The sequence below is a fragment of the Helianthus annuus genome, chromosome 14 (assembly GCF_002127325.2).
Source record: "Helianthus annuus cultivar XRQ/B chromosome 14, HanXRQr2.0-SUNRISE, whole genome shotgun sequence".
NCBI classification, from domain to species: domain Eukaryota; kingdom Viridiplantae; phylum Streptophyta; class Magnoliopsida; order Asterales; family Asteraceae; genus Helianthus; species Helianthus annuus.
In genome coordinates this window covers 112,117,003-112,261,181 of record NC_035446.2, presented here as the reverse complement: position 1 = coordinate 112,261,181, position 144,179 = coordinate 112,117,003, and the positions used below count along the sequence as shown (strand labels likewise).

At 37.4% G+C, this 144,179-nt stretch overlaps 8 protein-coding genes and 3 long non-coding RNA genes across 17 annotated transcripts in view; 3 read left to right on the top strand and 8 right to left on the bottom strand.

The window, feature by feature from the left end:
- LOC118486307 overlaps positions 1-416 on the bottom strand; it is a 1,491-nt gene extending 1,075 nt beyond the window's left edge. The window contains exon 1 of the long non-coding RNA XR_004878366.1: positions 387-416. This is a non-coding gene — a long non-coding RNA (uncharacterized LOC118486307). The remainder of the gene's footprint in view (positions 1-386) is intronic.
- Positions 417-5,959: 5,543 nt separating this feature from the next.
- LOC110909037 (histidine kinase 1) lies at positions 5,960-11,500 on the bottom strand. 2 transcript variants are annotated; one of them, XM_022154050.2, is made up of 13 exons: positions 11,080-11,500; positions 10,762-10,998; positions 9,882-10,679; positions 9,538-9,785; positions 9,251-9,410; positions 9,050-9,176; positions 8,871-8,960; positions 8,606-8,800; positions 8,440-8,509; positions 8,299-8,341; positions 7,977-8,117; positions 6,469-7,446; positions 5,960-6,393 (listed from the first exon to the last, which is right to left on the bottom strand). In XM_022154050.2, the coding sequence occupies exons 1-13, from the start codon at positions 11,323-11,325 to the stop codon at positions 6,151-6,153; spliced, it is 3,576 nt and encodes a 1,191-aa protein (XP_022009742.1). In that variant the 5' UTR covers positions 11,326-11,500; the 3' UTR covers positions 5,960-6,150. The 2 variants fall into 2 exon arrangements, with proteins under 2 accessions (XP_022009742.1, XP_022009741.1); XM_022154049.2 differs by having other exon boundaries at positions 10,756-10,998; positions 11,080-11,494.
- A 23,311-nt stretch (positions 11,501-34,811) lies between these two features.
- On the bottom strand, positions 34,812-40,029 carry LOC110907154 (zinc finger protein GIS2-like). Its single transcript, XM_022152177.1, has 3 exons — positions 39,537-40,029; positions 35,290-35,343; positions 34,812-35,025 (listed from the first exon to the last, which is right to left on the bottom strand). The coding sequence occupies exons 1-3, from the start codon at positions 40,027-40,029 to the stop codon at positions 35,009-35,011; spliced, it is 564 nt and encodes a 187-aa protein (XP_022007869.1). The 3' UTR covers positions 34,812-35,008.
- Positions 40,030-41,556: 1,527 nt separating this feature from the next.
- Positions 41,557-42,764, bottom strand: LOC110905752. Its single transcript, XR_002573388.2, has 3 exons — positions 42,591-42,764; positions 42,035-42,088; positions 41,557-41,770 (listed from the first exon to the last, which is right to left on the bottom strand). It is a non-coding gene; the product is annotated as an uncharacterized LOC110905752 (long non-coding RNA).
- A 7,688-nt stretch (positions 42,765-50,452) lies between these two features.
- On the bottom strand, positions 50,453-51,778 carry LOC110909038 (thiosulfate sulfurtransferase 18). The gene is made up of 6 exons (XM_022154051.2): positions 51,661-51,778; positions 51,467-51,550; positions 51,287-51,366; positions 51,124-51,194; positions 50,933-50,986; positions 50,453-50,822 (listed from the first exon to the last, which is right to left on the bottom strand). Exons 1-6 carry the CDS (start codon positions 51,675-51,677, stop codon positions 50,691-50,693), a joined length of 438 nt encoding a protein of 145 aa, XP_022009743.1. The 5' UTR covers positions 51,678-51,778; the 3' UTR covers positions 50,453-50,690.
- A 19,775-nt stretch (positions 51,779-71,553) lies between these two features.
- LOC110934027 lies at positions 71,554-84,249 on the bottom strand. Its single transcript, XM_022177222.1, has 3 exons — positions 84,004-84,249; positions 81,703-83,882; positions 71,554-72,472 (listed from the first exon to the last, which is right to left on the bottom strand). The coding sequence occupies exons 1-3, from the start codon at positions 84,247-84,249 to the stop codon at positions 71,554-71,556; spliced, it is 3,345 nt and encodes a 1,114-aa protein (XP_022032914.1).
- A 6,322-nt stretch (positions 84,250-90,571) lies between these two features.
- LOC110937510 (calmodulin-lysine N-methyltransferase) lies at positions 90,572-94,027 on the top strand. 2 transcript variants are annotated; one of them, XM_035982659.1, is made up of 7 exons: positions 90,572-90,742; positions 90,905-91,090; positions 92,468-92,547; positions 92,877-92,937; positions 93,069-93,184; positions 93,303-93,435; positions 93,526-94,027. In XM_035982659.1, the coding sequence occupies exons 1-7, from the start codon at positions 90,657-90,659 to the stop codon at positions 93,803-93,805; spliced, it is 942 nt and encodes a 313-aa protein (XP_035838552.1). In that variant the 5' UTR covers positions 90,572-90,656; the 3' UTR covers positions 93,806-94,027. The 2 variants fall into 2 exon arrangements, with proteins under 2 accessions (XP_035838552.1, XP_022035632.1); XM_022179940.2 differs by having other exon boundaries at positions 90,575-90,747; positions 90,907-91,090.
- Positions 94,028-95,354: 1,327 nt separating this feature from the next.
- Positions 95,355-96,993, top strand: LOC110937509 (UDP-glycosyltransferase 91C1). Its single transcript, XM_022179939.2, has one exon. The coding sequence runs from the start codon at positions 95,358-95,360 to the stop codon at positions 96,792-96,794; it is 1,437 nt and encodes a 478-aa protein (XP_022035631.1). The 5' UTR covers positions 95,355-95,357; the 3' UTR covers positions 96,795-96,993.
- A 2,753-nt stretch (positions 96,994-99,746) lies between these two features.
- LOC118486306 (thaumatin-like protein 1b) lies at positions 99,747-101,948 on the bottom strand. The gene is made up of 2 exons (XM_035982658.1): positions 101,115-101,948; positions 99,747-100,013 (listed from the first exon to the last, which is right to left on the bottom strand). The coding sequence occupies exons 1-2, from the start codon at positions 101,882-101,884 to the stop codon at positions 99,890-99,892; spliced, it is 894 nt and encodes a 297-aa protein (XP_035838551.1). The 5' UTR covers positions 101,885-101,948; the 3' UTR covers positions 99,747-99,889.
- Positions 101,949-106,322: 4,374 nt separating this feature from the next.
- LOC118486305 (calcium-dependent protein kinase 18-like) lies at positions 106,323-126,261 on the bottom strand. 3 transcript variants are annotated; one of them, XM_035982657.1, is made up of 13 exons: positions 126,084-126,261; positions 111,135-111,425; positions 110,105-110,235; positions 109,982-110,023; positions 109,661-109,772; positions 109,488-109,566; positions 109,227-109,396; positions 109,031-109,157; positions 108,022-108,137; positions 107,845-107,952; positions 107,694-107,756; positions 107,431-107,604; positions 106,323-106,787 (listed from the first exon to the last, which is right to left on the bottom strand). In XM_035982657.1, exons 3-13 carry the CDS (start codon positions 110,233-110,235, stop codon positions 106,656-106,658), a joined length of 1,254 nt encoding a protein of 417 aa, XP_035838550.1. In that variant the 5' UTR covers positions 111,135-111,425; positions 126,084-126,261; the 3' UTR covers positions 106,323-106,655. The 3 variants fall into 3 exon arrangements, with proteins under 3 accessions (XP_035838550.1, XP_035838549.1, XP_035838548.1); XM_035982656.1 differs by lacking the exon at positions 126,084-126,261 and adding an exon at positions 114,975-115,202; XM_035982655.1 differs by lacking the exon at positions 126,084-126,261 and having other exon boundaries at positions 111,135-112,901.
- Positions 115,604-126,016, top strand: LOC110909000. 3 transcript variants are annotated; one of them, XR_004878364.1, is made up of 5 exons: positions 115,604-116,811; positions 121,527-121,669; positions 122,067-122,115; positions 124,345-124,464; positions 124,557-126,016. It is a non-coding gene; the product is annotated as an uncharacterized LOC110909000 (long non-coding RNA). The 3 variants fall into 3 exon arrangements; XR_002575062.2 differs by having other exon boundaries at positions 124,345-126,016; XR_004878365.1 differs by lacking the exon at positions 122,067-122,115 and having other exon boundaries at positions 124,345-126,016.
- Positions 126,262-144,179: the final 17,918 nt, after the last annotated feature.

Here is a 144,179-nt window from a genome sequence, read left to right as displayed (position 1 = left end):
TGCTTGTAAATTCACATTCTATCATATGAACATAAAATCTTACCTCCGGATTACGGAAATCCTTAACTTACATACATTCGACTTAACTATTTTCTAACTATTTGACCCGTTAAGGGTATTCGCGCATTAATTGGTCTATGACTGACCAAACCATCATCCCCACTTCCATACCTGCCCAAAACATTACTCTAATCGAATAACTTGCTTCTAAACCACTTTTAAGTTCGTTTACCCCAAAATACCCATCATGGGCATTTTGGTCAACCTTAAACCCATCATTTACGACGAAAGACCTTAACACATATTTGACCTCAAACATCATATTTAATTCATTACAACACTTTATTACTTACTTGTACTACGAAGTGATTACGGAAATCACTTACCTTTAGTGTTCGTATTCGCATCCGTTTCCTCGCCTCTTTTTGACCCGTTAACCTTCCATGCTTCCATCCATCTTGACATGATCCCTATACTTTCATGTCATCGCATTCACATTCTTGTTAGCATACATGATTGTACATATTAACAATCATATCAAATTCATGTTTCACATTTGACTTTCATTAGTCAATTCTAACAAGCATAAGGCATATTTCCACAAGTTAATCTTTCAAACTCATACAATTCATCGTGTCATCACATATAACACGTATGGATATAACACGCATCATATGACTTTCTATAATATCACAATTGTGACAAAAGTCCAACATTGCTACTTATGCACAGTTGACTTTCAAAAAGTCAACAATTTATCATATGAACTTTCGACTTAACCTCATACATCCATGTCATTATAGTAGACTATACTAATGACACTATATACATTTCATACTCACGATGCAATAAGCATACAACCACATGATCATCTAGTTATATGCACATACCAAACATATTTAATTCCGTTCATTCTAGTAACATAATTCTACAACTAACACCATGACCTATGCTTAACAACCCAACATCATTCTAACTTCATCCTATTCTAATGATCTCATATGCTTCACATTTAGTGTACTTTTACTTATCAATTTTGATTAAGCAATTATTCAAACATGTAGTAAACATCATACCACTCCGACATAGAGTACAATATTCTAATGCATACTTTTACTAAATAACATGGCCAACCAAATCCTACATGAATTCCATATAAAAATAGATTTCTCATGTTTATTTATCATCAAATACATCATATCCCCATATTATACGATTTCATCCATTACTTGCATACCATTTCATCTATTAATCCCACCTAGGCATTTCATCAAACACTTGGTGTGCATGCCACAATTTATGCATAATGTACAAGTGTTTCATGCTTTACTTCCTACTTCATGCCTTCATTCATCAATTAACACAAAAACATCAACAAATTCATATCACATTCAATCTACCTAACAAGAACGCATTACATACACCATAACACAACAAGATGTGAACAAGGATTGGACTTGGGTGATCATTCAAGTCATCATCCTTACCAAAACAAATGGGTTTCACCTCTAAACATCAAATTAACCTAAATCATGCATAACCCATGTTCAATATGATGATTCTAACACACACCCATTCACAATTTCATACAAATTCGCAATTTACATCATAACCCACTTCGTGAAAGATCACCAATCTAACTTTTAAGACATACCTTACAATCCCCTTGTGAAGGTGATCATTAATCCGTGTTCATTCATGAATTTAGACCTTGATTTGCCCTTCGATTTGATGATTCTTCACGTTTAGGGTTTCTTGAGCTCTCATGAGAGCTCCTGCTCCTTTCTAGAACACACGAATGTGTGTGTTTGTGTGTGTTGATTTTCATAAATAAACCCATCTTTCCATCCTAACCATTTTGGTCCCTCAAGTTTTCTCACTAATTAGAATTGACACAACTTTCATCCCTTATTTGTTTCTACCATACTTTTAACTAGGACGAATAACCTAGTTATTTATTTCTTGATGTACCCGATCATAACATTTAACGAATATAAACATTCGGGTTTTGGGGTGTTACAAGATCTAAACATATTCACGATTGAGAGAATGTTTTCTAACTTTCTTTCAACTCTTTTACACTCAATGCACTTAAAACCGGTGGAATCGGAGCTTGTGCCGACATACTACTCGTTCTTGTGGTTGTTTGGTTCAAGATCTGGATTCTAGTCACGAGACTACCGATTCCGGGTTAGTCAAGAACAATCGTCTGGAACCAGTGAACTGACTGAGCTTGGGTGATTCCTGTTCAGCCGGGTCACTAAAGCGAAGGATGAGGTTCTGTTGGCTAACACATTATCAAAACGCCTCGATAAAACGACAAACAATAAAAAACAACCAAGTGGAAGACGAACGGGACGACTAGGATGGGGTGTCGTCCGATCGGACTGCTGTCCGAATGGACAGCCACCCGAACGGCCGGTCAGCCGAACGGCTTGCACTATGGGTTCCACACTTAACCACTTCATCTAAAGTTTGGGTATTGAACGAACTGCTAACCGATCGGACTGCCATCCGATCGGATTACTCTTCGGATCATGAGATACTTAGGCTTTAACACATAATCGATTTTTCTAACATGTTCAATGCACTAGGAATGCCACCCGGTCGAACTACTGTCCGATCAAGTGATATCCTGCTGAGAATTTGTTCTCGCTGAAGTACCAGCCGAACGAGTTGCCGGCCGATCGAACGGTCCGATCGACCGACCTGAAAGGTAAAGATACTTCAATGTTTTTAAATGCTACAACAAAAACTTCAAAAGTCAAACCACCATACACAAACACATCCTGCTCAAAGGAAGAAACAATCCACTCGAACAGTCATCCGATCGGACTACCGTCCGACCGGACAACTGTCCGAACGGACTGTCACGCGCACGGCCAGCCGACCGATCGGACAGCCATCCGATTGACCATCTGACCGACCCATCAACACTTGTTTCTGTTTTACACGTTACTTATCGTTCTACCATCGAACTATTCAGGCTAACCCTACTCTCAAGCCCTCCCTTCAATCCATCAACCGCTGTGAGTATACTCGATCCCTTTTTGCTTTATGCACTTTTGGGTTTTACATACGTTACTTATACAAAATCACAATCGAACACACTATACAATACTTTAACGCTAACCGTTATCGCATGTTATACATGACTTAATGAATGCTTGTTTGTTATGTTTACACATGGAATGTTGTCTACATGCCTTAACGACGATAGTACTATAGTTTGGACTCAACACCCGTTCACTCGGGGGTTGTTAAGGACAATTATTTGCATGGATTACAGTGGTGATCATGTATTACGAACTGCCTCGAGCAGTCAACCCGCAGTCATTGGTATCGATAGGTTCATGTCGATAACTAACATGCTTCGTTTTCCTCTGTGTACGTGCTGGTTATGCGTAAACTATTTCGAACTCTATATGCTATTATCAAACTTGTATGCACACCTTTACACTATGTGTATTGACTTTTATTTTAACGTATGTGACAGGATCTTAGGATGCTTATCTGCTAGGAAAGCGAGGCTAGAATAAAACTCTAGAGGCCAACAAATAGTTGTCTGTACAAATGAAATCAAGGGTCTCTAGAAGCAGATAAACAATTGGGCTATTTTGAAAAATCTGAGTTGTCGGAATAGAACTATTTGCCTAGATTTTGTCTGTAATAATTTGTTTACCTTTTGAGACATGGTATGAGACATGTTACTTTAAATTAATTGGTAATGATAATTGTTATGGAAACTTCTGGATAATCTGTTTCGCTCAGTGCCGCACCCCGATGATTCCGCCATCGGTTGGGGTGTGACAGGTAAATCTTGTTCTCCAAGATGCTCCACAAGATCATATTTTAGTCTATAATGTGTATCTTCATCAATGAGCTCGTTATTAACAGTGTCATCGAAAACGAGCTCGACTGGAGAATCCCGAATATGTACCGGTGCAATCGCGCTTCCACCGTCTTATAGAATCATATTATGCATAGTAATGCACACATATACGACACTCCTATTTTTTTTAACACTCATAGCATGCATCGGTTGTTCACGTAAAATGGGCATTTTGGTGGAGTTCCATTTTGTTGAGTAAGAAATAACGGAGATTGTTGGAGCACATTGATGTCGCTTTGTGAATCTGGTGGACCACAAAAAGCATGCCAAACCCACAAATCTTGAGAGGCCACCGCTTCGAGCATAACTGTCGGGTAACTGTGATCCCCCCTCATATATTGTCCCCACAACTCTGTTGGACACATTCTCCAAACAAAATGTGTACAATCAAGACTACCTAACATCCCAGGAAGGTGATGTTTCTCCTCATGAGCTTGGTACAAGAGCGTAATGTTGTGACTAGTAGGTCTACGTAAAAACTCGGAAGCGTATAAATTACATACCGTTTCGCAAAAAATTTCTAGACAATCACGGAAAGTCCTTTCGGCCATATTTAAACACTCGTCGTACTCGTCTGGAGGGTTACCGGTTGCAAGTTGCTTAATCGTCGACGTAACTTTTTGCATCGGTGTAAAACTCTTCTCATACTCGCATCCAGGGTCTCATGAAACCACGAGTTATTCGCTTGCACGTCACTCACAATTTTTAAAAAATAACCTTTTCGACATACGAAACCTATGACGAAAAACCTCTTCGTTGAATTTAGGCTCCTCGACAAAATAATCTCTCATAAGGTTTTCGTGAGATTTCTCTCGATCTCGACGAACATATTTCCTTTTTCTAGAAGTACCCGTGTCTTCTAGTTCGGCGGCTTCGTTAATAAGATTTTGGAAAAAAAAATTAAACTATTATTGCTTGAGGAAGAATCATCGTCTTCACTAATATCAATTGGAATGAATAGCAGTGGTATATCATCCATTATTCAGAAATAGAAGTGAAAAATGGAAGAAGTGAAAAATTGAGTAGGATGGAGAAGAGAATGGTGAAAAATGGTGTTGAATGTTGTTTTATAAAGAAAAGTTGATTTTTTTATAAACGGCTAGTTCCCAACGGATAGGTAACGGCTATATTCCTCAAACAATTACACTCAATCAATCGGTGACTACTCACCGCCCTCCACACTCACTGCTCAACGAATTGGGCCTGGCAACCGTTAACCGATCGGTGAACACCATTCACCAAATGATTCACTGAAACCACACCGAGCACCCTAAAAAGCTTTCATCACATCATCTATGTATAGGAACGTGCATGTATTTTTACAATGAACAATACAACCATATTTTCATAAAAAAAGCAATCGTTTACATTATTCTGTTCCTTCTTCCTTTGAACAACACTGACCCAAATATTTTCGTGCTAAAGAAGTATCAACTACGGACGATATTGGGTGCCGGTATCTCGAATTTCCGTACCCATTTTTTCGAGTAACCACCTTTTGACATCTTACCGTACGAAATAAGAATATTTCGGTAAGAGGTACCGGCACGCTCACCCTAGTATCAACAAGCAAACTGAAATTGCATTGACACAAATCGCAACCTCAAGAAAAGAAACCGACCATCTTCATTGCAATTCGTTTGGATATCGAGCTGAAATCAACTCCTATATTGGCTGCCGTTTATGCAGACATTCTATATTTCTTATTTATTTAAGCCAATTAATCATATAATGCAACGCAGTGATTTATTCTGTCATAAGATGACTGTCATAGTTTTGTTACTTGAAAAATCCCAGCTAGTACAAGACTTACAAGACCGATCAAACAGCACCAGCGAAGAATTTGAGGCGTTTTTGACTGGATCATAATTGCCCACCAACTGTTTGTGATAATGTCAATACCAAGATTTGCTAAAAAAGAATAACAGTGTCCAAAAAGGTAACATTTCTTATTGCAATTCATGGGTTTGCTTCCATAGAGTATTAAAAGACACATCATCAATGTAATATTTATCAAGATTATCATCTACTGATATACATAAGATTTTGGAAAAAAAAAAAAAAAAAGAAAGAAAACTGTGTACTTGAACAAGCACACTTTGGTTATTATTAATATTATTATTATTGGCCACAAGATTCAAAAAGAACTATGCTTTGTCATATGTTTAAGTCAAAACTCTGCTCCTCTATGCTACTATTTATGCTATACATTGGTACAATTTATAAACTTGTTGTTTCTTCTAACTTGTGAAGTAACATTATTTTATGCTGCTTATTATGTGAGAATTAGGTTGTAACTTAGTTAACGATAAAATGGTGGAAACCATAAGCTTGCAGTCAATAGGTTTCGTTAGATACGCATCCATGCCAACTTCTAAGCATTTAGCTTCATCGGACGACATGGCGTGCGCTGTCAGTGCAACGATCGGAATATGCAAATCGGTTCCCATTTCCGCCCTCCGTATTGTTTTTGTTGCTTCATAACCATCCATCTTTGGCATCTGGTATCTCAAAAATATCAATCAAATCAGAAACTATCGTATAATTATATTAATATTAATATCAATAGTTCTTACCTGACAATCCATGAGTATTAAGTCATACGGTGGCGGATCCCGCATCTTTGTCTGAGCTGGCATACCATCTTCTACGGGACGTTGTAAAGCTTCCACTGCCTGCACTCCATCTCCTACAACCGAAACTATGGCACCCATTTTTTCAAGCATTATAGTTGCCACTCTCTGGAGTATCGGTGTATCTTCTGCAAGCAAAATACGTACACCTTCGAGCGACTTTTGTCCGTTAACTGTCTTCTCCGCGTACTGCATACGATTCTCCTGAGAATTACAGCGATTAGCAGCCACTGGAAATGTCTCATTTGCCCCCAGTTTGTTCCTCTCTGAACATACTTCAGTTAGTTCAAGAAAACAGTTGTTTACAGCTCCGTATCTAGAAGAAGAAAATGTACGCCGTGTTTCTTCAACTTGAATCGTATTAATTTCCGATTTTTCAGAATCGTTTGAACTTTCAGGATCCGAATGCACATTATCAATTTCCAGAAATTCATGTGTATCACCTCCCAAAATACCACCATGTCTTAACGGAATCATTTTTTCTTTAATGGCAGCTTCCATTATCTGAATCATTTTCGATTTATATAACGGTTCGTTTACCATCAACAGATGTCCTCGGTTATGAAGCTCCATTTTGATGGTGTTAGACGTATCATGGTTTAAAACCCATGCAAACTTTGCTCGTTTATTAAATATATCCAAGAAATTGAGCTGTTCTTTCCATATGCCTGTGCTTAAATTTAGCAATCCGATATCAACAACTACAATGAAAACCGAAACCTCCATTTCCTGCTTGCTTATTGATTCGACCTTTGAACATTCGTATGTCAAGTTTTGTGTATACCGCGAAGGTATAAAAAGCTCCTGAAGTATGTGTGTTAGTTCGTTCCACTCACATGCATCCCATGTGGGCACTCCGATTTTAAATAGCCATTTCGACAAAATCATCCTGCACATACTTCCGTTTAATGCAAGCACTACCTGTATTTACATTGTAATTACCTTCACAAGTTGCATTTGATTATACAAAATAATAGAATCCACATATTAAATTGGAGAGTAAAATGCCATTTTCGTCCCTGAAGTTTGGTCAGTTTTGCAACTTTCGTCCAAAGGTTTGTTTTTCCGCATCTGGGCCCAAAGGTTTGAAAATGAAATCAAGCCATTTTCATCTGGATCGATAACTCCATCCATTTTTCTCCGTTAAGTCAGGGGTATTTTCGTCTTTTTTTGTTAACTTAAAGGGAAATTCTGTCTTTTCAGGGGTATTCGGTCTTTTTATATAAAGTGAAAAAGACCGAATTGCTCTTTAAGTTGACAAAAAAGACAGAAATACCCCTGACTTAACGGAGAAAATGGATGGAGTTAACGATCCGGATGAAAATGGCAAGATTTCAAACTTATTAGATCCAGATGCGGAGAAACAAACTTTTGGACAAAAGTCGCAAAACTGGCAAACCTCAGGGACGAAAATGGAATTTTACTCTAAATTGAAAAAGAACTTTGCTAACCTTAAGATTATGATCTGCATACTTTAGTTTGTAATTTTCTTGTGGTATATCTGCGGGTGTACCAAGTAGCAGATAAAGTTGCATTAGAGTCCCTGGCCCGTTCTTTTTCACAACTCTAATATCTCCACCCATTTTGTTAACCTGTTAATAACGTTTTTATTACGAATCAGCTTTTTTTTTCAGACCTAAAGCAATGTGTCTTACAAGAACATGCCATTTTTATTTATTTTATTTTCTTGTTCCTGCATGCGTGTTGTGTTGAAGTTGAGTTATCTTTTTATGTGGTAATTCTATAGTCGGTTAGAAAGACGGTTTATCTCACCAGAGTTCTAACGATGCAGAGTCCAAGACCAGTTCCACCATGCCTGAAATTATTTAAAAAAAATCAGAAATGTATACAAAATATACTGATAATTTATTAATGCGATCGTGTACAGAATATTAGGTGGGTGGTATTGCTTACAGTCTAGTCGTTGACGGGTCAGCTTGTTCGAAGCTTTCAAATACTGACTCCCATTTGCTTGGATCGATTCCTGTACAATAAAAAAAGATAGAAACAGAACAAATCATAATCGTCTTTTGGATGATATTAACCGAAATGTTCATTTATTAGTAGTAAAAAGTTATACCACATCCGGTATCATCAACTTCAAACCAAAGAATCACTTTTTTGTCCTTCTTGCAGGAACTTTTCTCTTCGCTTTCCTGTTGTATCAGTTTATTCTTTGGTGCTGGCCATAAAGCTTTTTGATCAAGCCGAAAATTCCCATTTTCGGTACAAGAATGTGGATCTTCACACCATCCTCTCAGATTAATGTATCCTGCTGTAATTCAATTTTTAATATCAAGATATCTGGTATCTTGATGAAGTTATTTAGAGAACATTGCTCTTACATGTTGTAAATTTGATTGAGTTGCTGATTAGATTAGCGAAAATCTGAACAACTCTAGCGGAATCCCCTTGAACAACTTTTGGCATATCATCTGATCACACACAACACAGAGAACAAAACAAATTATTAACCTTAAGTAGAGATATAATTTAGTAATAATAATGCTGTTATGGCACATACCAGAGAGATCTATAACGGTTTCCACATTGTGGTTTTTGCATTGCACGGAAAACATATCTACTAGATTTTCGAGTTCTCGCCCCATGTCAAATTCGGCTTCTTCCAGAACCAGTTTTCCTGATTCAACCTGCAACTTATAACTCTGTTAGAATATAACTTGAATATAGTTATGATAAAGTTATTATTTTTTTAATATGTCACCTTGCTAATGTCCAAAATATTGTTGAGAAGCCGTAGAAGAGCCGTTGAGCATCTACGGATTTGGCTAACTGTTGCATATTGCTCGTTTGTGAGACATTCATCGGATATAAGAATGTCAAGCAATCCTATGACTGCAGCCATTGGTGTTCTCAGTTCATGACTGTCAAATTGTAACATAAAAAGTTAAAAACCATAAATTTCAAATCTAGAACCATGCATGTTCGACATTTTCTAACGCTTTGATTAATAGAAAATGTTAATAACAAGAAATTTGTTAAAACATTCACCTCATGTTTGCTAAAAATTGGCTCTTGTAGTTGCTAGATGCCTCTGCTTTCCTTCTTGCATCCAAATGGCTAATTAGTTCTGCACGTAACTTCATTTCCTTCGAGACCCCATTTGTTAACACAAATATACATACACATCCTATAACTAATATACACACAGATGCAGATATCAGTATCATCAACGTTTTAAAAGCTCGCTCGTCCACCTTTCCCATTATGTATTTCCTTGGAATAATTAAAACGCCCACCTGTAAACGGCATACACATAAGAATCTGAGAACACACACACATACATATGTACAACTGTACATACATATAAAACTGACAGAAAGAAGTAAAGGTACCATGGGAAGTCTCTTTAAGTTCAAGAAAAACGAGTCGATGTAATAAAGCTCGTTGCCTAATTTCGCTTTCTCTATATGAACCTCATGGTTCGGCGGTGGTTTATTCCCATAAGCTTTTAGTAGCCACTTGGCTCCGGTTTGTATGACCGGGTCTTGTGAGTCAACGGCCATCATGAGCGTGGGTCCATCCGATGTGTTTGTCAACAACGGAGTTGTGGAAGAAGTGGCTAACAACCAACCCTCTTGAGACGTCAAGTAAATATGACCACTATGAAACTCAACAAGCTCTTTCATAAGCTGACCGACGCTATACAGGGAGGTGGTAACGCCCACAACCGCCACTATACTCCCGTCAGGCGCATCACGAACCGGCATAGCCGCTGAAAGCAAGGGCGAATTTGTAAATTTACTCACAGCTACATGCCAAGAAGGTGCACCATATGGAACTTGAGAAATGCCTGCGATATTGATCAACTCGTCTGGAGGAATCGCCTTTTGTTTTCCAATCTTATCACCAGTGTTGGGATCCAGTGGCTCTCTGTACCAGATTGCTGATATGTTACTACGTATCGTTTGATCATTCCACCCTTGATGAGACGATGACGCGTTGACATCATAAGGTCCAGCTCCAGCCATTGTGTAGTTTGTGAGATCATTGTATATGTAATATGTACTGTTGTCTCTAGGATCTCTGTGAAACGCTTGAACAAAACCGTTTTGGTACTTTATCGTTATCGAATTTAGCGCTCTGTGACTTGCAAATAATGCCCATGTGACAGCTCTCATAACTTCATATAACTGATGAAACAAGTTTACAAGATTCACATTAGTTTTCTGTATTTATAACAAAAAAAGAAAATAAGCTAACATAAACCTCAACTTGCTGTGCTTGGTTTTCCGGTTTTTTGTACTTTCTGACCACATACTCAGAGAGCTTAACTTGAGCCGTTGTTATTTCGACAGTAGAATTTAAAACACCCCACATACGTAACACAGGCCGCTGTAACAATTCGTATCGCAAACCATATGCCAAAGCGTTTAACGATGTTCTTGTGTACACTTTAGTAAAATGCCATGTGAGAAGTGTTAGCAGACCTATAAGGATTGCCAACATTACCTGCACAAATAGATTTTCATTTATTAAAAGATTCTAATTTATTTTGGTATTAAAAATTTAAAACAGGATGTAGTTTGGTACCATGATGGCGAGTCGGGCTACAAAGACGCTATAATACGATGACAGACAATTTGTATTGATGTGCTGAAGTTCATCTTGTTCGACGTCTCTATGCAGACCTCTTCGCCTGCAAGGCGAGTGGTTCTTTTCCCATGAATCTACAGCGGAATGAATTCTAACGAAAACGCGTCTTATAAAAGTCGCCATTGGTGATGTGTTTGATGATCTAGAGATCACATAGTTGCATTTGTTTCCTTTAACCTCCATTTTATTCTTCTGTTAAAACTAAATATTAAGAAAGAAAGCACCATGAATCTTTAGCCAGAAGTTTGTTCCTGAACTGGGTGCTATTTCCACCATTTAGAAGGTCACCATATAAGGTTTTTTAAGTCAAAAGAGTGGGGACATGTGGTTGTGTTTTATTCACTTATTCCTCATCTACATTTTAAGTGCTTCCCTCTTATTTATTATGGTTACACATGGACTGTTTTTGTTTCTAGTATTTATGTCTCTTTAACTTATTAACAATTAATATGCAGTCAAAACTTTATTCCATTTTTTTTTGTACTTTTACGGTAAAAAAAATTACCGTAAAAAGTTACAGGATATACATACAGTAAACTACTGTAAACTGTAAACCCCTCTAGTTCTGCTCATTCCATCAAATTCTGAGAGAATAAGTAAAGAGACATACAAAAGTGTATAGACATGCTTTAAAGAGAAAATGTGTTATTAATTAATGAGCTTTTCTGGTAATAATATGTTTGCTTTACAGACTATTCTATATATAACAGGTGTCAAATATGAAAATATTAATTTGCCAACTAATAAATAAATTATGATAATAAAGGATAGTCTAATTTCAAGTGTTTTGCTTATTAAACAAAAATCAAGAAATGCCGGAAAATTAGTGAAAAATCTTCAAAGTCAAAATCAGGGCTCTGGGTCGAGACTGGGTCAAATCGCGTATGGCCGTTCTGTCACAACGTCAAACTTGTTACAACGTGTCCCATCCATGTATTGTAACATTATAACTCAAAACGAATTAAAAGTTATGCCTGTTTTAAGTTGGTTTTTTTTTTCTAACCCGTATAAGAATCTTTTGGATGTGTCCCACATAAGAAAAATTGAAACTTAAGATGTACTATTAGTGAATAATCTGCACTAACCACTGGCCACACACACAAAGCAAGCACCTGATGAGTGGGGTTGCCATTGATGGTCAATAGGATATATTTTCTTTTCATGCTGACAGAGAATCAAATAATTGGTCTAAGATATAAAAATCAAGAACCCACACAAAGCTGTCTATGATAACAGCTTTAACTAGATGGGACACACACCTAAATACTAGTACCCATGATGTTGCAACTAAATATTAATACCCATGATGAACAAGTACCCATGCCACAATCGGTTAACAGAGCTTTGAGTTATGCTGTGTGACTCATGTTACATGATGAACATGGACGGTACCTGCAATCGGCTGACGGGCTTGCTTTGAATTCGTGTTTAAGAAAGCGACCTCCCAACACATTGCGGCATTGCGCACGGAGCACTACTTGTGACTAGAGGGATTTGGTCAGCTCATTAGTTGACATGGTCAAACAGGTTTATCATGACCCAACATATTATGTGTTTTATACACTCAACTACATAATGTCTTGTTTCTTTTATTGGTCCAACATTTCATGTTAGATTTTTACCATCTTGACATCTTGTCATTTATCAACCTCATATTGCACATTATGAAACTTGCATAAATCACAATATTGTTTTTTTTTTATTCTGCTATTTCACACACCCTCTAAGCTATAGACCTTTGGTACATTACCATCTTGTCGTCACCAATTGAATAATCGAAATATAACGAAAAAATAGAAATTATGAAACCAGTGTTTGATTATGGAATATTTTTATACGAGCTTTGTGGTTCAATTATTGTTATATGGGTATAAATATCTAAATCTAACTGTCATTAGATCCCAATCTTAGTTTTTTTTAATAAATAATATATTGTATTTCAGAAAAGTTTTATTGCAACTTTTAAGTAATATATCACTTGATTCCTTATTCTTATTTATAAAATAATAAGCTTAACTTTTAATTTAGCCTAAAAATTGGTTGGATTTATTAACTTATTAGATAGGCTTCATTTAACATAGATTTACAAATGATGTTATACAAAATTACAAAGAACCACCTCTCTTATATCCGAAAAAACCAAACCATTTATAAGGCTATGAGGTGTGGGGGGCTGGGGGCTCCATCCTCGCTACGTCACCATGTATAGCGCCCATCACCACACCCTCCAAGTGAAGAGGGGGGCGCCATTGATGAGGCTCCATGGTGGTAACACCCGGTAACGCCCATATGCACATATTCAGGTGGGGCCCACTAGTTTTAAACCAATCAAATGTTTTTTTTTATTTTTATTTAATAGGGGCTTCATCCACACCCTCTAAATTAAAGGGGGCTCTATAGATGAGGTGGATCCTAAGTGGACTTGATAAAGCCCCATAGGACTCCAACCACACCTCATAGCCTAAGAGAAACTGATCCCTTATGAAAATTTGAAAACTGAAACATTAGTTATAAATTTGATTTTGACACACATAACCAGACATTTGGTTATAGTTTCTTGGGTGTGCTAACAATGATATTATATTACATTATAACTAATAGAATTTACATAATAGTAGTAGTAATACTACTAATAATACTAATAATAATAATAATAATAATAATAATAATAATAATAATAATAATAATAATAATAATAATAATAATATGTGGAACCTAATCAAATTATTAATAAGAAGTTAAGATGATTTGGTGTCCCTAGATTGCTACTAGAAATAGACAAAGCATGGGGTATAAGATTGTGATTCCCAATTTGAAAAAGATGTGTGGTATGGTATCCATGAAAGATTGTGCTCCTCCGGTTGCTCTTTTATGCTATTTTCGCTTTATTAAATTTTCACATACAGATATATTTTTGTTTTCATGGTTAGAAAGATATAATGGGTTTTAAAGTAGTTAGTAATATGGTTTGATAGAGTTTAGAGAATTAGAGTTACTGTAAGTTCTTTTTATCTACATTGTTTATAATATTGGAAAAGATTGAAAATTCAATTGTGGAGAAAATATATCTTTCTTGACTTTGATTGATGCCACTCATCATCACAAAAATGCTGAATTGGATTCATTTATAGGAACATGTACAATGCATTGTTTGGGACATTTGAAAATTTATGCTATCATGCATCGCAATGGTAGTTGATGAGGAGTGCAATTGAAATTCATGCTTTGTGGATTAAATATATTATGTGTTTATTATTTACATACATCTAACGGTCAAGGGTGTGTGTATACACATAGTATCTAAAGCATATGATATATAATTCTTTAAAACATATTATCAACTTTTAAACCAATTATCTCATAATTTTATTTTTAATGATTTATAACTTTTTCATATGTTAATATAATTTTTAAACGACATCATAAAAATGAGTGCTTTATTCTCTTTAGTTTAAGTATAACGTTGCTAACATTGCTATAGTTTTTTTTATTTAAAAACAAATATTAAAATGTTACATGATTATAAGTGTCTGTCTTCCCGTATGCATCACGCGAGCACCCCTCTAATATGTATATTGAAGGGTTTTGCTAACTTTTATTCTCTTTTTTTTTTCTAAAAGTGTAAAAATAAATTTGTAACATTTATATATATATAGGGGCCAATTAATGTACATGGGGTACGAGATGAAATTACGCACGTTATAAACACACAAAACCTAATCACGCATGTTGAAAAAACATAAATCATGTTGGCTTGAAAAAACATAATCACGCATGGTTATGATTTTCAACATGCGTAATTATGATTTTTCAACGTAATAAAGTATATAAAAGTTACAGGTGCTTAAAAATAGTGGAACTAGATAAATTAAAAACCAACTTGGCTTTTCCTTTTTTGTCCTACTTTTCTAACTAATTAAAGAAGTGTCTTTAGCTCTGGCTTAAGAGGGTGTTTGGTGTTGCGTTTTCAAAATAGATTATGCGTTTTCAAAACTGCGTTTTGAAAAAGCATGTAGGTACATGCTTCTCCAAAACTGCGTTTTGAAGGTAGATAATCATTTTTTCATCCAAACACTTTTTTAGATTATTTATGTTTTATAAACGCAATAATCAAATAACCACTTCAAAACGTAATCCCAAACACCCTCTAAGTCATTTATTTGTCTTGATCAAGTGTTCACGTAACTTCGTATGTCCCGCATGGATTCTAATTTTTGTATTTAATTCCTTAGAGCACTGATCGCATCTCATACTTAATATTACTCCCAATATCTAAAAATATGAAAGAAGATATAGTTTTTCACTTATTCAGGTTACACATCTCATTCTTTATTTTACTCTTTATCTCTAAAATATATACATTATGTAGTAATAGTAACTCTCAATATATAAAGTGTGTCTCTATAATGCTATACGGTGTGAAGCCACCCCCCTCTCCCATTTGGAGGAATTTGATTGGGCCAACAAGGCTCCAAAATGGGGTTCACAATTGGAGCTCTTTCATGCCCATCATTGCACTCACAGGTGCTCTACGGGGTGTTGAGATGTTATCAAGCAGATATGGAGGGAGAGCGCCACTCCATGCTACCAATTTAATATGCGAGTGTGTATGAAAATGGAAAAATAATAATAATAAAATAATTGTTTGTAAATAAGATATAATTAGAAATGAACAAAATAAAAATGATGAGAGATGTTTTTAGAATATAAATAAAATTTAAATAAAATGATCACTTTCAGTTAAATTATATAGATAGAAATTTAGAAAGAGACGTAAGTGCTCTAATATGTGTATATATAATCGAAACTCAATTTGCACGACTGTTAAAGGAAAAATAACTTAAATGACGTATGCCATAAAAATAATAATATACTTTAGATGATTATAATCTTATTTATCTATTATAATTTTATCAAAAGAGCTATTTCAATAATATAATAACTTAAAACGAAATTTTTTTAACCACACAAAACAATTTTAAACCAGTTGTGGAGTCTTAAGTGCAAGGGGCGGCTATAAAATATAAATTATATAAGAAAAAAACAAAAGCAAAGTGCAATTGGGCATTATTTTTGCAATTAAATTCCATTAAACTTCAATCCTTTGAATCTCATTTGTTCATCTAAATCACATTTATCATCAAGAACAATAAGAAAACATATCATCTCTATCTTCGTTCAATTTCTACGGTTTATTCATTTTCTATCATTGTCATATATATCTTTATGTAATTATGTTATCATATGTGAATAGTTTAATTCTTGCCAAACTTTTGTAATCATGGACGTAGCAATCCGTGTGTTTAGATAATAGTAGTAATATAAAAGATAATGATTGAAGTAAAACTGTAAAAGTGAATGTTAAGTGAAACGTAATGGATTTGTGTTGAAAGAAGTTTCATTTAGTTTCATGATGGAAATACAATACATGGTTTATTATTAAAAAATGTTGACTTGATGGTAAATGTAGATTTTGTGTGTATATACAGTGTGTGTCTATATATCAATATTATAAAACAGTGTCTACGAGCCCAAGTACTAACTACTATTAGGCTATTGAGACGATTTTCTTCTACTCCGCTTAATTACTTGGAATCGATCAAACATGATCAATCTCGGCCAGAGTCAGACCTAGTTCGTCAACTCGGGCCAACTTTTACTTAAAAAATATAAACCTTATGTCTATCATATTAAATAATGAATATAATTTTTTAAAGAAATGGATATCAATTTTTGAAATACTTTACCATTTGAACATGTATTTTTTATTTGTATTGATATTCAGGTATTTTATTATAAATATTAGTAAACTTATGATATTTGACATATATAGATTTCCCAAAAACTAATCTCTTTATAATTTAACATGTTCGAGTACTCCCTGGATACTCTCCGCCTAGGCCGAATACTCTCAACTCCCCAATCGACCGACTAGAGAGCGCCTAACGACTTTTGCAACCACACACACATGAGTCACATGACATACTTGGTTAGAATCTCGTGTACTACATGAGTTGAATAAAATAAATGTAATATACTTAGGTAATAAAAATTATGTCTTTAAAAAACTTATGTATGACATAGGTTAAATATAATATAATATAATTTATTAATACATACAATCGATAAGATATTGACATATAATATGTTATAAGAGCGCCTAACGAATTTGATTTTTTTTACATCACCTATCTTTTTGATTATATGATGTATTGTATTTTCATCATTCAAACCATGCAACTACATCAAATATTTAAAAAAATTATAAATCATTCATAAAACACAGTTATTATCATTATTTCTCCCTTTTATTAACATTTAACATTTTTCATGTGGAATGATATAAAAAATAGTCACTAACCTTCAAATAAAAAAAAAAAAAAAAAAGTAACATAATTTTAAATCTTATGATACTTAGAGAATTATCGAAGTTTTAAGCAAAAGAAATAAGTTTTATTTAGTTATTTGGGGACTTAAATAACTAATCATAATTAAATTATTAAATTTATATTATATATAAAAATATATTTTTAATACCATTATTTAATGCGAGAGAGATATGGAAAAACACAAGTTGAGGATGCCTAACTAGTGCCTCAAGTTATTTTTATATATTAGTTATAGAGATTGAGAAGAGATACAGTGACGGATCCAGGAATTTTGGACAATGGGGTCCCATTTTTCCGGTGTTCAAATTTTTTGGATCGGTCGTTGTTCGGGTCTGGTTAAGAAACATAATAGAAAGCAATACTAACTAAACTACAAGTTTCATTTACTACACATTCAGCTATTAAAATACCCAATTTTAAAGTCAAGTTAATTCATTTACTATACATTCAGCTATTAAAATACCCAATTTTAAAGTCAAGTTTAAAAAAACCCAAAAAACAAAAGAAACAAGTATTGAACCTGGGACCTTTTGAATGTAAATAAGGGGTTTTGCCAATACATCAGGCTCACTCTCATTGTTATGGGGTCTAACTAAATTATTTTATAGGGTCCATAGAAAATTTTATATACCGTTTCTACTACTTTTTATTAAAAGATTGGGGTCCGGGAACCCCGTTCCACTTAACGTGGGTCCGCCCCTGAAGAGATATATGAGTTTTATGTATCTTCATATATATATATGGATATTGTTTAATTTTGTGCTGTTTTTACATACATATCTGTATCATCAATGACATCAATATCTTTTTCAATCTATGTAAACATAGTGTTACTAGTTTGTTTTAGAGTTTTTAGTACCTACACGCAGAGGCGTCTCCGAAAATTCACGTACCCTGTTCGACCTTGAAAAAATATGTCCTTCCGTAATGTTTTATTATTATTTAAAAAATAATAATCAAATAGTATTTGGCTTAATAAACCTAATGCCAAATAGACTAAATTCTAAACCATAAAAAATTATTTGTAAATGAGCCTATATTAGAATTGGTATGTGTTTACTATTTAAAAAATAACATATACATATCGATTTTTTTTAAATCGCGTGCCCCTCAAAATCACGGACCTTGTGCAAAGGTCCTTCCGTACACCATCAAAGCCGCCACTGCCGACACTTATGTTTGATAATGTATTTTAGAGATTTTATATACATACACATATGCATCATCAATAACATCATATTTTTTCAACTTACATATGTGCATTTTCAAGTGACACATATTTCATACGTAACAAAAAAACCTGGTATACGCACGTGTGGTAACAAAAATCTCATAATATGCAAATGTGACATATATAATATATAAGTAAAAAAGAAGATGTTTACACGTGTATAGGTAAAAAAAACTAGATGTAAGAAATCCACGTGAATTCAAAGATATAATTTAGTTACTTATAGCTCAAAATAATGATTTCACTCATTTCACTATCACATTAGTCCAATTAACAATAATTTTTAAAGGAACTTTTAAAAATCAAGGAAAGTGAATTTTAAAATTTGGTAGGAACGAATATATACAAAACAAACACTTATGTTTTTGGCGCAACTAAATATATTATATGCTGAGTCTGTTTATATATTTTGGTGTTAAATGATAACAGATTTTATAAACCTTCTGAATTCTTTCTTAAAAGTAGTGTATGCTACAAAGATTCCTTTTTATAGCTGAGACAATGAAAAACAAGAAAAATATGATGTATCCATTCTTTTTTGTTTCATGGCGTTTTACTGCTATAGTTTCATTTTTGGCGTTTAATGTAACAACATGACCAACTTTATGTTGTTTGCAATATAGACCTTTGCTATTTATGTCACAAGATAAAACATAACATATGCGTTATGTAAAAAAAGAAAATATGGCGTTTGTAAACATGTATAACAAAATAAAAAAATAATTACAGGTATAACCAAAAAACAACAAAATGCAAAACATAAAGGTCATGGCGTTTTTTTAAGAAATAACATATCATAATTCATTCATAAAAATAGTCAAAATATTCCGATGCAAAAGAAATAAAATAGAATAATCTAATAGTCTTCATCTGATGGGATTACATCAGAGATGTATCTATCACTTTCCTCATCACTTTCATCAGATTTATCATCACCATCATCCACATTGGCGTTTAATGCCATCAACTGGTGTAACCTCCCTTGCATCCTTCCTTTAAACATAACCACAATCCTACTTCTTATAGGGTTTGAAGCTATTAAGTCACTGGCAAACATGCCCAAACCTCGAAGACGATTTTGACAAACATGCGTAAACCTCAGAGACGATTTTGACAATTTACTCATCTATTTATATTCCATCCTTATTCTTTCAAACAATAGACATATTCAATTTCACAATTATAAGACCATCCATAATTATGTCACCTTTAAGAAAACATTTTATAGGAAATGAATTCATAAAGAAACTAAACAAAATAATAAAATAGTAGTTGAATGCTTTACAAGCGGCAAAGAGTAAGAGCCACAGCGATGATGATAGTGGGAATACAGAATACTTATCTCCACAATTACAAAAAGCCAAAAAGGAAGTTGCAAAGTTAAACCTTATGTAACATCTTTCTAGTTTTTAAATGCGTCTCATTCGAAGTGTTTCATGACATAACACCAGAATTGAAAGAAAAAAAAAACAATTTAATTAAAAAAAAAGCCAAACAAAGACTTAGTGGTTAGAGCAACATGTTGACACGAAGGAAATTATAAAAAATAAAAATAAAAAACCAAGTTTATTGAGATCTAACTAATATGTAAATACTATAATATTGACCGGATTGAGCAGCAAACCAGTCATGGTTTTGTTTAGTTATTCGAGCTAGGAGGCATATGAGATGACGGATTTACACAATCAAATTAGACCAAATGTGATATAAGTAATGAACGAATATGTCTTAACATGCCAGATTTTGTGACAACCATAGACAATGTGCCTATAATTTTAGCTGTCATAACCAGATTCCATTCTGAATGGCTGAACCTATAATTTTAGCTTTCACAGGTTTTCTTTAGGGTGAACGGGGTGGGTGTGGCAAACTATAGGGTAAACTAGTTTACCTTGCGGAGAACATCACGGCCATCAAAGTTTACCTCGCGAGAGGACTTGATTTTGGTGTATAATCACCGCATAGGGGAAGAAGAGAGAGACTTGGATAATGGTGGGACTCACTCTTTTCAATCAATCACAATTTTATTTATGTTAAAAAAAAAGATAGTTTACCTCTCCTAATAAGAGATGAACACCCCTTATGTTTTCGTGCAAGATGGAACTTAGATAATGAAATTCAAATGAAAAGATGTTATTAAGTGGAGTAAATTGCCATTTTGGTCCCTGTGGTTTAGTCAATTTTGCCACTTTAGTCCAAAACTCAAACTTTTTGCATCTGGGTCCCTGTGGTTTCAGTTTTATTGCCATTTTGGTCCAAAAATGAAATCAGGTCATATTTGTCTTATAAAATCCTGTTATTTTGTCATTTTCCACAGAGGCAAAATGATCATTTCTTTTTTATAAATAAATACCATATTTTATAAGACAAATATGACCTGATTTGCCCTTGAGAAAAATGACAAAATTGCAGGATTTTATAAGACAATTATGATCTGATTTCATTTTTGGACCAAAATGGCAATAAAACTGAAACCACGGGGACCCAGATGCAAAAGATTTGAGTTTTGGACTAAAGTGGCAAAAATAACCAAACCTCAGGAACCAAAATGGCAGTTTACTCTATTAAGTGGGTTGAAAGTTTACCTCTCTTAAAGAGGTGACCACCCCTCTCAATCTTAGATTTAACAATTTTTATTTATTTTATTTGATTGTAAAAGAATGTGAATCTTTAAATTTATTAATTCACGTGTTTATTCGTATAATTAATTCCAATCATATACTACAAATTTAAATTTTTATAAGATTTGATGAAAGTTTCGAAAAATAGATTTTCCCTATAGTGTGGTCATGACCACCATGACCCTTCACGTCAGTGCCATATCACCCATCTCTAATCGACATCCAAAACCACTACCTTAAGGGTGTGGTCATGACCCAAACCACTATCCTCTTATTTATTTTAATTTATCTTTGTCTAAAGAAAAAAGCAAATGATTACTTGAAAAATGGAAAGGAGGACTATGGTTATCATTGTTTAATCCATGCAAACCATAATGGATTAGGGAAGGGGGTGGTATAACATTCCATTCATGTTCCTACGTAGTGAATCATGCCCCATGACCCGCACACCCTTTACCCTAGTGACATGCTGCAATAGATTTTCCCTAAAAATATATTTTCTCTATTAGTTCATATAATATATGCATTTAATCAAATATATTAAAAATAGTTTTTTTTTTCTATTATAGCGAAATAACGTTCCTTTAGTTCATTTTGCAATTACCTCACACCCTCAAATTAAAATAATAAATTCAATTATTTTTAACAGTTAAAATAAAATTATAAAATAAAGATCAATATATATTATAATACAATAACTCATAAAAGTTCATATTGCATGCACCTAGGGGTTACAGAATATTCAAAGGGCCTTTGTAACAAGTTAGGTATGGGAAAGATAAGTTCACCTTCAACACTTGCACCCATCTCCATCATCACCAACTTGGACCTTTTTCTTGACCTGCAATAATATTAATATTAATTAAAAGAGTTAATTACTATTTTCGTCCCTGAGGTTTGTCAAAAATAACAGTTTCAGTCCATTAGTTTAAAAATTGCGAATTCAGTCCATTAGTTTCATTTTCGTAACCATTTCAGTCCACTAACTTAACTCCATCCATTTATTTTGTTAACTTTGAGTTAACTAACTAATTCAGGGACGGTTTGCGTCAGTTTTAGAAACACAGGGACTTAAGTGTAAACTCTAAAATATTAAAACAAAAAAAATAGTAAATTCCAAAAAATCAAAAAAATTCCAAAAAACCAAACAAATTCCAAAAAATTCTAAAAAATAATAAAAATTCTAAAAAATCATAAAAATTCTAAAAAAATCTAAAAAATCCAAAAAAATCCGTTTCGGCGCAAACTGTTTCGAACCCGAACCGTTTCGAGCTGAACCGTCCGTACCGTTTCGACCCGAACCGTTTCGAGCTGAACCGTTTCGACGCGAACCGTTTCGACCCGTACCGTTTCGAGCCGAACCGTTTCGACCCGTACCGTTTCGAACCGAACCGTTTCGACCCGTACCGTTTCGAAGCCGAACCATTTCAAGCCGTACCGTTTCGAACCGAACCGTTTCGAGCTGAACCGGTTCGAACTGAACCGTGCCGTATCGAACCGAACCGTTTCGAGCTGAACCGTATCGAACCGTACCGTTTCGACCCGAACCATTTCGAAGCCGTACCGTTTCGAAACCGAACCGTTTCGGTTCGATACGGCACGGTTCGCGTCGAAACGGTACAGCTTGAAACGGTTCGGTTCGATACGGCACGGTTCGGTTCGAAACGGTTCAGCTCGAAACGGTTCGGTTCGAAACGGCACGGTTCGGTTCGAAACGGTATAGCTTGAAACGGTTCAGCTTCGAAACGGTTCGGTTCGAAACGGTTCAGCTCGAAACGGTTCGGCTTCGAAAGGGTACGGGTCGAAACGGTACGGTTGAAACGGTTCGCGTCGAAACGGTACGGACGGTTCAGCTCGAAACGGTTCGGGTCGAAACGGTTCGCGTCGAAATGGTTAAGCTCGAAACAGTTCGGGTTCGAAACAGTTCGCGCCGAAACGGATTTTTTGGATTTTTTAGAATTTTTTAGAATTTTTATGATTTTTTAGAATTTTTATTATTTTTTAGATTTTTTTGGAATTTGTTTGGTTTTTTTGGAATTTTTTTGATTTTTTGGAATTTACTATTTTTTTTGTTTTAATGTTTTAGAGTTTACACTTAAGTCCCTGTGTTTCTAAAACTGACGCAAACCGTCCCTGAATTAGTTAGTTAACTCAAAGTTAACAAAATAAATGGATGGAGTTAAGTTAGTGGACTGAAATGGTTACGAAAATGAAACTAATGGACTGAAATCGCAATTTTTAAACTATTGGACTGAAACCGTTATTTTTGACAAACCTCGGGGACGAAAACAGTAATTAACTCTAATTAAAATAATACATATGCATGCATATCTTTTGTAGTGATGATGATGATAATCAAAACCCTCTATCCTTCGTTGAATCCCGGCCTGCTGCTATCCACTATCAATATCCTAAAAATATTTTTTTTTTCAGATTCATTCATTATTATATTAAACTAAATTTAATGTCAAAGTTATATTTTATAATTACCAACAATTTTAAACATCCATGTTTGATATAGTAAGTTGATTTATATTGAAATAATTTATTGAGTATAATGCTATACTTTCGTTATTTTTCTAGTTTGAGCACTTTAAGAGCATTCACATTTTTTTTCTTATTTTTATGTATATCGGTTCTGTATATTATAAAAAAATTCAAATCCTGCAAAAAACTTTGTAGCAGGTAAATATTATGTAATCGTTTGTGTCTGGTAAAGATTCTGTTATAAAATAACACTTGATCACAAAACTCGAGTAAGCGCTTGATATACTCAATCAACATCTTTGTCTAGCACGTTGTCTAGCATCATTGAGAGTCCTAAAAACCTCAACATAAACTTCAACTTTTTTACCTATGGTTGGCTTATCAGCTACTTGAATAAGCTCCATGCTAGACGAAACTATTAAAACATGAGAGCTAGATATTAACACTTATCCTAAACTGCTAGCTCCAAAGCTTGCTTGACTCTTTTACATTGGTCCTTGGTAATGTTGAAATGCGGTTCACGCCTCGAATAAAGTCCATTTTCTCCTTCTGACAGTCATCCTAACAAATATAAAACAAAAAAAAACATTTAAAATACCTAAGGAGTAAGAACAAAACGTCAAAGTAACTTAACGGATCTACAATAATACAAAATCCTCTTTGTTTATATGTGAAAACACATAATAAGAAGGAACAAACGCATAAGAAGCAAGAAAAATTAAAAAAAGAATAAATTACCTTAGGCTCCCAACTCTTGAATCGAATGTTGCTCGTTTTGTCAAACAAACTTGAATACATTGATTTTTACCCACTTCGATTCTCACTTCCATAACTGCATTAAACGCATGTACATTAGCATTCTTCTTGCCAATAAGATTTCTCTCTTTGCTAGCAAGATCTTCCAACGATATCAATTTTATATGTCCTTTACACCAGCCATATCTAGGCGTTCATTCGTCGCCTTTTTCTTTCCCTCTAAATAATAATATTTGATCCTTAGCTAGGTGCATAAATATTTTAAAGATTCTATAAGAGAAAAAGATAGTAATGTTCCTCAACTATAGGTTGTGACCTGCCACATTCATTGTACGACTCAGACGACCTTCTGTAAAAATCAGCAACTACACTCCATATGTATAATTCAACAGCTAAAGCAACAGCGGACTACATATGCCTAGCAACATGCCAAAGTGTTTTATTAATGCATAAAACATCATAGATGATAGAAGCTACCAAATAGATCACTACCAAATCTATATCATCACAAACATGTAAAAGAATTGCTAAAAATAAACCGGTTAAAGGAGTCCAAAATTCACCAAAGTGTTATCTTATTCTAAAATCAGACTATGACTGAACTAATATAATTTTTCTCATCATATTTAACGCACTAATTATGCCAAATCTCAAAACCAAACAAAAATGTTACTCTAAACTGTGTTCAAACCAATCCCTCATAGTCTCATACTACCATTGTTGTAATCAAACCAAACCGAACTGGTTAATGTCACACAACAAAGCATAAATGATTGAACAATTAAAATATGAAATAAAAACAAACTTAATGATATGGGGTTATTGTGAACAATCTAAACAACTTGCTGATTTGCTATATGCTTTAATGGGTCACAATATAGCTAATAAAGATTAACCAGGTCAAAATATAAAAAGTTAAGGTAAAACGGGTTGAAATATATTCAACAAATTAAAGACATTAAACACTATTCTTAATCGGTATCAACTGTAAAAACGAAAATGTAAATGAAAAAAAGAAGTTTACATACCATTGAAAGGTGTAAACAATTCAAAGACTTGTTTCTTCACTACATTACTCGCCACCTTCTTCATCCTTGTAGCTGGGGTTCCTACAATCACAGATGTTAGAAACATGCTCTCATGTAGAATCAAAATCTGACACATGACGGTTGATCATAAATGAATGCTCAAATGTTTACACCAGTAACTCTTTCTATGACCCGTTTAGCAGGCACTTGTACTTTTGGTTCTCCAATAATATTTTAATGAAATTGAATAAATATTTCATATAAAGTCCAAAACTTGCAGTTCAAAAGAATTATTTACTTCCTAATTGACACACAAACACCTATGTTGAGCAATAAGATGGCAAAGTCTACCGCAAAAATCAATAGCAATCGTCAAGCCGTTGTTAGAGCCATGACTATACTCCACATTTCTTATCAAACAATTTAGAGCTCCAGTTTTCGTATTCACATCGTATGTTCCAGCATCATGCCACCTACAAATATACTAATAATATCGCCCTAAAATCATCTTATATCCACCATATATGTGTGTATCCAAAGTGAGCATGTGACTCTCTACTTTCGGTAACGTATATGAGTATATGACAACTTCAATGTTGATTGATTTTTCATTTTGCAACTACCAAGACGCTATTTAAAATAGACCTCAATTGTTATATAACATTACATTTAAATGTACCCATAGCGAGCATGTGACTCTCTACATTCAGTAGCGATTTAAGAATATTTTTTTCATTAAAATACATTTTGGGTGACTTTTGACCCATTCAAAATGTTTCCTTTAAAGCACCGCTGAATCGGTTAAAGATGCATATAAATAAAACTAGGCCAACACACTACCCAACACATCTTGTCAAACGATCCGGGTTTGAAAAAATTCGTTTTCTAAGCCTTTTAGTCAGGTCAGGTTGGATTGAGACATGCATATTGAAGTAATTAATTCACAATTCCTCAAAAAATAGAAACGAAAATTCCAGCATCGTTAATAAGAATACCTCAATATCTTGAAGTAAAAATAAAAATTTGAAAAGCTTACTGAGGACTCAAGAGAAGTTGAACCATATGGCATCCACGTACAAATATCAAACATGAAACAAACCAAACAACAATTAGGCTGAAAATATAAAATACTTTTTAAACATTTATGAGATTCTTTAAATAATCAAAAGACGATACCAAAATTGGACTTGAGTGGAGCTTAAAGAGGGATCCAAGTGCTTTGATTGCAGGATACTATTCAAGTTAGCATTTGCAATGCCATTTTAGTACATAAAAAATATGTACATATTTTACAAATCTAACAACTTACTATTGAGCTATGGATCGAGTATACTGTCCAATCACAAAAAAGATAGGTCGACCCAGTTAACCTATTCTTTGAAAAAACACTTAAATTCGACCCGCCAACTCATGAACACAACTCATTTAACACATTTAATAGAATTCAAATGTAATTTCCATACCTTAAATTAAAAAGTTTATTGTTTTCCAAAATTAAAAAACATAAGAATTTTTAGATAGCAATCAGCAGGGCTGGATCAACCATTTTGGGTGGCCAAAGCGAACTATAAATCATTGGCCCTTTTGAGGTAATAAAATGGGTTAGGTCAAAATGGGTCGGGCAAAAAAGGTACGCTCAATGATAGAAAAAGAAAATAAACATGCATGTGCGCAAGAAATGGATAAATTGGTACGTGCCTATATTGATCCATGATTAAAAGAATATGTTTATAATGAGTACCTTCAATTGTATGCTACATCTGCAATACAAACCTTTTTCATCATTATTATATACAATGCTTATAATGCTTTTAGAGCTTGCAAGAGAATTTATGTCCTATTAACCGGTGTCTTTTTTCATTAATTTTGGGAACATTTTAATAAGCAAACAATTTTAGAAAAAATAATCACAATTCGGTGCTATAGCTATTCATCTCTGGTAGCTACCTAAGTAAATTAGCTCAGACATCATTATTGTAATGATGTTGTTAATGTAATCACAAGTAACTAATTTATTGTTTACAAATAATTTTAAACAAATGCACACAATTCATTACCAGTCATCCAGAGCCCACCCCCGTTGACCCGTTATCCAACCCGCCCATTTTTCCACATCTATAGAGGAGCCTACCAGTTGTAACACCTCATAAAATCACGTCCAATGGTGTATTGACACGTGTAATAAACCCTAATGAAGTCAAACATGGAATTTAAGGACTAAATTTTTCGAAAAATCAAAAACCTTGATTATGAAAGGACTGGAAGTGTTAGCATACCTAAAATAAGTTTCTAAATAACCTCTCACGATGATTATATTCACAAATGAGCCACTTGTCGATCGAGTGTAGCCGTTTGCGTAATTAATTGAAAGTTTGCGCAATAAAGGGTTAAAAGCGTCAACATGTTAATTCTTACCTCTGACTGACCTTTTAATGAACCCAGGGCTTCATGATATTCGATTATACTCTCGGGAATGCCAATTATTGGCCGATTAAGGTTTTTATGCCTATAAGTAAAGTTACGCGCAACTTTGCAAGTTGGAGGGGCTAAAAGTGTCAATATGTTTAATTATACCTCTGAATGACCTTTTAGCAAACCCGAAGCATCGTGATGTTTAATAATAATTTCAAGAATGGCTAATATGGATTAAAGGAAGCTTCAATGCTATTAAATGATGAAATGCCCAAGTTTGCGCAATAGAGGGACCTAAAGCGTCAACTTTTGAATCTACGTTTTTCGGTGACCATTTAAGCGACCGAGAGCGTAGTAATATTTAATTATATGCTTAGGAATGACCAATATGGGCCATGGAAGGCTTGGATATCATTAAACGACATTTCGCGCTACTTTGCGCGATTAAAGGACTATTTGCGTCAAACTGCAAAAGTATGTCGATTCATATGGTAACGGACCTTCCGGAATATGACCATGAGTTAATCATACCCTAATTATCCTTTATATAGCTTAGATATAGGCTTAGAGGTGCTTGGTGCGCAAAAATAAACTTTTAAGTCATGCAGGGACTAAAAGTGTCAAAAAGTGCATAAGTTTGCATTTTCGCGCATATCTCACATTCTGAATATCTCCGGACACCCAAAAATTTATGTAAGCACTAAAATATTTTATTTTATATTTTATTTTAGTGTTTGGCTTGATAAAATTCCATTCGTCGCGTAATTTGGTTCGTTTTTCGCGTCCGTCCGTGTTTCGTCGTAATTAGCCGAACAACGTGACCGTACGACCAAACGAACCGACAGCCGGCATGTTTTTGGGCATGTTTCATGTTCCCCATGCTTAGGCATCATTATAGAGCCTTAAAAATGGTTTAACGGGCCCTAGATGTGTCGGAAATGGCATTTGGAAGTGCAGGGGCCAAAATTGTCAACAAATGAAAGTTGATGTGTGCTGTACTGGTCCTTACGGACCGTATGCATTGACCTTTACGGTCCGTATGCCTTGCCCAGCTCCAGAAATCAGAAAACCAACTGTGGTTTTGCTTCTTGTCTCTCATAGTTGATCCTAGGGGCTGGTTTTAGTGCACCCATAGTTTTCTAAAACAAGGGGCACACTTGTAGGGCTAAGATTGAATCCCGTTTATCGAGGAACAATCTTAACGGTCCTCCAAATCCTATAAATACCCCCCTTGATCATGGTTCTTATTGCTCATTTCCTTCATTCTTCCTCTCTAGACTCAAATCTGAGGATCCTAGCCTTGGGGAACCTCCTTTTGAGTTAACTTCTGCCCTTAAACCTCTTGTAAGTTCCTTTCGTGCTTAGTTTTATTACTTAGCGTTTATAGCCGAAAAGTCAAGCGTTTGCGATAAACGCTTTGACTTTTAAACAGTTGAGTCATTGTTCGCAACGAACATGGCTACGTGATCGTAATTGGGTAGGTATTAAACCCTCAAAAGGGCACCTCCTAATTACCACGTTTACTTAGTTAAATTGTCGGGTCAAATAAAAGTCAAACGGGTTAATTTTAATAGAATTCATAACTATTAATGTAAAGGCCATAAAATCAGTTTTCTCACTTAAATAACTTGGTAAATATTAGTTGAATATGCCTAAGCATGATTCAACCCGACAATTCTAAGTATAGGTTCGGTTCGGAACCGAAAGTCGCAAAAGTTGACTTTTGCTTTGACTTTCAGTTCTGACCCGATTTAGCTTAGTTTAGATATGCCTTAGGATTTCATTAGGACCATATTATAGGTTAGTATAACCCTCCGAGGTTATACAACTTGGTTCCATAGAAATCCTAGTTCATGCATGTTTCCGTTAAATGCCTAAATGTTGACCATTATGCCTTTTGACCCTAAAAACGAGAATTTTGAAAATGTGAGAGGACAATAATCTTTATTACTGATTTATAAACATGTCCCTAAAATTTGACACCAATTTGAGGTCTAGATTAGGAGTTATGCTCATTAGCACAAATGAAAAGCTTTTTATTAATTAAACGGTATAATTAGCATAAAGCCTATCTAAACCCAATTTTTGATACCAAACTTTTTGCCCACTGATATAGAATAATATTTTGGGGATTTTTGGATATTTTTATTTATTTTTAGGCTGAGCATAACATAGGGTTCTAACCTTGATTCGGTAGTTGTCGGTTTTGCCCTTTTGGGCTATAAAATGAGTTTTACAAATCCTTTTGATATCAAACCTTTTTCTACTGATCTAATATGATAAATATAATATTTTAAGCCTTCTGGAATAATAAAAATATCAGCTTTTCTTATAAAACCCCGAAATCGCTTAAAACCGTCTTTTTACGCATTTTAAACGCATAGTATGTATTAAAACCATTATATATATATAAGAATTGATACCTACTGATGTTTTAAGTAAATTTATATACTTTAACAGTAAAGAAAAGTTTTAAACTCAGATTCTCTAATTTTGACCTTTTAAGCTTATGTGAAATTACCAAAATGCCCCTTCGGTGCATAGTTTGGTTTATAAATGATAAAATTCACATATGTGTAATACCCTACTATTATAACTTATTAAATTAAGTATTTTTACTGATTATATCAGACCTGAAACTCAGATTAATATTTAAACTCTCTTATAACCTTTAAAATGACCAAAATACCCCTACGGGGCATAAATTGGTTTTAAATTCGTTTTTGGCATAATGGAAGGTATCCTATTGATATCACAACATATTTAGGGCATATTAACTTAGGAAACCTGTTCATGACTCTTTTGGTTACCCGTTACACACTTTTCGCGTTCGGATCGGCTTATGTAACTAGTTTGCATAAATTAGCCGAAACGGGTCAAACCTTATCATTTTTATCTCAAAATCCAGAATGTGTTTAGTTTACCCTTATTACACAAGTATACAAGCTTGTCGGGTCTAAACCACATTCTAATCCGGTTCTCGCTTAATCATGCGTTTTGAACCATATCCTCCCTTAAAACTAATTGGTCTAAGCATAGGCTTAATTAAGACCCGCTAGGAATCTTATAGGTTATTAAAAACCTTCGTTCCAGATTTAGGAGCCCAGTAAAAGCTATCTGTACTTGCTTGGTGGTATACGGCTGGGATAAATTGTATAAATTTGCTCAGGTAAATACTTTTAACTTATTTTCCCTTATACAGGCTTGGGGTACGGTATATAAAATACCGCTTGGTTGGGCATTCGACTTTAATCGTTTGGTGGTTAAATATTATCGAGATGACCCGTTTAAAAATTTGGTTTTGTTTGCTTAACGCCTTTGGGAGTTTAATGACCATGTCCCGGATATCCTTGGCATCATTCATAGAATGGCCACGACCTTAGCACACGGGTGTAGGCGTACACCCGTCAGTGCATTTATAATTAATAAGGTATAACCGCCGGTTATGAGAATAACTCGCCGCGAGACTATACTATGTGGTGTGTCTATTAGTCTTTAACCCGGCATGAACCGAGCAACTGAACGCACAACAAACATGTAATTCTTTTACAAGTATTATATACAAATAATTATCCCAAGTTATAAAATCTTTTGTGCCATGACCATTCAAATCAATTTTCTAAAACATTTTTAAAATGAGTCAGTTAAATTGTATTTACCAGTGTAAACTGATGTATTTTCCCAAAAAGGCTAAGTGCAGGTACTAATCGGAATAGGCTGGCCAATCTTAGCATCAATAAAGAGTCTCGCAAGCTTAGATGTTAAAATCTGTTGAACAATTATCTTTTATTTGATCCGCCTGTGGATCGATTACATTTTGTTTGTAATACTTGATATTACTTTATATCGGATTGTAATATAATTATCTTTTGCTTCCGCTGTGCATTTAAATTTGTGTTGTTTGACTATGATGATATCAACTACGTCACGATACTCCCCACCGGGCCCACCGGTAATACGTGGAAATATCGGGGTGTGACACCAGTGGATTTGTAGTAGATGAATATATATCACATATGATTCCATATGATCATCATCAATTGATCACCACCTTCTGTGTTTTTGTATATAAATGCTGTCAACACTCAACACCATGGCAAATCATCTCATTTCGATCCTATAAACCAAGTATTATGCATATCATACAATAATCCACATTGCAGCAAGCTTAAGAATATAAATTATAAAAAAAGCAAACCTGAGAAGTCACTAAGTTAATCACAAAATAATGTTTGAAAACCGACATGTTTGGATCATTTTCAATTTCCTTTAGAAGTAACTTTTGGATTTCTCTCTTGTCATACCTACCGCGTGTACTATTCTAGTATGACAATGACCACCTTCTTTTGTTAAATGTAATTTTCAATCTTCACCATGATCAAATGATGTACCCATTGCTACTAAATCCTTAACTATCTTTGGTCCTTATCTGCAAAAAGTTAGCAAGTTGTCTTGTTTAGGAAAAATGGGAAAGTGCATTGGTATTTTATGTAAATAACCCACATTTATAAATATGTATGATTAAAATAACATTATGAACGCTTACTCTGACAATTTCCTCATCACATATGTCACACCCTGCTAGTAGCGGAAGCGTATTGTGTGTGACGTAAGAAAGGTAATCATTGCATCCAAATGTACTAACAACATGAACCAACAACGATGCCATAGATATATAGTTTTCAACAAAAGATTACAAGTTTTCAACATAGTTTCCAAGTTTCAACAACGTTTGACATAGCATAGTTCTAAGTTATTTACACATAACAAAAGTTAGTTTTTGACATAAAACATAATGAGGTTTTGTCCCCTATATACCCATACGAAGTTGGGATATAAAAGACAAACTCTCCAAAAGTGGCCATCGTTGTCATTTGTTTTTCCGAATCCCATAGTGAATCACCGGCTCAAGTCCTGTTTCCTGAAATACATGTAGTTTTAAAAAGTCAACAAAAAGTTGAGCGAGTTCATGCAGTATTTGTTATCATATGAAAACTCATAAATGTTATCTTGTAATCATGGTATGTTCTGATTTATTCATGGAGTCTGTTAAGGATCTATCAGTGGGTAGCGAGCCCCCTGACATAATGCACCATAAGCAAAATAACCAAACCGAGAACACTTTATCATCATTGGGATCACAAAAGCACTCCAGGGTATACCAACCAGGAGTGGGGCGTGCCTCAAGCCCAATAGATCTACACCTTTTGCACCTTGGTCACTAAGTGATTAATGGTTACTAATGTAGTTTCCCTACTTATGCACATTGATCATGCCATCTACTCCGTAACTAACATACCAATAGTTTTAGCATGTATTTCCCCTCGATGTTTTTGAAAACAAAACATTGAAAACAGTGAAAGGAGGGACATGAACTCACAAATTTGCGTTCCGTGTAATATGATATCGAAGTGAGCGTCCGTACGTGTCAGTAACCTACATGTGTACTAATCTCGTTAGACACTAGGTCTTTCGGACCTCGTACAAGTTGTTCATCTTGAATTCTTTATTATGTTTTCGCTTGTCATCATTAGAACACTTTGTCTTTTAGAACGTTGATAGCTCACTCGCTCGATTGTTATGTGTATTCATGTGTTCTATGTGTATTGGATTATATGCGAACGACTTCGAACTTATGTAATTGGGCTTATCCCACGTTTCCTTGTTATTGGGCCTAGCCCTAGTTTTCTTGTTACTGGGCCTAGCCCTAGTTTTTAATGTCATTGGGCCTACCCTAGTTTCTTGTTATTGGGCCTAGCCCTAGTTTTTAATGTCATTGGGCCTAGCCCTAGTTTTCTTGTCATTGGGCCTAGCCCTAGTTTTTAATGTCATTGGGCCTAGCCCTAGTTTTAGTAATTTGGGTCTAGCCCAAATCTAATCCTAGTGAGTCCATTAAATATACTCTTGCAATTTTTACCAAAAATTCACCAAGCATGTAACTTAGTAAGTTCGTTTTTCACATGAAAAATACTTGGTAATTTTTATAGTTTTCGACTTTCCGGATTCTTGTTTTTGACCACTTAGTTATGCGTTCGCTTTAGTGTCTAAAATATGTTATTTTTAGACTCGACATTGTAGTAACTTGTTTATGATGTCGATGCGCCCAAATTGTCGTCATCAAGTGTTAAGTATTTCCATTTCGGCCATTTTATTTAATTGTCCGATTTGATTTTACTAGCATTTCTTGGACCATGTAGGAACATGTACGTGTATTTATTTTGATCACCCTATAGGTATCTAATACGTACACATACATAGCACACATTGCAAGCACTTAGCAAGTTTCCGAAAATATATAATTTTTCTTACCAAAAATTATATTTACGCATTGTTATATTTTTACCCATTTATTTTTGTAAAAATAAGTTTAAGTTCATAAGAACTTCTTGAATATTTAACCTTAAATATTCCCGTCAAAGTTTCCATAATGATGTTTAAGACCACTAATCGCGTTTAACCTTGTTAATCACCCTTTAATCCACTCTTTAATCGCGATTACATTTTTAGAAAAATTCGCCATAGTTTCTCCTAAACTATGACGTTCCCACGTTACAAAAAAAAAAAAAAACGCGTTTAGATCCATAATCAATTTCCAAACATCACTAATCATACTTATTCATTCAAAGTGTAAGGGCCAAAACTTAAAAAGACACTAATGAGCTTATTCGGAAAAATACCAAACGGGTCAAATAATTCATAAGCAAAATTCTGCATTTAACCATAACATGACTAATTAATAGATGTTAAAATAACTTACAACCCAACATTTCATAAACATCTAACATTGTCTTCGACTACGAGTTCGACAACTAACAACAACCAAGTTTTGTTACTTACAAAAGATCCATTTTACCAAAAAGTACATTTAACAAAAGTTTTGACCCAAGCTAATATTCTTGCGGAAGCGTGCATCATGGGTGTGTTCGATCCAAGTGACGACATCTAACAAGTCGCTTTACCTACATACAAGCAAACCATTAGTCGTTCTTATTATAAGGTTTATACAATAACAATTTCAAATATGGACATCAATTCGACCCCTTTACACCTTCTTTCTAAACATAAGCTTCTCTAATTTCGCACATAACCCTTCTAACTCATTCGACCCATATCTTGACTACATAACGGCTTACAATAACTTGTTACATAATACAACTTCGATCATTAAACATTAGCATGCTACAACATTACAATATAGTGATAATATGTAAGCTAGAACTTACCTTTGTCGTGTTTTGATTGTGATCCGGAATGGCTTGTGTCTTCTTCTTTTACTCCTACAATTCATAATCAACATATTTCAATCTCATGTCTTTATTTCTCATTCTAGCCGTCTAACATCCTACTCATATGAGATTATCTTTTTCACATAAAAGTTCTTCATTCAAGCATTTTAACAAACACTTGGTGTGCATGTCATCAACAAAGCATATTGTACAAGTATTCTATGCATACTTTTCCTATTTCTCAACATTAACCATTATAGTCAAATAAATTTCACATAATTAACATCTTATATCATACATTCACTAATATTTTAACACATACAATCCTTACATCAACATTGCATGAATTTGAATTAACAAGATCATCACAATTTACTATCTTTCTAACCTTCATAGTGGGTTTTTCATATATCATCAAGATAATCAGAATTCAAGCATGATTTATCCCCCATATAATGATTCTAACATTTATTCATAATCAATTTCAAGGAAACATCATGTTTCATTCAAGACCCACTTATGAACAATCACCAAATCATAAAATTCGACTTACCATTCGATAGACTAACTTAGTTGAATGTTTCTATGTGCACATGCAATGATTTAGGCCCTGGATTCCCTTTCAATTTACTGAATTTATGATGTTGAGGGTTTTTGGCTCTTGCTTCTTTGTTCCAGGCGACACCCACACACACTGAAGTGTGTGTGGTGTGTGTTGATTTTCTTTTTAATTTCTTAACTTTCCCCCATTTCCTCCTTTAGTCCCTCATGTATATACATATGTTTTTAATTGACTAAAACTTACTCTTTTTAAATTACCCTTCTTAGTTATATTCTAACTAAATTTACATTTTTATTTAACCATATAATGTACATGCTCGTAGGTTTTGGGGTGTTACAAGTCCACCCCCCTTAAAAGAGGTTTCGTCCTCGAAACCCGGCTAACGTACCAAATAAAAACGGGTAGAACTTCTTCATCTCATCCTCCGACTCCCAAGTGAGATCCGATCCCTTTCTGTGTTGCCATTGGACTAAGACTTGCTTGATTTCCTTGTTACGAAGCGTCTTTACTTTGGAATCTTTTATAGCTACCGGTCTTTCTATATAATTCATTTTCTCATCGATCTCAATGTCTTCAATTGGTACATGGGCCGTTTCATCCGCTAAGCATTTTCGTAATTGCGACACGTGAAAGGTACTATGAATCCCTTCCAAAGAAGAAGGTAGATTTAACCGGTAGGCCACCTTTCCAACTCGAGCTAGAATCTCGAACGGTCCGATATATCGGGGACCCAACTTTCCTCGCTTACGAAATCGAATTATACCTTTCCACGGAGACACCTTCAAGAATACTCGGTCCCCCACTTGAAACTCGATAGGGCGACTTCTTTTATCCGCATAGGACTTTTGTCGGTCTTGCGCCGCTTTTAACCGAGCCCGTACAACGTCGATCTTTTCATTGGTTATCGCCACCACATCATTCGGTGCGAGTTCCCTTTGCCCTACTTCTCCCCAACAAACCGGGGTTCTACATCTTCTTCCATACAGCATTTCATACGGCGCCATTTGTATACTACTTTGGTAGCTATTATTATATGAAAATTCTACTAGCGGCAAATGTTCATCCCAATTTCCCCCGAAATCTATCACGCATGCTCTCAACATGTCTATGAGAGTTTGAATCGTTCGTTCGGATTGGCCATCCGTTTGCGGGTGGTATGCGGTACTTAGATGCAATTGGGTACCCATTCCTTCATGAAACTTCCGCCAGTAGCGGGAGGTGAATCGCGTATCCCGATCTGAGACGATAGACACCGGCACACCATGGCGGGAAACGATTTCATTCACATAAACTTCCGCTAACCTTTCCGAGGAATAGGTCTCTCGAATGGGTAGAAAATGGGCACTTTTGGTAAGGCGGTCGACAACGACCCATATTGCATCATGCCCTTTCTTGGTTTTTGGAAGTTTGGTCACAAGATCCATAGCCACATTCTCCCATTTCCATACCGGAATTTCTAGGGGTTGTAGTTTCCCGTAAGGTTTTTGGTGTTCCGCCTTCACTTGGGAACATGTCAAGCATTTAGATACATATTTAACAATATCACGTTTCATTCCCGGCCACCAATAATTTTCCTTCAAATCGCGATACATTTTAGTGGCTCCCGGATGGACCGAGTAACGGGACTTGTGTGCTTCTTCCAATAATAAGGTCTTTGCTTCACAGTGTCGCGGTATCCAAACTCGCCCAAACCTTGTTTTTAATCCGCTCGCGTTTGCTTCAAGTTCACTTTCAAACCCTTTCGTTCTTTCACCTTTCGGATCGCCTTTATTCAAGGACTCGTCTTGCTCCTTTCGTATCGTTTCAAGAAGGTTTGGTGTAACTATCATTCTCATCGATTTCACTCGAATGGGAGGTGGGTATTCCTTCCGGCTTAGCGCATCCGCTACAACATTAGCTTTTCCCGGATGGTAAAGAATGTCGCAGTCGTAATCTTTGATCAACTCTAGCCACCTTCGTTGCCTCATATTGAGATCTTTCTGCTCGAAGAAGTATTTAAGGCTTTTGTGGTCCGAATAAATGGCGCATTTCGTTCCATACAAATAATGCCTCCAGATTTTTAAGGCAAACACTACCGCCGCCAGTTCGAGATCGTGGGTTGGATAATTAATTTCATGTTGCTTTAGTTGTCTTGAAGCATAGGCAATGACCTTGCCCCGTTGCATCAAGACACAACCCAACCCTTGATGAGATGCGTCTGCATAAACCACTAAGTCTTCCGTTCCTTCTGGCAGCGTCAGAACGGGGGAACTTGACTATTTCTCCTTTAACATTTGAAAAGCTTTCTGCTGATCATCATTCCATTCGAACCTTTCTTCTTTCTTTGTTAGTTTAGTTAAGGGGAGGGCTATTTTGGAGAAGTCTTGGATAAATCTCCGATAATAGCCGGCTAAACCTAGGAAACTCCTTACTTCACCTACATTCTTCGGGGGTACCCATTTCATCACGGCTTCTACCTTAGAGGGATCCACTAAAATCCCCTTTTCGTTAATTACGTGTCCTAAAAACTGCACTTCCCTAAGCCAAAACGCACACTTAGAAAACTTAGCATATAATTTTTCCTTTCGAAGCGTTTCGAGTACCTGACGTAAATGACTTGTATGTTCAGACTCGCTACGAGAGTATACTAAAATGTCATCAATAAACACTATGACAAACCGGTCTAACATATTTCGGCATACCCTATTCATTAGATCCATAAAAGCGGCCGGAGCGTTAGTTAACCCGAATGACATTACCAGGAATTCGTAATGTCCGTAGCGAGTTCTGAACGCAGTCTTAGGTACATCCTCTTCCCTTACTCGTACTTGATGGTAGCCCGATCGCAAGTCGATTTTTGAGAACCAACTTGCCCCTTGAAGTTGATCAAAGAGATCATCTATTCTCGGAAGTGGGTATCGGTTCTTTACCGTGAGTTTGTTAAGTTCACGGTAGTCGATGCACATTCTCATCGACCCATCTTTCTTTTTAACAAACAAAACAGGCGCTCCCCACGGGGATACGCTAGGGCGTATGAAACCCTTGTCAAGAAGTTCTTGTAATTGGACCATTAATTCCCGTACTTCCGCGGGTGCCAACCGGTAAGGGGCTTTGGCTACCGGTTTGGCATTTGGTTCTAATTCGATACAAAACTCGACTTCCCGCTCGGGTGGAAGTCCCGGCAATTCGTCCGGAAATACATCCGGGTATTCATTCACTACCTTAGTATCTTCAACTTTTAAAGCTCCTAATTTAGTATCGACAACATAGGCTAAAAATGCTTTGCTTCCATTCCTCGCGTACTTAATTGCTTCTAAAATGGTACAAAATTTTGCCCCTACTTCCTTTTCCCCATGAATGGTTACCCGTTTCCCTTTAGGGGATGTCACATTAATTTTGTTTTCGCATAAAATTTCCGCGTGATAACGGGTTAACCAATCCATTCCTACCACTACTTTAAATTCTCCCAAAACCATAGGAATCAAATCAATAATAAAATCTTCATCATCTATAGTAATTCTACACCCTTTACATATTTCATGCAGTAGGTAACTCTTACAATCGGCAATTTCTACCTCGAGTGGTGTACACATTCTTTCTATCGTGAATAAAGGGGAACGTACAAGCTCACTAGAAATGAATGACCTACTAGCTCCGGTATCAAATAGTATATAAGTGGGTATAGAGTTTATCATATAGATACCTGAGACCACATTCGGGTGAGCTCTTGCTTCTTCCGCGGAGATTTGAAACATTCTTCCTTTCGCTTTCGCAGTTTCTTCTTTCTTTCCTTCTTTCTTCGGCCCTTGTTTGAGCTTTGGGCAATCGGCTTTCACATGGCCCGATTCATTGCAGTTGTAGCACACCCTTTTGGGATTCGGACAGTTATAGTACGGATGCCCTTCTTGCCCGCAATTGTAACACCCCTTCCTTCCCAATAAGCACTCACCGGAATGGGGTTTTCCACATGTTTTGCATCGTGGGAACCCGCCTTTGGAAGCTTCCTTCTTTCCTTGATCATGCGTTTTGGGTTTCTTAGATGAGCTTTGAGTTGACCCCTTCTCGGCTTGCCTTTTCTCCCCACGTTCATCTTGCCTCTTTATCTCGATTTCCCTATCCCTTGCTAAATCAATGATCTCGTCCAAAGTTTCACATTTTGAAGGAGTTATGAACTCCCGAATTTCAGCTTTGAGCATGCCATGATAACGAATAATCTTCTTCCTTTCTGTTCCAACTATTTCTTCACAAAACTTCAGTTGATCGAGGAAAGTGTTCGTGATTTCGTTAACTGATTCATCCCTTTGTCGCAACCGGAGAAAATCTTCTTGAATTCGATCCACAGCCGATTGTGGACAATGTTACTTGATAAAAGGCTGTTTGAATTCCTGCCAAGTCAAGGTTTGAACTCGATTTTCTCCAATCTCCTTACTATACGAGTCCCACCAATCTTTAGCCCTTCGCATAAGTTGCCCCGTGGCAAACATGACTTGGTCTTCCTTGTCACAATGACTCCGAATGAACACCCCTTCCATGTTAGCTATCCATCTTTGGCATTCTATGGGGTCAATTTCCCCGTTAAAGGTCGTAGGCTTACATGCCATGAAATCCTTGTAGGTGCACCGTCTTGCCTCTTTCTTGCCTTGAATTCCGGCTATCATTTCCTTCAATTCATCCACCTTGCCCGTGATCATATTTTCTACCGTACTAGGTACTTGGCCCTCCACCTCTTGTGCTAGCTTGGAAACATTTGCATCAATTACCCTCGTTACTTCATCCGAGATCATCTTGTTTAACTCGTTCCGGGTTATACGTTCTGTGTTATCCGTGTTTCCTCCACTTGCCATCTACAATTTAAACATTCATATTAATCATTGTCACTTTCATCCTCCTCATCTTTCTATATACACATCATTTGTTATCAATAGTTCGTTTTCACAAATCGTGAACCATCCAATCCTTCTTTACAAACATTCTTAATGTGTCACTTACTTTATCCATTCGCATGTCGGAACTCCTCATCCTTTCGCACGTTCATTATTAAAGCATATTAGCTATCATGAATTTCTTAGTTTCATAGTTGATTCGGGGTATACTTTATGTTAAACGAATGTCATAGTCGAATTAAAGGCGTTAACAAGAATAACAACAAATTCAGCAAAACATTTAGGGGGGACTCGTCGCCGACGGCATTGAGTGCGTCGCCGACGGGCTCGGGAAAACCCCGTCGCCACCTTTTGCCCGTAGGCAGGTGGTTAAGCCGTCGGGTGGGAGGGAGCCGTCGCCGACGGCATATAGCCCGTCGCCGACGGGCTTCCTGGTGCGCAAACGCTGATTTACTAACATCTTTCATTTCCAGCCCCTTTTTCAACCCGAAACGGCCCTGTGCAGCCCCGAAACTTTCCATAGCGCACCTTAACATCCCCAACCATGTTATACTAGTAACTAAACCGTAACCCATTCCCATTCCTATCTACAAACATAAAATCCTTAAATTACTTACTTGCGCGGCGCTTTGGAACGAACACACTTTCACAAGAGCTTTCGGTTTGAGTTCGAGCACCATCACCTACTCGAATCCCTCAAACCTAGGCTCTGATACCAACTTGTAAGGGCCAAAACTTAAAAAGACACTAATGAGCTTATTCGGAAAAATACCAAACGGGTCAAATAATTCATAAGCAAAATTCTGCATTTAACCATAACATGACTAATTAATAGATGTTAAAATAACTTACAACCCAACATTTCATAAACATCTAACATTGTCTTCGACTACGAGTTCGACAACTAACAACAACCAAGTTTTGTTACTTACAAAAGATCCATTTTACCAAAAAGTACATTTAACAAAAGTTTTGACCCAAGCTAATATTCTTGCGGAAGCGTGCATCATGGGTGTGTTCGATCCAAGTGACGACATCTAACAAGTCGCTTTACCTACATACAAGCAAACCATTAGTCGTTCTTATTATAAGGTTTATACAATAACAATTTCAAATATGGACATCAAGTCGACCCCTTTACACCTTCTTTCTAAACATAAGCTTCTCTAATTTCGCACATAACCCTTCTAACTCATTCGACCCATATCTTGACTACATAACGGCTTACAATAACTTGTTACATAATACAACTTCGATCATTAAACATTAGCATGCTACAACATTACAATATAGTGATAATATGTAAGCTAGAACTTACCTTTGTCGTGTTTTGATTGTGATCCGGAATGGCTTGTGTCTTCTTCTTTTACTCCTACAATTCATAATCAACATATTTCAATCTCATGTCTTTATTTCTCATTCTAGCCGTCTAACATCCTACTCATATGAGATTATCTTTTTCACATAAAAGTTCTTCATTCAAGCATTTTAACAAACACTTGGTGTGCATGTCATCAACAAAGCATATTGTACAAGTATTCTATGCATACTTTTCCTATTTCTCAACATTAACCATTATAGTCAAATAAATTTCACATAATTAACATCTTATATCATACATTCACTAATATTTTAACACATACAATCCTTACATCAACATTGCATGAATTTGAATTAACAAGATCATCACAATTTACTATCTTTCTAACCTTCATAGTGGGTTTTTCATATATCATCAAGATAATCAGAATTCAAGCATGATTTATCCCCCATATAATGATTCTAACATTTATTCATAATCAATTTCAAGGAAACATCATGTTTCATTCAAGACCCACTTATGAACAATCACCAAATCATAAAATTCGACTTACCATTCGATAGACTAACTTAGTTGAATGTTTCTATGTGCACATGCAATGATTTAGGCCCTGGATTCCCTTTCAATTTACTGAATTTATGATGTTGAGGGTTTTTGGCTCTTGCTTCTTTGTTCCAGGCGACACCCACACACACTGAAGTGTGTGTGGTGTGTGTTGATTTTCTTTTTAATTTCTTAACTTTCCCCCATTTCCTCCTTTAGTCCCTCATGTATATACATATGTTTTTAATTGACTAAAACTTACTCTTTTTAAATTACCCTTCTTAGTTATATTCTAACTAAATTTACATTTTTATTTAACCATATAATGTACATGCTCGTAGGTTTTGGGGTGTTACACAAAGATTCTTATGAGCATTATTTTGCTTAAACTTTCAAGTCTTCAAAGTTAGCCATTTATTAAGTTTATTTCTTACATAAACTTGATTGTAAATTGTTTTTCACTTTTAAAGATTCACACATCTTTATGTATAAATTTCCAAGACTTTTACATAACACTTTTGATAATTAATATCACATAAACTTATTTTATGTCAAAAACCAAGTGCATTAGTGTTGTTAAAAGCCTTTATACATGATTATTCTTGGTTTAATCTTTCAAGAATCATTAAATCAAGTTTATATATAAATGCTCATAATCTTTGAAGTTGATGATCTTTCTTGATTTAAACATAACTATGTTTAAATCACATATTTATGTTCATCATAATCATATGAACACAAATATAAAATACTACATAAAACTAACAACAAGATCATCATAATTATACACTTTAAACTACTAATCACAACAAAATTAACATAATCAACAAGATCACATGAACATATTAACACTAAACAACATAAATCAACACATAACATACTCATATTTAGTGTTTATTAGCTTTATGTTTAGGGTTTTTGATTATGTTTAACTTTAACTTCAAGATAATCAACTTGTACTTCCATGATTAACTAGTAATAAGAAGCATAAAACTTGTGTTTAGAAGACTCACAAAGTGCACAAGCTAAATAAGAAAATAAGAAGAAAGTTGAGCTCCAAGAAGACTCTTAAGTGTTCTGCATGCTTAACCCATGTGTGTATGATCTTGTGATGGCTAGATTATGTGAAAATGAAGTATTTAGGAATTGAAAATGGTGGGTTTAGTGGTGTTTGGGGCTGCCGAGATGTAGAAGGAAAGAGGGTGGTTTTTGGTGTGCTAGAATGTGTTGAAAAGTTGAAGAATGATAAAAGGGATCGAGTGTTATAATGCCACCATTCTTCACACCATGCTCCATATCTTACAAGCCATGCCATATTACATACAAGATCACACAAGTATGGTGAGGCCATGGGCCCACCATGACCGTCCATCATGAAAAAGGGGAGGGTTAATGTGTTTTTTTTTTATTTAATGCTTAATCATGAGATATTTTGGTAATTAAGAGGTGTAGGGTGATTAGCATTTTAAGTACATCATTAGTGGGGTAATTAGGGATTAGGACTATAATTATCATTAACTAGTTCACGAGACTAGTTAAAATAGTGTTTAACTAGTTTAAACGGTTCCCGGTTAAGCGCCGGTTCACCTACGATGCTTTTATGTCGTACCGACAAGGATTTTCCGCAAGTTGTTTTCTTGCATCCGAAAGTTGTATGAAGTGATTTCGAGTCCCAAATTTAGCTTAACTAGCTCGCTAGATTCTTCATTTGCTTGTTTCGTGACTAAAAATTTCGCCTACTAGTTCGTCGAGTCGCTAACGGACTAGTTTAGTGCATAGCGACGTAACGCCGGAAACTTGTGATTATGAACATTCCGTTGATATCATCTTATTGTTTTAGTATGTTTTTCGTCAATTGACATTATTCCTAAGTCCCGGAAATGCTTTGTTATAAGTTCGGACGCGTTAAAAGTGCTATATTTTAAGCCGAAACGGACGTTTTTGTGGTTAGGGCGTTATACCAGAAAGTCTTATATCTTTGCAAGACATGTTTTCATAATAATGTTTTCTTATATAAATGGACTCACTTATGTTATTCGGGTGTCGTTTTTCAGTGTTTCGGTCTGATTTCACGGTTTGCTGGCATGAATAGTGTAACCGTGAATAGTGCACGCAGCACTTTCTACCAACACTTTTAGGACATTGTTAGCTTGGTTTCACCATACGACGAAAACCAACATATGTTTTAGCTTTGTTTTCTTGTCCTAACACTGTTATCCAATTAACGACACTGTTACGTAATTAAATTACGCTAAATGCATGAGATTAAGAAATATAAATAGTTATTAGATTGTACGGAATTACCAGTTATTTGCCAGTTGTCACAACATAAATAAGCCTCTACTACAATTGTATCTTGCATGTGACTCTCAACTGAATCAGAAGGGCACAAAACAACACTAACACCAAGTCTTATTTTATTTTATTTTTAATAATAAATGAAGAGTCAAGGAAGAAACATACAGGCACTCGGACCCACTTTGTATCACTAAAATCTCAAAAAATGTATCAGCATTTTTCCCTTTATCTACATAATGAATCTCATGCTACAAGATCCTGCATAATATATCAAAATCAACAATATACCTCGGATATAAGTCAATTCTTTGGAAAAAGCTTCACAACTTCATGAGTAAGAACAACATGCCTACAAATCACAGATCAGAAGTAATTATAAAAAAATATTCAAAATATTAATAATTAAACAGATGGATTATAGACAAAAAACAACTATCAAACTAATATTAATAAAGAAAAAAAATGAGAAACTACAACCTGTGATCAAATGTATCATCAAAATACTTCTCGGAGCATTGAATCTTGCCCATAGTCGATTTAGATTCTCATATTTGAACCCCTTCCTGTTGAGATAGATGAAATCAGTGAAACAATTTGAGTGCAACTTTGGTATTAAATCATATTAAATTGAACCCTAAATCATACAAAATCGAACCCTCAACGAATGTTGAAGACAAAATCGAACAACCAAAGTTATAATGAGGAAATGAACTGTAAGATAAACTCACCTTGAAGAAACAGAATTGCAAACCCTAAGCTTCGATTGAGGTTAGTCACCGATGATCTTCAGAGAGAGAGACAGGCAGAGGATGATAATTAGGGTTAGATTAGAATGAAGAGTGCGGTGTACGATTGGTTATTTTAAGAAGGTTAATTATTGATTTGGGTCATACGGGTTTGTAAATGGGTCTTTCGGATTAGTGTTTGGTTTTGAGCGGGAAAAACCATCTGAGGAGAAACCATAGGGTGACACGTGTCCCCCAATGGTTTCTTATGTATAATATATAGATATATAGATATAGATACAGTTGTGAGTGATTGTGAGTAGAAAAAAAGAAAATGTCATTGTTCATCTGTATATTTGGGGACACTGTTCACCCTTATTATTTTTTTAATATTTTTTTAAAAGTGATTGTGAATTAAGGAGAGAGAAATGATAATGATAAATGTATAAAAAATTCAAGGTTGGAGAACTCGTTAGTCGGCCGGTGAGGTCGGGACTAGCGAGTACTGGGGATTACTTAGGATTAATCGGATCAGGTTTTTTATATGTAATTTTCAGTTTTATGTATACATATACACATTTTTATAGGTAAATATTTTAAATAGTTAGGTTTTAATTCTTACTCAACTCATTTTTTAAAGTATACAAGATTAATTGTTGGAATTCACATGGTTTGGTTGGAAATTGGTCGGAATTTAAAGGTTTTGGCCGGAATATGTAGGCTTTTCCCGGAATCTGGTCGGAATCGCCGATTTTTGGCTGGCCGACTAGGTCCGACTAGCGATTAATTGACTGATTAACGAAAAATTACTCAAATACTGGTCGACTAGCGATTAATCGCCGCCTAGTCACGATTTTTACAACACTGGAAAAAAATATTATTTAATTAAAAAGAAAATAAGAAAATAGAGATTTTTAGTGTAATTATAGAAATGGAGATAGTAGAAGGGATATGAATGTTCTAATACATAATGATCATTATGTAAAGTTATCCTATAGAGTCTCCTAAATTTAGGAAGGTAAAAAGGCACAATGAATCACAAAAAAATAACACAATGTCAAGGAAAAAGACACAATAAATCGTAAAAGAAAACACAATGACGCAAATAAAGAAAAGACACAATGTTAAATACAAAAAAAAAAACAATGACACAAACAAATAGGGGTGTTCAGGATTCGTTTCGAATTCGAAAAATTCGAAATTCGTTTAAATTCGATTCGATTATCAAGAATTCGTTTCGATTATAAGAATTCGAATTCGAATTCGATTCAATTCGTGTCAAGTAAATCGAATACGAATTTATAATTTCAAATTCGATTCGATTCGAAATTCGAATAAAAATTATACAATTTTATTTATTATTTTTATATATAATACATATATAACTTTTATTAAGCTATACTATAAATTATTTTCAAAATTTTTTACAAGTATTAAAATTACCTATTACCAAACCCACTACATGACCCATAAGTAAAACCTAGATAACAAATCTATCAATAGATTTCTAACCATACAAATATTAACTTGTAATGTGGAGTGATTATTCCCGACTTCTCGTTTTGAATTTAGACTTGTGGTACTTTATTTGAGACTTTTTAATGTGATATCGTGTTTTATGACTGCTTTAAAATTTATGTTTCATTTTGATTGTTTTTTACATGTTTTAAAGAATCTGAATTAAATCGAATTTATTCGAATTCGATTCGAATTCGAAATTTTAATCGAATACGAATCGAATACGAATTAGGTTTTTTATTCGAATACGAATTGGAATCGCGAAAGGTTTTAATCAAATTCGAATCGAATACGAATTCAAAGAAAAATAAAAATTATTCGAACAATTCGATTCGAATAATTCGAAAATTCGATATTCGATTCGATGAACACCCCTACAAACAAAAATTCTAGAATCTACAAGCTAAAAATCCAAAGGAGAAAACCTAAAATCTCATATTGTAAAGTTCTACAAGATGGTTACAAAATCGCTTGAATGTGTTGAATCGGAGTCCGTTTGATACCATTTCTCAACTTTCTATTTTTAAGAGACTATGCTTTTAAACCTTTTCCATGATTATTAACTAGTGTGAATGCCCGCGCGTTGTAGCGGGTGTCCCAACTATACTAGATTCAATTATAATTTATATTACAAACCACAAACCATTTCGGGTTTCAAACATTTTATTCCTTTCAACGAAAAATAGGTATAGAACCTATGAGATCACAAACATGTAAAGAAAGTCGAGAATACCCATATGAAAACCCATCTTTATTTAACTATAATAAATTTTCATCAAAAGCAGGTTTATTTACAACCTTATTAACAATAATGATAGCAGATGCTAGATGTATCGATACATTCTTATAATTTAGTTTTCTAAACATATTTTCCCACCCACAAATTCAAAATATCAGTTTTTATTATTCAGTTTTAAAACCTTGTAGCCATATAGTATGGTCTGTGTAGAAAGTTGGATGCAGTCATTGACTTATTTGATAATTTGTTGACATAAACTATCTATATTACACTTGATCAATTAAAAGATAACATAAATTTCACATCCGAGATTAAAGAAGCTTAGAGTTAAAACAGACGTTAAACCCAAACTCAAGAATTTCATGTTCAATTTGTTTCGGGTTTTCGTGTCGTGTCAGAAATTCACACCCATACCCATAATTACATATATACAAATACCCCCTTTGTGCAAATCATCCATTTCTAAAGATTTTTTTAGTCCAACCTCAACAAACCGGTAGGTGAACATCTTTACCATTTTAAAATCTTTAATACAACATTTTTTAGTCTAACAACTGGTAGGTGAACATCTTCACCATTTTAAAATCTTTAATACAAGACAACATTAAAGAACAAGGATTACCATAGTGGCCACAAGACATCAAGCAAAACCAAATAAAATTTTACACTAAAGAAAAACGATTACCGCAGTGACCACAAGAGCTAAAAGGTCTTGCACCCATGCTGCCTATATAGGATAGGAGAGATCAAGACCTGAAGTGATATTAGTCCTTTCTTTTGCCTACTTTTTTTAGTAACATTATTATGCTTCCCGACATAAATTCCATGCCATCTCCCAGTCCATTGCTATGACCAATTCGTTAGTCCTTGTTACACAGCTCTGAGATTGCATATAAGAAGCAGTCCCACCAACCACAATAATGCCAGTTACCAGCAAAAGTGTTCTCCTACAACCATGTGAAAAGATGAACCACTTATTTAGAAATTGAAGACTAACTTATGATAATACATTCATTTTTTTCTTCTATAGGTTATAAAAAAAATTCAATCTCCAATTTAATTTTCTTTCAGATGAGAAATAAAAAGTGTAAAAGATTTGTGAGAGAGGCGCTTTAAGCAATTGGCCACATAGACATGTTTTTGACTCCTCTATTGGAGGTGCTCTCAGGGGTATTCATAAATTGTTGACTGCACCATCAAATCAAATCGAAGTAAGTCGGTTGGTTTAACCAGTTTGAGATTCAAACAGTCATGTTCAGGATTTGAGAGATGACGCAGGTTCAATCCCGAGCACTTTTAGGAAAGTTGATTTATATTCTAGCTGGTTAAAATTGAAAGACACCAAATTGTGTAGTCATGGTGCTTAGGTCGGGTTGAGATTCGACACTAATTACTCCGGTACACTTAACAAATATTTACATCTACACATCTAAAGAAAAACTTAAAAGTTGAGGGGTACCCTAGTATAGCTACATAGGCAACTGATCGACGATGGTTGATCTTTTGAAATCTCGTTAACCAAATAACCTCTTCACAACTTTATTTTTCTATATAACAGATATCCGGTACGATATTGCTTTGAAATGTCCCATGTTAATATGGGAGAAATCAAATCATTCTTCATAATAGATATTTTTTTATACAGGGCCGTCTCCGAAAATGCAAAAAAAAAAAAAAAAAAAAAAAAAAAACCCGGCCCTGTGCGAGATAAAAATTTGTGCCCTATTCGCAAAACTCTTGATTCGATGTTTCAAAAAATTCCTGCACCGATGATGATGATGATGATATCCTGGTTAACCCTCAATTTCGCCCTTAAACAAAACCCTTTCCGTCGATGATGATGATCGTCTGGTCTGGTCACACAGCGAACACAGCGTCTGATAGTCTTCTTTTCCCGCACAGTCGCACAATGCCCAACGCCCTCTAATGGGTTTGATTTGAAATATGTTTGTTTATTAACCTGGGCCTATTAAACTGTTATACTAACGCAGACCCATTTCAATTGGGTTTATTCATTTCTTGTGCACACACCCATACACTAGTTCATTTAAACATAGGCCCATTTAAACTTAATAAACAGGCCCTGTAACACTTAAACACAGGCCTAATAGTTTTGGGGTTCTTGCACTGGAATCGTTTCAGGAAGGAGTAATATGAAATGTCGGCCAACTGAAGAATCTGTTTGTCTTGTTGATTGGGTAAAAGCGCTTTGACTGAAACTACAGTTTTATATTATCCTACCCACAAATCCCAGTTAACTCACAATCTTATTTTCATTATATTTCTTCCATTCTTAAGGCTGTTTCTCTAAAACAAAAAGGGGAGTTTGATGGAGTTGGTGGATCCAAGACTGGATTCTGATTTCAATAAAAGGAGAGTTTGATGGACTTGGTGGGATCCAAGACTAGTTCATTAACACAGGCTAGGCCCATTTAAACTTAATAAACAGGCCCTGTAACATTTAAACACAGGCCTAATAATTTTTTTTTTTATAAAAACATACAGAATTTTTTTTAAATATATATATAAGAAAAGAAATTTTTGGGCCCTATATTGATTTGGGCCCTGTGCACAGGCCCATTCTGCACTTGGCCATAAACGGCCCTGTTTTTATAACAAAGCAAAACGAAACACGAAATTACACCCAAGTTATGATTCAAATATACAAACACAATACATTTGTTATTGTTCAAAGATACTTCTTATTGCCAGCAACCAACACCCGTCAACATTTAAAACAACATTAATAAATTAAAACTCCATTATTTTATTTATTTATTAGCAGGCTGAGGAGATGTTGGGCTTGGAAACTCAGTTTTGGTGTCACCAGTCAGTTAGTCACCACAGGAGATGTTGGGCTTGGAAACCCAGTTTTGGTGTCACCAGTCACCACAGCCACAGGCAGCCCATTTTGCACCCATGCTTCAAATCCCCCTCCCATGTTGAATACATGCTTGAATCCCTACACATATTTTTTACATCCACTTTTAAATTTATAATTATCAAAATAAAATTGTGTATTAGCTACATTTAAATATTCGCCGAGTTGATCGATTTTAAAAGATAACTTACAGCATCAAGAAGATCAACCGTTGCGTATACTGAACGGACCCCGGATTGACAACCCTTCACATACAAAAAAAAGTTACAATTTAAGTACGTATATAAAAATAAGCAGGTCAATTCGTAAAACCAATATGATCATCGGTTGAACTTCAAGTTAAAATGGCAAAGTCATTTACTGTTTAATATATTCAATTTACCACAATAAGATTATCATCCTTGGTACACACTTGCTGTACTTGTTCCATGAAGTTGGGATTTTTCACCCTACCTGAAACCACACAATTAATTAATTTTAAAAAGTAGTAAATTTCATTTTGTGATTCAAATGAATTACTTGTTTGATCTCAACTGTTTACTCACCTTCAGGGGTAATAAACATGTTTGGAATATTGAGAACATCACTAAAATCAACATGACCTTTATTGAATTCTTCCTCAGTCCTATTTTTTTAAAGAAAAGAAAGAAATTACTAAAATAACCAATAATTGTGTATTAATTCATCAAACCAGTTATTTAACCAAAAAAAAAAAACAGAAGCACCTGACGTCGAGGTACCGATATTTGCTGTTGCGGAGAAGATCATCAGCTTTTAGAACATCAATGGTGATTATCTGTGATTCTGAGCTGCAAAAAAGAACCAGAAGAAGATCAATACATAAGATTAAAATTAAAAAAGAAAAAGAAAAAGAAGGAATGATATGATTAATAGTGAAATTGAAGTCATGTTTAGGTACCTTGGTTTGGTGTCCATGATGGGAGAAGAAGTGTCGATGTTGAAGGGATAGAGTTAGGTTGCCAAGATGACCATATATATTGAATTGGTGTGGTGCATTACTGAGTAAGAAGATAGTATGATTGGTTATCTTTGTTTTAACCTTTTGTGAATTTCATAAAGTTAGGGGGCCCGGGGTGGAGGCATTTAACCCGTGATTGTTTATTATCATGTGTAAAACAAGATCAAACACCACCGACACCAATCAAGTTTAACGCACTAAACTAACAACACGTGATATTTATCACGCGTGAAGGTATTGTGAGTGATGGTATTGTTGGGTGTTGTTGAGTGTTGCGAGTGATGAGTATTGTTGGGTGTTGTGAGTGATGGACATTTCCACTAAAATCCATCACTAGTGATGAAATAATGGTTGATGACATGGCGAAACTTGATTAGAAGTTGTGAGTGAGTGATAAGTGATGACCACCCCTACCCCCTACATTATTACTCTATTTTACAACCCCCAAGTGTTTGAGAATTGCAATTTTCACCGCACCTCAACTTTTAAAAATTGAAGTTTTAACCCCCATATTGTTACTCCATTTTACAACTCCCTCAGATTGTGGTCTACGATTTAACGTAAACTTTTTTTTAGAAACAATTCAGGTCAAATATAATACGTTTTCATGCTTAATTTATGTACTTTTTCAATAGGTCTATGTTTCGACGTAAACTTTTTATTTTTTTTTTTGGAAACAAGTCAGGTCAAATATAATCAGTGGCGGACCCAGGATTTTTTTCTAATGGGATCCAAATTTTTCGGTGTTCATGGTTTTAACAACCAAGCGTTAAAATTATCGGGTCGATCGTCGTTCGGGTCGGGTCGGGTCGGAGCGAGAACATAACAAAAAAATATATAATCATTACTCATTAGAAAACACACAATAAAAATATGATTTCATTCGAAACGAAAAAGAAGACATTGCAAATTTTTAAAGTTCAAAATTCATAACATACAAGTTTCCGATCCTTGCATCATTAGCCCTAGAATTCAAGTTTAAGAAACTAAGTCACAAATTCTAAATTCAAATTAATAGAATCGTAGCATTACAATGATACAAAGATTTACATGTTATGCTAATTTCCAAACTTTATATGCATAGTGAAGAAACACTGACCTATGTAGTGATTTTGGGCTAGGACTTCAATGATTAGTGACCTGAACGCTTGGCTGCAAAACAGAAACACCGTTAGGACTCGTTACAGGAATGGGGTTATTCCTGTAACCACCCTCCGGCGTGAGAATAAGTCTCGGTTTTTGGGAGTAAAGGAAATTGAGGAGAAGAAGTTATATGAGAGTAAGATGATCATACCTTATACGTTTACCTCTATTTATAGGTTCTCCCTTAGGGTTTCCTCTAACCTAGGATATATTCCGATAAGTTAGATATTTACATGATCTTCCCGAAAAGTTGGAGATTTGATTGTGTAACTTCCATGCAGATATGGAAAGTTCTAGAATAATCATTTATATTTACATTAAAATAATAGGTTGTAACCGGGTCGGATTGACCGATGCGGGTCACACCTCGTCATGTCCCCCCAGTCCGAGTTCATGGAAAAATTTTCATTAGCTCGGACTAAGAGAGAAAAAGGAAAAGTTATTATACTATGCGTATTGCCAAATTCGTTGGGCTTAGTGCCGTTACGTTTTGGGGAAATGACGGCAAAAAGATAGGATGTGACGGTTGGGTCATCATTGGGATGATAACTGTCCTTACCCTGTATGGACACGTATTTCCGTCCGTACGTCTTTTTGAATTTGAAAAGTTGCCTTTGCGTATAAATAACAACTCTATATGTGAGAGTTCAAATCTCTCTCCCCCAAATCGTTCTCTTGTCATTCTTTCTGAAAAATGGCCTCGAAACCTAGTGAATCGTCTTCTTCCGCTGCCGCCACTATCGACGTGCTGTTCTGTAAGTGGGGCGTAACGTCGTACAACAACCTTGTTCAAGATTATGGTATCCGGGCGGAATGGAACCCTGTCCTGCCGTCCAAAACCGACACTACATTTCCCTTGAAGTCGGGTAAAATCACATTGTTTTGTGATTTCTTCAAGTTCTGTAATTTCCGGCTACCCATCACCAAGTTTCTTAAATCGGTGCTCGACTATTACCATATTCACATATCGCAATTACATCCCCTTGGTTTAGTGAAACTTCGGCAATTCGAGTTTGCCTGCATTGCCCTAGGCCACATCCTGGAACTGGTTGTTGTAACACCTCGAAATTTTTGTGTCCAATGATGTGTTAACACGTGTCATTTGTTTACACGTGGCATCTATAATAAATAAAGGACTAATTTTGACAAACCTTGAAAGTATATAAATTCGAGGGTTATAAATGTCAACAAGGGTAAATATACTGTATAGTATCCCTAAATAATGCTTAAACCTTCAAACGAATAAATTATAGATCGTACATAAACAAAACGCGGAAGAAAGTGAGAGATTACAAACTACAGGGGTTAACTGTGTCAACATGTTTAATAATACCTCTGAGTGACCCTTTAACGTTCCAAAGACTTTGTAACGGTATTATACCCTCGCTAAAATAATATATATAAATCTCGCGAAGTTTCGATATGAAACGAGAAAGATACGATCGAATTCGTAGAAGAAGGATTAAAAGCGTCAACAATGAAAGTTAAGGCTTTCAGAATAATTAAATAAATAAACCGGGGACTTAATAGCGCGGGTAATTAACACGAGGCCCCTATCGGTAAATAACCGAGGGCCAAACCGCAAAGTTACCCCTTCAAAACCGAAAGGTCAGGCGAATCATTACGAAAGATTTCGTTATTAATGGCCAGATTCTGTAATAATTACAAAAAGATTTAAAAATCCTGAAATCTTAACCTTAGGCGACCCGCGTGAAGTTTAAGGATAAGTTGAGGCGGGCCGCGAGCCTCCTCAATAACGCGTCTGAAATTCTAATCCCAAGCGACCCGCGTAAAAGAAGCATGGAATGTCCATGCGGGCCGCGTAAAGTGCCCAGATGCAGAATTGTAGTAACTACTTGGCTTTTGGACCATTTGAACGATCAAACCTTAATCAAAGAGGCATGGGCACCCTACAATTGACCCATATCACTCAGGGGACATCTACCCATCATCATGATCAGTAGTAGCATGTTGTGTAATGATTTTAGGCCTTGTTCTTGGCTATAAATAGCACCATTGTGCTCATAACATTCACAACACCAAAACTCACTTCTCTGATCATTCTAAGTGCTCCCAAGCATTCTCTTCTGCTCTATAATCAAGAACACACTTCTGTAAGTCATTCACAATCAATTTGGTCTTGCATTTCCATAGTTATAGCTCATAGACGCAACCGTCGTAACTAACGGTTGTCATTGCAATATCTTGCAAATGGTTCAGTCTTATGACGAATCAAAAATGGTTATGAGTTGGTATTTATGTGGGTATTAAACCTCTAAAATGGTTCCCCCTGATCACCACTCTAACTGTGTCAATTATCGAGTCAAACGTGCGGTTAAAAAGTCAACAGAAAGCTATTTTAGCAATTTAAGCATAATCTGTGATATATATGTTATGGAACATGTTTTGACAATCATAAAACATGATAATAAGTATATAAACATGTTTGCGCTCGTTTGAATCGATCATTTGCTATATAGAACCGGTTCGGAGCCGAAAGTCGCAAAAGTTTGACTTTTGCTTTGACTTCAGTTCTGACCCGTTTTAGTGAGGTATAAAAATACCTTAGGACTCTCTTAGGACCAGGTCACATGTTGGTATAAGCCTCTGTGGTCGGTTCATGAGTTATCCGAGTCTTTAGCGCATTTCCGTCATTCGCCTAAAAGTTGACCGTAACGGCCTTTTAAAATTAAAACGAGTATTTCGAACACGTGAACGGACCAAAACCTTGCTTGTTAAATTATAAGCATGTCCCTGAAGTTTCACGTCAATCCGAGGCCTAGAATGAGAGTTATGCTAAAAGGCGCACTTTTAAGAAAGTTTTGTAATTAACGGCGCAATTAGCATAACGCCCATCTAACCCAAGTTTTCGTCACCAAAACTTTTACCCACTGTGGTAAAATAATATTTTGGGAATTTTAAAGATTTTTAATAATTTTTACCTTGCTCATAACCTGCGGTTATGGCTACGGTTCGGTAAATACCGAATATGCCCTTTTTGGCCAAAACGGGAGTTCTACAAGGTCTTTTGACCCGATTCCAATTGCCACTGGTTTTAAATAATAAATAAAGTGTTTTAAGCTTTATAAGCTGTCCGGGAAACTCAGATTTCCTGTAGAACTCGAAAAGTTTTTTTTAAAGTCTTTAAAATGACCGAAAAGCCCCTTCGGGGCATAATATAAACTTAAACTCGTTACGGGCATTACGGAAGGTATCCTACTGATACCAAAATACTTTTAAGGCATATTGACTTAGGAAATAAGCGTACGACTCTTATGGTTAACCGTTTCGCCTATTTGCGCACACGGTACGGCTCATGGAACTAGTTTTCGTGCAATAGCCGATACGGGTCAAATTATATTATTTGAACCCCAAAATCCAGAGTATGAACTATAAACCCATATAAAACAAGTCTCTGAACTTGTTGGGTCCAAATCATACTCCATTCTCGGTTTTCGCCTTTTCGTGCGAATTAACCATATCTATATATCGGAATCAACCGGTTTAAGCTACGGCTAATACAAGGACCGTTAGGATTCTAAGAGGTTAATTAAAACCTTCGTTCCAGATTAGGAGCCCCAGTAAAAGCTATCGGTGACTTGATCTAAATTAAGGATTAATACTTGCAAAGGTAAATACTTTAACTTATTTCCCCTATATGGGCTTGGGTTACGGTATATTAATACCGCTTGATTGAGCATTATATAATTCCATCGCTTAGGTGGTTAATTGATTAAATATGATCGGCTCATTTAAACAGTTTTGTTGCTTATAAGCCTTTGGGGGGTTTAATGACCGTTGTCCCGGATATCCTCGGCATCATTTTACGAAATGGCCACGACCATCGACATCCCGGTGTAGGCGTACACCCGGTATAAAGTGTCGACATTAAAACTAAAAGACGTAGCCGTTGGTTTCTGTACTACGGTTTTACGCAAACGTGGTGTGTCTATAAATCTTTAACCCGGCACGACCCGGGCTACTGAACGCATAAAAGAACATGTAAAACGTTCACAAGATCATTATGAATTTTCCCAAGTTATAAAAGAGTTTGTGCCTTGTGCATTCAAATCAATTTTAATAAACATTTTCAAATGTGTCAGTTGAATGTATTTACCAGTGTAAACTGACGTATTTTCCCCAAAAAGATTAAGTGCAGGTACCTAAACGTAATTGGCTGGTATTAGCTCCCTAGCGTCGGGATAAGCCTCACAAGCTTGATTGCAGTATCTAATGGAACAATACTTTACTTTTATTTACGATCCACTGTGGATATATCCAACCCCTGTAATACATTTTGATATTACAATCAGAGGTTGAAATTATATATTTAAATTACGCTTCCGCTGTGCATTATATGATTGTGTGGTTTGACTATATTGTTGCCAACATCGTCACGTTAATCCCCCACCGGGCCCACCGGTGAGACACGTGGAAAACGGGGTGTGACAGGTTGGTATCAGAGCCAACATTGAGTGAATTAAACACTATCCTATTGTGTTTAATCTCAATGACACAATTGCACATACTTGAGTCTAGACAAGAACTTAGGACAAATTCGGATTGATACTCCTTTTTGTCTTTAATTTTTCGATTTGATTTTTAATAAGTTTTGGAGCAGGAAAATGCCACCTGTTATATTCCGAGGAAGAGGAAGGGGACGTAGAGGCCGAGGAGAAATCGTGACACATCACGATCAAGAAGCTGGACCATCTGGTACAAGACATCCTTCGATGACACGAAGCGAAGAGCCACAACGACGAAGAGATCTATACGAACCAGCGAGGCATTCCACTTCGCACAGCTCGACGCCATCCTACCGGCACTCCTTTGGGCCAAATTCGGAAAATGATCCCAACAACCCACAACCTTCCTTCATACCTCTACAACGTTCGGTTTCGCACCGGAATTATGACGACCCTACTCCATACTACGTAGCTCAGTTTAATCCGGCTGACTACATACAGGAACCTTCAGGATTTGTTCCGCTTGGTCCTCAAGACCACTTTTCTGAAGATCCCATGGAGGAAGATGAGGATCCAACTGAACCAGCTCGTGGTACGCCCACGCATCCGATAGAAGTATCTGATGGATCTTCATATCATGGTCCACAATATCAAGGCCCAGACAGCTTTATGGCCTTGTTTGACCGACATGAGTGGTACAACACACCATCTCATCAGACATCGCAACCGAGACATCCACAGGATCCCTCTGAGGATTCACGCTTTGAGGCAGTTACGCCACCACCTCCGCCACCGGCACAACCAGTTATACCTGATCCGCCGAGGCGTAGGAGGACCAATGCTCGTATGTCTACACGAGGAGGAGGGGGTAACCACTTCAGCACTCCTCGACATTCTAGTAGTAGCCACTATCCGCCACTACATGAAGAAGGACCTTCAAGTCCTATACAGGAGGCGAACTCCGCACCTACTGCACGAAATTCGCCACCATTTGGGTATGACCAACCCATACCAGCTTACACAGGTCCAACGGCTTACAACCCGTTTGAACCGTCACAAGCACAATACAACTACGGCTATGAGCGCGACCCATATGTGGTGTCGGCTAGATATAATGCGCGCTACCCTGACGGAGCACATGGAAACATGGGACCACCGGATTACTCAGCTCATGGGTATCCAATACCTCCCAGACCTCCAGTTCCGCATCAAGCGCCACAACCACGATTTTCTCCTCCTGAACAGGAAGAAATACTCCATCGACTAGATCGTGTGGAGAGAGAGTTCGAGGAAGAGAAGAAAAGCCACCGAGGATTTCTCAAGGGCTTGGCGAACCTACTAAAGGGCAAAAAGAAGAAACGTGACCACTAGCCCTTAATAGTAGTACTACTGTAATTTCTACTTTGAAATAAGTCCCTGCGTGGACAACTTATCGTATTTCAGTCCCTACGTGGACTTATATTTAGTCCTTGCATGGACACCTACCTTGTATTAGTCCCTGCGTGGACTTGTCACTTATTTTAAACCTCTCGGGAGGTATGTATTATTTGAAAGACCCGTTTAGGGCAATATGTAATTGTATTTGAAATTTCGGAATGTATGTTATGAGTTTTGTTTTAATAGATATAAAAATAAATCAAAACCATTCCTTTTATATTGATCTGCCTAATAAGGAATCTTAAGGGGGTGAAACCTAGCTTGGGGTCTTTTAAGATCAGTCAAGATGGTACGACCTAGCTGAAAAGATTCTGATTCCCTGTTAACCTCTGTACTCATGTTAACATTCATGGCAGATGTGATTCGTTATAATCACGCACGTCATTCTTATACAACAATCCTTTGAGGATTTCAAAACCCAACTAAATGATATATAGATCGTGGGTTAAATCACCAATGAAGGTGATCAATATTATAAAGACATCCATTTAGTGATGCAATGCCTACGGGCCAGTACTATAAAGACATCCATTTAGTGATGCAATGCCTACGGGCCAGTACTATAAAGACATCCATTTAGTGATGCAATGCCTACGGGCCAGTATTATAAAGACATCCATTTAGTGATGCAATGCCTACGGGCCAGTATTATAAAGACATCCATTAGTGATGCAGTGCCTACGGGCCAATATTATAAAAACATCCATTAGTGATGCAGTGCCTACGGGCCAGTATTATTAAAACATCCATTAGTGATGCAGTGCCTACGGGCCAGAATTAACAAAACATCCATTAGTGATGTAGTGCCTACGGGCCAACCATATTAAGACATCCATTAGAGGTGTAGTGCCTATGGGCCATAATAATTGTCTTATAAGACAAAAGGCAGTAGTAGTCTATGACTCTCTGTCAGAAAGAGATAAAAGAACTACGGTTCAACTCTCTATGCCTTTGATTCTCTGAAATCTCGGCTAACATTATAAAACATCATCATGTTTAGGCTTTATGCCGCCAATACTATTTATATAGTTGAAATAGGAGATATTCAGATCCTAATATATAATGAAATAATAAGTTAACCAGATATGGTCTCTGTACCATGGTTGACAAATTGTCATAAAAGACAATTTTATAACTCCTAAATTAAAATTTTGTTATCTTCTGTAACAGATTCAAGTTACAATGGCGGATCCCAATGGAGAGAATAGCCACACGAATGAAGATGACTATGACAATGCGTCAGTACATTTGACAGGCGCACAGCTAAAGGCTCTGATCAACAATGCTGTCCAGGCAGCTATTGATCGTCAACATACTGAGTCTCAAGGCAGATCTGTGTCAAAACCACCCTCTAAACCAAAGACACACTCCAAACCACCCTCTGAACCCAAGAAAGATGACGACAAGCATTCGTCTACTGAGCACAGCGTTCATCGCGAGAGAGAATATACTGATGCGTCCAGTGCTAAGGGTTGCACCTACAAATACTTTGTATCATGTAAGCCCCGTGAATTTACAGGGGAGAAAGGTGCGGTTGACTGTATCACCTGGCTGGACGAGATGGACACGATTGTGGACATCAGCGGGTGCGCTGAGAGGGACGTGGTTAAGTTTGTGTCCCAGTCATTCAAGGGCGAGGCCCTGGCATGGTGGAGAGCTCTGGTGCAGGCTTCAGGTAAGTCTGCCTTGTACAAAATGTCATGGGGGGAGTTTATTACCCTCATAAAAGAAAACTACTGCCCTCAGCACGAGGTTGAGAAGATTGAGGCTGATTTTGTCTCACTAGTGATGACAAACCTGGATTGTCAAGCTTATCTGACAAGCTTTAACACTATGTCACGCCTGGTGCCATATCTTGTGACACCAGAACCACGAAGGATTGCCCGATTCATTGGGGGCTTAGAGCCGGCGATCAAGGCCAGCGTAAAAGCCTCTAGGCCAACGACCTTCAGGTCAGTTACTGACCTCTCCTTGTCTCTTACACTTGATGCTGTCCGTCTGAGGGCACAAAGGAGCAAGGAGGCTGAGAAGCGAAAGCGTGAGGATGATACCTCACGAAAGTCCGGTAAAAAGCACCGTGGAAACGGTGAGGGCAAGAAAGGGTCGGAGGCAAGGAAGGAGGGGCAAGCTGATGGAAGACCTTACTCCAAGGTCTGCAAGAAACCTCACTCCGGGAAGTGTAGGTTTGCGTCTGGTTCACAGTCGCAACAAAGGACTCCACCCTGTGGGCTATGCAAGTCCAAGGATCATAAGACAGTGGAGTGCAAAAAGATAAAGGATGCAACCTGCTTTAATTGCAATGAAAAGGGGCACATAAAGAGTAATTGCCCGAAGTATGCCAAGAAGGCAGAAGAGACTAAGAAGACAAATGCGAGAGTTTTTCGCTTGGATGCAAAGGAAGCGGTCAAGGACGACAATGTGCTTACAGGTACTTTTCTCGTAAATAATATATTTGCAAGAGTACTGTTCGATTCTGGCGCTGACAAGTCCTTTGTAGACCAGAAATTTTGCCAACTACTAAATATGCCAATCAAAACCCTAGACGTAAATTACGAAGTAGAGTTGGCAGACGGCATGATAGAAACCGTCTCTACCGTTCTAGAAGGATGTGAAATATCCATTAGGAACCATTCTTTTCCTTTATCTCTACTTCCTTTCAAACTTGCGGGTTTTGACATCGTGCTAGGCATGGACTGGTTATCCCATAACCAGGCCCAAATCATCTGCGGCAAGAGGCAAATAGTCTTAAAGACTCCGAATGGTGAATCTCTTACCATTCGAGGGGATACGCATTACGGATTGCCCGAAGACGTATCTATGCTGAAAGCTTCTAGGTGTTTAAACAGAGGCTGTGTAATTTACATGGCTCAAGTAATAATAGAAGAACCAAAGCCGAAGATCGAGGATCTTCCTGTCATTTCTGAATACCCCGAGGTTTTTCCTGAAGAACTACCTGGTTTGCCACCAGATAGACAAGTGGAGTTCAGAATTGACATCATTCCTGGAGCAGCTCCGATAGCAAGAGCACCTTACAGATTAGCGCCAACGGAAATGAAAGAACTGAGGACCCAGTTGGATGAACTGCTGGCGAAAGGTTTTATCAGACCTAGTTCATCTCCCTGGGGAGCTCCTGTCCTATTTGTAAAGAAGAAGGACGGATCAATGCGGTTGTGCATCGACTATAGAGAACTGAATAAAGTTACCATAAAGAACAAATATCCTTTACCAAGGATCGATGATCTGTTCGACCAGCTGCAAGGAGCAAACTACTTCTCCAAGATCGACTTAAGGTCGGGTTATCATCAACTAAGGGTCAGAGATGAAGATGTACACAAGACTGCATTTAGGACTCGCTATGGTCATTACGAGTTCCTAGTGATGCCTTTTGGGCTCACAAATGCACCGGCTGCGTTCATGGATCTCATGAATCGCGTTTGCAAGCCATACTTGGACAAATTCGTCATAGTCTTCATCGACAATATCCTTATATATTCCAAGAATCAAGATGACCACGAGAAGCACCTCCGTTGCATTCTCGAATTACTACAATGTGAGAAACTCTACGCCAAATTCTCGAAATGTGAATTCTGGCTACGAGAAGTTCAGTTTTTAGGACACGTTGTGAGTGAGCGTGGTATCCAAGTGGATCCCGCTAAGGTAGAGGCAGTCATGAACTGGCAGGAGCCAAAGACGCCTACCGAAATCCGTAGTTTCCTGGGGTTAGCAGGATACTACCGGAGATTTATTGAAAATTTTTCAAGGATTGCTGCGCCCTTGACTTCCTTGACCAAGAAGAAAGAAAAGTACATTTGGGGCCCGAAGCAGCAAGAGTCCTTTGAAATACTGAAGCAGAAGCTAAGCAACGCACCTGTGTTGACCTTACCCGAGGGTACAGATGAATTCGTAGTTTACTGCGATGCATCACATACAGGCATGGGGTGTGTGCTTATGCAGAAGGGCAAGGTGATTGCCTATGCTTCAAGGCAATTAAAGGTGCATGAAAAGAATTACACCACCCATGACTTGGAGTTGGGTGCCGTTGTATTTGCACTTAAGTTGTGGAGGCACTACCTTTATGGTATTAAATTTGTGATTTATTCTGATCACAAAAGCCTCCAGCACCTGTTCAACCAGAAGGAGTTGAACATGAGACAACGCCGTTGGATGGAAACCCTAAATGATTATGACTGCGAAATCAGGTACCATCCCGGCAAGGCGAATGTAGTCGCCGATGCATTGAGCAGAAAAGAAAGGGTAAAACCCATTCGAATCAATGCCAAGAGCATTGAAGTTAAAAATAATTTGATTGAAAGGATATTGGCTGCACAGCGAGAGGCTGTGTTGGAAGCTAATTATCCTAATGAAAAGCTGGGAGTAACTGAGGAGCAGTTGACTCTTAGCAAGGATGGAATTCTTAGGCTGAATGGACGTATATGGGTTCCGATTTATGGGGGACTACGAGATGTTGTTCTCCAGGAAGCCCATAGTTCCAAATACTCAGTCCATCCTGGTGCTGATAAAATGTACCAAGACTTAAAGGAAAATTATTGGTGGATAGGCTTGAAAAAGTCTGTAGCCGCCCATGTAGCAAAGTGCTTGACTTGTGCTCAGGTCAAAGCCGAGCACCAAAAGCCGTCTGGTTTGCTACAACAGCCTGAACTTCCCGAGTGGAAGTGGGAATGCGTAACTATGGACTTCATAACCAAGTTACCCAAAACCAGGAAAGGAAACGATACAATATGGGTCATAGTCGATAGGCTGACTAAATCAGCTCATTTTCTACCCATCAAGGAGACGTATAGCTCCGATATGTTAGCCCAACTTTACGTTGATAAGATTGTAGCCTTACACGGCATACCTGTGTCTATTATCTCCGACAGGGATACTAGATACACATCTCACTTCTGGAAGAGTTTCCAGCAATCTTTGGGCACGCGTTTAAATTTTAGTACGGCTTACCATCCACAGACGGACGGTCAAAGTGAGCGTACTATACAAACGCTAGAAGACATGCTTCGTGCATGTGCGATCGATTTAGGTGGTAACTGGGATAAAAACCTACCCCTGATCGAATTCTCCTACAATAATAGCTACCACACCAGCATAAAGGCTGCGCCTTTTGAGGCATTATATGGTAGGAAATGCAGATCGCCTGTTTGTTGGGCGGAAGTAGGAGAGGTCCAATTATCGGGACCAGAGATTGTTTTCCAGACGACGGACAAGATTGTCCAGATTCGGGAACGTCTCAAGGCTGCCCGCGATAGGCAGAAGAGCTACGCTGATCCAAAGCGTAAGGATTTTCACTTCGAAGTGGGTGAAAAAGTATTACTTAAGGTGTCACCCTGGAAGGGGGTGATGCGTTTCGGCAAGAAGGGCAAATTGAGTCCGAGATACATAGGACCTTTTGAGGTCATTGAACGAGTCGGATCAGTTGCCTATAAACTAAACTTGCCTGAAGAGCTCAATGGAATTCACAATGTGTTCCACATCTGCAATCTCAAAAAGTGCTTCGCCGACGAATCGTTGGTGATTCCACACACAGATGTGCATATAGATGAGAGCTTAAAGTTTATAGAAAAACCTTTGTCGATTGAAGATCGACAGGTGAAGAAGCTTCGCAGAAAGCACGTACCGATTGTTAAGGTCAAATGGGATGCTCGTAGAGATCCTGAATATACGTGGGAAGTCGAAGCTACAATGAAAGAAAAATACCCCTACTTATTTGAGTAAATCTCGGGTCGAGATTTATTTTAAGGGGGTGAGGATGTAACACCTCGAAATTTTTGTGTCCAATGATGTGTTAACACGTGTCATTTGTTTACACGTGGCATCTATAATAAATAAAGGACTAATTTTGACAAACCTTGAAAGTATATAAATTCGAGGGTTATAAATGTCAACAAGGGTAAATATACTGTATAGTATCCCTAAATAATGCTTAAACCTTCAAACGAATAAATTATAGATCGTACATAAATAAAACGCGGAAGAAAGTGAGAGATTACAAACTACAGGGGTTAACTGTGTCAACATGTTTAATAATACCTCTGAGTGACCCTTTAACGTTCCAAAGACTTTGTAACGGTATTATACCCTCGCTAAAATAATATATATAAATCTCGCGAAGTTTCGATATGAAACGAGAAAGATACGATCGAATTCGTAGAAGAAGGATTAAAAGCGTCAACAATGAAAGTTAAGGCTTTCAGAATAATTAAATAAATAAACCGGGGACTTAATAGCGCGGGTAATTAACACGAGGCCCCTATCGGTAAATAACCGAGGGCCAAACCGCAAAGTTACCCCTTCAAAACCGAAAGGTCAGGCGAATCATTACGAAAGATTTCGTTATTAATGGCCAGATTCTGTAATAATTACAAAAAGATTTAAAAATCCTGAAATCTTAACCTTAGGCGACCCGCGTGAAGTTTAAGGATAAGTTGAGGCGGGCCGCGAGCCTCCTCAATAACGCGTCTGAAATTCTAATCCCAAGCGACCCGCGTAAAAGAAGCATGGAATGTCCATGCGGGCCGCGTAAAGTGCCCAGATGCAGAATTGTAGTAACTACTTGGCTTTTGGACCATTTGAACGATCAAACCTTAATCAAAGAGGCATGGGCACCCTACAATTGACCCATATCACTCAGGGGACATCTACCCATCATCATGATCAGTAGTAGCATGTTGTGTAATGATTTTAGGCCTTGTTCTTGGCTATAAATAGCACCATTGTGCTCATAACATTCACAACACCAAAACTCACTTCTCTGATCATTCTAAGTGCTCCCAAGCATTCTCTTCTGCTCTATAATCAAGAACACACTTCTGTAAGTCGTTCACAATCAATTTGGTCTTGCATTTCCATAGTTATAGCTCATAGACGCAACCGTCGTAACTAACGGTTGTCATTGCAATATCTTGCAAATGGTTCAGTCTTATGACGAATCAAAAATGGTTATGAGTTGGTATTTATGTGGGTATTAAACCTCTAAAATGGTTCCCCCTGATCACCACTCTAACTGTGTCAATTATCGAGTCAAACGTGCGGTTAAAAAGTCAACAGAAAGCTATTTTAGCAATTTAAGCATAATCTGTGATATATATGTTATGGAACCTGTTTTGACAATCATAAAACATGATAATAAGTATATAAACATGTTTGCGCTCGTTTGAATCGATCATTTGCTATATAGAACCGGTTCGGAGCCGAAAGTCGCAAAAGTTTGACTTTTGCTTTGACTTCAGTTCTGACCCGTTTTAGTGAGGTATAAAAATACCTTAGGACTCTCTTAGGACCAGGTCACATGTTGGTATAAGCCTCTGTGGTCGGTTCATGAGTTATCCGAGTCTTTAGCGCATTTCCGTCATTCGCCTAAAAGTTGACCGTAACGGCCTTTTAAAATTAAAACGAGTATTTCGAACACGTGAACGGACCAAAACCTTGCTTGTTAAATTATAAGCATGTCCCTGAAGTTTCACGTCAATCCGAGGCCTAGAATGAGAGTTATGCTAAAAGGCGCACTTTTAAGAAAGTTTTGTAATTAACGGCGCAATTAGCATAACGCCCATCTAACCCAAGTTTTCGTCACCAAAACTTTTACCCACTGTGGTAAAATAATATTTTGGGAATTTTAAAGATTTTTAATAATTTTTACCTTGCTCATAACCTGCGGTTATGGCTACGGTTCGGTAAATACCGAATATGCCCTTTTTGGCCAAAACGGGAGTTCTACAAGGTCTTTTGACCCGATTCCAATTGCCACTGGTTTTAAATAATAAATAAAGTGTTTTAAGCTTTATAAGCTGTTCGGGAAACTCAGATTTCCTGTAGAACTCGAAAAGTTTTTTTTAAAGTCTTTAAAATGACCGAAAAGCCCCTTCGGGGCATAATATAAACTTAAACTCGTTACGGGCATTACGGAAGGTATCCTACTGATACCAAAATACTTTTAAGGCATATTGACTTAGGAAATAAGCGTACGACTCTTATGGTTAACCGTTTCGCCTATTTGTGCACACGGTACGGCTCATGGAACTAGTTTTCGTGCAATAGCCGATACGGGTCAAATTATATTATTTGAACCCCAAAATCCAGAGTATGAACTATAAACCCATATAAAACAAGTCTCTGAACTTGTTGGGTCCAAATCATACTCCATTCTCGGTTTTCGCCTTTTCGTGCGAATTAACCATATCTATATATCGGAATCAACCGGTTTAAGCTACGGCTAATGCAAGGACAGTTAGGATTCTAAGAGGTTAATTAAAACCTTCGTTCCAGATTAGGAGCCCCAGTAAAAGCTATCGGTGACTTGATCTAAATTAAGGATTAATACTTGCAAAGGTAAATACTTTAACTTATTTCCCCTATATGGGCTTGGGTTACGGTATATTAATACCGCTTGATTGAGCATTATATAATTCCATCGCTTAGGTGGTTAATTGATTAAATATGATCGGCTCATTTAAACAGTTTTGTTGCTTATAAGCCTTTGGGGGGTTTAATGACCGTTGTCCCGGATATCCTCGGCATCATTTTACGAAATGGCCACGACCATCGACATCCCGGTGTAGGCGTACACCCGGTATAAAGTGTCGACATTAAAACTAAAAGACGTAGCCGTTGGTTTCTGTACTACGGTTTTACGCAAACGTGGTGTGTCTATAAATCTTTAACCCGGCACGACCCGGGCTACTGAACGCATAAAAGAACATGTAAAACGTTCACAAGATCATTATGAATTTTCCCAAGTTATAAAAGAGTTTGTGCCTTGTGCATTCAAATCAATTTTAATAAACATTTTCAAATGTGTCAGTTGAATGTATTTACCAGTGTAAACTGACGTATTTTCCCCAAAAAGATTAAGTGCAGGTACCTAAACGTAATTGGCTGGTATTAGCTCCCTAGCGTCGGGATAAGCCTCGCAAGCTTGATTGCAGTATCTAATGGAACAATACTTTACTTTTATTTACGATCCACTGTGGATATATCCAACCCCTGTAATACATTTTGATATTACAATCAGAGGTTGAAATTATATATTTAAATTACGCTTCCGCTGTGCATTATATGATTGTGTGGTTTGACTATATTGTTGCCAACATCGTCACGTTAATCCCCCACCGGGCCCACCGGTGAGACACGTGGAAAACGGGGTGTGACAGTTGTGTTTAGGGCTTTCTTCGTGCTTGTGTGGAAATCTCCTTTCTTTACCTTTGACCGGAGAGATACTGACGCGTCGTGCCTTAGGGATATTCCTACCAGTTCTAGGGACAAAGATTGGAAGAAAAAGTTTTTCAACATTGACGCCGCTGTTATCCCTGGTGAAATGTACGGGAGAGAGAAAGGGCCAAAGGATAAAGTGAAAGACGATGGTCCGTCTGAGGATGCGTATGTATCGAATATTCTGTACACGAAGTTGTGTGGCTGCCCCTTCGAGTGTACGATTATCCCTGAAGGTGCTTTGGTGATGGCGGACATGAGCTTGTTGTGGCCTGATATCGGGCGTTACCCTTCGTTCCAAAGGGATGATGCAGGTATGTTTACTTGTCATTAGTAATCTGTGTTGTTGTTTTCTTTTCTTTTTTTATTAAAATGCCCACACGCTACACAGGGGAATGGAGTATGTTTGACTTCATTGATCCTCCGCGGCATCTCGCGTTGAGGTCTGCCGACCGCGTGTTGGACGAAGGAGAGCTTGATGTGCTAGGGATGCACCTTGAGCAATTTATTTTACCTGCTGTACCGGCGGACCCAGCTGTATACATCTCCCCCTCGTCGGCTGTTGCAAATACCGGCGCGTCGGTATCGGAGAAAAAACCTGCTCGGATAAAGCTTATCGGGAAGAAACATACGGCGACCCATGTGGTTGTGACTTCCGTTGAGGAATCTGCCTGTGTTGGGCGTGATATTCCCCTTGCCGCCGATATGACGAGCCCTGGTCGTGCCTTAAAAAGGAGGAAAACCTTTGTTGTTCCTACTCTAAGTGCCTTCGAGGCGGTACAAGCTGCTCATGCTTTTCCAACAGGTATATATTAACCGACTTAGCATGCCGCTATAGGTGGAAAATTTCATGTTGCTAAACCCCCTCCTTTTTATTATGCAGGTACCTCTGCGGGAGTACCTCCTAGGGTTGTTGCACCAACGCTCGTGTCAACTGCGGCGTTGTCAGTGCCCAGTTCCAGTGTTAGCGTATCCACGGATCCCAAAACTTCGGCTTCCGCTACTGCTGCTATTAGTTGTGCCATGCCGCTTCCTACTCCTACGCTATCGGTGGCTGTGACTGTTGATCCTATTGCTACACCACGGACATGTGGCGTTGATACATCTTTGTTTGACTCGCCCATAGGCATTTTTTCCGATGCAGGCAAAGATGTTACTGCCGTGTCAGTGGCACAGGAGGTGACCAGCCTTAGTGGTGCAGCACTGCAGCTGCTAGTGAAGCTGGGGGGTCAAGCAGCGGCATTGTTGATGACGGTGTCCGTCTCATTGATGACATGTTCTTACCAACCGTTCGTTGGGATCCCAATGCTCAAGACAAACGCTATCAGCCACACTGGAAAATCGCGGAATCTTCAAGGCTAATTTTCCCCCCTGTGATTCAACACTGGGTTGAGCGGGCGTATCCCCCTGCCGAGGCGGCGTATGTAGAGGGTTTGAACAATGAAGATCTGATGAATTCTTCGATATCTGATTCTGTGAGCCTACCACGAAGGCTGATTGAAATTCGTCGTAGGTGGATGCATGATAACACCCAACTCCACCAGGCGCGGGCTACTATTCAAGAGCTGAGGGATGACAAGCACCGCTTGGAGAGTCAACTTCAAACTGTGGGGTTAAGGGAAGCCAGGTTTCTGTCGGAGAAAAACAAGGTTTAGGAAGATTTGAAGAGGGTGACTGCCCATCTTGCTGAAGAACGGATTATGTGGGCCCGCGATATGGCGGAGAAAGACCGAGTGTTGGCTCAAGCTAAGAATATACAAGAAGAGTTGGAGCGTAAGGCCATAGCGGAGGCCCAAAAGGTGAGACTCGAGTTATCGGCACAATTGGAAAAATTCCGTGTTGACACTGATTTTGTGTCTCAGGTTCAGGAACAGTACCAAGGCTTGACAGCCGAAGTAGAAGCTTCCCATACCAAAGTCCGGCTTCTTCAGACGGAGCTGGAAGAGCGAGAGGGGAAGGTCAAGGAGCTGCAGGACCATTGCGATTCGCTTGTCACTCAGAATAGCAAACTTGCTGCATCATCGACTTCTCAGTTGAAGGAGGTGGAAAATGCGTTGGCACAATCTAACGCTGAAGTGGATGATTTGACTAGCCAGCTAGCGGCTGTTCGTGGTGACAGGAATTGGTTGATAACCAACGGGCTGGTGGGGGCGTTTGAGTACTTGCACGAGTCGTCCCCCTTTACCAGTTTGATTGATCGCTTATCTGCGGCTGCTTATCAATCCGGGCATCATGATGGTGTATATAAGGGCTATATGGATTGCCATCAGTTAGATAAGATATCGCTAGACTTTCATGCTGTTAAGAGTAAACTTCAAACTGATATGGCGAGTGCCCTTGAAGCGGCATACACCGAGCCGCTGCCCTGTTATGGCGATTTGATGGACAAAGTCAATGAGGATGGGATAGAGTCGCTGCGTTTGATGCTGGACCCCGCGGAGGAGTCTGAAGAAGAATGATAACCTTGTTTCTTTGTTACTTGTTGTGTACTCTTGTTGCCTTGCAAATGACACTATTTGACTTGGGTTTAGTGTCCATATCCGTTTTGATTTGACAGCCGTTTTAATGCTAATGTCATGATTTCTGACACCGCCGTATTTTGAAAATATGGCCCTGTGACGTGTAATGATTATTTTCTATTAATGCATCCAACGTCATCACTGTCAAAACTTTTTTAATCTTTCTATAAATTTGCCTCCCTTTTCCTTATTTGGTAGTTTGGACAAGATAGAGAGAAAACGGTATAGGCAAAGGCTCACCGAAATCTTCCGAGTGCTTGATGCTGCCGACGGTTTGCTCCAGTTGCAATACCCGGTAACAAGGTCAATGCTTCGGACGAGGAGACTAGTTCCCAATGTTGTTCCGGTCCGTGCTAATCGGGCATGTCAGAGAATTGTCATCGAGTACCCTCAGCCGGTGTATCCCGGAGTGCCACCCTTATCGGCGGACGTCCTGACGAGTCTTATTCCGGTGGATCGTGATCAACGATACCGCCTGACGTACCAACGTCGCTCTGGTGGTCACCCTAAAAAGCAACAGATGGACGGGTCAGGTATGATGGTTCCGGTGGTTGGTGATGAATCATTTGGCAACTTGGCAGTTGATCCAGCTGCATTTGTTGATGATGGTGTGGTGGTGCATACCCCTGCAGTGGTGATGGCACCTAACTTTCATCAGTAGATATTTTGAACATGTTCTGTATTTTGGTTCCCATGTCTTGGTTTTTAACGACAGGGACAAGTACTTGGTTTTGTTTGAGATAGGTTATGTGTATGTAAGAATGCCTATCTGTTTTGTGGCGGTGTATGTATCTATTACCAAGATACCCGCCGTAAGCGCTTTATTTGTTATCCCTATGACTTATGCAAGTGAAAATATTTTGTGTTTAAGGGTGTTGTTTGTATTTTTACCGTTTTATGCATTCGTTGTGCGATGGTAACTTAAAACAAAATTAAATGTTTTTTATTAAACTTGGACTGAAGTAAAAACGAAAAGACACCGCTGAGGGTGAGTTACAATTCTGAACTGTGAAAAACAGTTAACTCTTGCTGTTAGGAGCAAGGCTTTACAGGTAGCATTTTCTTAACTGGGCGATGTTCCAACTGCGTGGTACTGGTGTGCCATCTAGTCGAGATAGGCGATAGGCCCCTTTGCCCAGATCTTCTTGGACGACATAAGGGCCTTCCCAGTTTGGGCCCAGCTTGCCCGAAGGTTCCACCCTGCTTGCTTCGTTGTCACGCATGACGTAATCTCCTGCTTTGAAGTTCTGTTTGGCCACTCGCTTGTTATAATACTTTTCTAATGCTTTCTTGTATTTTGCTTCGCTGATGGCGGCTGCCTCGCGCCTTTCTTCCAATAAGTCCAGGCCTTCCCTTAGAGATTTGTCATTGTCATCGCCTGTGTTGAGACGGCGTAGTGACGGTAATCCCGCTTCAGCGGGTATCATTGCTTCCGCTCCATAGGTTAGGCTGAACGGGGTTTCGTTGTTGCTGGTTTTGGGCATTGTTCTATGTGCGCAGAGGACATTTGGCAATTCTTCCACCCAGGAGCTTCCCTCGTGTCCTAGTCGTTTCTTGATGCCATCCAGCAAACTTCTGTTTGTCCGCTCTACCTGGCCATTTCCTTGAGGGTGTGCGACCGATGTGAAGATCTGTTGGATGTGGAGATTTGTGCACCATTCCTGGAAAATTCTGTCTGTGAACTGTGTTCCATTATCACTCACCAGGTAGAGTGGTAATCCGAACCTACACACTATGTGTTCCCAGAGGAATTTTTTGGCGTTGTCCGCCATTATTTTGGCCAAAGGCTTGGCTTCCACCCATTTGGTGAAGTAATCAACCGCCACAATCAGGTACTTTAACTTTCCGGGGGCTGGCGGGAAAGGTCCTACGATATCCACGGCCCATTTCTGGAAAGGCCACGCCGCTGTCACCGGCACTAGGCTGTTCTTAGGCCTTATTGTTTGTGGAGCGAATTTCTGGCAGCTGCGGCATTTTCGTAGTTCCATTACGGCGTCTTCGTGCATCCCTGGCCAGTAGTACCCCGCGCTATGGATTTTGGCTACCACTGCTCGAGGTCCGGCGTGTATACCGCACAGACCCGCATGTATTTCGCTGATGAGGTATTTTGCCTTTGTTGGGGAAACACATCGCAGCAAGGGGCTCAGTGTCACGACTCCCCAACCCTACCCTGGACGGAGGCGGGGGCCGTGAGGCAGTTCCCGGTGATACCCGTGGTATTCAATTTATGCGGCAGCGGAAGTCTTTTATTACAGGATCTTTTCACCGTAAAATGCTCGTTTAATATATTACACAAAGTTTTAAGGGATAAATCCCATAATTTACAATAAGTTGATTTCACACAGAAATCTTTATTTGCCAAAACATGTTTTATTTATTTATTCACACTGAGCCACTTCTCTGAGCTTGTAGTGCTTTACTGCACTTTTCCTGGATCACACAGATCACCTGAAACATGTTTGAAAAAGGTTTTGTCAGCGGGGAAATACTGAGTGAATCATTCTGTTTTCTAAAACGACCCGTTAGTTATTAATTTACAGTATTAAGAGCGATTACAATGTTTCTATCAACCAATTATCAAGAATGGGTATTTGTCACTCGACCGGATCTGTGACTGTGGTCATACCACTATTGGGTCCCGTCGCCTCAATAGTGACGGTTTACTCACACAGAGTGATATTCACTCACCTAGAGTGATAAACATAGTAATGTGCACAATACCCCACATACCAGCTGTAATTTGGTGATTACAAAGACTTAATCCCTGTAATTATAACCTTGAAAATAGCTTGGAGTTTTGTAATACTTACTCACAAACGGTGAGAAAACAATTTAAAAAGAAGAATGACTCACATTGCAGATTAACGAGCAAATAGATAAGCCTACTGATTAGCCTTGATTAAACCTAATTTAACACAATGCACACACAGGCAGGTTAGTAACTAATACAGTAATTACGTCAATTCACGAGATTAAACCTTCACAACGATTAATCAGTGTAATACTCGATAATTCAATCGGATTCACAACGAATAACAGAGTATAGTCCGAATTCGAACAGCACTCTAATATTCAAGTCGAAATCACGACGAATAATCAAAGTACAAGCTCAATTGAGCAGCACCTGGACTATCGTTGGATAGTTATAATCGATCGGACGTTGAATCGTAATGGCGATCGAGTTATTACCCTGATTGCGGCAGCGTTTCGATAATCGTGTGTGTTGTGAACTGTTTCGACTATAACTCAGTGCATAAGGTGAATTTGGACGTCGAAGTAACACCAAAATTCAAGTGCCACTGCCCCCTATTTATATCTGAAAAATGTGTTCCCTCGCGTGTCGCGACAGGGAAACCTGGTCCTGTCGCGTGGCGCGACGGGTAACAATTTAGGGTAGGGTAGGTTCGTGTCCCAGTAGCTTGGATGAGTTGTTAATCAAACGAAATTTTACTTCTCCAGCAAGTTTAGAGGATAAACATCTACTAGGGTTTAACCCCCCTGAGTTTTAGGGGCCCTGATCCTGATTCCGATTGTTATGAAAATTTTAGGGTTTATGCGGAATCACTTGGGTTTCTCAATTAGGGTTTCCTTAATAGCTAATTACCATCCTAATCATGGATTTTCGTGACAGTTGTTACATCCTCCCCACCTTAAGAAAAATCTCGTCCTCGAGATTTATTGGAATAAATGAGGATATTTGCGCTTCATTTCTGATTCTAGCTCCCAAGTGTATTCTGGTCCTCTCCTTGAATTCCATTTGACTTTGACCAACACCAGTCGTTTGTGCTTGAGAAACTTGACTTTTCTATCTTCGATCGCTAATGGTTTCTCTACGAATTTTAAATTTTCATTCACCTCTATATCTTGAAGAGGGACTACCAGGGACTCATCTGATAGACATTTCTTGAGATTGGATACATGAAATACATCATGTACTCCAGCTAATTCTTCTGGTAGTTGTAAACGATAAGCAACTGGTCCTATTCGTTGGCTTATTGGAAATGGTCCTACGTATCTGGGACTCAGCTTTCCTTTCTTACCGAATCGTACTACTCCTTTCCAATGAGAAACTTTTAAAAGTACTTTATCTCCTACTTGGAATTCAAGCGGCTTGCGACGATTGTCTGCATAGCTTTTCTGACGATCTCGAGCTGTTTTCAGTCTTTCCTTGATCTGAGTTATCTTGTCAGTAGTTTCCTGTACAATTTCAGGACCTGATAATTGACTTTCTCCTATTTCTTCCCAACATACTGGGGTTCTGCACTTACGTCCGTACAGTGCTTCGAATGGTGCAGCTTCGATGCTTGAATGATAACTATTGTTATAGGATCAATTAATGGCAAATGGCTATCCCAATTACCACCAAAGTCAATTACACATGCTCGGAGCATGTCTTCTAGAGTTTGTATTGTCCTTTCACTCTGTCCGTCTGTTTGTGGATGATAAGCAGTACTTAGCTTTAATCGAGTTCCCATTGCTTTCTGAAAACTTGTCCAGAAATGAGATGTAAAACGACTATCTCTATCCGATACAATGGAGAGCGGGACTCTATGTAGGGATACTACTTCGTCCACGTACAGTTGTGCTAACCTTTCCATGCTAAAGGTTTCTTTCATTGGTAGGAAATGAGCTGATTTGGTTAATCGATCGACAATTACCCAAATAGCATCATTATCTTTTCTGGTTCTAGGTAACTTTGTAACAAAGTCCATTGTTATGAGTTCCCATTTCCATACAGGCATTTCTAACTGTTGTAGTAGTCCTGAAGGTTTCTGGTGTTCAGCTTTAACTTGTGAACAAGTTAAGCACTTGGATACGTATTCGGCTATATCCTTTTTCATTCCTATCCACCAGAAATTATTCCTTAAATCTTGGTACATTTTATTGTTTCCTGGGTGCATGGTATACCTAGATTTATGAGCTTCTTCTAAAATCTTATTTCTTAACTCTCCTTGCTTAGGTACCCAAATTCGTTTCTTATGGAATTTCCAAATTCCATCATTTCCTTGTTCTAGTTCTTTTAGGTAACCTTTCATTCCTTCAGCATCGTCTTGGATTGCTGTTTTCTGAATTTCTTTAATTTGTGCCATTAAATCTACTTGTAGATTTAACCTCAGAGCACGGACTCGTTTCTGTTTCTCATGGTACTTACGACTTAAGGCATCTGCAACTATATTTGCCTTTCCTTCGTGATATTGAATATCACAGTCGTAGTCGCTCAGCATTTCCATCCATCTTCTTTGCCTCATGTTTAACTCTTTTTGCCCAAATATATATCTTAAACTTTTATGATCTGTATAAATAGTAAACTTACTTCCATACAGATAATGTCTCCATATCTTAACGGCAAAAATTATGGCTCCTAGTTCTAGATCATGAGTCGTATAATTTTCTTCATGCTTTTTCAATTGTCTCGAAGCATACGCAATTACCTTCTTGCGTTGCATTAACACACATCCATAGCCTAATTTTGAAGCATCACAATATACTTCAAAGTCTTCTGTTCCTTTGGGTAAAGCTAAGATTGGTGCATTCGTCAATCTATGCTTTAAAATCTTAAAGGCTTCTTCTTGTCTAGGTCCCCATTCAAACTTAGCAGCTTTACAGGTTAACTTAGTTAATGGTATGGCTATCTTAGAAAAATCTTTGATAAATCGTCTATAGTATCCAGCTAAGCCTAGAAAACTTCTTATCTCCATAGCTGTTTGTGGGACTTTCCACTTTGTAATTGCTTCTATCTTAGCAGGATCTACATGGATACCTTCGTGATTTACTACATGACCTAAGAATTGTACTTCTTGCAGCCAAAATTCACACTTCGAGAATTTGGCATAAAGCCTTTCTTTTCTTAACAAGGTTAAGAGAACGTGTAAGTGTTCACAATGTTCTTTTTGGCTTTTGGAGTAAATAAGTATATCGTCGATGAAAACGATCACAAATTTATCCAAGTATGGTTTACAGATTCGATTCATCATGTCCATGAATGCTGCTGGGGCATTTGTTAATCCAAAGGGCATGACTGTAAACTCATAATGACCATACCTAGTTCTGAAGGCAGTTTTAGGTATGTCTTCTTTTTGTACTTTCAACTGATGGTATCCGGATCTTAAATCTATCTTTGAGAAGTACCTAGCTCCTTGTAATTGATCAAAGAGATCATCAATCCTAGGTAATGGGTATCGATTCTTAATCGTAACCTTATTCAATTCCCTATAATCGATACACATTCTCATCGATCCATCTTTCTTTTTCACAAATAGTACTGGTGCACCCCAAGGGGATGAACTTGGTTGTATGAATCCTTTGCTGAATAATTCATCTAATTGCTTTTTCAATTCTAGCATTTCGGTAGGTGCTAATCTATATGGTGTTTTGGCTATTGGTGCAGTACCTGGAATTAAATGAATTCTAAATTCTACCTCTCTATCAGGTGGTAATCCAGGTAATTCTTCTGGAAAAACGTCTGGGTATTCTGAGACTACGGGAATGTCCTGGAGTTCCTTATCTTTAGTGTTAATGATTACGGAAATCATATACACCATTTCCTGTTTTCTCGAATAACTAGCCAATTTCATTACTGATATGAATTTTAATGGCTTTCGAGGTTTATCTCCAGTAATCAAAATTACTTCTCCTGTAGGGGTTTGAATTTCTACTGCATTTTTGTCACATAGGATTCGTGCATGGTTGGCTATTAACCAATCCATTCCTAATACTACATCGAATCCGGCTAAATTCATTGGTAATAGATTTGCAGAAAACTTATGGCCTAATAATTCTATTTTTCCTTCTTGCCAGATTTTATCTATGTTCACAGAATTTCCTTCTGCGGTTTCAACCGTGAAAATTTGCCTAAGAGTGGTTAACGGTAACCTAAGATCTTGACAAAATGAAGTATTAATAAAACTTTGGTTCGCACCAGAGTCAAATAATACTTTTGCAAATACGTCATGTACTAGGAACGTACCGGTTATCACATCTGGAATGAGTTCGGCCTCTTGAGTGGTTAGCTGGAATGCCCGCGCATTTCTCTTGGTTGCTCCTTCAGCTGGTTTGGTTTGGTTGGCTACAGGTTTAGCTAATTTAGGACATTCGGATTGGAAATGACCTCTTTCTCTGCAATTATAGCAAATTCTTGTTTTCTTCCTACAGTCTTCTTCCCGATGTCCTTTGGTCTTGCAAAAATTGCAAACCATGTTGCATTGTCCATAATGCTTCTTTTTGCAAGTTTTGCAGAAAGGAGGTGATGAGGATTGCCCCGTTCCTCTTTTCTTGGTATTACCCACACGAAATCCTTGGGTAATCTTTTGAGCTAATTCCTTCTTGCGATCTTCCTCTCTTGTGCGTACCAACTCATCCGTCAGGGTATTAGCTAATTCTACCGCATCGTCAATGGTACGAGGTCTCGCAGCTTTAACGATGTTTCGAATTTCACTAATTAACCCCCAGATATAACGAGAAATGAGTACCGGTTCTGGCGAAGCCAGTGTTGGCACTACTCTCGCGTATTCAAAGAATGTCGAAGTATAGCCCCGGCAATCTACACCTAACATACGATGACTCAGGAACTTGTTTACCATTTGTTCCTTCTCGTATTCGGGACAGAATTTTCTTTCTACCAGACTCTTAAATTCTTCCCAACTCATGGCATAGGCTATCCTTCTTCCTTTTGCCTGGAGGATCGTGTTCCACCATTCGAGTGCTCCTTCTTTGAACAGATTTGATGCATACATCACTTGATCCTCTTCGGCACATTTGCTTATTACAATTACTGCTTCGGTTTTCTCTAACCAACGCAGTGTTGCAGTTGCCCCTTCATTACCTGCAAATTCTGCGGGTTTGCAAGCAAGAAATTCTTTGTAAGTGCAACCAGGCGTTGCAGCTTTTATTCTCTTAGGGAGTGGGGCCTGTTGCGGATCATGATCGTCATGATTGCCGCCTCCATTTATGCTGTTACTGCCGTTATCTTCTGGAATACGTTTACTAGGAATTAATTGTGGTTCGGCAGGTTTCTGAACAGCAGCTACAATTTCTGGAATAGCATTGGCTATCCCTTGGGCGATAAAGTGCTCAATATCTTGTCGGGTTATATATTGATCTTCCTGTTCTTGCTCAGATTGATTTACTTCATTAATTGGTTCATTGTTAGCGTTTTCCATCTGCATATCTTGCAAGGTTTTATTGCCCATTTTACAGAATCAGTTTTACTATATTAGTTATAATACAGACAAACTTTTTCCAGCCCTTCCTATCTTTTGGTCCACTGGCAGTTTTAGTAACGACGCTCCCTCTCGTCGTACTTCCACAAGATCTGCTCCCCCATTTCCCGGATCCTATTCCCGGTGCCTATCAGTTCTTCACCAAACTGACGTAACTCAGCTAAATTTTCATAGCTCATTGGCGGATTAGGGATAGGTTCTGGATCAAACTGTGGGAGAAAACTATAGGGACTATTAACTATGTTTTGGAATTGCCAGTCATTAGTCCACCATTCCTCCATTTGGCCTAATGGTCTAGTGTGAACTAGTGGGTCTGGAATAGCTGGTCCTAGGCTTAGTGGAAATTGGGCTGTAACAGGATAAGAGAAAAGATTATCATTGATAGGCTCTAGAACATCACAATTATCCAGTAGGCGGTCTATTTCGTCCTGGAATGTGATTTCCTCAGAATGTTTAGAGCTTTCGCCAATTTCTATTCCTTTTTGCTTAAGGTCTATTCCTATTTCCTTTTCTGGTGATTTCGAACTTTCTCCAGTTTCTATTTCTTTTCCCTTGTTCATGCTCACAGGATTTTCTATTTTAGGAAGTCTCCTAGTGGTTGGTTTCCTACGGCGTACTTTCCTCCACCCTGCGTATCTTCTTTTCTTTTTAGGTTTGGCTTTTTCCAACGGTGGAGCTTTGAATTCCACAGGTTCTTCTATGTCAGCAATGTAACCAGTAAAGTCGTGAGAGACTTCGATAGGCACTGGATATAAGTTGAGATTCTGGAATGCTTCCGACATCTCATTCATGCTGCATAGTATATATGCAAAATACAAGAATGCAATGTTAAAACTTTGGAACAAAGTTTAACAAACAAATACTGAAATTTTATTGCATACCAATTTATACAAGGACAACAGAAATAAACACACTAGGACTTTATTTATTTACTGGATTGTGATTTCTCTTACTAGACCCAACTTTATCGGATATTTAGAGATTGGCATTTTCTGCTACAGTAGCTAGCATATAGAGATTTGCCCATTTCTTGTCTATTTTATCTTCCCAAGGTGTACTATTACCCAACTCTTGGACTTCTGGGTTAAACCTAACTCTCTTGGTTCGGGGTTTCTTTTTCTCCTGACTCTTTTTAAGTATCGAATCCCTTTTCTCTGGGGAAAGAGGATTTTCATAGTTTGCCTTGCGGACAAAGATTCCTTCTTCTAAATTTACTGGGTTTTTAGAAGAGGATGCAACATCTAGTTTGTGGTAGATAGCAGACAGCTTTTGTTTACCCATACTGTAACTATCAAATAATCAGTTAATACAATAATCACAGAATGATAACTAATAGGATTAAGTATTTTGTCAAATACTTAATTCCGTAATAGGCTTAAATCAGTGGCTCGATCAGTGGCTCAATAGTTATTAATTATTAGCTCTGATACCACCTTCACTGTCACGACTCCCCAACCCTACCCTGGACGGAGGCGGGGGCCGTGAGGCAGTTCCCGGTGATACCCGTGGTATTTAATTTATGCGGCAGCGGAAGTCTTTTATTACAGGATCTTTTCACCGTAAAATGCTCGTTTAATATATTACACAAAGTTTTAAGGGATAAATCCCATAATTTACAATAAGTTGATTTCACACAGAAATCTTTATTTGCCAAAACATGTTTTATTTATTTAATCACACTGAGCCACTTCTCTGAGCTTGTAGTGCTTTACTGCACTTTTCCTGGATCACACAGATCACCTGAAACATGTTTGAAAAAGGTTTTGTCAGCGGGGAAATACTGAGTGAATCATTCTGTTTTCTAAAACGACCCGTTAGTTATTAATTTACAGTATTAAGAGCGATTACAATGTTTCTATCAACCAATTATCAAGAATGGGTATTTGTCACTCGACCGGATCTGTGACTGTGGTCATACCTCTATTGGGTCCCGTCGCCTCAATAGTGACGGTTTACTCACACAGAGTGATATTCACTCACCTAGAGTGATAAACATAGTAATGTGCACAATACCCCACATACCAGCTGTAATTTGGTGATTACAAAGACTTAATCCCTGTAATTATAACCTTGAAAATAGCTTGGAGTTTTGTAATACTTACTCACAAACGGTGAGAAAACAATTTAAAAAGAAGAATGACTCACATTGCAGATTAACGAGCAAATAGATAAGCCTACTGATTAGCCTTGATTAAACCTAATTTAACACAATGCACACACAGGCAGGTTAGTAACTAATACAGCAATTACGTCAATTCACGAGATTAAACCTTCACAACGATTAATCAGTGTAATACTCGATAATTCAATCGGATTCACAACGAATAACAGAGCATAGTCCGAATTCGAACAGCACTCTAATATTCAAGTCGAAATCACGACGAATAATCAAAGTACAAGCTCAATTGAGCAGCACCTGGACTATCGTTGGATAGTTATAATCGATCGGACGTTGAATCGTAATGGCGATCGAGTTATTACCCTGATTGCGGCAGCGTTTCGATAATCGTGTGTGTTGTGAACTGTTTCGACTATAACTCAGTGCATAAGGTGAATTTGGACGTCGAAGTAACACCAAAATTCAAGTGCCACTGCCCCCTATTTATATCTGAAAAATGTGTTCCCTCGCGTGTCGCGACAGGGAAACCTGGTCCTGTCGCGTGGCACGACGGGTAACAATTTAGGGTAGGGTAGGTTCGTGTCCCAGTAGCTTGGATGAGTTGTTAATCAAACGAAATTTTACTTCTCCAGCAAGTTTAGAGGATAAACATCTACTAGGGTTTAACCCCCCTGAGTTTTAGGGGCCCTGATCCTGATTCCGATTGTTATGAAAATTTTAGGGTTTATGCGGAATCACTTGGGTTTCTCAATTAGGGTTTCCTTAATAGCTAATTACCATCCTAATCATGGATTTTCGTGACAGTTGTTACACTCAGGTAAGATTTTCGATATAGGACACCATTGTTGATTTCATACTGTAGCGCTTTCGTTTGTATCTTCTGTGCTTCGCCCTTGGCGGGAGGTAACTCCCCTGTCTCAAGGAAACGTAGAATCGGAGTGTACCAGCAAGGGTCTTCCATTGTAACGGCGGAAACATTCCGTGGTTCGATTGAGGGTGTCTGCAGCGTTTCGACTTTGACTTTCTTTTCCATACCTGAGGTGGCGAGTTTGCTGAGAGCGTCTGCTATCTGATTCTTGCCTCTATGTACATGGTTGAGCGTGACGTTGTCAAAAGAATCCATGATTTCTTTTGTTTTCGCCAAGTATTTCGCCACTGATTCATCCTTGGCTTCATACGTCTCGTTTACCTGGTTGTTGACCAGCAGCGAGTCAACGTACGCGTCTACCCTTGCCGCCCCCATGGATTTTGCCATCCTTAGACCTGCTAGCAGTGCCTTGTACTCCGCTTCATTATTAGAACATTCGAAATCGAAACGTAAGGCGTACATCAGCCTGATTGCATCTGGACTTATCAGTATTAAGCCGGCGCCAGATCCCTTTCCACTAGATGATCCATCAGTGTATAGCTTCCAAGTCTGCCGGGCAGTGCTGGATTCCGGGATGTCCTGGACGACTGGGTCCACAATAGCTTCTCCTTCCGGTATTTCGGCTAGAAAATCAGCAATCACTTGCCCCTTAACTGCCGTTCGCTTCTGATATTCAATATCCAAGGTGCCAAGTTCAATAGCCCACTTGGCCAACCTGCCAGAAATCTCCGGCTTGTGCAGGACTTGTTGCAGCGGGTAATTGGTTAGGACTTGCACGCGATGTGCCTGAAAATATCTTCTCAGTCGCCTTGTGGCGTGTACCAGTGCTAAGACTAGCTTTTCCAGTGTGGGGTACCGCGTTTCAGGTCCCGCTAACACCCGGCTTATGTAATATATCGGTGTTTGCTTTCCATCCCGTTCAACCATGAGCACAGCACTTACCGCCGTATGAGCTGCCGCTAAATACATCTTTAGTACTTCATTGGGCCTTGGCGCTGTCAGCATGGGTAACCCCTCTATGAAACGTTTCATGTTTTGCAAAGCTTGCTCTGCTTCGTTGGTCCATTTGAAGTTTTTCTTGTTGAGACAATCTTTTAACGTTTTTATGAAGGGTAATGATTTTTCGGCGTGTCTTGCTAAGAACCTGTTGATCGTTACTAATCGCCCATTTAGGGCTTGAGCTTCCTTCAGTGTTCGTGGGGAAGGCATTCGCGCTATGGCGGCAACCTTCTCTGGGTTGGCTTTAAAACCATCTCGGGTGACTACTACACCCAAGAACTTTCCTTCTTCCACCCCGAAAGAGCATTTCTTTGGGTTTAATTTTATGTTGTATTCTCTAAGCCGCTGAAAAGTTTCTTCGATATCTGCTAACATCTGCTTTTCTTCGCTGCTTTTAATTACAAGGTCGTCTACATAGACCTCCAAATTTCGCCCAATCTGTGTCTCGAACACCTTGTCCATTAGCCTCTGATAGGTAGCTCCTGCGTTTCGTAGGCCAAAAGGCATTTTTGTGTAACAGAAGATGCCCACATCAGTGTTAAACGCTGTTTTTTCTTCATCTTCTTTGGACATCTTAATCTGATGGTATCCCTTATACGCGTCCAGGAAACATTTGAATCGGTAGGGTACCAGGGAGTCGACCTTTAAATCAATCTCGGGTAGCGGGTATGCATCCTTTGGGCACGCCTTATTTAAATCTTTGAAATCGATACACATTCGCCACGTGCCATCTGGTTTTTTTACCATAACCGGGTTGGATACCCATGTATGGTATTGCGTTTCCCTAAGGATTCCAGCTTCCACTAATTTTCGTACTTCCTTGACGACCGCTGCCCGTCGGTCCGGGGCCATGCTACGTTTACCTTGAGCAACCGGCTTAACGCCTGGGAGTGTGGCGAGCTTGTGTTCTGCTTTATTACGGGGGACTCCTGTCATGTCAGAATGCTCAAAAGCGAAGATGTCCACATTTCTTTTTAACAGTTGCTTCTGGTCGTTTCTAACTTCTGGAGACAAAGTGTCCCCGATTGTGACCATCTGGTCCGGATGGCGTGTGCTTAGTACCCATCTTTCTGGGCCCGTGGCTCCGGTGGGCCCTTGGCGGCATCGTTTGGTACTTAGTACTTCTCCAATCTTGTCACGGAACACAGTGGCGATACCTCGCCATGGAGACTATGGCATCCAATTTCCCCAGGGTGAATCTTCCGATTATCACATTGTGGTACGACTCAGCGCGAACCACAAGGAAGGTTAGTAGTATGGTTCTTTCTTTGGGTGACTGCCCAAAAGTTACCGGGAAAGTGATTTGACCAATAGGGTCTACCTTTTCCCCTGTGAACCCTTTGATGGGGGCGTGTACTGATTCAAGCAACTTTCTATCTTCTGGTTGCATTCTGTTGAAGCAATGTTCATAGATAATGTCTTCCGAGCTCCCGGTGTCGACCAGGATTCGCCTCATGCGGTAGTCTCCTACTGCCGCGGATATGATCAGGGCATCTGTAATGAGGTGCAAGTCTTCCATCCGAGGTTCTATGGTCATTGTTGCCAACATCCAAGGTTCGAGCGTGGAGAAACTCCGCTTTGCCCCCCTTCCCATATCCGCGTGCACCATGTTCAATTCACGCGGCCTCTTGCCTGCCGCCTTGTCATTTTCTTCTTTGACGACAGGCGGGCCTTGCTTGATGTCTCGTACTAAGTGTGCCAATTTGCCCGACTTTACAAAGTATTCGATCTGCTTCTTAAGCTGAAAACAATCATTGGTGTCATGCCCGCTCCCCTTGTGGTACTCACAGTATTTACTCGTATCCTTGTTAGGGTTATCTTTCAATGGTTTTGGTGGGTTAAGCCTGAGGTTTTCTGAGGCTAAAATCTCAGCCGGTGTCTTGCTTAAGTTGGGATATTCGGATCGAGGTTTCGATGGCTCATTTCTTGAATAGGAGTTTCAGTGCCTGTCATACCGCGAGTCTTTGTCGTTTCTCTGGTATCGGTCCCCCCATTTTTGCTTTTAGATCCCCGGTGATCTTTTTCCTCCTGATTCTTTAGGGCTTCTTTCTTCCTATTGGCTGCGTGGCTGGCTGCTACCGCCTTCTCTTGTATAACATATACTTTGGCTATTCGCAGTATTTCATCGATGGTCGGGGGTACGCCATCCCTTCCATGTAGCGTTCTCAGCAACTCGTCGTCATTGACTCCCTGGAGGAAAGCTCCACATGCCAGATCATTCGTCACGCCTGGGATCGCCAGGCTTTCCTTGTTAAACCTGATGATAAAATTTTCTACCGTCTCATTGTCCCGCCGACGGATGTGAAGGAGCTCGTTTCTATCTTTCGTGTGTCTGCGCTGCTGGCTAAACTGTAAGATAAACTTTGATTCTAAATCTTCAAAGCTGTCTATTTCGCCTGTGGGCAGGCTATCCCACCAGACTCGGGCCGCGCCCACTAGCGTTTGTACGAACATTTTGCACCATAAAGGGCATGGACCAACAGGCCACTTCGCCGGCGCTCTTGAATAAGTTGAGATGATCATCTGGGTCGGCGAGACCATCATACTTGCCAACCGTTTGGGGCATTTTGGGTTTTTCCTTGATAGGCGCCTCGGCAATCCTTCGAGTGAATTTAGACCGGAACGTCGCGTCTACCGGCTTGTACAGTCTGGTAAGTTCATCTTCTTCCACATTTGTAGGCTGTGCTGGTGGGGCGTCCATACCCGGGACAGTTCCCACTATAGGGTTGGAGTTTCCTAATGGGGACACCCGGGGCCTGACTGTGTTTCCCCTGTCGTACGCAGGCTCAGCCGTAGGCGGAGTCTGGGTATAAATCGGTTGTGGCGTTGGGACATTCCACCAGGGCGGTATGTAAGCCGCGTATGGCGATTGAGTGCTACCCTGCGTGGTTCCCTGGAGCGGATACGCCGAACCCCCGTACGGGGGTAAGTACCCATAAGGGGGTGCATAACAATACCCAGGGAAGTATACTTGGTTTCCTGGTGTGACGGGGGCGTTCATTATTCCGGCCGGCATGACGACCGGCTGGTGAGGCAGTGTTGATAATGCCGCCGTGAGCGCCGCTGAGTATAGCGGTGGCATCGAGTTGGAAACCAGCGGTTGGTAGTATTGAGGCATGCTAGTTTGTGATACAATGGTGCTGGGGCTCGCTGATGCGATGACAGGGACGGAAGAGAGGCGTGAAGCCTGTGTATTAGTAGTTATCGCTGGGGTGAACATATTACCGTTAGCTCCCCCCAACTCCCTTGATTGTAGTTGTGAGGGCATGTAAAGAAACGGACTCGTCACCACAGTCTGGGAAGAGACGGTGGTGATGTTGTCAAAACCTGGCGGTGGTCCTTCTGCCTCGAACTCTGGGTCTAGCGACCTCGTAATGGCTGGGGAAGACTGTGGTACGGCACCGAGGCTCGCCCCCAAAGCCAAGTTATTGTTTGTCATCGTTTGATCTGCTACGTTCTGATCACTTGCCATGAGGTTCTGTCACTGAATAGGTCCCACGGATGGCGCCAATGAAGAAACACTGACCTATGTAGTGATTTTGGGCTAGGACTTCAATGATTAGTGACCTGAACGCTTGGCTGCAAAACAGAAACACCGTTAGGACTCGTTACAGGAATTGGGTTATTCCTGTAACCACCCTCCGGCGTGAGAATAAGTCTCGGTTTTTGGGAGTAAAGGAAATTGAGGAGAAGAAGTTATATGAGAGTAAGATGATCATACCTTATACGTTTACCTCTATTTATAGGTTCTCCCTTAGGGATTCCTCTAACCTAGGATATATTCCGATAAGTTAGAGATTTACATGATCTTCCCGAAAAGTTGGAGATTTGGTTGTGTAACTTCCATGCAGATATGGAAAGTTCTAGAATAATCATTTATATTTACATTAAAATAATAGGTTGTAACCGGGTCAGATTGACCGATGCGGATCACACCTCGTCACATAATAATAAATCTTTAAACAACTAGACAACTAACAAAAGTTATAAAACTAAAAAAAATGGGTTTACCTGTGTGTTCTGTTTGTTTAGGATGTAAGGAAAGTAGGAAACTATTAATGTGTTTGTTTAGGAAACCATTAATGTTTGTTTTTTTGTTTGTTTAGGAAGGAAAGTTGGAAACAACAGTTTCAAATTAGATTTGGAAAAGTTGGAAACAGCAGTTTCAAATTAGATTAGGAAAAAAACGAGCTGCACAAGCTTCGAACCTGTGACGTCATGTTAGGAAACAAGGGTATTTGCCACTGCAGCAGCTTCATTTTTTATGTTATGGTGGGTCCTTTGAAAATTTAATATATCGGATCTACTATTTTTTTATAAAACCTTGGGGTCCGGGGACCCGACCCGCTCTATGTGGGTCCGCCCCTGAATATAATATGCTTTCGTGCATATTTATGTACGTTTCCAGTAGATCTACGTTTCGTCGTAAATTTAGCTCCGAATCAAATGGGGTCAAATATAGTACGTTCTCATTGGACGATATAAATTCAAGTTACTCTACGTTTCGACCCCATCACAACGTGATAGGGGTACAATTTCAACCCTTAATTATGTTTTTTTTTTTACATTTTCTGTGTATGAGTTGGGTCACATATAAATACATTATGATTGAACGATATAAATTTTACTTTACATTTTTAATCCAATCACAATGCTATTTAGTTAACCTGGATATGTCAAAAGGCGCGTTTTCAAATGGTTAACGCATCATATAACATTTGGACTAATTCTTTCGATGTTTGCTATGTATCCGCGTGGCAACGCGCGCGAATCTAGGTACTAGTTTCTTCTAAAAGAAAGTTAATATTTTTTAAACCGTAACAACCTGTTATATCAGAATGAGACCCCATCAATACCGTACAAAATAGAAATTGACATGGTGATGACACTCTCATTGCGGTCAGAAGGTGGTTCTGGTGAAAATGGCCATCAAACCCCTGAAACCAGGTCAAACGAACTCCGATTAGACTCATTCCAACAGTGTTGGAAATGGCTCGTTGAACCCTAACCTCTTAACCCTAAACCCTAAGACTACACCCTATCCTAAACCCTAAAATCTAAACTATAAACCCAAAAAACTAAAACTTAAAAGAATAAAACTTTTGTAGGAGTCAATGAGATGGTGTTGAAGTGGTAAAGGAGAGACTTGGTGTCAATTCTAAGTGACCAAGGTTCGATTCCTGCACCCACCCCCATCAGTTTATGTGGCACCTGGTGATGATGATGAGAGACTAGGCAGAGATCACTAGTTCAATCCTTAAACTGAGCAGGTTTTACCTCACTGCACTATCGTGCCTTTAAGCCAGGGTTTTCCCCGGTTTAGAGACGAGTGTATTCCAATATTGTGAATTTCGCTAGTAGCAATTTGGAATTTGTTCCTGTTCAAAAAAACCATTGTAGGAATGTTTTGTAGCAATCATTTAAGCGATTGCCTACTTTCGGGATTTATTTAAGGATATTAAAATGGATGGAATCTTATTATATCTTGAATTGATTGTGATATGAATGGAAATGAGATGGGTGTGGTATAATGAACCTGGACTCATTCATGAATTGGTCCACTTGGGCCGAAAACTCCTTCAAAGCATACTGGGCCTTACGCGCGTGAGCCTACATTCTGTGTATTGGGCCTCTTTTTTTTATAGGAGGCAAGCTTTGTTGTTGGGCCGGGATTAGTATGCTCTTCTTGCCCGTATGGGGCACTTGTACTCCAAAACAAGAAGATTTTCTGGGAATGACTGGGCCTGCTCCAAGATAGATAGGTGGGATGTATCTGGTTTGGATGATCTGTTTGGGTTCGGAGGTAATCATAGCCCATAGTTTGGACTTTGGACTTTGGAGTATATTTATGAAGTGGGTCGAGATTGCCTATTGGATTCACTTGGGCTGTACGGAATTATGGGTATGGATAGGGTTCGACGAGCCGAATCCAACGCCATTTAAATGAGGTCAATCGGAATTCACTTGACAAAGTTTCCTACACTTCCGAGGTTAAGATTGTTTTGTATTTGATCATTCCCCTGTATATGTGTGCATTGAAGTTTATTCTTAAAAGATCATTCTACAAACGCACACTAGAGGAGTGTCTGCGCAATGTGACAGGGAACCCAAACATTGGTAATCACGCAACACGCTATTTTTTAAGTTAAAATAAAAACTATAGCAATATCATACTCAAATTTAAAAAAAAATTGTTCGAGAATTGCTGGTTTAAAAGTCAACAATATGTTTTCAAGAATTGTATCATTTATTTTAAAAGTTGTAATTACTTATACTTTTAAAATTATATAAAATTATATTTTTATCATCCTTATATGTATTAAAATATAATGTGTAGATAAATATAATAAATACGAGAAGAACAAAAATGTAACTTTACATAATTTTAAGAGGTTAGGTAATTACAACTTTAAAACAAATAACACAATAATTTGAAACTTATTAAACCAAATTCCCCACTATTTTTTAACGGCCATAATCTTTTCATTCATTAATACTTTTTAAAAAAATTACATCATAAAAACGTATTATATTCTTTCTAATTTAAGTATGATATTGCTATATTTTTTAATTAAAAAATTAACATGTTACGTGATTACCAATGTATGTATTCTCTGCCGTATTACGTGACCACTCCCTTAGGCAACACATAATAAGGCAACACATAAATAGTAAAACATCATCATCATCGTACTCAGTAAATCCCACCGATAGCAAAGCTAAGGTAGGGTCTGAGGAGGGTAAGATGTAAACAGCCTTACCTCTACTCCGTAGGAATAGAGAGGCTGCTTCCAATGAGACCCCCGGCTCGATAGTAGTTTTGCATCAAGCCTTGGACATAAGGCACATAACACTCAGCAATTGAGACAACTGCCGATTAGTTCATGTACCCCTTGTCTTTCGGCTATAAACGCCACCACATGATGCATGATTAACCATCCCTCTCTTTTAACGTTATTTTCACGAAATTAGTAAAATAATTTAAAATTAGTGCACTTTCACTTTTGCCCCGCGAGCGCCCACACATATATACATTATATGCGCATTCTGCAAGCGGGGCATATTTTTATCCTGTATAAGGATATGATCTTTTATAAAACACTGAGTATGCCTATTTTTATCTCTATCTATAATTTTTTAAACCTGAGTTGGGCGTACTATTCTACAAGTAAACAAAGTAAAAACGTACATATTATCAAAGTTATGGACATAGTTGTTAAAGTTACCTCACAACGAGTAATCAAAGTAAAAACGTAGATCTTATCAAAGTTACGGACGTAGTCGTTAAAGACTTAAAGTTACCTCACAACGTCATCATTTACTTTTTCTAACAATATAATTGTTAGTAGGGCGGTGTTTGGATTAACTTATTTTGGAGCTCCTTTTGACTTATTAACTTCTCAGAAGCTAAAAGGAATCCCAAACATCCCATGAGAAGGACTTTTAGGGTTAAAAGGAATCCCAAACATCTGGTGAGAAGGACTTTTAGAGCTTGAATTGGCTTCAAAAAGGAGAAATTGAGAAGTTAGAAATTCTACCTTCTTAGAGCATTCACATCCAATCCACTAAAAATATACATACATTCCACTAAAAAACAACTCCTATATCAATATATTTCCACTAAAAACAAATATTTTTTCTCTCTCCTTTTCAATATATATTACATTTTCTCTCTCATCCACTCACAACCACTTTCAATATATATTAAAAAAGTGTAGGGGGTGAACAGTGTCCTCCCAAATATACAGATGAACAGTAACAATTTCTCTCTCCTCAACTCACAACCACTTTTTATACTTCTTATATTTTAAAAACTCACCACACAGATTTTGATGGTTTGGATGAGAATGCTCTTACTTTTGAGAAGGACTTTTGATAAGTCAGAAGTAAAAAAAGGAAACCCAAACACCCCTAGGAAACAGAACAGAGGACAATAGAGAGCAGATGGAGAAGAGTAAGAAAGCATCTTCGTTAAGGTGGGGAATTCTTCGACGAGCCCTAATTTCTTCTCCATCTTCCACCACCGACTCAGCAGGTAACTAACTCTTTACTCGATCTACTCCACCTTTTACCCTCATGTTAACTGATTTTAAGTGTTGAAATTAGGGATTTGATTTGTAATTTTGAAGTGTGCAAATATAAGGAAAAGGAGAATTGATTATTGTTGTATGTATGTTATAAAATGTTGTTGTAGATGATCCATCTGAAACGAGTGTTTCTAGAAGAGCAAATTTAGGGTTTGGTTTGATTCCGTTTCAATTAGTGGATAATGATCAGCTTAAATCTGAAGAATTCAAGCCTTCTTCATTGTCAAAGGGCAGAGAAGCTTGTGTGTGCTATACTCTGCCCAATCAAAGTGCTACCAAGCTATTCCTGTAGTAAGATTTCATCAACTCATTTTACTACTTCTTGTTTGTAGATCCCCGTTGTTGACTGTTGTATTATACTTCCATTCCATTTATGTTTTAAAGTTTTGTTGGTTATATTAGACATCATCATAATCTTAGGTTTTCTTGCTATTTTTACTGGCATAACATGACTTCGTTGAGTGTATTTCATGAACCGAAGCTAACATAGTAGACCTGGCAAACGGGTCGGGTCGGGTCATGAGTCAAAACGGGTCAATTATAAAAAAAGGGTTGTTTTGGTTCGGTCAGAACGGGTTTCGGGTCGGGTCAGTTTTTTTTTTCTTAAGAATATAACTTTGGTGATCATACTTGACACGCTAACTATTATAAAAAAAAACTAAAACTTTTTGAACAAAAAGGGAGCCACAGTCAAGAGACAAGCATTCAAAGGGAAAACAATTATGCCACAAACATTCAACTCTGCACACTCACCCAGTTACCCACTCACAAATGTGTAGAATATAACCAAAATGAGTCCACATGCGAGACAAAAGATGTTATTAGTTTAAATGTATTATAAAATATAAAATTTGAATGTCAGATCACGAGTCATCCAAATTGGCTTTAACCGGTGTCGTTTTACTCCTTAGGTTCGGTTCGAAACGGTATTAGTCGGAACGGTTCGGTTTGAAACGGTACTTGTCGAAACGGTTCGATTCGAAACGGTACTGGTCGAAACGGTAAGCGTCGAAACGGGTCGCGTTGAAGCGGTTCGCGTCGAAACGGTACGGGTCGAAACGGTACGGGTCGAAACGGTTCGCGTCGAAACGGTTCGCTTCGAAACTGTTCGGTTCGAAACGGTACGGGTCGAAACGGTACGCGTCGAAACGGTACGCGTCGAAACGGTTCGATTCGAAACGGTACGGAACCCATTCCGATCCGAAACCTTCCCCGTTTCTTTAAGAGTTAAGACACTAACCCACATCGACCCATTTCTTTAATGTTGTCGACCCGCTTTAACCCGAAAATAAAAAGATGGAATTTCAAGTGACCCATTGTGACCCATTTAGTTAAAATATCTAACCCAAACCAACCCATATAATTTTAAAATCAACCCAAATTGACCCACTTGGAAGGCTTTGGGTCAAGATTGCCCCCTCTATAATGTTAGGCTACTTTTGTGGGAGTTATTACAAGTTGCACTTATGGGAATGTTTCCTTGGATTGAGTCTTTGCACGGTGGCTGCTATGTTGTTGTTGTTATGTTTTCTGTTGGCTTCTTGTTGCAATGGAAATCACTGTTTATTTGAGTAATGAATAAAGTTCTTGTTAGGTCTAAGTTAATTAAAGAAAACAAGGGATTTTGACTTAGCTGTGATGATTGCTAACTTATGTAATTAAATGCAGTCAGAGAGTGGACAGTTGTGCAAACCTTGATGATTTTAGGATCTGTAACACATATGATATTGACAACACGGGCCTTGTTTGTAAGTTCTCTTTCCACTCAGAAGATTAGTTTCCCGTCACAGGGATATACTAATGTATAATAGGGTATACAAACCGTAAACAATAGCAATACAGAAAAGATAACAAAAAGATAAGTATGAAGACTCATAGATCATAAATGTGATAAAAAAATTGACTTTCATGGAACTATTTGATTTCTTTGAATCATTACTTTTATCCTAGCATCAGGAGTTCAGGACGTAAACGTAACGCTATAGACATCCTAATTCATTCAGTAATTTCTTCATATTATATAATATTTTTCTCCCTTTCCCCTTTCATAATGTTCATTTACTTTCTCATTGAACAGGTTCTTGGCCATCAGAGGAAGTTCTTGCCTATTATTGTTTATCACAGCTAGACTTATTCAGGTGATTACATTCGTTTGTCCCTACCGTTGGATTAATTCCTTCTTACGATTATCTTGTTATTCTTTTTGCACCTGTGGAAGAACTTATACAGGCTATCATAATCCAGTAATTCAGCTTCCCTACTAATCCAGGTCTAAAAAGGTCATTGAACTTGGGTCAGGTTACGGTTTAGCAGGATTGCTTATTGCAGCAGTCACAGAAGCATCAGAAGTAGTGATATCCGATGGAAATCCTCAAGTAGTTGGTTGTATCCTTTTTGTTCCATCATCATCATCATCATAGCTTCAATGCGTCTTTTTTTTTTTTTTTTTTTTTAAATTAAGACCTTTGTTTCTGCTTCAAATTGGAGATGCTTTAACATTTAGATATTCAACGTAACATAAATGCCAATTCAAGCGTATTTGGCGGCACAAACGTGAAATCTATGATGCTGCACTGGAATCATGAAGAGCTCTCGCATTTTTCCAACAGCTTTGATATCATTGTTGCAAGTGATTGGTAATCTCTACAACTTGTTAGTGCTAATTACAATATTAGCTTCCATTTCTTTACTTTGTTTGATAGCGAAGTTAGTTTGTAATCTCGCAGCACGTTCTTTAAAGAATTCCACAAAGGCCTTGTGCAGACTATCAAATGCTTGCTGAAGAAGGAAGGGCCCTCAGAAGCCATATTTTTGGGGCCTAAAAGGGGAAACTCATTGGATGATTTTCTAAAGGAGGTCAAAGAAAACGGGTTGCGGTTCACTGTAGATGAAATGTATGATCCAGAAATTTGGAGACGCCATGAAAGCTTCATCAAGAAGAATGCCACCTGGCCTAACTATGACAAGGATCACTGCTACCCTTTATTGGTCAGAATTACACTTTAAACTTTTCTGGTTTTAGTCTCTTAGATTTTTGTTTTCCTTTTTTATAGTACTTGAAATTCACCCTTAGTCATTTGTTTGGGTATGGAAAATCTGCATAATCTTTGGTTACATTTTAATCTAACTAGTTCAAAAGTAAATGGGTCAAATTGTCGCATCTACAACATCCTTTGTAGTATCCTTCTTCCTGAACAAATTAATGTTTATTCATCTTAGTTTGTGATCTTGCATAGCTCAATTTGCATATTAATTACACATTTATGGTTTTCTGTTTCAGGCTAAACAAATTTATTGGAATCATCATAAACATTTCAGTTTTATTTTATAATAAAAAATAAAGGAAAATTGGATTTAAATAATCTCAACTCACTGTTATTGGCCAATAATAATCCCAACTCATTTAATCACCAATAATAATCCCAACTATTCACTTTGTTTGTAAAATACTCCCAGTTAAAAAAACACTAACTAGGTTAAAAAATGCTGATGTGGCTTGCCACGTCACCTGCCACATCAGCTGCCACATCATCAAAAATGCCACGTAGACTGCCACATCAACTGCCACATCAGCAATTTTTAACCTAGTTAGTGTTTTTTTTAACTGGGAGTATTTTACAAACAAAAGTGAATAGTTTGGATTATTATTGGTGATTAATGAGTTGGGATTATTATTGGCCAATAACAGTGAGTTGGGATTATTTAAATCCAATTTGCCAAAAATAAATAATGGAGCCAAATTGAGTTATTCGGACCATCAAAAGCATATATTTGAATGTTTGCTGTTTTAGTTAATGTTTAAAAAAATTACGTCTAAAATTCAGGCCCTTTTTTCAAAACTGAAATCTGTGTTAAACCTGACCCAAGCCCAAAAATGAAGCTGTTAAGCCGAAATTGTGGATATGTCCTTGATCTATGTAGCACGGGGACTCCATTTATGTGGCCGTACCCGTCTCGGGTACTTGTCGGGGACGGAAACACCATGGGTACTCGTCAGGGACGTTTCCTAAACGTTTCCAATGTCGGGGACGTATCTGGTAGAAGTATCCAGCCCGTTTCCATTTATTTTTAGGGTTTTTACCCTTTCAAATTCCACAACCGGCCACTAAATAAATAGACCTATCATGTTCGGCTTCTCTAATCTCTAAACTCTCAAGTCTCATCATCTCTAATTCTCTATCGATTGCCGATCTTTCACTAGATGAACCGGAATTTGAAAATGATTTGATTATTGATAATTAATTACCTTTGGAAGATGTAGTATTTTTGGAATTTGTTTAATATATTTTTATTTTTTTATATTTTTTATTGCCGTACCCGTATCTTGGAATTTTGAGTTTTGTCGTTCCTCGTTCCCGTATCGTCCCCGTACCCCGATCCCGTACCCGTTCCAGTGCTACTTAGTCCTTGATAAAGTGTAATGAGCCTTAGTTATTAAATAACCACCGAAACCATAAAATATTATATCTGTTCGTCTCATAAGCTTATCTTTTATTAAAAAAAGATTCTTTTTGGTCAAACATGGCTCCTGTATGTTTGCTTTTTAAACTCATCTTCCATGGGATGGGTATCAGCTTCATCCATGGAGCAAACAAGAGATGAAAAAGGTCTCCATATAGTGATGTTCCCATGGCTAGCCATGGGCCACCTCATACCTTTCTTTCACTTCTCTAAGATCTTAGCTCAAAAGGGCCATCAAATTTCATTCATTTCCACTCCAAGAAACCTGGACAGAATTCCCAAAATACCCCCTAAACTCTCCCATAATATCAAACTAGTCTCACTCCCCTTTCCAAAAGTGGAAAGTCTGCCAGAACATGCAGAGTCTTCCATGGACATACCTTACCAAAAAGCCCAGTTTCTGAAAATAGCATTTGATCTTCTGGAGCCACTTCTTTTGACTTTTCTTCAAACCTCAACACCAAGGGTTGACTGGATCATCTTTGACTATGCTTCACATTGGGTACCCTCTCTTGCATCAAGACTTGGCGTCTCTACTGCTTACTTTAGCCTTTTCACTGCTGCAACACAAGCTTTTCTTGGACCTCCATCTCTGCTGTTAAATGCCGGCCAAGTCACGAGATCAGCAGCTGAGGATTACTGTCGGGTGCCTGAATGGGTCCCGTTTAAATCGGATATAGTTTACCGCCTCCACGAGGTAACAAAGTACACCGAAGGTGCGGTCGGGAATGAATCAGGCACTTCGGATACCATAAGGTTTCTAGCCTCCATTGATGGCTGTGATTTGGTTTTGTTTCGAACGAGTTATGAATTTGAACCGGAGTGGTTTGATCTTGTTTGTGAGCTTTATCAAAAACCCGTCATCCCAATTGGTGTTTTGCCCCCCTCACTCGAAAATGATGATGGGATTGATGAAAATTGGGATCTTATTAAGAAATGGCTAGATGAACAGCAGGCTAACTCGGTTGTCTATGTCGCACTTGGAAGTGAGGCAGTTCTGAGTCAAATCGAACTCAGTGAGTTGGCTTTAGGGTTGGAGCGTTCGGGCTTGCCTTTCTTTTGGGTGATAAGAAAGTCAATCACCGAGTCAGCTCAGCTTCCTAACGGTTTTCTCGAGAGGATCAAGGGTCATGGGGTTGTTAACATCGGGTGGGTCCCACAAGTTAGGATACTAAGCCACTCATCAATAGGTGGATTCTTGACTCATTGTGGATGGAACTCCGCAATTGAAGGGCTCACGTTTGGGCGGGTTTTAATATTTTTCCCTGTTATGAACGACCAAGGTTTGAATGTGAGATTATTGAGTGGAAAAAAATTGGGAGTAGAGATTCCTAGAAATGTGAAAGACGGGTCTTTTACGAGTGACTCAGTTGCTGAGTCAATTAAATTAGCTATGGTGAGTGAAGAAGGGGAGGCATTGAGGGAAAATGCAAGAGAAATGAAAGTGGTGTTTGGAAATAAGAGCAAGAATGATCATTATATTGATGCTAGTATAAATCACTTGGTGAAAATGAGGAAACCCTGTGTAATATAGGGAAGCAATTTGTAGTTTTTGTGCTGGATTATACTCTGTGGCAGTTTACTCTACTTTGTTATTAGTAAACTTTAGATATGGATAGTTTAATAAAACTTCAAGTGGGCCAAAAAAAAAAGTTTAATAAATCAGTAGCTCTCTAGTCTTTTATTGGAAATAAAAAAGTGTTGTTTTAGGTATCGAAAACGGTTTGCTGCTAGTTGTTACTTCAACGCTCAACGCAATTTCGCTCCCATTGGTCTTTCTTCACTTGGGTGTTGCGGGTAATTGGTGAATTGCCTCACGAGATATAGCGAGAAACAACGTATGTAGAATCTTATTCAACTCTACAAGTAGAGGTGATAACCCTGACGAACTCATGAGTGTTATAAAGATTTCCAAGATTCCGTTAGTTCACTTGGTAGAGGCTCTTGCCTCTTAGTGGGAGGTCTTGGGTTCTATCCCAAGCAACGGTGATAATTTGGGGTAATTTAGTAGCAGTGAGTAGGAGGTGTACCATCAGCCGTTCAAAAAAAAATGTTACTTTGCTTCTATAGCTACAAGTTGATTGTACTACTTGAAAGTTTTTAAGTGTAGTATATGTGTCATGCATTACAAGTTGTATTTACAGGCAATTGAAACACCCGCCTGAAACTCCTTCAAACATACATTAACACGTAACTGTCAATCGTGCCATTGTGATTGTTTGGTTTTGCACATAGTAATGCCAATTCGCAAACCATCACGACTATATGTTCATTCTCTGCATTCATCATAATTCATACGCAAACTAACCATTCAGTAAGTGCATAGTTTACTAGCAAAACGCCACATTACGTTTTGCACATAGTCATGGGCTCACGCCATACGTGCAAAGAGCCCCTAAATATAGATGGAATGCTTCTCTTCTTACGTGGATAAACCAAACTTTAACAGAACCGAAATATGAATTTCATGTCTAACCTGTATAGATATACATTTTGAATGTTCTTTATTGTTACTTATATTTTTCTTGTATACGTAAATACGTTTTATCTTTTTTACATATGGGCTTCTAGAGTCTTGATTCTTGTATGTTAGTTGTTGATGTCAAGTCTAAATGAAATTGAATATATCTAGCGTACAAGGAATATAAATCAAACCAGGTATGCGCCTTGAATCATTCTTATATTGAAAAGTCTTCAATGTCTTGTATTCTCTCCTTGTCACCTAAAATCGACCAAATGCATCCTAGAGAAGTCTAGAATAGAATCTGTATCGAAACACACTTGTGCTTAAAGGCTTGCATACTAATGTGATTTGTGACAAGGTAATTGTTGTTGTAGCGTGTCAGACTCGACCGTGCTTAAAGGCAGGCACGCCCATGCAATGCTTACGAGTTTACCCATCAAAATATGTAAAATCAATTATCTACCTCTATAAAAACATCACTGATTTGGTCAAAATTAAAAGCCAGATTCCTTTTTTTTTAATTAAGTTTCTAGCCCCATATAGAGTGACAAGTCAAAGCATGCATAGGATTCATTTTGTGCTCACCTCCATGTGATTTATAATCACAAGCATCCATAAGGCCAGACAGATTCACATGCATGATGTCTAGATGTCTAATGAAGCATACACTTGAAAATTGAAATGGTGTTTTTTTTTTTAATTTTATTTTAACCATAAGAACTTGTTATTAAAAAAATTATAGAATTTCATCAATAGCCTGTTAATCAATAGGACATGCAACGTGCATTATAAAAGTGGGTTAAAGACTAAAAATCAATTGAAGTTGTATTTGAGTCTATGACCTCTACTAGATGTGGTTTAATAATGAGTTGTCATTATAAAAAAAAGGCCTCCACTAAAAGAACTCATTTACCATTTCCTCCTCTTTTTAAGGTTGAAATGGTAGTTGTTGTGATGGTTTTATAATTATGTAGGTCAGAATCATGTTCAATTATCAAAACATGGTTTTGTTTGATAAGATCCAAGGTTTGATAAGACAAAGCATGAGAAGTGCCAATCATGTGCTACATCCCTTTTGGGGAACAATAGGTTTTAAGGAAATAATAAATCATGTTTTTATAGCCAGTCAAGGCAGAAATTGAGATTGATTTGTGGGAGGGCAAATCTTGAAATTAAATGAAATTTAGTGTCTTATCTTGTATAGTGATATTGAGTCGTATTTTAGGAATAGATAAATAAGATTGGTTTGTTTTGATTTTAATTGTACTCTCGTATGATTTGAATATACAGAAAAGAGTCGTAGGTTGTTCCCATATCCATGCATTTGTTCGTTTGATTGATTCAATTGTTTTTTTTTTACAACCTGGGCCAATAACATATACTTTTAAAAAAGAAATTATACATTAAACTCTATTCATTCATTTGAAAATCCTATGAGGACAAAACTTATATCATTTCATACACAAAATGGCATGAACTTTTTTCATTACATTTTTTAGTAAAAAAATCTACATTTGAACTTGAGGTAAGCATCACTACAAGTCTAAAAACATTATTGGAAGATGGATCCAAGAGCTATAATAAGCAATTGCAATCCTTGGGCTCTAGTTGCTTTCAAACGACAATATTTTCGATGATGAGCATGCCATCAAAACAACTCCAACAACCCTTGAATTTGATGAAACCAAATGGTTTGCTTACCTAGACACTTTAAACGTCGACTCTCAAAATCTTATGAAGCATTTGGTTCATTAAATATTTTATGAGAAACATTAAAATATAAAACTAAAAGAATTTTTTCCCATTAAATATTTAGCATGATGTCTCTTAACCATAATTTTGGATAAAGTTTTTCCCATTAAGTAGTTGCAGTTTTCGGTTTGGACCTTGTTTAAAACCCTTTTTATCCATTTTCTTTTTGAGTATATTGTTCACCAACTTTTGAAAATCCTCTGGCATTTTCTTCCCATGGCTAAACAAAACCATAACATTCTTAAGTTTAAATTTATGTGTGATAACTGGTGATACTAAATATTGACATTTTGTTTTTTTTTTTAACCAAAGTATTTTACATGGTTCCAAGCTAATATACCACATAATATAAACAGTTGCTAATTATCATTGTAAAACATTACTTCTATGCCGTTCAAAAAAACACGTTACTTCTACAATCTCCAAACCGACGTCAACATAAAGACAATAATGGTAACGGAAGAAACACCGAAAGCATTAGCCAATGAGCCACTGCCGTTACTCTCTGCCGATTGATGGCCTCCAGTGGTCTTGCGGCTGCACAAAATTTAATAATTTTAATTCAAATCATGGAAAATATAAAATGAAATAATTGACATGCCCCACATGACGTACATTTTGTTTCTTCTTCTTCACATTATTATTCATTTTTATATATTTTCCTTAGTAGGCACACCGACTATCGACCGGGACTGCATCGATATTCATTATTTTTATTACAAAGAAACAAAAAGGTTATGGGTTTTGTGTGGATATATATCTTATCTCCAAGTGCAAGGGGATATGATGATGAGTTCACATTAGATCAGGGATATAAGGAGGATCAATTGACTTGTTATACGTCTAAAAAGGGTTTGAAACTCATATCTATAAGATTTGGTATAAATAGGGTTAATGTATAAAACGTATAAGTAATTATGTTTCAACTGCACTAAATATTATTACTATTATTATTATATCATGAAGTAGCGTAATATTAATTACTCTAGTTCATTTTGTTATTGTGTAAAAAATAGCCGCTCGAGTTATTCATATGCTTTGCACGTTAAAAGTTGTTTCGTATTTAACCCTAACACTTGCTTTTTTTTTTATATAATATAGAAAGATAGATAAACTAAATGTATTGTAACGACTTAACTGAAATTATATAAACACCATGCATTAAAAGTTATAAAAAAACTAACACTACATTTTAAATTAAAACCTAAAACAATAAAACCAGATCGCATCGTAACTTGCATAATTAGAAAAGTCATGAAAATGACAAAATGCCTATTTCGTACTTAATGACAAAGGCCCACTAGTCCCTCTTCTATATCCTTATGGTTAACTTGTCTCTTACCACCAGGGTCGATCTAACTTTTTTGAAGGCTTAAGACGAAATGAAATTTTAAAACCGTTTTTTCTTCTTTAATTATTATAAACGATACTCCTTTATATATGTTTAGAACCAAACAAAAATCTAGCACAACTATAACAGAGAGTGGTATACTTGTATAAGGAATCAAATAGATCTAAAACAATAAGTTTTCATTAATATTAACAGTTAATATATTAATTTTCTTTTAAGTGGAGCCCTATTTGACGCTAGGCATGGATTACTTGGATTACTGTTGAAAACGAAAGAACTAAATATACCTGTTCGCGGGAGTAGGACAGAAAGTGATGACGTAGTTGGGTGAGGAGGAACAAGTAAAGGTACTGGTTCCATCATCATACGCGTAGCTATACGCTGTCGGACACGCTGTTTTGAAATACTCAGAAAACGACGTCGGATTACACGTCTGCGGAGTGGAATACGCTCCACTACAGCAATACATAGGATCACCAAACGCCTCACAAGCACTCCTACAAGCAACGGACTCACCATCGTCTCCGGCACCCGTCAATCTTAACTCTGCCGGACAGTTTTTGTTCAAATCAGCCATACATCCGGTAACATTACAATTTCCACCGGATTCACCTTGAGGCACCACCATCATTGGGAGATTGTAACCATCAACAAGGCTAACATCATAGAAATCCATTCCATTAGCTCCATTAAGCGTAAACTCAGCTAAAGTAGCCGGTGGTGCGGCCCCACTGCCGTTGCATTCAACCGTCCCGGAGCCGCAATCGCCTGTTACACAAGTAAATCTGCCAGTTGAATCGGTGGAGCAGAGTGTGCGCCCCCATATTCGGCCAGACCAGCTCGGAGGAATGGAGATGGAGTTCGATTGACTCGGTTCCAGAGGAAAGCCGGTGGTGGGGAGGGGAGGAGTTCCAGCGCCGGAGAGGAGACCGGCCCAAACTGGGTAGGTGCATTGGTTGGTGAGTGTGAATGTTGCTGCTGATTGGATTGAGTTGAATGTAGATACTAGAGATAGAGTTATAAGAGTGATGGAGATAGAGAATTGAAGTTTTGCCATTGTTGAAATTGGTGACTCTAATGGTGGTTGGTGTGGTTGTCGGAGAAGATATGCAGGTGATAGGTTTGTATGTATGTATGTAACCGTTTTGGTTTACATGAGGTATTTATAGTTGTAGAAAACTAGAAATTATGAATTTGCCCCCTTTGCTCTTTATAAATATCAATCTGGCCCTTATAAATATGGAAAATGTCAACTATATGGTTTGCAGATAATCAAGACTAAATAACGCTTATTCTAAATAAACCCCCCTAATTACTAATTACACCCTCACCCTATAAAAATATCACATCAATTAATAATTTTATTTTGTTTTTAGTCTATTTTGTCTTTTACTTAACAACTTCTGTTAAGTTTTTAGCTTTTTTGTCTTTTAGTTGTCTTTTTTAAATCTTTTATTTAGTTATTAGTTATATTATTGTTATTATTATTATTATAACTAATTATTTATCCAATTACATTTATAGTAGTAATAGAGACTATAAAAAAATAAGTGTATTCTTACAACCAACATAATCATTATGGTCCCTTAATAAACTTTGTGTAGCAGCCCCCTGGATACCCAAATGAACTATGCATCCAAAGATCTTGAGTGTCATCATACTCTTGGAACTATGTCTCCAAACGGATTGTGTCTTGGAGGCTTTTGGGAGTAGCTTCGTTGAAGGGGAGGTTTAGCAGTTGCATGGTTCTGTTCTTTTTTTTTTTTTGGATTTTGTAGTTGGTCGTCCACGAGTATTTTCTTTAACAGCAGGTTCTTCAACAAAAGGTTCTTCAACCGGTTCAGTACTAGTACCCACTACCAAATGCTCATCCCTAAATAAGTTAGTCTAAATATATTTTCTTACTTTTTTTAATAGTATTTACAATTTATAAACTATAAGTAAAAAGTAATAATAATAATAATAATAATAATAATAATAATAATAATAATAATAATAATAATAAATTCATCGCTGCTTCTAATAGTAAATGCAATAATAGGGAGGTGTAATAATAAAAAAAATACTAAATTATATATAAAATTTGTTTTTCATTTCTATTTTATAACAATTAATTTCACCTAAAATATGGTTTTCTTTAATAACTTATTAACATTTTACTTTTAAAAAATATGAAAAGACAGCCTTGTTTTACTTTTTTTTGAGCATTAGATAAGTTTTATTAAAAATCGAGTTCCTTCAAAAAAAAAATTTAATAAATATTTTTTATTCAAATAAATATTTTTAAAATAATAATAATTACTATAATAATAATAATAATAATAAATGATTACTAATAGTAAATAATAATAATAACTAAAAAGACAATAAAACGACAAAAAAAAACAATAAAATGTTGATTAATGATGTAATGATGTAATGATGTGATGTTTTTATAGAAGGGGGTGTAGTTAGTAATTAAGGGGGGTGTATTAAGTAGCACCCCTAAATAACCATTAACCAATAGTCTATATGTCGTGGGGCCAGATGGGGCGTGAGGCCACATTGGACAATCGGGTGCAGAACACCGCCCTATGGCGCAAAATGAGACGCTATGGCGAGCTGCAAATTTCATACAGAGTCATTTCAACCTAATACCAGATTTCACATTTCACCTCTCTACAATACATGTTGATGGTGTTAAAGATTCAACCAACCTACTCTCCCTCAACTGTCAACGTGGCACCTACATGGTGCGCTTTTTCTTTATGATTCATTACAGCTCAAAGCTTTGTGTTTTTATTTTCTAATTGTTGTTGGATTATAAAGAACATGTTTGATGAAAAAATAAGTTTTGAATAAAAATTGTGAGAAGAACCTAATGTTTGATGAAAAAATAAGTTGAGAAAGTGTATTGTACAATTGGGCTTAACGTACGCTGTGTACGCTGTGAATATATAACATGCGAATTTTGTACTTACAACATGCGATTTTTTGGATAGGGGATAAATTCGCATGAGTAAAAAAAACAATCACATGTTGGAAAAAATAACAAATTGCATGTTGAAAAAAATAACAAAATCGCATGTTGATTAAAAAAACGAAATCACATGTTATATATTCGCATCGTACGTTAAGCCCAATTATAAGTTAACCAACCTCAAATAAAATTGTGAGAAGGACATAATGTATTTAAATATGATGTTTTGTAAATATGTTGAAAGTTAAAAGGAGAGCAACACAAGATACATAGACCTATCACTTATGCATCCAAGTTGAGTTAAAGCAACTTATCCGATTTTGTTCTTATATGAATTCTTATCTGTAATAAACTGCCATATGCATAACTAATGCAAATTGTATAAGTACTTATTTTTTTTATGAAACCTTATTTTATATTATAATGATTTGGTAGAGATGAAAATTTAGTAAACATAATAAGTTATATTAAAATCTGAAGTAACAAATGGGCTTTTGGGCTATGATTGGGGTTCTTCAAGGGTCGGGCTAATGTACCACCATGTCCAGTCAAACAAATCATTTTCCGTTTTGTATTGTTTTATTTTATGGGTCATTTTGGATAATTGAAAAGGTAAAAAACCCATTGGCCATGACAAACCGGCGGTGTTGTGGTCGTTTTCGTTACATATCATGTCTCTCTGTTTTTTCTTTTTTTATATATATTAAGGCCAAGTTGGGCAAGTGTAACCATCCAAACCCAAAACAATAGATTAACTCATAATATAATTAATTAGTGGTTTACAACTTAGAAAACTTGTAAAAGAATTCACACTGTATGTATGCTTTGACTAGATGTAAGACAGACCATCACTTAAATGGTGGATGAAAAGATAAGTTACGTACTTAAAATGTCATTAGTAGGAAGTATGTATTTTTAGGATTGTTATGTACTTATGTTGATTATAGAAAGTGTGAGGGGTGGTGTAAGTACACATTGTCATCATGTTGGTAATTTAGTTGAGGACAAAATAAGCAGGTTTAATATCGTAAATCGTGCAAGCGGGGGTCGACATAAAACTTAAGTCCACTAAAACGCCCTCCAACTTTAATACGTGTGAACACATGTTTCCTAGAAATCATGTACAAAAAGGCGTGATCTTTTTCCTACATGTTAAGTGTTAAACTGGGAGAGCCTGGATACTAAACAAAACACACACGAACTCACGAGGTGATCAACTGATCGACTCTTTTTGTTATTGATTATAAAGAAAGATACGTAGTACAAATAATAAAACCTATCTATTTATACTAAGTAATGACTTGGCTAACAAGGAATCCTAATTTGACTCAAATTCAAAAACATAATAAATAAACTATTAAATTAAATAATGATCTTTATCTCCTCCTTCCACCCCTTTAGAGATAACCGTACCACCCTTGATCAAACCGAACCAAGCCTATCCATAAGCGGAATTGTCTTTTTCACATTAAGATCCTACGTGACGACGAGGCCCACTTGGCGTCCAATTGCCACGTTTTGGGCTCCGCTTTTACTTGGGCTCATTAACCGGCCCAGAAGCAATTTTTGTCTCTTTTAAGAGAACTAGGCAGGAAAAAGAGATGTCTTATCTCTCTCAGCTGAAGGCAATATGAAGCAATCGCCGGAAACAGCACAACAAGGCAGTTGGCCTCATTTAATGATCGGAGTATCAGACCGTTGGGGATCAGACACGTGTCTGAGTCTCCCAAAGGTCAAAAGAAGCCGTTAGATGAAACTGAGAGCACTTTCCAAGGAGATAAGCCAACTTCTTTATATAAGGAAGAGTTAATTGCCCGGATGGTCCCTGTGGTTTCACGTGTTTTCACGTTTAGTCCCCACCTTTTGAAAATAGCAGGTATGCTCCCTATGGTTTGTTATTTTGTTACTCGGATAGTCCCCTGAGTAGATGTCAGTTAGTTTGGAAATAGCAGGTATGCTCCCTATGGGTTGCATTTTGTTACTCGGATAGTCCCCTGAGTAAATGGCAGAGGACTATCCGAGTAACAAAATGACAAACCATAGGGAGCATACCTGCTATTTCCGAAAAGTGGGGACTAAACATGAAAAAACTTGAAACCACAGGGACCATCCGGGTAATTAACTCTATAAGGAAGGTTCAACTTTGTTTAAGGTAAGCATTGAATACCCACTTCATTGAATACACACATAGATCATTTACTCCAAACATTCCTTTGGACCACATTTAAGGCTCTGAGCCTAGAGTCCACACCAACGAGGATATTCCGGCGATCTTATACTCGTCGGAATAAGCTCTTCATTCTCCGACACGGTTACCTATTCTCACGCCGGAGCTTGGTCACGGATTCCCCCTCCGGGGTCCTCCGTGGCGAGGCTAACAGTGTTCTTTTTTGTAGGAAGACGAGATTAATCCATTGCAACGTTGACGAGCCTCTTTGACTTTCCACCGGAATTCAGGGATTCAACACTACGCAAAAGAAAAATACTTACGAAAAGGGCCCTATTTTAAAATCTGCGCTAGCTTGAGCCGGCCATATAAAAGCATGTTTTCTTTTCATATCATTAAGTCGCGGTATTAAACATGCGAAAACAGATATTATGCTCCATATTGGCCAACATGAGGGTTTTAAATACAAAATGAAAAACATGCAAGCATGAAAAAAAATTACACAGACCAACATTTTACACACAATACCTGCAAATAAAAAGAATCTTTACTGTATCTTGTCATAAGTTTTCTTCTGTAACTAAAGAAACTGGAAACCCCCAAACTCGACCTCCATGGAGACTAAAATGTCGACTGTTTGGGAGACTAACGCTTTCTTCACCGCACTTTTGAGAACGTCCATGCCATTGTTTTATATAGTCTCTATGTGATTATCCCCGAATCCATGCTTGCGGTTCTTAACAGCCTACGAAACTCGGACAAACTAATCTTACCATCTTTGTCTATATCAGCTTCTTCCAGAAGTGGTTCTATAGAACCCTTCAAGCCCGTATGCTGTAAATTTTTGAAGAAAAAAAAAGTAAATTAGTTTATGAAAAGACTAGTCTTTTTTACCTCAAAAGTCAAACTCAAAGTTTTGCATTTGCCTTTTAGAAGTTGTACCGGTGCTCATACGTGTAAATAGGGGTGCTAAACGGGTCGTGTTTGCGGGTTGATGGGTTCAACCCGACCCGAGCCCGAAAATTTTAGACGAACCCGAACTCGAAAATCGTGTCATACATATGAACCCGAACACGACCCGTTCAACCCGAATTCTGTTAGTTTTTTATTTTTTTCAGCAAATTAATATATTAAAATTTACTAAAAAACAAAAATGTATATAATACAATTACATTTAAATTATAAAATCTTATGTCAATTTCTCTATCTAAGTTATAATTATGACATAAAATAACCACTCAGTCTAATTTATGACATAAAAGATATTGAAAAAAAAAATAATATAATATAAATGGGTCTACCCATACCCGACCCATTTAGCTAAACGGATTCGCGGGGTTCAACCTGAAACTGATCCGAACCCGTTTGGAGTAAACCCAAACCCGCGGATTTGTGTTAGGTTCGTGTCGTGTTTTTTGGGTCGTGTCAGAAATTCACACCCCTACGTGTAAACGAAAAGCGAAAAGCAATGGCTTACCATTCTAAGCTCTTCTGGAGTTATATATCCATCCCCGTCAACATCAAATTTCTCAAAAGCCGACTGTGATAAATGTAGCCATTTTTCGGAGTCTTGATCTTCCAACTGATGAACATGAAGAGTAGCTGCAACAAATTCCATGAAGTCAACAAACCCGTCTTTGTTACTATCCATCTGCATCACAAAAATATAGGTTATAAGAAAGGGTCAAAATAGTAACTTCATCGTGCCTTAGATAATCGGTTTTGTTACAATAGGCTTACTGCTTTTAGTATCTCTAAAACACGCGATTCTTTCATCTTCCAAGGAAGATCTTTAGCAAGCGCCTGCCACAAATAAAAAGAGATTTATTTTAAAAAAGATATAAATTGCAATCATTATGTTTTGTTTGACTTTTGGACTGGTCAAACATACCTCTTTCATTTCCTCAAGGCTAATAGCGCCATTTTTATCGACGTCAATTGCATAAAACTGATCTTTGAGATCCGATAGTTCCTCTTCATTGAGTGTGCTAGCCAAAGCCTGTGCGGTAATATGAGTCTTAGATAATATTATTTGTGATTACTTTAATAATATGAGTGAAATACTTACCCGTAGAGCAAATTGTTTTAGGCGACTGTATTTCACAAATTCACGCATGTTGGATAGAACGGAAATGTCAAGGGGAATTTCAGAAGCATTTCCACCTTCTCGAACCCACGGGTGCGCTATACAAGGCATACTCAAACGTTAGACCAGAAAATGGTTACGAAAAACAAACTGAAAGTATAAAAATCGATATCAAAGAGGTGGTTAGAAATAAATAAAGAGTAAATTACGAAAAACAAACTGAAACAATCATTGTGTGTTTTGAAAGTGATGATGTGATATTGGAAAACTATAAATAAATAAAGAGTAAATTACAAAAATCGTCCTTTATGTATGTCACTTATTGCAAACTGTGTCCTTTGTCTTCAATAATTACAGAAAACGTACTCGATGTTTGCAAACCCTTACAAGTTATGTCCTTTAGCCCTAACTCAGTTAATTTCTGTGGTTAAATCTAACCAAATGGACCCCACATGAGGGTATTTTTGTGGTTAAATCTGACCAAATGGACCCCGTCACCCACATGACAATAAAATGACCAAAATACCCGCATGTGGGGTCCATTTGGTCAGATTTAACCACAAAAAATTAACTGAGTTAGGGCTAAAGGACATAACTTGCAAGGGTTTGCAAACATCGAGTACGTTTTCTGTAACTATTGAAAACAAAGGACACAGTTTGCAATAAGTAACATACATAAAAGACGATTTTTGTAATTTACTCATAAATAAATAAGTAATTTGAAGATGAGTTGTAATAAACACGAATGTGGAATGGAATATACTGTTTGGAAATCATTTTACAATAAAATAATTAGTTTTGATGGAAGTTGAAATGAAACTGATTATCTGACCCGAAAATAATTAGATACGCAGAGATACCTTTTCGAAACCGGACATCCAACATAAAACACATCACAAATAAAAAGAAAATATTGAAGAGACGTTCTTCTCGTGACTCAAAACCGACAATTTTAGGATAACTAAACATGAACAAGAAAAAGGAAACATACACAGGGCTTGAGCAGCAGTAAGTCTTGTACGAGGATCTTTCACAAGCAATTTCTTTACAAAATCTTTGGCACTCGGGCTAATGTTTGACCATGGTTTGCGTCGAAAATCTGGTTTGTTTCTTAACACCTGTAAATTCATAACAATATTGTAAAAACTAATATCTCATCAATATACATTTTAGGAAAAACAATTTACCTCTTTAAAAATGCCATTTTCAGACTTATCCCAAAAAGGGCGACGACCACATAGTAGAATGTATGTGATAACGCCTATGCTCCAAACATCGGATTCGGGCCCTGATTTACGTTTCAATACTTCAGGAGCAACATAGTATGCACTACCAACCATATCAGTAAACTTCTTTCCTACAAATGATACAAAAGATTTTTGTATGAAAATACATCCATATGACTAATTAAATATATATTATAAATCAAATTATACATTTACACTAACCTGGTCTTATAAAGTCTGATAGACCAAAATCTACAGCCTTTAATTGTGAATCGTCTTCACGTGACTTGAAAAGAAAATTCTGTAAAATTAAAAAAAAAAAAAAAAGACAAGGTTAGCATCATCCTAGGAACACTGTATTAATGTATGACAGCCTGTATTATGTGTTCTCGTACCTCCGGTTTCATGTCACGGTGTACCAAACCACGTAAATGGCATTCTGCGGCAACTTTAAGCATTTGACGCACAATAATCGCTGCATCTTTCTCTGAGTAACAGCTATCTTTCCTGAATAATATAAAACTAATGATTAGCCGTAGAACGATACTTGCAAAATGAGATGAGTTTGACTTTTGTGGACACAAGGAATAGCATTTGACTTGAAGATTTATAGGAACATATAACGCGTTCGTCTTGAAATCCAAATCAGTTTGAATTAAAAACTAACTGGTTTGACTACAAAAGTCAACATTTGTCTATAAGATGGGAGTTCTTACTTAGCTAGAATCCGGTCTAACAGCTCACCACCCTCACATAACCTGAAAAATGTAACAATAAAGTCAAGTTCTTGATAACTGAATCAAGCACTGAAAAAAAGTCAACTGTGTTATTCAACATACTCCATAACTATATACACATAGGAGCTATCTTCATAGGCATTGTAAAACTGAACCACATTTTCGTGACCACTTAAAGCTTGCAATATCTTTACTTCTCTTTTAACGTCTTCCACAGAAGCCGGATGTGTCATCTGTTAAAAACAGCAAAAAAAAAAAAAAAAAAAAAAAAAAAAAAAAAAAAACCTTAAGATCATTAGGTTCATACTTCATTACTTGCCAACTAAAAATATCTGTTGGTGACAATAAATATTAGTTCAAAAAAGGAAAAATTACAAGTTTTGTCCTTTTATCTTTATACCACTTTTCAGGCGGTGTCATTTTTAACGAATGTTGACAGGCGGTGTCCTTTACTAGGTATTTTGTTGCAAGTTTAGTCCTTTACACCCAACCCAGTTAAAAAACCCTGTTAATTGTTGGGTGTAAAGGACTAAACTTGCAACAACATACCTAGGTAAAGGACTAAACTTGCAACAAAATACCTAGTAAAGGACACCGCCTGTCAACAATTAAGAGGGTTTTTTAACTGGGTTGGGTGTAAAGGACTAAACTTGCAACAAAATACCAAGTAAAGGACACCGCCTGTCAACATTCGTTAAAAAAGACACCGCCTGAAAAGTGGTATAAAGATAAAAGGACAAAACTTATAATTTTTCCTTCAAAAAATATGAGGATCTTGTGCAGCCTGCAGCCATGACTATGGTGATATGTTTGCAGTTCTTTGTCAAAAAATGACATCAAACCTAAATATCAAAGAAAAAATATGATTCAAGCAATTGGTCAACTCAACTGTTACATCTTGAAACATGTGAATTAGAATAGTAATAATATATCTAATCTGTATCATTAATTCATTCATACATGATCTATTTGAGCTTCAAATGTTCTAAAACTATAGTACAATAAGAATCAAGAAATTAACCAAAACCCTAAAATAGAAATCAGTCAAATCACATCTGGGTCACACTCTAGATATTACTGAAAGTACCAAATTATAATGACAAATTGACAACAAAAGAAAAAAAAAGGCTACCTTATTTTTGTCAATTTTCTTGACAGCCACACGATCTCCATTACCTTTATCAACAGCAACATATGTATACCCAAATTGACCATGTCCCAACAATTTCCCAATAGTATAACTCTCATCAAAATCTTTAAGATACCCAAAATCTCTTCTTTTCCCACAAGAATTCACCCCTTTTCTTGAACAAAACTTTTCTTTCCTCTTATTCTTATTATTATTGTTCACCTGTTTCTCATCAATGTGGATCTTCTCCTTTAATTCATCAGGCTTTCCATTGTTGCTGTTAGAGCCACTGATCTTGATGGTTGAAAAGCAAGCACCCATATCATGTAAGTTGATCAAACTGAATCAAGACTGATTTTTTTTTTAAGAGGGTTTTGTGGGAAATGATAATAAACATGTTCCAGCATGTGGGTTTATTAAATAGGCATTAGGTGGAGAAGATATGTGAGAAAAGGTAAATAAATAAAAAATCAAGAAAACGTGAGGTAAAGAAGGGGGGAGGGTAGACTAGATGATCATGGTGATGGACGGTGTGATGGTCAGAATGCTTATTTTTTATGGGGAAGAAGAGGCTGAGGACCCCATTTGATTGGTCCATAGTTTGTTAAATTTACCTTTTTGTATTTGACTAGATTAATGCACCGTACGTGTTGCGGGGTGTTAAACCGAATATTTCTTAGTTTAATAATATGTACGTCTTTATTTCGGTTAGTTATACATGCTATTTATAACACGATCTCAAAAAAATACATCGAGCCAACCAATTAAACAAAAAACTACCATAGTTATGATAAAAAAAATTAAAAAAAAAAAGATGGCAAGCATGTAATTTAGAGTTGGGGGCAAAACAATAATTTATCAGGACCAATTAGCGAGTACTAGACAGCTGTTTGGCACGAACAAAAACTAAATTGAGTCAACCAAGTAAAATAAAACACTACCATAGTTTTGCTCAAAAAAAAATTAATGGCAAGATTGCAATTTTTAGCTGGAATAAATCGTAATTTAAAAATGGAGGTGAAATAACATTTTGAACTGATGGCAAAACCATTTTTTTATTTAAAATTGGGGGCAAATCGTATTTTTTTAACTGAGGGCAACATCGTAATTTTTAGCTAGGGCAAAACCAAAATTTTATTTTGAACTGGGGTGAAATCGTAATTTTATACTGGGAACCAAATAATAATTTGGCAGGACTCTAGCTGGGGGCAAAACCATAATTTTATTTTAAACTGGGGCAAAGTCGTATGTTTTTAACTGAGGGCAAAATCGTAAATTTAGGCGGGGGCCAAAACAAAATTTATATTTTGAACCGGGGGCAAAATCGTAATTATAAACTTGGGATAAAATTGTAATTTGGCTGGACCTATTAATAACTATTATATGCTAAAAAAAAGGTGGCCGCCACTTTTGGCCAACCACCTAACTGAACTATTCACGGGGTAAAATCGTAATTTTTTAACTGATGACAAAATCGTAACTTTTAGCTGGGGGCAAAACCAAAATTTTATTTTGAACAGGGGGCGAACTCGTAATTTTAAACTGGGAACCAAATCAAAATCTGGCAGGACTCTAGCTGGGGCAAAAAGCATAATTTTATTTAGAACTGGGGGGAAATCGTATTTTTTTTACTTGAGGGCGAAGTCGTAAATTTAGGCAGGGGCAAAAGACAAATTTAATTTTTAACCGGGGGTATAATCGTAATTTTAAACGTGGGATAAAATTGTAATTTGACAAAACCTATAAATTACTATTATATTAAAAAAAAAAAAAGTGGCCGCCACTTTTGGCCAACCACCAAACAGAACTATTCCTGCTGTCAACTTGTAAATGTATGTATTGTAAATGTAAATGTAAATGTAAATGTAAGGGTCTGTTTGGTATGAGGTAATGGAATAGACGAAGGAATGGAATGGACGAGGTAATGCAATGGATCATTACCGTCCCATGTCTTGTTTGGTTACCATGTAAATGGAATGAATTATTATTGTGTATTGTTCGGTAGGCAAGAAAAACGGAGTAATAAAATTAGCGGTGAGTGGTGGTGGTGGTCGGTGGTAGTGATTGTGGGTGGTTATAGGTGGCGGTGGTGGGTGTCGGCGGTGGCGATGGGTGGGGATGGTGGCGGCGAGTGGCGGTGCGGTGGTGACGATGAGTGGTGGTGGCGACAAGGTGGCCGTTGGTGGTGGGTGGCAACAAAGGTGGCGGTTGGTGCGGCGGCAGCGGTTGGTGGTGGTGGCGTCGACGATGGTGGTGGGCGACGGCGACGAGTGGCGTTGGCGGTTGGTCGCAGTTGTGGGTGATAACGGTGGCGAGTGTGTGGCGGTGGTGACGGTGGTTGTCGGGGTGAGGTGGTGGCGGGTGGCGGCGATAACGTCAGTGGTGGGTGGTGGTGGGTTGTGGGGAAGGTCGTGGGTTGTGGTGTTGTTGATGAATGGTGCAAGAGGGGATGAAATGGAAAAAAAACATGAGGGGTGGAAGAAATGATTTTGAGGGAATGAAATGCATTTTGGAATGAGTGATTCCATTCCATTGACCAACCAAACACTTTTTTCTTCATTCCCTTGTAATCACTCATTCCATTTCACCTCCCATTCCTGCATACCAAACAGTACCTAAATGTTTGATTGTGTGCATTTTGTTCACACACAAAAGAAAAACTAAATCATTTTTTACAGATTGTCATTCTGTCTTCTAGGTTATGTTACTAGTGACTTGTGGTGGAAATTACCCCAAGATTTTGTGTCCAAATTGTCATTATGAGTTCTAGTGACTTGTGGTGGAAATTACCCCAAGATTTTTGTGTCCAATAAATGATTGTTTTTATACATTAAAAAAATTATGAAGTGCATCATCCTTTTTAGTTTTATATTGTTTTATATAGTTTAATGTATATCGTGTAATTATTGAATGTATTGTTGTAATTGAGTCGAGTGAGCACGAGCTTGTCTAATTTTGAGTTTGACTTATTTAGCTTAGCAGAGTTTGAGCTTGACTTGTTTAATTTAACAAACCCGTTTTGATTCTGGCCCATAACCAATCGGTCAATTCAATAACGATCAAAATAGGTATAATCGGTGTCACCGTCACATATTTGGGAAGTAAAAAAGCTCGACTCAGTATCATTTATTAATTATTTAATTATTTGTTTATATACTTATATAACTATATTTATTATTATAACTTTACATATATAACATTGCTTTTTGTTTATTTTTAACATATTTACATATATACATGTGTATTACGTGAATTGAACAAAGTAAATATTAAATAATTTAAAATAAATATTTAGGAATTATAAAACAATATATCGAAATTACATATAAATAAATGTATAATTCACTTTATTAAATAAGAGGGTTGTCAGTGCTACCGAAGATACTCTCTTATTAAGGTGGATAGATAGATAGATAGATAGATGTTGTTTTTGTTGTTTCTGATTTTCATTGTATTAAATAAATTTGTTATATTTATATAAACAATAGAATTATTTAGTCTTACAAGGCTCATGAAGCTCGATATATAAAGCTCAGACTCATTTACTAACCGGATTCCAGATTATACTCGAGTTTGTTTACGCCTAATTGTGTTATGAGATATTGAGATTGGTAAAAAAAAAAAACCCTTTACACGTGAGCCACATATATAAAGTCTTCTTGTGTTACACGACATGTTACTCATTTCATTAGACCTGCCAAGGTATGGATTAAACATGGCTCTACTCATACATATCATGTTATACAACCCATGATTAATTTATCACGTTTTAGGAATTATCTATAAGGTATTAGTGGTGTTGATCAGTTCTGTCTAGATATAATGGAAAACATGAAAACATACCTGATTGCATCAGTACAGGCCAGCAGGGAATCCAGATGAAGACGCAGCAATAGTGTTTGACATGATTGTCAGCTTGATCTGGTTCCTCCTTAGGGTGCAATCTAATGATGGTGATGATGAAAAAACCGATAAAGGGTAATCGGTTGAGGAGAGGAGGCGATTTGATGTTATGAGAGTAATTAAGTTATGTGTCTAACCCTAGAACCTCTACATAAGTCTCCTTATATATGCACCTAAGAGGAAACTCTAATTAGTTAATAAGGGTAATAAGGCCCATCAACAATTACCAACTAATTATTTAATAGGTTGTTATATATTTTGATCTATATATGTAAATGATTATAATGGCTAATAGATTAAATATAAAATAATAGCAGAGAAATACAGCCGTTGAATCATTATGCGACTCATGACCCCCATTAGTCATACTATAGCCTTAATTTAAAACCTAATCGTTATGATCAAAATACGCATAAGCCATTTGTTTGATTTGTAACTTTATTTATCTATATGCCATTATGCCGGCTTGACATATTCTTAGAGACATACAAAATCAAACTGATGAGGAAAATTAACTAATAGTTAGTCATTCATAGTACGATATGCGGTTGCACACGGCCATCAATTAATACCCGTCTATGAGCTCTCTTAATAAGACTTATGGGTAATATATATATATATATTTATATATATACACACATATTTAAAAATATAAAAGAAATTATATCCGGTATACAATCGGATAAACGGGTACACTGTACACTTTATCAGGTAATCGGGTCTGGTAAACATGTATATCACCAAATCCCAAACCCGCGAAAACATAAAAACCCGTCCCAAACCCTGTTAGCCGACCCCAAACCCGTCCCAAATGTGTCAGATTTCGGGTTTACCCATCAGGTTCGGGTTCGATTGCCATCCCTAATGAGGTTAGCTGCATTTGTAACAATAGGTTTTGTTGTTTGGATATATAGTATACATGTTTATTAAGCCATGAAACCTTTATGGTTCTTCAAAAGCCAGTTTTGGATATCAGTGCAATTGCTAGTAATTTGTCCAAAGAATTATCTTGTTTTGCCTTTTGGGTAGAGGTGGCCAAATGGTTGGGTCGCTTGGGCTGAGCAATGGGTCGAATCGGTCAAGTTTTAAGTTCAGGTCATAACGGGGGTAGGCCAACCTACGTATGGCTTTCAAGAAAAGCATTGTAAGTGGTTTTTATAAAATTGAGTACACTTCCTATGGCTTTCAGTTTGTTTGACCTGTTTGACCCATTTGACCTGTTTTCTTTTTAGTTAAGCCCTTTAGTCTTTAGCTTAATCCATTTGACATGTCAGATGTAAGACATGTATGGTTTGACTTGAAATCCGGGCCGCCCATTTTGCCGATTCTACTTGTTTTTCTTCCATCGTGGCTTTTTAAAGTGTTCCTGTATGTTGGTTTAAATCTGTAACGGTCCTCAGCCCCCTGGAGCTGGTGCTGACTGAAGCTGAAAAAGATTATGCAGTAAATGCTATGAAGCACATATTCGACAAACATGTCGTGAAATACGGTACTGGATAAGTAATCTCATCTAAGAGAAATCTTCTTTTCTAGTACTTCTTTATATATTAAAATAATTTAAAAAATCTCTCACTTTAATCATGGATGCTTGTTTAAGTCATTGTGGTTATAGATGCTTCTGAAGCGGAATAATTTGCTGAGGTGGCCACGAAGCCACTGAAAGCCCTTTCATATGATACATCTGGTCGAAGTTTATGGCATTTGAATATCCATAAGGGGTCCCAGCTTAGCTGCTGGTGGATTTTTTAACGTGTTGAAGGTTGTTATCGTCAAAGAGGTAATAACTTCTCATCTTATGTTGTTAAAAAGTACGAGTTCCCAACTTGACTCATTTACTTTTGAATCAGTCAATTTGGGTTACATATGTCAAAAGGTCTAAAGTGTTTTTTAGTATGTAAAATATTCTAAATCGTTTTATTAAACAGATTAGGGTATTACAGAGATAGTGTGAGGTTCATTGGGGAACACTAAAAAAGTGGGGAATAGTGGGGAACTGACTCAAACGAACTCCGATTGGACTCATTCCAGCGGCGTTGGAACCGGCTCGTCGAACCCTAACTAGGATCTCTTAACCCTAAACCCTAAATCATAACCCCTAAACCCTAAATATATTAGGGTTTGGCTTTTAGGGTTTAGCTTTAGGGTTTAGATCTAGGGTTTAGCTTTAGGGTTTAGCTTTAGGTTTAGCCTTTAGGGTTTAGCTTTTAGGGTTTAGGGTTAAGAGATCTTAGTTAGGGTTCGACGAGACGGTTCCAACGCCGCTGGAATGAGTCCAATCGGAGTTCGTTTGAGCCGGTTCCCCGCTGTTCCCCACTTTTTTAGTGTTCCCCAATGAACCTTCCCCTACAGAGATAACATAATGGTATTGAACTTATGTATATAACAATTCAACCTATTCTGAACTGTAAAATATCTTTTTTACCTGAATGTTGTTACCTGACTTGCCTGACGTGCCAATTTTCCTCCTCTATTAAAATCATTTCATGACTTTCACCTGACTTGGACTTTATTTTTACATGAGAATTACAAATATGAAACCCCATATTTTTTTTAACAAAAATTTTCTATTTTTGCGTTCTGGAGCTCCTAAACTTATAAAAAGTGATCAAATGTGCCCATTTCGCATGATTAGGTCCTCAAACTTGTATGAAAAACAAGATGCAGAAAATATCTTCATTCTTTTTTTTATTGCGGTGGCCGAATGGATGGGTTGAGTAATGGGTCAAAATGGTCAAATTTTAAGTGCAGGCCAAAACGGGTTGGGCCAACCTAGAATCACTCTTTTTTTTTTCAATTCATCATCTTTAAAGTAAATTAGTTAGATACTTAGATCTTCTTTAATATAAGAATTTTAAGAAAAAGGGCTTGTAGCCTAGCTGTACCAAGCCCTGTGATTCTTTTTTTTTTTTTTTAATTTAGGCGTAGGTTTAGAGGGTGCGTGAGTTAGCCGTTCAAAAATAATAATAAAAGCATTTTAGAAGGTCTTTAAGAATTTGAGTACAACACGTATAGCATCCAATCTGTTCGACCCATTTGATCTTTTCTTTATCTTGGTTAAACCATATGACCAGCTAGATGTAAGACATATATGGGTTAAAACTGCCACCTCTTCGTTGATGTGTAGCTTCGTGGTAGCCTGGTAGGGTTACGCTGTATTTCAATACACTTGGAGGAGATGGTCAAATTGTAAATGCCTTAATTGATGCTCATAGTTTTTGATTTTTATTAATGATAGCCTGCCACAGTTATGCGTTCATGGATTGATGCCCATAGGCTCTTCTGAAGCCAGTTTTGGCTATCACACACTGTACTTACTAGACGTTTTGATAGGAACTGGAAAATCAAAGGCTGATTTTATTAGAAAAAACTACTAAGATTGTTGGTCCGATTCGAGAGGGGCTAATTTCCAATACAAGAACATTGATAATTAAAACTGACAAGACATTGAAAAGTAGAATAGGAATTGGAATATTTAAATAAGAAATATAGCAATTACTAATCCTAAATTTCAGCCCCCACATTCTGCTTGGTCTGTAATTGGGTTAAGGGTCCAGCTGGGCTTATTGACTCCTGTTGGAATCGTATCACTTCTATTCTCAGAAATTATCTTTTTTTGCCTTTTTATAGAGGTGGCATAATGGGTGGGTCGGGGTGGGTTGTGTATTGGGCCAACCTACAATCACTCTTTATATCCTTTTATTCAGATATTAAAGTTATTAATGTGCATATTAAAGTTGTTAATGTGCAAAATATGACTCAACATAAAGTTTAATACTACAAAAACAGTCTAGATCTTTTGTTAATAAAGACATTATAAGAGGTCTAAATGAGTTTTGAGTACACTGTATGGTTTTTTGATCTATTCGACACATTTTTTTTGGGTTAAACCATTTATCTTAAACTATTGGTCCTGTTATATGTAAGACACATATGCGTTGAAATTGTCACCTCACCTTTATATGTGTAGGCTCGTGATAGGGCTTAAATGTATTTAAATACACTTGTAGAATGGTTTAGTTGTTGAAACTGATAAAGATGTAAAGCACTTTCCTTTTGGGTCACTAGACATCCCCCCCCCCCCCTGGTCAACCGAGAGACCAGCGTGAAGAATTATATAAGTAGCTTCTCATAGTTTATTGATTTTGCTAATGATATTGTCTGCCACAGTTATGCGTTTTTATTATTCGATGTATACGAGAAGCTACTATATTCTATTTCAAAATTTCCACCTGTCTATATAGAGGTGGAAATTTTGACATTTTAATAATGAATCGGTTGATATGGGGGCTCGGGGTTTATATTTTATCTTGAACAGAAAAAATAGCTTATAATGAAACAGGTCCAATGGATTGCATTCTTAATGGAAGTTCTTTCTGTTATTTTCAACTTTTTTTTTTGGTAATGAGAATTTTTAGATGTAATTTACGTGTATTTTTGTTCGAAACTTCTGTGAATCTCTTTGATTTTACGTTTTCTGGCTAGCTGCATGGTTTAATGTTCAAACTGAGGCTTACAAGACTGAACCCACATTCGAGAAATTGTAATCCTGTTATTAAAGCACCTAAAAGCCCATTTCAGTTTGTCTTTGTACTTTGAGGCTTGTACTTTGCGCTTGACTGGGTGATGAAGGTTGTTATTGTAGCGTGGATTGCTTTCTTGATGAAGTTCTTTCTGTTGATATTCTGTTTTTAATGAATGGTACTACGTTATTTTCATAAGTTTTATTTCTTGGTAATGAGATTCTTTCATATAGTTTAATAATAGCTTTGTGGATTGACAATTTTATATGGTATATTATAAGATTGAACTCACATTTGAGAAATAGGAATGCTGTTACTAGAGCTACCTATATAATATCGGCTAAGACAATAAACCCATTTCAACCATTTTTGATGATTTTAACTATGTTATTTTCATAACTTTTATTTCTTGGTAATGAGATTTTTTTTGATATATTGTAATAGATTTGTGGTTTGACAGTTTTTATAATATTTTACAAAAGTGAACTTACACCTGAGAACTAGGCTATGAATAGCAAATCAAGATGGAACGCTTCTTACTCAAATTAAGAGGTAAGGTACTAAATGTTCAAAAGTGCCATTAAACTTATGATCAGATTCTACATTTTCTTTGTAGAATCGCAATGTTCTGCTATATAGTACTAAGTGTCATTAAACTTATGATCAGATACTTCATTTTCTTGGTGCGAAGGGACCAAAGACCTTAGGTCCTAGCATATACATAAGGCATATATAATTGTGTCATTTTTGATCATGGAGTGGTCTAGGCGAGTGTTGTAAGCACATTGTGCTAAGTTGGTGTGATGGTTGGTTCTTTGAAGGTGACTTAGCTTACATTTTTTTTTCTTATGTCAACATTACTCATAAGGGTGGGTTTTCTATTTTTGGCTACTAAGGTGGACTTGAATATATATATATTTGGCTGCAGCCCCGTATATTTGGTGTTTTGAGGAGTTGCGTGTATGATGATGAGGTTAGTTGCATTCGTAAATCGTAACTATAGGTTTTGTTATTTGTATATGGTAACATGTTTTTTATTTCAAGCTATGAAACCTTTATAGCTTCTTTTAAAGCCAGTTTTGGATATCATACACTGTAATTACTACTTATTTTTCCAAAGTAATCCATTTTATATTATTTGTATATTTGCCATTATGGGAACCGACTAAAGAACCATGATATCAGTTCTGTTTCCTATGCAGTTAATGCGGTAAAAAATCGGATATCGGTATCGGTGATATATATCATGATATTAACTGCATAGTCTGTATCTAAGGAAGTCAAGTATGAGCCACTTGCAGAGAAAAACTCTGCTGGTAAAAAGTCCACTGCTCTTGTGGCGGAGCCCACGTCACATTTGATGCATATGATAAGCTACTACATTCTATCTTAGAGTTTTCTTCATTTGGAAATAATTTTATAAAGTACCAACTTTTGACCTGTTTTTAAAGATGTCAATTTTGACTATTCGAACATGAATTGGTCAATGGGGGACTCGGGGTTTATTTTATATCTCTAGCGGAAAAACAGCTTTTATATTGGAACGGGTTAAATGGGATGAATGGGTTGAAAAAAATACCCAATGTGTATTTTAATGTATAAACCCTCCTAACTCATTCTATTCTAGTAAAGTGATTTATGAAGAAATAAATAACACTATATTGTAATCATACTTAAGACACTAATTATTCATAAAAAAGTGTTTCAAGCCAACCCAATCCGACCTGTTTGGCTCGGTATTCGGGCCTTCCACATCTACATGTTCGTTATTCCATTGTGGCTTTTTATTGTATTCATGTATGTTAGTTCAAATCTGTAACAATCCAAAGCCCTCGTGGAGCTAACTGAAGCTGAAACATAATATGCAGTAAATGCTATGAAGCTGCTTTTTTCTGGTAGATTATATATTAAAACAAATTAAAAAATCTCCCACCTTAATCATGGACGCTTGTTTACGTCATTGTTGTTGTAGATGCTTCTGAAGCGGAACAAAGTCATCGAATGCCCTTCCATATGATACATCCGGTCAAACCATTTGGCATTTGAGAAACCATAAGGGGCCCCACCTCAGCTGTTGGCAGATTTTCTAACGCCTTGAAGTTTATCGTCGAAGAGGTAATAATTCACATCTCATGTTATTATAGAGTACTAGAGTCGGCAAATTTGACCCATTAACTATTAGATCGGTTGATTTGGGTTACATTTGCCAAATGGTCCAATTGGTATTTTTAGTATGTAAAATGTTCTAAAACGTTTTTATTAAACAGATTAGGGTATTAATTGAGATAATATAAATGCTGTAATCGTATCGGACAAAGTAGTTCATTTCAATCTAATTACCTAGTTTGTCCGATGTGTCAAATTTCCAACTCCTACATGACAATATAAGTCCCTAGACTTCATTTTTACATGACTATTTACAACTAAAAAATATCTGGACTTTATTTTTAACAATTCTTGTTTTTGCGTACTTATAAAAAGATTATTAAATATGATCCTTCTGCGTGTATAGGTCCCTAAACTCATATGAAAAACAAAATGCAATCATCAGCCCCAAACTGGTAAGTGTGTATAGGTCCCTAAACTCATATGAAAAACAAAATGTAATTATCAGCCAAACTGGTAAGTGAACATGTTAGGAGTTATCTTTTTGTATCTTTTTAATAGAGGCAGCCAAATGGATGGGTTGGGTAATGGGTCAAAACGGTCAAATTGTTTGATCTATTCAACCTATTGGGTCAAGTTATTCTACAAAGGCTCTATATATAGAGTGACAAGTGTCCAATAACCTAAAATTAAACCCACTACATCACCACCCAAAACCTAAACACCCCCCCCCCAACCCCATCCCACCCAAAAACCTAACCTCCCCCCCCTCGGCAAAAAAAAAAAAAAAGGTTTACCTCACCAAAAAAACCCCAAAAAACCTAACCCCCCACCCCCCAAAAACCTAAAAAAACCTAACACCCCCCCCCCCCCCCCAAAAAAAAAAAACAAAAAAAACAACCTAAAAAAATTGTTGGGAACTGAAAACTTCGAATAGATGAAAACACAAAGAAAGAGATAGTTGGCCCGATTCGAGATGGGCAATCTCCGGTTACAAGGTGTAGAAACCCTAATTTAGATAAATAACTTCGACATCTCCAAACTAAAATAGAACATCAAATATATAATGCTAAACAGAACTACTCGTAGGTTTTTCCCCCACGTCTCCACTCTTTAACTTCCAGGATTATGCCCACGTTCTGATTGTGCGGCCTTTTCCCCACCACTCATCCTGGAGTGGGCTTGACCTGGCCCAGTTCGACCCAGCAGTGGCAGTGGGCTTGTATTAAAAACCTAACACCCCCCCCCCCCAAAAAAAAAAAAAAAAAACCTAAAAAAAACTAAACACCCACCCCCTCCCAAAAACCTAAACCCCCACCCCCATCACCCACTCAAAAAAAAAATTGGGGTTTAGGTTTTTGGGTGGTGGTTGTTTAAGGTTTTTTTTTTTTTTTTTTTTTTTTTTTTTTTTTTTTTGTAATGGGTTTTTTTAGAAGTCTTTGTACCTTTCTTACAATTAGGATCCTTTGTATTTGATCCTAATCCTCAACCTATTTTCTTTTTTATTAAACCATTTATCTTATACTATTTGCCTTGTTAGATATAAGGGTGTAGGGAGTGGTTAAACACTTTGAGTGGCAAACCAAAAAACCGACCAATCAGAGTGCGCCATGTCAATCAGTCAAAAGTGTTTAAACTTTGGTGAAAAATATTGGCAATGGTTTAGACACTTGGTGAAGTGGTAAACTATTTTTTAAAAAAAAAGGAAAAAGGTGTGATTGGTTGAAATTGGAATGGACCCCACCCCTCTCTCTCCTTCTTCCCTTCCCCGAATCAGTGTTGCATCACCGATTTCACCTCCATTTCGTCAAACATGCATGCGGCAAATGGGTTGGCATTGGTTTGCCACCCATTGCCGATCGGTGACTTGAGTTTGCCGACTCCCACACCGTAAGCCCTAAGACACATATGGGTTGAAATTGCCACCTCACCATTTTATGTGTAGGTTCGTGATAGCATTACTGATCAACCTAGAGATGATATTGTGTGCCAGAGTTATGCATTTTTATTATTTGATGCTCTATTCCAAAGGTTTTTTTTATTACTTTTTTTTTTATTTTTTATATAATCTGGGCAGTGTTTATACATAGGTGGCAATTTGGACCATTTAATAACAAATTGATTGATGGGGGACTGGGGTTTATATTTTATCTCGAACGAAAAAAATAGCTTATAATGAAAAAAATGTTTTGGCTTTGTGTGCAAAAAATGTTTTAGCCCGTTCCCCGAGCTGCTCATTTTGCCTCTTATACATGCTTTCGTTTGTCATGGCTGATTTTCATGTTCTTGTATGTGGCTCAAACTTTTTACTTGTTTTTAGAGGTGGCAATTTCGACCCTTCAAAAATGATATGATCGATGGGGGGATTCAGGGAAATATTTTAGCTTTAGTGGAAAAAAAGCTTATCAAATGGGATGAACGGGTTGAAAAACGTCCAATGTGTGTTATAATGTATAAACCCGCTACAGTCATTCTATTCAAGTAAATAGATTCTCTTTAAGATAATACGATATTTGTAATCATAATTAGGCACTATCGATTCATAAAAAAAAAAGTATTTTAGGCCAACCCAATCCGACCTGTTTTGACTCGATTTCTGAGCCGCCCATTTTGCCACTTCAACTTGTTATTCTTCATCATAGCTTTTTGTAGTGATCCTATATGTTGGTTCAAACCTATAACAGTCCTCAGCCCCCTGGAGCTAACGGAAACTGAAACAGATTATGCAATAATTCTATGACACACATATTCGACAAACTTGTCTCGAAATACAGTACTGGGGCAATTACTGACTTACTGGATATGTAAGTTTATCTTAGAGAAAACCGCTTTTCTGGTAGTTTATGTATTAAAATAAGTAAAAAAATTCTCACCTTCATCATGGATGCTTGTTTAGGTCATATAGTTGTTATAGATGCTTTTGAAGCGGAAGAATTTGCTGAGGTGGCAACGAAGCCACTGAAAGCCCTTCCATATGACACACCTGGTTGAAGTTTATGGCATTTGAGTACCCCATAAGGGGTAATAACTTCTCATCTCATATTCTCATGTTATAACAAAGTACTATATAGTTGGCAACTTTGACCTATTTACTTTAGAATCTCATGTTATAACAAAGTACCAAGGTTTCTATTTTATTGCGGTTTTGGTCCACCACACTAACTCCATCTAACTTATAGTTAAATCCTGGTCACATGAGATGCATATATGGGTAGGGTATTTTGGAAAAGAGTAAATTACGTTTTTGGCCCCTGTGGTTATATCAGTTTTACTATATTGGCCCAAAATAAGATTTTTTAACAGATTTGCCCCCATGGTCCCTGTAACCATGGTTGTAAAACAAGGTTTCCAAGGCCGAGTACTCCCCGAGTAGTCGCTACAAGGTAGGCTGCCGAGGCGACTTTCTTTGACTCTGCCTAATTACTCGAAATTGGTCAAACGTGGTCAACCTCAGCCAAAATAGTATCTAGTAGGTCAACTCGGGCCGAGTTTATCTTAAAAAATAATAAAACATAATTTCTATGCCTATCATATTAGAGAATTAATATCATTTTCACGTTTTTTGTTCTATATATTAGTAAATTTATGTTATTTGTCATATATATAATTTCCAAAAACTAATTTCTTTATAATTTAACATGTCCGAGTACTCCCCGAGTACTCTCCGCCTAGGCCGAGTACTCTCAACTCCCCGGTCGACCGACTAGGGGGTGCGTAGCGACTTTTGCAACCATGCCTGTAACTAACCGTTTTGGCCCCTAAATCTAACCAAACCCTAACTCAGGTTAATTTATTGGCCACATGTTTATCACATGATGTCTAATTTGGTAATTTTACCTCCCCCTAATATGTCTCTATAAATAAAACCCTACACCCCTATTTTTTCACTTCATCTTCTTCACTAAATCATCTTCTTCTTCGACAGTTCATTCAAACCTCCCATGTTTGTAAAATCACAGATGAGATCGAGCAGAAAAGGAAAGAACTCCGGTTATACCTCAACGCCGAGAAGTCACTGGAGAAGAATGACCGGTGGATATCGACTCCATTCAAACATCCAGCGACGATTGACAGAGCGATAATCGATTCCGATCTCAAAAACAAAGTCAGCGATGATTGGTTCCGATCAGGTCAGGTGTGTGTGGCGCGATGGTTGTTGGATTTGGTGGGTCAGACGGATTTGGGTGTGTATGGTGGTGGTTTAACGAATTTGAATTACTGAATCTGAATCACCCAGATCTGTTAATGTTTGATTCGAATCGGATTTGGTGGGTTTCATTACAAACACTGAATTTAGAATTTGCTAATGTTTGATTCAGTTCTGATTGAAGTTTATTAAAAGCAAAGCAAAACCCATGTCCGAATTGAAGTAAAGAATAAAAGGGTATCTAATTTTTAACTAAAATGAAAGATTATAACGAACCTTTTTATGGTGGATGATGCAGTTGAAGCCGAAAAAGTTGTGAGATTTGAGTGGGATTGTTGAATTGAAGTAAATGAAAGTTTGTGTGTGAAATTGATTTGGGAACTGAGTTAGTGAAATTCAAGAGGAAACGGTGCACATGAGTCTAGTGCTACATGTGGATGAAGATTTCCTCCATAGAAAAAATCAACGTGAGGTCAATGGTGGATTAGGAAACATGGAGAAGATTCTTGATTCTTCTATTTTGAGGACAATACTTTTTATAAAATCTGATTTTGGATATTTTGAAATCTGGGTTTGAAATTGAAATTAGATTTAAAGGGATGAGAAATTACAAAAATGCCCTTGAAAGTGACAAATAATTAACCAGGGTAAGAGGTTGAGTTAGACTCAGGGGCCAAAACGGTTAGTTATAGGGACCATGGGGGCAAATCTGTGACGATCCAATGGAAAACCGAAAACTCTCAAATGCCGAGTTCCAACAGCAAACACACGAGCGCTTCTCGCAACATGAAGCCATGCTTGAGAAGATCCTGACCGAAATCCAAAGCATCACCGCAACCATGCAAGCACAACGTGAACAAGGCTCATCCGGTGGTGAAAAGCTCGTTCCGCACCACTCAAAACCCTATCTTTTCCACGTTTCAGTGGCGAGGATCCTGCTGGTTGGTTGTATCAGGCCGAACAGTATTTCTCGTTTCAAAAGGTGGAAGATGCGGACAAAGTCAACCTCGCTTCGTTTCATCTTGAGGGCATCGCCCTACAATGGTACCGGTGGATTGAAAAGTCGGGGGGGCCAATGACTTGGGTCGAGTTTGCTAAGGCTGTCCATGCTCGATTTGGACCGACTGACTACGAGGATCCGGGTGAAGCTCTCTCCTGCCTCAAACAAACTACCACAGTGGTAGCTTACCAAGAGGAGTTCGAACGCCTCTCCCATCGAGTCGACGGCTTACCGGAGCCATTCTTGATTGGTTGTTTTGTGGGCGGGCTCAAGGATGAGATTCGCCTGGAGGTTAAGGTGAAGTCCCCGCGCTCATTGGCTGAAGCCATTGGAATTGCCCGCCTCGTTGAAACCTGGGCCAAACTTCCGATTCCGGCGATGAACCAGGCCAATATAGTAAAACTGATATAACCACAGAGGCTAAAAACGTAATTTACTCTTTGGAAAATAACCTTTAAAAATGAAGAAACCAAGGTATTATTTAAATAACCTGTTGTAGGGATTTATTAAGCGCGGTACGCTAGTTCTTATGGTGTGGTTTGGAGAAGAACTTAAAAGATGATAATTAGTTTATTATTGTAATTAAAGTTTAGTGTATCTACTGTTTTTAAATTTCGAAATTTATACGTTTGAATTGTAGTAGGTTTGTACCCTAGTGTAAGTATATAAATATTGGTAGGATATATTTTCTTTTTCATGTCAGTTATTTTAATGCACATATACATCTTAAGGCCACTCCATATACATCTTAACATTAGTTATTTTAGTAAAATCATAATTTTTTGTATGCTTATATCTACAAGAAAACCAATAATATCACCCCATCTGAAAATTTTACCTTACATAACTCTTAGAGCAAAGCTTAGACCACATCTTGTGTAGTGGACACTTACCTTGTATTCTCACTGTATGTATTCTCACTGTATCGTTGTTTGCTACAAACAGGATCCAGGCTACCATCTTCTCAAATGATTATTTGACCTATTATAGGGACTTGAATCCTTTGCATGACGAAAGATAAAATAATACCTCACCTTTTTTTAATGGTTATTTTTCAAAATACCCTACACATGCTTCTCATGTGATTAGGGTTTAACTATAAGTTGGATGGAGTTAGTGTGGTGGACCAAAACCGCAATAACAAAGAAACCTCAGCATGAAAATTGCAAAACATTTGGATTTTGTAAAATATAGCAATAACCACTATACCACAAGGACCAAAACCGCAATTTACTCAAAAAAAAAAACTATACTTGTTTTTAACAAAAATTTCTTTTTCTTTTTGCGTGTTGAAGTTCTAAACTTATAAAAAATATCAAATATGCCCCTTTTGCATGATTAGGTCCCTAAACTTGTATGAAAAACAAGATGCAAAGCATTAGCCAAATTGGTAAGTGAACATGTTAGAAAATATCTTTATTTGCCTTTTTGATAGCGGTGGCTGAATGGGTGGATTTGAGTAATGGGTCAAAATGGTCAAATTACGGGCTAGGCCAACCTACACTCGCTCTTTTTGTTCATTTCTTCGATTTTTAAAGTTATATATGTGTACAATATGACTTAACTAAATTAGTTAGATCTTCTATTAATAAAAGTATTTTAAGAAAAAGGGCTTGTAGCCTAGCTTATGTGGTTGAGGGTTCTAGTCCTGTGATATTTTTTTGAAGATTTAGGAGTAGGTTTAGAGGGTGCGTGAGTTAGCCATACAAAAATAATAATAAACGCATTTTAGGAGGTCTGTAAGAATTTGAGTACAATACATATAGCTTCCAACTTGTTTGACCCATTTGATCCATTTTCCTTTTTGTTAAACCATTTGACCTGTTAGATGTAAGACATACATGGGTTCAAACTGCCACCTCACCAGTTTATGTGTAGGTTTGTGGTAGCGCTATATTGTATATTAAATTTTCAATACTCTTGGAGGAGATGGTTTAGTCGTTGAAACTGATAAAGATGAGGTTCTTTAATTGGACATTATCTTTTAAAATACAAACTTTATGCCTATTTATAGAAATGGCAATTTCAACTATTTGATAATGAATTGGTTGATGAGGGACTGGGGTTATATTTAGACCCGGAAAATCAACTCATACATTCAACTTTGGGTTAGGATGGGTATTATTTTTGTAGTAGATGGGTTAAGTTGGGTTAACAAGAATTGTTAAGAGGGTCAAGATGGGTAACTTTAAAAAATAACAAAATAACATCGTGGGTGAGGATGGGTTTCTCTGGGTAAACCCTAAAACCAGCGCATTCTTTTTTCTCATCTCCCACGCCCAAATCACCACCATCCTACAACATCCATTCCACCGTCTCCGATCAACACAAATCCGCCTCTCAACCAACACCGTATTCGGAGCACGCGTAAACCACCATACTCCGGCCATCAACCACCGCTTCTGCTCACGACCATCGTCGCCAGCCCGCCGCCTTCGTTTCAGTCCAACTAATTAACAAATTTAGACTGCATTCGGTCGAGCCTAATTGGTTGTTCAACATCCGATCCCTTATCTCCGTCGCTTGTTGAGAGGTAGGCATCTTAAATTACTGATTTTTTTTTGTAATTTTTAGCACTCGTTAACATTTGCAATTAACGAGAAACAAACTTCTGGTACATTTGCTTAGTTAACGAGAAACAATTAACGAACCAAATGATCAACAATCATTTGATGGTACATTTGTTTAGTTAACGAGAAACAAACTTCTGGTTCGTTCATTTACACTCGTGAACATTCGCAAACACACACATTCACACCCTAACCATATGAGGTTTACACGATTGAAATCTCAATCCTAACAGAATATAATTTCTGTTTTGTCCTCTGATTCTCATATTATTTTTCATAACAAAATAAGTTCTCAAAGCAAACTTATTGACCTCTCATTCTTTTGACCAACTTTTCATTTTAAGCATAAAGAAAAGTTATAAGTGAAGCCTCAGTTAATTAATATATTGTAGTGAAAAGTCATCTTGTATTGAGTTTTAACATTATTTTTTTTAACTTGGTAAAAAGGCCTAGACTTCTTCTATACCAAAAACAAAAGAAAATCTAACCTGTCTTGTTATAATTTGATCATCTTGAGCCCCAAAGCTTTGACACATAATATAACAGAATTTGTGTCATCAAACATTGCCCCATACTTCAACAGTTTTGTGGTCTCCAATTTTTGTATTGTCGATGTAAAAAGTTGGTTTGGACCATCTTCCATGTACCCAGTTCTCACTACTTTCACTTTCATGATCAATCAACCTTAGCTCATCATAATCTTGGATCCATGATCCACTTCCTGTCATTGGTTTGATATCATCTTGGTAAACAACACACCCCAAGGATGTCAACTGACAGATACCCAGCCCACACAACATCAATGCCTGTAGTTGTATGTGCTGCTGACCTACCAATCAAATTTTCCTCACCTGTATGTGCAGCATGAGGCAAGGCCTGCATATCATAAGTCTATATTAAAAATTGGTTGGTGTCATTATCATACATTTGTCGTAGGCATATACATCGTATAATAGGCTGCTGTAACTTTTTATTTTCTTGATTTTTTATTTATTTTTTTATTTTTTCTGACTTTTTTGATTTTTTAATTTTTTTTTATATTTTTAGCCTATCATGCCTAAATCCATCTTGACAAAAAATCTTGACCTCAACCCATCCTAACCCATTTCTTAATAAACCCATCCTAACCCATACCCAAACCTGCCCAACCCACCCATTTTGCCACCTCTAGTTATATTCTATCTTGAACAGAATTAATAGCTAATGATGAAATGGGTCAAATGGGATGCGCCATTTGAAAGACGTCCCATGTGCTTTAGAGTACATAAAACCTCCCAAATCATTTTATTCATGGATGAAAAGCAGGTAGAAGAGGTAAAATGGGTGGCTCGGCTAAAAAGTGCCAGAGTTGACATTTTGACCCATGTATTTTTGGATTGGTCGACTCAGGTTACATATGTCAAATTGGTATTCTCATCTAAAGGTTTTTTAATTTGTAAAGTGTGCTAAATTGTTTTTGTTGAAAGGTGTAAACATATCTTCAGTTTAATTATTTAATAATAGTGAATCAAATCATGAAATTGTATTATATATAGATAATACTAATTACAATTGAAAATCCTTAACAATAAATAAAGTAACAAACCAATAACTTAGTTTAACATTCCCCCGCAAGTTGAGGGCGGGGAACGACCTGCAACTTGGACCGTAATGATAAGAATCTCTGTGTGGACAATGGCTTTGTAAATATATTAACTATTTGATCATCAGTAGAAATAAAGTTAACCTTCAACATCCTTTGAGCAACTTGTTCACGAACAAAATGATAATCGACTTCAACATGCTTTGTTCGCGCATGAATAATAGGATTTGCAGAAAGATAGGTCGCACCAAGGTTGTCACACCAAAGTGTCGGTGGTTTATCAACCATACCAAGTTCATGAAGAAGGGATCTTAACCAGATCAGTTCTGCCACAGTATTAGCGATAGCCTTATACTCTGATTCTGTAGAAGATCGAGAGACGGTGTGTTGCTTTCTAGCAGCCCATGAATCAAGATTGGAGCCCAAGTAAATAGTGTATCCACCCGTGGACTAACGATCGATAGGGCGACCAGCCCAATCATAATCGGAGAAAGCCTGAAGATTGGGCCATGTTGAATCAGAAAAGGCTTCTAGATGACAACCTGAATGGTAAACCAAGTTGACTCCTTTTACTGAAGTAGGTGCATGCATAAATTGACAAACTTTGTTAACTGTAAAACCAATATCCGGTCTGGAAAAAGTGGCATACTGAAGCGCACAGTTGTTGGTATTTAAACGGGTCATCAAGGAGTGGACTATCATCAGGAAGCAAAACATCATAAGTACTCATAGGAGACTTAACCGGTTTGCAATCAGAGAGACCTGCTCGTTGAAGAATATCCAGAATATATTTGCGTTGAGACAGGATAAGATCAGGCAGGACCATGATGTAGAACTTCAATTCCCAAAAAGATAATGCAGTTGTCCAAGATCCTTGATAGCGAATAAAGAACCGAGACGTTGAATGATATCAGCAACAACTTGAGGTTGATTTCCTGTTATTATAATATCATCCACATACACAAGGACATAGATAATAGTGCCATTTGAGTTAAGAATAAAGAGTGACGGGTCAGTTTTGGATCCGTAAAAACCAAGCTGCTGAAGTGTCGTGGACAACCGAGTAAACCAGGCACGTAGAGCTTGCTTGAGCGCATATAAGTACTTGTGTAATAGGCACAAATGATCAGGTTTGATGGGATCAACGAAACCAGGAGGTTGTTTCATATACATTGTTTCTTAAAGATCACCATGCAAGAAAGCATTTTGAATGTCCAATTGGCGAAGTGACCACTTATTTATAACAACAATAGACAAAACAGCGCGAATAGTAGTAGGTTTAACTACCGGACTGAATGTTTCATGATAATCCACACCAATTTGTTGGTGAAAACCTTTAGCCACAAGTCGAGCTTTGTAACGACTGATCCTCCCATCTGTAAGCCCATCTGTAATCAACAATATTAGCATTCCTAACAGGTGGAATGTAGTGCAGTCAACTCTTCAGCCATGGCTTGATGCCACTCCGAAGATTTGTTGGCAACGGTGAACAAGGTAGGCTCAACAGGTAAAGTGTGAGTGGTGGTGGTAGGTTTGCGGGTGGTAGGTTTGTGGTTGGGCCGAAGGTTGGTGGGACGAGTGCGTGGTGGTGGGTTGGAATGGGTTGTGTTGTGTTGTGTTGGGTTGTGGTGTTGGGTCGGTCGTAGGACTGTTCTGGGCTGGTAAGATGGGTTCGGTAATGGGTGACGAAGACGAAGTGGGATCATGATGAGCTATGGAAGTGGGTTCGGTAGTAGTGGGCTGAATTTGATCAGTGGTAGTATTTGTAACATACCAATTTTTATCGTATAAAGTTGGTTAAATTTATTAACCACTAGCAACTAGTAACTAGTTTATTTTTAAATATAACTATTCGACCCAAATAGTTTTAAAACTATTTTATATATATTTGGTTGAAATATTATACTAATTACTTGGCTTGTATATGAGTGACCTTTCTAATAAAACAAAAGTCTACAAAAACTCATATTATTAGACAAGTAGATTACGGGTAAATTGAAAAGTAGAAATATGAAGTATTTAGACGGACCCTTGAACCATTTAAATAAATTATAAAAATACATTGTATTTTGAACCTACTCTACTTTTAATAAAACTTAGACCCAAATATAGACAAAAATATACTCGTTCTAATAACATATTTATTATTTTCTAGAACGTTATATTTTAGAACGGGACAAGGTTGAATTAGGGGTACTATACTTACCACGAGTGCATTATATATTTTTATATAGCTCAGAAGTTATACCCAAAATTTATACCAGGAGGTTTTCTAGTTGAACCCTAAAGTTACAAAGTGGGTCCATTCTCTTTTCTCACCGTTTTATTTCCTTTTTGTGATTTACCCTAAAACTATTATTTATTATTTATTATTTCTATTTTGTAAACAACTTTCATCAAAAGTCATGCCTATTATTTTATTTACCCAATAGGGAACCATAGTTGAAACACCCAAGTAATCCTGCACAACTCCTAAAATTTTCATAGCAATCAGAATCAGGATCAGGGCCCCTAAAACTCAGGGGGGGTATTCCCCACTTGACGATTATCCTTATAACTTGCTGTCTAAATTGAAATTATTCGTTCCATCGACTCAGCTAGCCTACTCCCACACGCGGCAAACCTATGGTCATTACGTGTCCCTTACGGACCGTAAGGGATAAGTTTTACGGTCCGTAAGCCTGTCAAATTTCGTGTATAAATAGCAGGCATCGGCACTTGCAGTCTGCTGTTCATTCGACGATTAAATTCCGATTATACACCAAGTTATCGTCCAAATACTCTAAAAACACACACGCGAATCACTAATTAGTATAGCAGGGTGCTGCTATGATACAGGGTATTAACTCGATCGCTATTACGATTCATTTTCCGACCGATCAATATATCCAATGGATGTTTAAGTGCCGCCCACATTAGGGTTATACTTTGTCGTTCGTCGTTAATTCGATGGATGTTTAAGTATCGCACTTTGTCGTTCGTTGTGAGAATTTGATCTCGTGAGTTATCGTAAATGCTGTATTAAGTTACCTACCTAGTTCGTGTGCACTAGGTTACAAGGCTAAATCAATAGGCTAAGCTCTGCCTGTATAAATCTGCAATATTTTTTTTAAAAATAATCACCGGTACCACTGGACTGCTCGCGGCTTCCGTTTCCGGCCAGGATGGGGTCGGGGGCCGTGACAGTAATTAGTAGAGGGTAGACGGGAGCGGGGTGGTTCGGTGGGAAAACCTGGTGGTGGGTTTAGAAAAAATAGAGATGTATGGTGTGTTGGTGTGTGAGGATGTTGATTCGGTAGATGGGACTTTATGGTAGGGAAAAACATGTTCTTTGAAGCGAACATGCCGGACAATATACACCCGTTCGGTGCAGTGGTCGAAACAACGGTAACCATGGTGAACAGGGCTATAACCAAGAAAGACACATAGGGTAGAGCGAAACTCGATTTTGTGGTGGTTATACGGACGAAGATAAGGGAAACATTGACATCCAATGTCACACCCCAACCGATGGCGGAATCATCGGGGCGCGGCACTGAGCGAAACAGATTTAAATACATAAATATAAATTGTCTTGGTTTCTAGACTCTTTCCTAGCCTCGATTTCACAGCAGGAATAGCAGGTAAGCATTCTAAACACCTGTCACATACGTTAAAATAAAGTCAATACATATAATGTAAAGGTGAGCATACAAGTTTGATAATAGCATATAGAGTTCGAATAGTTTACGCATAACCAGCACGTACACAGAGGGAAATGATGCATGTTAATTATCGACATGGACCTATCGATACCAATGACTGCGGGTTGACCGTCCGAGACGGTTCGCAATACATGATTACCACCGTAATCCATGCAAGTAATTGTCCTTAACAACCCCCGTGTGAACGGGTGCTGAGTCCAAACTATAGTACTACGTCGTTAAGGCAGGTAGACAGCATTCCACGTGTAAACACAATCAACAGGCATTCATTAAGTCACGTAATACATGCATATTGGTTAGCGTTCAAATAGTTTGAGTAGTGTGATCGTTTGTGTTTTGATATAAGCAACGTATGTAACACCCAAAAGTGCTAAAAGCAAAAAGGGATCGAGTATACTCACAGTGATTGATTGTGGATTGAAGGGAGCGCTGAGAGTAGGGTTAGCCTGAATAGTTCGATAGCACAACAATGAGTAACGTGGAAATGTAAACAAATGTGGATGGATCGAATAGGCTGGTCGATCGAACGGCAGGTTCGATCGAACGGGCTGTTCGATCGGCTGGTATGGCTGTTGAACAGTCTAGTTCGATCGGTCGGTAGGCTCGATCGGCTGGGCCATTCAAGTGGATTGTTTCTTCCTCTGGTGTGTTTGTGTATGATGGTTTGAGCTTTTGAAGTTTTCGTTGTAGTATATGAGAACACAAAAATGCCCTTACCTTTCAGGTCGATCGATCGAACGGTCCGTTCGATTGGCCGGCTTAACTGATCGGCTAGGAACCTTAGAAGTGATTCTCAACAGGATGTCGCTCGATCGAACAGACTGTTCGATCGGCTGGCATTCCCTACTACGAACGAGTTGTAAAATCAATTGAGTGTTGAAGCATAGTATCTCATGATCCGAACAGTAATGTTCACCAATCGAGTAACATATTCGATCGAACACCACTTCGTCAATACCATACCTCAGGAAGTTTGAAAAGTGAGACGCCATGTGCTAGCCGATCGGCTGGCCCGGTCGATCGGCTGGCATGTCCGATCGGCTGGGCTGTTTGAATAGCCTAGCCGTTCGGCCAGCAAGTCTGACCTGGTCGGCCTTTCGTCTAACTCTTGGCTGTTTAATTACTTGTTGTCATATCGAGGTAGTTTGATAACGAGTTGAACTATGATATCCTCCGTTCCTACTCGTTCCTTCGGCTCGGACAGGAATCACCCAAGTCCGGCCGGTGAACGGTTCGGAACGTCGGTTTAGAGTTTAACCCATCGTTGGTGAACCTTGTATATAGAATCCGAATCTTGAACCTCTTAACTGTTAGAACGATTAGGTAGCCGGTTCAAGCTCCGTTTCTACCGGTTTAAGGTTTCGATTGTGAAAGGTTGAAGAAAGTTGGAGATTATTCATAAAAATGTTAAGATTCTTACAAATCTTAGTTTGTTTATGTGGAAACCGGTCAGATCTAAGCTATTCATGGTTGAGTGAGGCCAAAGTTTGGTGTTCTTCAAGAACACCATGATGACATCACCCAAGAACACTTAGATCTTGGTGATTTCATGGTTAGAAATCAAGTTTTGAAAGATGGAAAGGCGTAGAATCATGCAATGATAAAAAACGTACAAGAATTAGAGTGAAAACTTACCGGAGTTGAGAGAAATCTGAGAAAAGGTGAAGAAGAAGGCTGGTTCGGTCAGAGCTTTCCAAAAATAGAAAGTGTGACAATGATAGCCCTATTTATAGGCTCCAAAAGAGGAAAGTGGCAGCCGATCGGCCAGGAGCTCCGATCGAATGGGCTGCTCGATCGGCTAGGAAGATGCTAGCCGATCGGCTGGCCTGTTCGACCAGGATGCCTTCTGTTCGATCCGCGACCCACTTTGAGCGTTTCTGTAACACCCCAAAAACGGGTTTGGTAATCAAACCACGTTAATATTAATGACTTGGTAAAATACCGTTAGTGGTAAAATTTAACCCGATGAATATTAGGACTTAAATAAATAATCCTAATATTAACTAAAAGGTGAATAAAAGCTTTTAAGGAAACAAAATGGATAAAAGGCCCGAGTTAACGGGACCTAAAATAAACTTAGTCATAAATATTCCCGAACCCGCTAAGTTAACTAGAAATGTAAAACCTAGTTAATAAGTGGGAATATCATTGAAGGTAATTTAGGTTGTAACCTAATTAATAACTAACCAAGCACGAGGGACCAAAACCGGGTAACTTGAAAATGATATATAACTTAAAAATAAAACACAAACACACACACAAGAGTATGTGTGCGTGTGTGAGGATCGACCAGGGAGAGCTTTAGGGAGCTCAAACCCTAACTTCAACAAATCCATCAAATTGAAGGTCAAATCTGGTCCAAATCGGATGCATGAACACATATTAATGATCACCAAGTCGTGGGGATCACAAGGTATGTTGAATCTTATGATTTAGTGATACTTTGAAATTATGATGAACAATCATAATCAAAAATCTGGAATGAATGTTGAATCTATGAGTGTTATTGTGATGAAATCCATGTTTAGGAACAACCCTAGTTAATAATTTGATAAACTAGTGTTGAAAAATAGAAATTTGATGATTACCCATATGTGTGCTAAGTGGGTTTTATGACAAGCAGATGAACACTTGAATTAGAGTGTTAAATTGATGAATGTTGATGTTATGATACTAGTACTAAGTGTAGTTCATGAACACTAGACATGAAAGTTTGAATTTTGATGTTAATCTTGGTAAAAATAACTAGTTGTGAACTAGTTAGCAAATGTGTAGAAGTATGCCTATTAGGTGTTTGATGAAATGCCTAAATGAGAAGTAAAGTGTTGAAATTCAATTAAAACGTGTAATTGGCGAGTCTGACTAATTACATGAGACATGGGATAAAACGGGTTCCAATCATAATGTTGATTTGCCTAGATCGTGCATATTATATGATTAAAGGTAGTTGACTTTAGAAAGTCAAACTAACTAGTGATGAAGTCGAATAATAGTTTCGACAAAGAAAATAAGTAAGGTGGAATGGTCGTGATTGTCAATGACTAATCTAACCACCTTGTAAATGTTGAAAATAGTTTGACGCTCAACGAGCTAGGTGAAAGGCTTGGGGAAGGAAGCGGGTCAAACGAATCAAGAATGAAGGAAAAAGCATAACTCGGATGCAAGGTAAGTATAGCTTACACTAGTCTTGGATTGTGTAATATTCTCTTAGCGTATAAATAACGAATGGAATAGCTAAACAATTAAAATACGATGTTCCGTCGTGTAGGCGTACGGAACTAGATAATCAAAGATGAAAGAAACCATAATAATGGTTAAAAAGGAAGTAAATTGATAACTCGATCACATTATGCCGAAAGTGGTAATAAAAGGTTTATAAGTAAAAATGACCGTACCGTGTTAAACGGAGCGGGTCATGTACTTGAGATGATAATAAATATCATCTCGAAAAGACAAGCGGTCAATCCGGCCAAACAGGTCAAAAGGTGTAGACATCACCTTTTGACAATATCGACTAATGATCTTTTGTCGAGTTATATGCTTACAGGAATAGAAATCCAATGGATACTCGTATCGCTCTTATTTAGTGATTTAAAAAGCAAGGTATTTATAAATCGGGTTTACTTGTTGATCCGGGCCAGGTATGCATATTCATGTCATAGTTTAAAATGCTATTTTGGTCGAATAAATGGGAAAGAGAGTCTTTCGTAGTAAAAAGAACATAATCGACCAAAACGCCCTTGTTGGCTAATTCGAGCAAACAACCTTTAAAAGTTGTTTGGAAACGAGTTCTATGATTTGTTAAATACTTAGAATAAATATAGAAGCATTCGAAAGCGTTTTTAGGCTTGAAAATGCTTAAATACCCGTAACGGGTCAAAATAAGAATCCGAGTAAAAAATGGGTTTAATTTGAGTAATTAAACCGGCGATTAAAATCTAATATGATAGGCAACATTAAGTTGAAGAAGTATATGTGATATAAGGGCCAAATAAACATGTTTGATGGTGAAATCCCAAATGGGTCAAAATTGGCAAAAAGGGGAAAATAAGCCGAAGACTTAGAAGTCTTAAAATTTGTTAAGTCGAATGTCGGATTTTAACCTCATAATATGGAGGATTAAATTACGGACGCGTAGGAAAAGGAATCGGGTAAAACGGATCAATAACGAAGAAGTTATGACCGTTTCCGTAAAAACTGGCATAGCTGAACTAAGCTGCAGACCTGCTGATGCAGGGGCCACCGTAAATTACGGTGTCCACCGTAATTTACGGTGGAGTTGAAAATTGTTACGGTGGATCCCTCCTGGTTTACGGTAGGGGCCTGTAGTACCAGTGGCCACCGTAAATTACGGTGCCACCGTAATTTACGGTGGAGGTCAGGTTGAAAACTTTGTTTTTGTTATCGATTATTTCTCGAACTCGTTTAGACGCGTTTTAAGTCCTGTATGACTAAAGAATTTCATGTTTATGAAATGTAGGTACATTTGGATGCCGGAAGACGATCAAGCATCATCGAAGAACCGAACACTATAAAGATTCACGCTTCCGCACATTGTAAATCGATATTTTTAAACGACGAATTTTGGTCACATTAGGCGGTGTACTTGGAAATTGTGAAAGTTTTAATTAACTCGTATTTTCTAAGAATACTTAACGTTAACTACATGTCTATTTTCGTAAATAATACGAAGATCTTTAAAATAATAACTAGGATGTTACAAGTTGGTATCAGAGCTCATGGTTAAAGAGTAAGGTGTGTTCGGTTCGAGGCTTGATCGCAAATCCGGTAAGTGTATGTATGTTAATCGTTTAGCGTATTAAAGTGTTGTAAACAACACATAGGGTTATCGTGAAATACACGTTACCCCAAATTAAATGATAGATATGGTTAACAACATTTCGTGCGTTGACACATATAGTACAAAAGCCTTGTACTATGATACGGGCATTTAGTAAAGTTGACATTACTAACTTTGTGAATGTCTTGATTGAAGGACACTTACATTTAAAGATGGCAAAGGTTAAACAAATGCAAGATGTGATAGAGGAACTGTCCGAGGCATGACAAGAGGAACATGCCCATCAAGGACTAAATCGCGTAACGACCGCGAACAAGGCTAATGGCAAGAGAAGTCCGTTAGGGCAAGCATTATCAGGTGCACGTTTTAAATCATTGCATAAATAGTAATATGCAACAGATATGTAGAGATTGAAAGTTGCATATGTAGATTGAAAACTTGGAAAGATCTGAATAGAAAACCTATCCGGGATATTGTTTCCAAGAAAAACAGATAAAGGTATTACTTACATAGGGCGTGATGTGAAAACTGTAAAAAGGCCATGCGTGTCATGTGTTAATCGCTTACTCTAGCCAAGTAAGTAGCGGCATATGATACCATGAACTTCTTATGGCGGACACGTTTACATCCGATGTAGTAAGGGCAGGGTAAATGGGACTAATTAAAAAGTACCCAAATGAATCAGATAAGCAAAATATTTGATAATAATGTAAACGCACAACCAAGTGATGGGAGCGTATTACATTAAGATAATGAGCCCGGGTGAAGGGACAAACAAGCATGTAAAATGATTTAGACAAGTATTGGGAGGGAGTGTACTTACACTCGAACCCAGAAAACATCAAGCATGTAAAATGATTTAGACAAGTATTGGGAAGGAGTGTACTTACACTCGAACCCAGAAAACATCAAGCATGTAAAATGATTTAGACAAGTATTGGGAGGGAGTGTACTTACACTCGAACCCAGAAAACATCAAGCATGTAAAATGATTTAGACAAGTATTGGGAAGGAGTGTACTTACACTCGAACCCAGAAAACATCAAGCATGTAAAATGATTTATACAAGTATTGGGAGGGAGTGTACTTACACTCGAACCCAGAAAACATCAAGCATGTAAAACGATTTAGACAAATATTGGGAGGGAGTGATACTTACACTCGAACCCGGAGAATGTAAACATGTAAGATGAGTTAGATATGCATTGGGAGGGGGTGTACTTACACTCGAACCCGGAAAATGCAAATATGTTCCTTAACGGGTCATTTATGTAAAACGTCGAACTTAAAGATAAAGTCAGAATATAAAAACCGAAGCAAGGTCTTAATGCATACCGGGAGGGTTGCAATAATAACAATTTCGGTAAAACACCCGGTGGATGGGTAAGAATTTAACACATGCGTAAACCAAGAGACGTGAACGCGGGTTGAAAGATCAAAGTAACGTGGATTACGAGTTATGACTATAAAATCTCGTATAAAGAAATTGTGAGTAAATATGTTCAACTATTCGAAGTCGAATGGGTCGACTAAAGAATAAAGTTGATTGTTTATAAGTGATGGATTTCACATTAGTAGGTCAAACATGTTGAATACAATATAACGCCGAATGGCACAAATGAGCACTAGCCAGATAAAGGTAGTGTTAAATGCAAGAGAATAATGAGCCCGGCAATGGGACATAATCAAACACGAATGTATGTAAACTGGATAATGGTGAGCATAAGATAAACCGATGCATAAATGACGTGAGAAATCATAAAGTCGGAAAATGTGCCCGAAAAGAAACGAATGTAGCCTTCGACTACGGTCAAGGTCAAAGATAATCTCAAAACGATAATAAATGATGTTAAGCAAAAACATGGTGCCTTAACGCCGTATGCGCATATAAATGTATACACATTTGAAGGAAGACTCGAATAAAAGATGATCTACGGGATCATCATAACCTACGAGGTATTAATTAGAGCAAAAGGTCTACGGGGCCAAAACGACCCACGGGTCATGATTGGAAAGAAGTTATAAGGACTTCGCCTTAAAGAGGTGAATGTCTAATCAGAAAAAAAAAATAATAATAACTAAATAAAATAAAATAGCCCATAAGGCTAAGTGATAAACCTACGGGTTTGATGGAATAAAGCAAGGAAATCAGTTAAGAATCCCCGCATAAGAACTAAGACTGTAAAGGATTAAATTACGGATTGTCGATATCCCGGTATGGATGATTGACACGAGATAAAGAAAAGATCCTAAAACTAAGACTTCGGTTTTAGTAAGAAATAATGTTCTTGCAAACATAAATTCTGATATGAATTTAAATAGTAAACATGAAAGATACAAGTCTTGATACTGATAGGCGCAAGATGATATATTCGAAAGGTGATATTCTCAAAAATGAAAGGTTGATATAAATTAAACATGATGTAACACAATCACGGTCAAGGAATGTAATGTGAAGTAGAATCACAATATGACCAAGCAAGCGGTAAAAAGGAACTGGACAAATAAGTCTAGTAGGTGAGACCAGTTAAGGTCAACAATTCAAGTCAAGAAATTTGGTTTGCTCGAAAACGGTGGGATCGGTATAACTAAACCGAATAAATAAATTTGAAAACAAAAGAAATTGTTGTTAAAAGTGAATGATTTCACTAAAGAACTTTAAATAGGCCAAAGTAACGGATTCATAAAGAATTCGAGAATATATGAAAGCGATGGGAATCGCTAATTTAACTAAACTATTAGAAATAACGAGATTACGTTGTTTCAAGTCGCACTATGTCATGCAAGATACGTAGATGATTAATAACCAAAAGAATATTACCATACCTTTCTGGTAATACTAACAAGTGGTTAAAGTATGAGAAATGCTTAATTGATTATCGAGAGCAAATGCATGGAGTTAAACTCGATAAATTATATAAGAAAAGGTTTCGGGGACGAAACCTCTTTAAGGGGGGTAGACTTGTAACACCCCAAAAACGGGTTTGGTAATCAAACCACGTTAATATTAATGACTTGGTAAAATACCGTTAGTGGTAAAATTTAACCCGGTGAATATTAGGACTTAAATAAATAATCCTAATATTAACTAAAAGGTGAATAAAAGCTTTTAAGGAAACAAAATGGATAAAAGGCCCGAGTTAACGGGACCTAAAATAAACTTAGTCATAAATATTCCCGAACCCGCTAAGTTAACTAGAAATGTAAAACCTAGTTAATAAGTGGGAATATCATTGAAGGTAATTTAGGTTGTAACCTAATTAATAACTAACCAAACACGAGGGACCAAAACCGGGTAACTTGAAAATGATATATAACTTAAAAATAAAACACAAACACACACACAAGAGTATGTGTGCGTGTGTGAGGATCGACCAGGGAGAGCTTTAGGGAGCTCAAACCCTAACTTCAACAAATCCATCAAATTGAAGGTCAAATCTGGTCCAAATCGGATGCATGAACACATATTAATGATCACCAAGTCGTGGGATCACAAGGTATGTTGAATCTTATGATTTAGTGATACTTTGAAATTATGATGAACAATCATAATCAAAATTCTGGAATGAATGTTGAATCTATGAGTGTTATTGTGATGAAATCCATGTTTAGGAACAACCCTAGTTAATAATTTGATAAACTAGTGTTGAAAAATAGAAATTTGATGATTACCCATATGTGTGCTAAGTGGGTTTTATGACAAGAAGATGAACACTTGAATTAGAGTGTTAAATTGATGAATATTGATGTTATGATACTAGTACTAAGTGTAGTTGATGAACACTAGACATGAAAGTTTGAATTTTGATGTTAATCTTGGTAAAAATAACTAGTTGTGAACTAGTTAGCAAATGTGTAGAAGTATGCCTATTAGGTGTTTGATGAAATGCCTAAATGAGAAGTAAAGTGTTGAAATTCAATTAAAACGTGTAATTGGCGAGTCTGACTAATTACATGAGACATGGGATAAAACGGGTTCCAATCATAATGTTGATTTGCCTAGATCGTGCATATTATATGATTAAAGGTAGTTGACTTTAGAAAGTCAAACTAACTAGTGATGAAGTCGAATAATAGTTTCGACAAAGAAAATAAGTAAGGTGGAATGGTCGTGATTGTCAATGACTAATCTAACCACCTTGTAAATGTTGAAAATAGTTTGACGCTCAACGAGCTAGGTGAAAGGCTTGGGGAAGGAAGCGGGTCAAACGAATCAAGAATGAAGGAAAAAGCATAACTCGGATGCAAGGTAAGTATAGCTTACACTAGTCTTGGATTGTGTAATATTCTCTTAGCGTATAAATAACGAATGGAATAGCTAAACAATTAAAATACGATGTTCCGTCGTGTAGGCGTACGGAACTAGATAATCAAAGATGAAAGAAACCATAATAATGGTTAAAAAGGAAGTAAATTGATAACTCGATCACATTATGCCGAAAGTGGTAATAAAAGGTTTATAAGTAAAAATGACCGTACCGTGTTAAACGGAGCGGGTCATGTACTTGAGATGATAATAAATATCATCTCGAAAAGACAAGCGGTCAATCCGGCCAAACGGGTCAAAAGGTGTAGACATCACCTTTTGACAATATCGACTAATGATCTTTTGTCGAGTTATATGCTTACAGGAATAGAAATCCAATGGATACTCGTATCGCTCTTATTTAGTGATTTAAAAAGCAAGGTATTTATAAATCGGGTTTACTTGTTGA

Bases quoted from the DNA above. Each gene is read 5' to 3' on its own strand.
- LOC118486306 (XM_035982658.1), bottom strand. From the start codon at position 101,884: ATGGCAAAACTTCAATTCTCTATCTCCATCACTCTTATAACTCTATCT. The intron at 100,014-101,114 runs GTATATTTAGTT...AATTTTGTGCAG, and splicing joins TGTCCTACTCCCGCGAACAG to CCGCAAGACCACTGGAGGCC.
- LOC110934027 (XM_022177222.1), bottom strand. From the start codon at position 84,249: ATGACCATAGAACCTCGGATGGAAGACTTGCACCTCATTACAGATGCC. The intron at 83,883-84,003 runs GTAACTTTTGGG...TGGATGCCATAG, and splicing joins TTGGTCAAATCACTTTCCCG to TCTCCATGGCGAGGTATCGC. The intron at 72,473-81,702 runs GTATGAAATCAA...AAAATGCCGCAG, and splicing joins ATACAAACGAAAGCGCTACA to CTGCCAGAAATTCGCTCCAC.
- LOC110937509 (XM_022179939.2), top strand. From the start codon at position 95,358: ATGGGATGGGTATCAGCTTCATCCATGGAGCAAACAAGAGATGAAAAA.
- LOC110909038 (XM_022154051.2), bottom strand. The intron at 51,367-51,466 runs GTGCTTCTGTTT...TTAAAAAAATAG, and splicing joins TATCGGTACCTCGACGTCAG to GACTGAGGAAGAATTCAATA. The intron at 50,823-50,932 runs GTAAGTTATCTT...AAATATGTGTAG, and splicing joins CGGTTGATCTTCTTGATGCT to GGATTCAAGCATGTATTCAA.
- LOC110907154 (XM_022152177.1), bottom strand. From the start codon at position 40,029: ATGCTCAAAGCTGAAATTCGGGAGTTCATAACTCCTTCAAAATGTGAA. The intron at 35,344-39,536 runs GTATCTATATGA...TATGAATTGTAG, and splicing joins TCACCCGAATGTGGTCTCAG to GAGTAAAAGAAGAAGACACA.
- LOC110937510 (XM_022179940.2), top strand. From the start codon at position 90,657: ATGGAGAAGAGTAAGAAAGCATCTTCGTTAAGGTGGGGAATTCTTCGA. The intron at 90,748-90,906 runs GTAACTAACTCT...ATGTTGTTGTAG, and splicing joins TTCCACCACCGACTCAGCAG to ATGATCCATCTGAAACGAGT. The intron at 93,436-93,525 runs GTAATCTCTACA...GTAATCTCGCAG, and splicing joins ATCATTGTTGCAAGTGATTG to CACGTTCTTTAAAGAATTCC.
- LOC110909037 (XM_022154049.2), bottom strand. From the start codon at position 11,325: ATGGAGGTTAAAGGAAACAAATGCAACTATGTGATCTCTAGATCATCA. The intron at 9,786-9,881 runs GTACCTTTACTT...TGCCGTTTACAG, and splicing joins ACTTAAAGAGACTTCCCATG to GTGGGCGTTTTAATTATTCC. The intron at 8,118-8,298 runs GTGAGATAAACC...CGTTATTAACAG, and splicing joins TCTGCATCGTTAGAACTCTG to GTTAACAAAATGGGTGGAGA.
- LOC118486305 (XM_035982655.1), bottom strand. From the start codon at position 111,452: ATGGGTGCTTGCTTTTCAACCATCAAGATCAGTGGCTCTAACAGCAAC. The intron at 109,773-109,981 runs GTAAGAACTCCC...TATATTATTCAG, and splicing joins TTAGACCGGATTCTAGCTAA to GAAAGATAGCTGTTACTCAG. The intron at 107,605-107,693 runs GTAAGCCTATTG...TTTGTGATGCAG, and splicing joins TTTTAGAGATACTAAAAGCA to ATGGATAGTAACAAAGACGG.